This window comes from Ceratotherium simum, chromosome 16 (assembly GCF_057802395.1).
Source record: "Ceratotherium simum simum isolate JZ-2026a chromosome 16, ASM5780239v1, whole genome shotgun sequence".
NCBI classification, from domain to species: Eukaryota; Metazoa; Chordata; class Mammalia; order Perissodactyla; family Rhinocerotidae; genus Ceratotherium; species Ceratotherium simum.
In genome coordinates, this window is record NC_141915.1 from 13,342,976 (window position 1) to 13,470,664 (window position 127,689).

Below are 127,689 nucleotides of genomic sequence, written 5' to 3' on the forward strand. Positions count from 1 at the left end.
AGATTTTATAAGGAACAATTCCGTAGTACGGCAGAGTATGTCTGCATATAGCAGCTGTCTTTGTTCTTTATGACGAAATTATCAAACACATCAACAGGATCTGAAGATCCAGTTTCTAAGAGAGGAAGGTGGTAATGGATACAGGTGCAAGTCAGGCCTTCTACAAAAGTTTGAACAACTGCCTGATCCTGTGAGTTGTAAAAGACATTTTTATTTTTTTATTTTATTTTTTGTGTGTGAGGAAGATCAGCCCTGAGCTAACATCCATGCTAATCCTCCTCTTTTTGCTGAGGAAGACCGGCTCTGAGCTAACATCTATTGCCAATCCTCCTCCTTTTTTTTTCCCCCAAAGCCCCAGTAGATAGTTGTATTTCATAGTTGCACATCTTTCTAGTTGCTGTATGTGGGAAGCTGCCTCAGCATGGCCGGAGAAGCGGTGCGTCGGTGCTCGCTTGGGATCCGAACCCGGGCCACCAGTAGCAGAGCGCACGCACTTAACCACTAAGCCATGGGGCCGGCCCCTGTAAAAGACATTTTTAAATTAGTATTGCATATTAAAAATTATGTGTTAATTATTGTTAATTGTGTTAAATGTTAATTGCAGACTGCTTAATTGCATAAAATGTGACACTTCTTAATATCCTATTTAGAAGTACAGTTCAGGATGTTAAACATATGTTTATTGTTTATAAATACCTATCTGCTGGCATTTGTGTGGGCCAAGCAAAGTCTGATTGGGCCAACCCTGGAAACTGTGAATACGTTTATTCTCCTTTTACCATATTGTCGTGGCCTTGTGCTCCTGAAAGTTTTAATGGTGTCTGCTATTGAATCTCGGCCGACGCCATTAGGTGTTTCTCCGAACGTGGGTGGCCCCCAATAATCTGCATCAGAACCCCCAGGGGGCACTTGTTAAAGTATGGATTCCCAGGCCCCACCACAAACCTGCTAAATCAGAACTTGAGTTTAAGAAACGCTGCTCCTTCAGGGGTGCCTGCTCTGTCCTGCCAGTGGTCTTCCCTTGGGTTCACTGTTGCACAGGAAACAACATAAATCTCCAATTGTCTTTGTACTTGGACCAGTTCCCTTCGTTGATCTGATACCAGAATAGCTTTTTGTGCTGCAACGGTGAGTTTGCTGAATGGATCCCTTGTATTTTAGAAGAAATTTAGTGCCTCATTGCTCCCCATCACTACTGGCCCTGGTAGCTCTGAGGATAAACCAGCTTTGATTTCACCCCGGAGAATTAACATTTCGTAGAGCACATAAAGCCACTTGAAAGTCAAGATGAGGCAGGGCAAAGTGCGCACTGGGCTCTTTGTGTGATGGTTTTCTTGTCTTTGGCCATTTGTCAGGCACAGCAGCTGAGGGTGCTGAATTGAATGAGGTAGTAACACTCAGGAGTCAAACTGGCTGCAAGATGCTCCCCTGGAGGGTGCAGCCAAAGCTACTAACCTACCTCGTGCCCTTTTCACAGTTCACACCTGGGATGTAGGAGACGAAAAATGTATCCTCTACCCTCTTATGTTTAGTCCCTGAGGACCTGCAAATTAAACTGACAAGGACAGATTAGCAGGAGAAAAGGCATACAATTTTTATTGATGTTAATATTTTTATGTGCACAGGAGCTTCACAAAAAAAGAAGTGAAAACTCAAAGAAGCAGCTAGACTTGGGGGCTTATATACCATTTTAACAAAGGGCAATAAATTGTGAAGAAGTGACTGGACAAAGGAAAGGAGATCTGGGCTTCTAAGGGCTATAAATTGTGGGGAAATGATTAGGAAATATATGGGAAAGCTAATGGAAGATAAGAGTTGTTTCAGTAAGGTCTATTTATGCGGATGCATCTCTGTGTGACTCCAGTCTCTGGTGGTAAGAATCAGTCTCCTCTTCCTGGTACAGACGAAGGCACCTTCCTCAAGGAAACTTTATGCCCTGCTTTCAGGTAGATAAGGGGAGGGCAGAGAACTTTTCCTGCATCTGTTGTGTCTCAGTTACATTCAGCTCAAGATGATCCTTATGCCAAAGTGGTTTATTTTGGGGTGGCGTATTCCGATCCCCTTCAGGATCGTCAGCCCGTCCAGCTGGGGAAAAGCTGGAAAGGGGCTGGCGCAAAAGGATGCTTTCGGGCAGTTTCTTTGCTTTCTAGCTGCAACCCCTGTGCAGAACAATTGGCCTGTGCCCTGGTGAGGCCTGCTCTCCCCACTACACCATAACTGCTGTTCGGCTAATTTGAAAGCAGCCCCCGGAACCTGGAGGAGCTATAGGAGCAAAACTGATGTGTCCACCAGGTAGAAGAGCTCTGCAGGAAGATAGAATCTTAGATGGTGAAAACCAAGCCTTGTAGTTCAAAAGATTGAAAATGAAATAATAAGAAATTTTTGAAAGAGTCCTGTGAAATATGTAGATGAACCATGTCTTCAGATGATCCTAATACTATGAGTAATAAATAAAATTTAAGCAAGGACCTAAACTCAAGGAAATCACTGTGTTCCACGAGAGGGCGCTGTGGTAACACTCTAGTAACTAGTTTATAAAATAACAGGCAAGCCAGAACGGAGGAAGGGAGTTTGTGGTTCATTTATAAACGTGTGATGAGAACCGCTTTGAACAGAAACAAGAATCAAATACCCCTTTTACCATAGGGGGTTTGTCTATGTGACACGAACACTACTCAAGCAGTTGGGTTTTTTTAAGTCAGACCGACATTTTTAAAAAAAGCAAGTTGACTGACGTGAACAGAACGGAGTTGCTTTCAATTAGTTGCTGTGTTGCTCTGTTGCTATGTGGTCTAGTGGAGGCTACAGACAAAATCCAGGAGATCGCATTTCCTCTGCCTCAGCCTTTTGAACAGCTTCCTACCCCTGGGAGTCCTCATCTCCCGTTGTGCCCAAGTGACAAAGTTGGTGCAAGGGTTTAAATTGGGAAAGATAATAAGGGTCACAGCTAGCTTTCTTTGAACTCTGAGTGCCAGGCTGGGGACTTCGGGGGGATTATCTCTTTAATCCCCACGGCAGCTCTATGAGTTAGGTACTATTATTATCCTCTCCATCAGACAGACCAGGAAACTGAGGCCCACGGAGGATTGAGGGCTTGCCAATCAATGGCAGAGTTGGGATTCAAACCCGGACGGATCCAAGCAAGGTTCCAAGTTTGAGCTATTTCTAGACAATAGAGGCAAAGACAGAACTAGAACCCAGGTCTCTTCGTTACAAATTAAAGAGTGACTTTGACGTTGAAAAAGATGTGTATAGGCAGGAATGGGTAGAAGAAAACTTTAGAAGAGGGCTGAGGGGAAAAACACAAAATGACTGTGTCCGCAAAGAGACAGCTTCCTGCTAAGAAACAAGAACATTCCAGGCTGAGCTGGGATGCCCCATATATGCCGATTATGAACAGTGCCAGAGCGGCCAAGGCCAGAGGGATTTCCCCACTGCCTCCTCCAAATCCACAGAGCCCTGAGCCCCATTGACTTGGGGGCTTCCCAGGAGAAGCTCACAGATGATTGCTTCTTGCTTCCGGGCACAGAATAAGACAGATAGAAATTCACCTAAGGCTCTCCCCAGACCTCTTAGTCAAGTACATCCCAAAATTTTAAGAATAATTACAGTTGCTACCACTTGAGTAATCTCATGTCCAGCTCAGCACTAAGCATTGTACTTGTCTTAGCTCGTCGAATCCTCATAACCACGCTATGAGGTGAGCGTATGTCCACCATCTGGGAATTTGATGTAAGGCATGTGCGGATTATGAGTAAGAATACACGTCCTGCACTTAAATTGGTTATTCCAACCACCCTCCCTTATCTTTGAGCCAAACAGTCAATTGTGTTATTAAAATGCAACCCACTTCTGAGGAAGCACAGCAGATTGCTCACTTCCCCCTTCGAAACCTACCACAATGGCAGTAAGGGAATATAAAAGATATATATAAACCTATAAGGGAGAAAATGGGAGGAGAGACAACCTGGATAAGAGTTCTACAAGTATGTGGAAGATGGAGAGGATGGTAAACTGATTTGGCGGAGCTGGGAATCACTTCCTGGGTCCTTGCAGACGAGGAGACCAAAAAGCAGAGGGGTATTGGCCTTACAGAACTCTAAGTTCTGAGGACTCGGGTGTACAAGGTCTGTAGAAGGAAGGAATGAGGCATGAGACTAAAATCACAGGGGCTGAATGGCCTGCAGAAGGGGTGGTGGGACCCCCTTTCTCCTGCTTTTGGAAGTGAGCAGGCATCGCAGGCAGGCTGGCCTCAGCCCTCTCCACACACCCATCGGCCTCCCACCCCCACTGCCAGCAGGAGATTTGAGAAGTTCTCTCTGGGTAACTGAATGGTTCCAGAGAAAAGAACTCCAAAGTTTGACATTTTGGAGTCCTGCCCCAATTAAAAAGCCAGTTTGCTGCCCAATCACCTTGTAGCAAATCCTTCTCATTCGCAAGCCCCACCCACTCTCTCACAGCTTCCATCCGTCTTTTTAGTGAATCAGTCTGAGACCAGAATGCACAGCCCAGGATCACCAAATATTTAAGGAAACCCTCCAGCTTGAAAGATAGAGACCCAAACAAACACGAAAAAGGAATGTAGAGGAATCAAGAGATGATTCAGGGAGTAGGAAAAAATGTGAAAATTAAGTCTTATAAATAATTCCTGCAGAGAAATAAAATAAGACGTTATACCCATTAAACAAGAGCTGAATGTTATTTTTAAAGGGATTAATGAGAAAACAAGAATGATATTTGGAAATATTTTAAAAGGAGCAAAAGAATAAACTCCTTAAAAGAAAGTTTGGAAGATAAAGCAGAACAAAAGGAGATTTAAAAATAATAACAATTGAGGAAAGATAAGAACCCTTATTATCTTCCAGTCCAGGAAGTCCAATTTCCAACTAATAGGAATTCTATAAAGAGAGAACAGGGAAAAAGAGAAATGGAAGGAAGGAAATTCTAGCAAAAACAATACTGTTTCCCAGAACTGAAGGACTCCAGATAGAAAGCCCCCACTAAGTGCCTGACACAGTGAATAAAGACTCACACCAAGATTTGTCATCACAAATTTCAGAATACCCTGAATAAAGAAAAGATTGTCAAAGCTTCTGGAGAGAAAAAACATACAAAAGATCAGAACGGCACTGGGCTTCTAAAAAGCCACACAGAAGTTAGAAAATAATGGAACAATGTCTTCAAACTTTTGGGTGAAAATGATTTTCAGCCTAGCATACTTGAAACCAGATGATCAATGAAGTATGAAAGTGGAATAAAAGCATTTCAGACATGCAGGGACTCAAATTTTACCTCATACGTGTATCTTCTCCTAAATAGCTACTGCAGGATGTGTGCCACCCAAATGAGAAAGTAAACTAAGAAAGAAAATATGAAACTAGAAGTCATGGGATTCGATATAGGAGGGCAGTGAAGGGAAATGCCAGGATGACAGCTGATAGAGAGCAACCAGTCCAGAGGGAGCAAGAGGAGGGCAGGCTCCAGGAGGGAGGCAAAGAATAAAAGAATAAATAAAAGAATAAAAGAAAATGACATGTTTGAGGATATAGAAAATAGTATCCAGAAATGTTGAAGCACTTGGGGAAAAAATTAGCAATTGGTATACAGAAGGCTAAGCAAGTAAAAAACAAAAAGTAATTATTAATTCCAGTAAATAAATGAAGTGAATGACTCATGCAAAGGGCATAAAGTAGAAATGAACCTAATGCATCTAAGGACTAGTAAGAAGAGAGGATCTGGAGCAGAACCAGGGATGGGAGAAGACTAGGGGATGATGTCAGAGAAATAAAGGGGCCAGGACATGAAGGGCCTTGTAGACCATTGTGAGGATGCGGGCTTTCACTCTGAGTGAGATGGGAGCTGCTGCAGGGTTTTGTGCTGAGTGACGTGATCTGACTTATATGTCAGCAGGATAATTCTGCCTGGTGTGCTGAGAATAAACCGTAGGAGGGGAAGGTAGGAGCAAGATGCTATTGCAGTTAGAAGGCTTCGCAGTGATCCAGGTGAAAGACAATGACGATGGCCCAAGAGGATCATGGTGGCTTGGACTGGGGTGCTAGCATCGGAGGTGGTGAGACGTGGCCAGATTCTGGGTAGACTCCGAAGGCAAAGCCAAAATGTTTCTTGACGTATTGGATGTGAAGTATGAAAGAAAGAGAGGAGTCGAAATGGCTCCAAGATTTTGGGTCTGAGCAACTGGAAGGATGAAGTTGCAGTCGATGGGGAGACAACAGTCGGAGCAGCGCTCCCGTTATCTGTTGCTGAACCAACCCCAAATTAGCGGTGCACAACAACAGTCATGGATCATTATTAGCTCTCATGGTTCTGGCAGTGGACTGGGCTCAGCCAGGCAGGTCTTACTTGGTGGTTGGGGCTGGTGTCGTCTCAAAGGCTTCCTCACTCACATGTCTGGTGCCTTTACTAGAAGATTCAATAGCTAAGGAATGGGACAGCTGGGGCTCCTCGGGCATCTCTCTCTCTCTCTTTCTCTCTGTGATCTCTCCACATGATCTCTCCAGCATGGTGGCTTCAAAATAGCCAGACTTCTTACGTGGTGGCCCAAGGCTGCCCAGGGGTGTTCCAGGTCAGAGAGGGAAGCTGTGTCGCCTTTTATGACCTAGCATCAGAGGCAACACAGAGTCACCTCAGCTGCATTCCATTCCTTAGAATCAAGTCACCATATTCAAGTGCGGAGGGGATCAGATTCCCCCTCCTGAGGGAGGGAGAGTGAAAGAATTTGTGAACATGTTAAATTTACATGTTTTGGGAAGAAGATAATTCAGTTGGGGAACATTTTGAGTTGAACACGATTTGCATAGTCATAATAAACACCGACCACTGCTTGAACCAATAATGGTGATATGACCACATTGTGGGGGGACAGAGGGGAACGAGGGGATGGGACCACAGTGCGAGAGAGCCAAGTTCTCATCCCCCATTGTGGGCAGTCAATGGCCATATACAAAGGGAAAATCAAGAAAGAAGAGTAAAACAATGTCAGTTAGAAATACAGGTATAGATACACAGGGAAATCCATGGAAGAAGGAAGGATGGTTCCTTCTAGAGAGCACGGTGTGGCGAGGGTGTGGGAAGCGGAAGGGAGCCAGTGTTTTTCAATATGTCTTTTAGTACCATTTGACTTTTTAATCTATGAACATGTATTACTTTAATAAAATAATTAGTTTTTAAAAGGATGTAAATTTTGTTTCAATAGATTGATTTTAAAAAATTATGAGAAAAAATACCAAACTATATGGCAAGGGCAATTTTAGAAAATAGCCCAACCCAGTCCCCTTCCCACTCTGCGACTCCTCCCTCACATCTCTGGCCTGAAAGAGTGTTGAGACCCGCAGGGGCCGCAGTGCACAACCCAGGGCACCATTCAGGTGGTGCCATCCCAGCGAGAACCAGCACAGCTTCCCAGGTCTCAGATGCATCTCACGAATCCCCCTCCCCAACCTTTCAGGCCCCTAGGGCAGGGCTGATGCTCATTTGAAAGAGAACAACAAGTTCACATATTCTTCAAAAGATAGAGTGGAGATTAGAAGCCAGGGCTCCTGGTTGGTTTAATGGTCTCACCATGCTAAAAATGGTGGTTGCCATCATTGTAGATTTTACTAGCAGTGTGGGATGGGGGTAGAGGAGAGAGAAAAGAGAATGTTCTTGGAAGGGAAGTCCATCTCTCTAAATTAAGTGTATTATTTTTCATGAATAACAACACACCTGTCATGAAATCTACTGCCCCCAAAAGATACTTGATACAGCAAGTGTGATGGCCCCTGGCTGAAAATACTCCATTTCCCCTTAGTCACTCTCCTTCAGGTCAGCGTAAGCCTGCTGGATAAAGTAACAGAAAGAAACAAACAGAGCTCCTTTGGAATGAAATTCCTTGGCCCCGAGGAAGACTGCAGCGAGGGGTCAGGGGGCACGGTCCTGGGCAGAATCTTGGGTTTTCTCCTGAGAATTGGTCTCTATCAGGGGGTGGGCCTAATGTGCCTAGAGCCCAACCCTGCAGTGGAGAGCGGAGGGAAACACAACAGTGGGAGGCAAGATCATGTAAATCAGTCAACCCTCTGCAGACCCTGAACAGCCAGCAGAGCCAGCTAACCCCCTGATTTGTTGTTAGTTACATCAAAGCCCTTATTAACGTGATCAAGTGGCCTGGTGAAAAGTGTCCCCCAAACTTGCCGACGCGCAACGCAATGGTAACCATGATGGTGGAGCCGTGCCAACAGGTGGGCAGATGACCCTGCCACGGCCAAGTCCACAGAACCCTCTGAGCACCTACTGTGTGCAGACTCGATCTGAGGCCCCAGAGGGCAGTGGGAACAGAGGTGAGCAAAGCTCCATCTCCGCCCCCAGGGTGCGCGCAGTGGACAGACTCTGGCTCAGGAAACCCTCACTTTCCTCAGAGGCATTTTGCTCTGTGATTCTGCCACGCGCAGTGTGGTTAATCCAATTTGCTTAACTACGCTAGGGCAGGATCCTGTAATTTACTCTGCTGCAGGCAGTGTTTTAGCTGTTGGAAAGTGCTGCCCTGTTGGTCATTCTGTGGGTCCTTGAGCAAGTGGAGGGGGCTGTCGTCTCTTTCCCCTCACTGGCATTGTTTTGTGACCAAGTACGGCAGATCCGCCGGGTCTCTGGCTGAGTTCTCCACACTTCTCTGTTCTAACTGAATTTGATTTTTTTTCCAGTCTCTTGATAATGACTGAAGGGACTGAGACCAGTGGTCTCCCTGTGACACTAATCACTGTCCTTCATCCCAGGCAGTGACGCTGCACTCTGGGGGCTGAAATCTGAGCCCTTTAACCAATGTGCTTCCAGTCAAGCCTGGAGAAGCCAAGTCACAGCTTGTGACCTTTGGCTTCGTTTATTAACATCTGCTGAATAACACATGCTGACTGGAGCGTAACTCTGATCTCCGGAGCCTCTTCCCACTGGTCTTCAAGAGTCTCTGGTGACTGGAATTGAAGCATCTTGAGTAAGAATGTCCCACTGGAAAGAAATGCAGTGGCACCAGATGAATTCTGAAAGCAAGCACTTAACCTTCAGAAACTTGGGCCGGGTCCACGGGGCCCAGGACAGCTGATTGGTTCAGCCAGTTCTTCCTGTACTCACCTGGCACTGAGTAGCCTGCTGACTTAGCAGCACTGGCCTCCATTCAAAAAATACTCACGGAGCACCAACTATGTGTCGGGCACTTGTTAGGTCGTGGTGACCCGGTGGGGACCCAGACCCACTGCCCTCGTGGAGCTTATGGTCTAGTGACAAAACAAGAGTGGTGAGTGATAGGGCAAAGTAAGTCCCAGTGCTCTGGGGACAGAGATGGCGGAGGGCTGCCAGGGGAGGCCTCCCTGAAGAAGTGATGTTTAGATTGAGCATGAAGTAGGAAAGATTCGGGGGAACCGGGCAGAGAGAACGGGGGAGGACAGGGGTGAAGGTGAGAGTTGGGGCTGGAGACAATGGCCAGGTTAGGTGGTGGAATTGCTTATCCTAAGGAGAGCAGGGAATCCATTCAATGGAGGTGGAGAGGAGATCAGATTTGCATTTTAAGATTATTCTGGAGGCAGTATAGAGACTGGATTAGAGGAGGCCAAGAGAGAAGGCCTGGGAGGCCGGCCTGGTGGCACAGGCGGTTAAGTGCACGCGCTCCGCTGCCGCGGCCCGGGGTTCGCTGGTTCGATCCCAGGCGCACACAGACGCACCACTTGTCAAACCATGCCGTGGCGGCGTCCCATATAAAGTGGAGGAAGATGGGCACAGATGTTAGCCCAGGGCCAAATCCAGGGCCAATCTTCCTCAGCAAAAAAAGAGGAGGATTGGCAGATGTTAGCTCAGGGCCGATCTTCCACAAAAAAAAAAAAAAAAAAAAAAAAGAGTGAAGGCCTGGAAACCAGTTCCAGGAGGTAATTGTTCCAATCAGAGATCAGAGGAGAGATCTGAGCTAGATAAGGTTACAGGACAGAGTGGATGGAGAAAATGGGATCAAGACGTACAGAAATCTTCCTCAGATATAAAGAGCTCTTAAAAATCAAAAGATAGAAAAATGGGCAAAAGACGAACAGAAAATTCATAGGAAAAGACAAAGGGCCCATAAATATGAAAATATGCTCATCTTCACTCATAAGAGAAATACAAATTGAAACATACTAATACCATCTGTCACCTATGAGACTGACAAAAGTTCAGCACTCACTTGGGGAAAAAGTGAGTTGGGGGAAAAACAGGCATCTCATAGTTACTGGTGGGAACGCAAATGGAACAAGGCCTGTGGAGAGGAATTTGACAACATCTAACAAAGGATGCGTTTACCCCTAACCCAGCAACCTCATTTCTGGGATTTAACCCTGAAGATACGCCCTCACAAGTGTGGAACAGCACATGCACATAGCTGTTCACTGCAGCCCTGTTTGTACCAGCAAAATGCTGAAAACATTGAAAAAAAATGCTGCGTAGGTGCCCATACGCAGGAGACTGGTAGACTAAACCAAGAACTCTCCGCACAGCCGAGGACCATGCGGCCACTTTATATGGATGAGGAGCATCTCTATGAAACGGTTTCACTTGTTAATGAAAATAAAAAGCAAGGTACATAGAGAGTATGTGCTAGGCTATCTTTTGTGTAAGGAAGAAAGGAAAATAGAAACATAGATATGTATTTGCTTACTGTTGTGGGACAAAGGGAGGGAGGCAAGGAGGGAGGGAGGGAAGAAAAGAAGAAAAGAAAAACACACAGGGAGGATAAACCAGAGACTAAAGGGGTGAGCAAGAGTGGACATGAATGGGAGAATTCCTTTTATATGGTTTTAATTTCTGAATTAGGTAAAGAATTTATACATTCAAAAAATGAAAAAATAATGGAAACAAACCCTCAATCGAATACAAACAGGAACAAATGAACCTAACTGTATACCAAATTCATAACGTGACTTTAAAAAGAAAAAAACAATACAAGTAACATTTGTGTCCAGTGTTCTGTGCATCCTAAGAGGATGTATTCTAGGGGGGAAGAAGGGCTGCCGAGGAATCCTGAACTTCACTCAGGAAGTTTGTTCTTGGCAGTGGCATCAGTTTAAAAATTATGAAACTGCTGTCTGCATATTGTAGAAGTAGTCTGTCAATATATTGAAATTGTTGGGAATCAGGACTGTTGGAGAAAAATAAATGTAAATATGAGATAGAAGAATGTACAGATGAGTCCTATGGTCTTGGATTTAAATTGGAGGTATTGATAAACTTGGAGGCATCTATACATAAAGTTTCTTAGCTGTGTTCATTGAAAGGGCCTAGAAGCATGACACCCAATAGCAATGAACCCAGCTAGTTCCCGGATTTTGATTAATAAACACGATTCCTCACTAAAAGAGACCAGAATATCTTGAAGAAACAGCTGATTCCAGGGTTGAGATAAAGAAAATTAAAGGTCAGCCTGGAACATCTTGTGCCTGAAAACAAGGAAGGCCCTAAAGGCTGATGGGGGCTTGTCAAAAGGACACAAGGGCTGTCTTCTCACACTGGACAGACTTTGGACAATTTGAGCATCAAAAGAATAATGACAGTAAGGGATTACAACACATTGAATTAGAAAAAAGAGAATTCATGAGTCCATAGTAATACTCAAAAAACGAGGTAGGAAAAGGGAAAGACCTTCTCTACAAACGAATGCCAACTAGTAAATATAGAAGAAATGATGGGATTTAAAAATCACTGTTTTCAACCTTCGATATAATTACAGATTTAGGCAAAAATCAATTGATAATCCTAAAGATGCTGGGGAACAGGATACTCCCATGGTCTTAAAGAGTATCACCCCCAGATTTCTAACTCATTATGGGGAAAGAGTGCCCTGGAGAGGTTGATGGACACCCTCACCACACAGTCAGTCCTCCCAGGGCCAATGGTGGACAAACCCACCCACGCCTTCCTGATGGGATGCCACGGAACTAGCCATCGTGCCAAACACATTTCACCTGAATCTATTCGGGAGGAAACAGACAACAGCAGGCTGGGGGACAGTCTGTGAGGCAACCGGCCCGGGCTCTTCAAAAGATTCCAGGGAAAAATAGACAGTAAACAAAAAGTGGAGGGACTGTTCCAGATTAAAAGAGATTAAAGAGACATAACAACCAAATGCAATGTGTAAACTTTGATTGGATCCTGGGCTTTTAAAATTTGTTTAACAGCCATAAAAGGCATATGGGAACAATTAGAGAAACTTTAAATATAGACTGTACATTAGGTGAATAAATGTTTGATTTCTTAGGTATGCCAACATACCGTGCTTATGTAGGAGAATGTTCTTATTCTTGAGAGATATCTGCTGAAGTATTTAGGTGTGAGTGCCACGATGTCTGTACCTTACTTCCAAATGGCTCAGAAAAACAGAGACGGAACACAAACATGGCAGAATGTTCACAGTCAAAACAAAGGATTACACATGTTCATCTCTTCTTCCAACTCTTCTGTAAATTTGAGACTTTTCAAAATAAAACCTTGGGGAAAATTAGTAGCTCTGATGCTTCAGAACACTCAGTAGAAGAGAAATCTTGAGCCGTCACTGGCAAGGGTGCTCCAAATGCCTAGTTCACACTGCATGAAAGGAAGCAAGTGAATTGCTTTCGCAGTAGGTCCACAATGCTAGGTGTAACGGGACGCCCAGGTCTCTAGCATGGACAACGGGTGGTGATCAGGCTGCCGTTTGCGGAGGCAGCAAACTCTGGAGAAGGAACCAGTTTGAGAGGGAAAAGGGAGGTAAAACACTCAATCTGGACATCCACAGACTCCCAAAGCCCAAACCGGCCCTGGGTTATGAACCCCTGATGTAGAAGATGGAGCACAGAGTGTGAGACAGACAGCACAGAGGGCCGATGGATAGAGGAAAAGGAGGCCATGATGCACCAGAGAAGGTGGGGGAACCTGGAGACTGTGGGTGGGGTCACGGACACCAGGAAGAGGGGCCCAGCAGCGCAAATGCCACTGAGACGCCAAACATGCGAAGAACACTTATAACTGTGAGTGATTAAAAACTGGGTTTGTAAAAAATATAGATTTGACCCCTGCCTACATGACAGCACTGGATCAACTCAAGGCATGAGGGTGGGGAGTCAGGATGCGCCTAAACGCTGTGTGGCATCTGTCTGATGCCGCCAACCAGACCGCCTGCCCTACTGATTCGGATCCCCCGCAGCTCTTTACTGCACTCGGTCGGACTGTCTCCCTCCAGCAGAGGCTGCCCGGATACCCCGGAGAGTGCAGCATTCTCGGCCCCATCCTTCCTGGGTGTTTTTTCCTGTTTGGTGCTTTCTAGGGAGAAGGCAGGCCCAGGCATTTTTAACGTGCTCTTTCAAAGGAAAATGAAGGCTGTTTGATGTCAAAGTAAGTCTGAGAACCACGAGATAAGAGATCAGAGGCTCTAGGAGCAAGCCCAAACCAAATCTCAAGAGCGAGAGAGATAAGATGGATAATAATCGTACCAGTCCATTTATCATTCAGCAGAAGCTGATGACCACCGATCGCGTAGATGTGAGAGCACAGCCAGGAGAGGGAGGGAGGAATCAAGTTGGCCATCTCAACAGGCATAATCAATTGATCGGAACGAGTTGGTCACCTGTCACCAGTTTGAGAAACCCCATCCAGAGTTGGTTCTGCTGGATTGAGATGTCCCACCCAAAACTGACTGCTGAATCGGCATCTTGACTCTGCCATTCACTTGCCTGGAGTCATATAGACCCAGTAAGGCAGAAAATAAAATATTCTCTCCTACTGGACTCCTCCAGTTACAGAGCACTGACCACTGCAACTGGGAAAGCTGAGAACTTTTCGTCATCTAACACATTTGCGAAATTCATTGGCTTTAACAAACTGTTCCCCCAACACCTGGCCTGTGCGTTCTCCTCTAACCAGCGTGTGCTATATCATATTCAGAGAGTACTCATAAGCTCTCACTTGCTTTGAAAAATATCCATCAGCTGTCAGAAAAGCTAAAACCCATCTTGGCTCTGGTGAAACGTTCACTTTGGGGAAACACACAAGCCAATTTGGTCAAATTTAATAAGTTTTAACAAAATCCAGGTGAAGGAATCGATCTGGAAAAGCAGAATCTTACAAGCAGCTCTGAGAAATAATTCTCTCAGGAGAGGGAAAAAAAAGATGTGAAACCTTTTGTACCATGGGAGAAGGCAACTTGAAATCGGATTTCACAAATGGGAACTTTGATGGCACTCTGATCTAAAATGGGAGTTTCCAAATGTCTTGAGGTTGTGAGGTCTCCTTGTATTTTTTTCCTCATGCATTGGAACCCTCAGGCTTTGTCCTAGAGGTGATTGAGTTTAAAACCCATTAAGTCTTATGAGCCCTCATTTCCCCGCTCCCCAAAGACCACAGACAAGAACATCATAGAACCTCCTTTAAAAATATCTAGTCTGTATTATTCTGAATGTGAGACATGAGGGACACCACTCCTCAAGTTTAAGAGAATTGTTCCTTATTCCGGCAGGATCTGCTGTTTTATGTGCAGAGGCGCGAGGCCGTCTGCAATTCAGGAAAGCTCCATTTAACATTTGCGTGGACTCAGTAACATATAGGCTGCTTTTTATAGAGCCCTTGTGTTTCCAAATTGGCTTTAGGTTTGAAACCCTAAGCTTCAGTATGAAAAAAGACCAGGTGCTGTGTCTTTGCTAAGAATAGGGCTCACCTTCCCGAGCCTCCAAGGGACAAGAGAGCTGGAAAGGAATGGTTCCCACTGGGGGAGAATCCAAAGGATCAAACAAGACTGCGGTCTGAACACCAAATCTGCCGAGGCTACTGCTCACCCACCTGTCAAGCTCTGCCACGTTCCTCCTGTCACCCCCAAAGAGCTCTGTCCCCTCAACACACAAGGGACACACATGTGACTCCAAGAAGGCACACAGGCACTGGTGTTTAGAGCCCACTGCATGAGCTGAAGACACATATTTGCTCCTTAAAGGGAAGTTCGAGAAGTTTAGGGCTAAAATCCAACCCAATTAGAAAATGGTTCTTGAATAAGGATAAGCTAAAGGCTGTGGCTTTATAGAATCTAAAAATATTCTATTAAAAGCCTACCACCAAACAGCTGTGAAAATAAACCAGTGCTCCTCCATGGGCTTCCTTCACGTGCGGGACCACCCCAGAACCTGCCGTCGTGGGCCACTGTTTATCATAGATACGGCAGTCAACATCCATGGGACAGATCCGCAAGGGGGGACCTTCAGTTCAGTGCCCCGCGCAACACACAGATGGGTGACTGACAGGCAAACGCAGAGAGAACAAATGTGATTTTCAATTTCCTGCTCAGTGATTTAGGTACAGAAACAGTTAAGGGGGGATTTAAGATGATTTTCATTTGGAATGTGTGCCAAATCTGTTATTCACAGGCCCCACATCTCCCAAACAGAAATAACAAATCCCAAGCGAAGGTCAACACATCTTTTTATGTACAAATGGTCAACAGTACAGATGGAGTTACTTTTTATAAATATCTGCAGCAAATCCCCTAAAAAAGCTGTGAATAAAAACTACCTCTCTGCACAAAGAGCCTGTCCGTCCCCAAAAGTGTTAACTTCACGAGAGCCTATTCTTAGCTAAACACTTGTGGGGCCTCCCGGGAAGGACAGGAGTGTTTTGGGACCAGGCGAGTGCCTTCCCATCTCCCCAGAGAGCCGAGGTGACTTGAAGGTCATCTGTTGCTCGGGACCTGGAGTGATTAAACTGTTTCTTCCCAAGACTTCGGTCTTTGTCAAGCCGCTGATTAAGCGGTCTGTTTCCTGGCAGTGGCCCAGAGGGAGGGAGGAAAGGAACCCACAATAGTGTGAGGAAGTAAAAAACTCTGGGTATTTTGATAAAAAACACTTAGTAATCAACGTAACCCTGTAAAGCCAACGTATCGAATTCACCAGAGGGAAAATTGTGATTTAGCATTCCAGCATCTACAGACAAGCACTTTTTTAAGGAAGATAATTACTTAGCACCAATTTCTCTCTCTCTCTCTGGTAATTTTTCCTGTTCCTTCGAGCCCTGGGCTGTGACAGGTCGGAGCGCAGCTCAGTGGTACTTCTCATCAGTCACAGGGCCGGGCAGGCCGGAGCGCAGCCACACACCACAGAACAAACAGCGCTCTCACACCAAAATGCATCTCTTCTCGGGGGTCATCCTGACGCGGGACACAGCGGCCCCACAGCCGCCTCTTGGGGTTGCTCTTTGGCTCTTCAGGCCCAAGGGCTCACTCAAAGCGACGCAGGTGGTTGTACAGCGACTGGACATAGGTGAAGACGCACATGGGGTCCGGCTTGCGGCCCATCACCATCATATCCTCCACCTCGATGAGGCGCTCGCAGTTGGCCAGATTCCTGAAACACAGAAGGCCTGTCAGAACGCCGTCCCGGCTATCAGCCAGCCCCGCAGCACGGCTGTCATCACTGCCCGAGCACAGAACTCAGCCTGGAGTCAGAGGTCCCCAAGAGCCCCCAGAAGGGAATCCAGACAACCCCAGGGGAACCTTGGGAGTCACTCCGTCTAACGCAGCGTTTCCCAAACTCCCACATCCAGGAACCACCTGTACAACTCATATTTTGATTTAAACAGACCGACTTTATTTCAATTTTCAGTGAAATTAAATTTTACTAAACTAAATTCCACTAAAAAAAATTACCAACTTAGGCCAATTTTTATTAATAAAAATTCAATTCCAGGGCCCGGCCCTGTGGCCAAGTGCTTTAAGTTCTGCTTTGGCAGCCTGGATTCGTGGGTTCGGATCCTAGGCACAGACCTACTCTACTCGCCAGCCATGCTGTAGCAGTGTCCCACATACAAAAAAATAGAAGAAAGTTGGCACAGATGTTAGCTCAGGGCTAATCTTCCTCAACAAAAAAAGAAAAATTTAATTCCAAAATTAAATTTCACTAAAAAAATTCAATGTGTATCAGCACTATATGGAAAATCAGCATGAACCATAAAAGTAAACGTAAAATCAATAAAGTAAAAAATAAATTGACCTATATGCCTCCTAAATTAGTGTTTATAAACTTTTTTTTACCATGGCCCACTGATTTTTCATCACGATTCACATAAGAAGTGGAAATAAAGTTTCACAAAAATACTGACCCTTTCTACTACTGATATTTTCTCTATAATATTTCATCTTTATTTTCCCACCTCTTTTTTTTTTAATGTTAGTCACGAGCCACTAAAGTGATATTACTATCTGCTGATAGATCACAACTTAAAGATTAAAAAATTGCCTAAAATCATCTTGTGCCCCCCCACACAGGGCCCCGTGCCTCACTCTGGGAAACACTGGTTTAACTTTTGGCACGCTGGCGTAGATGCGTGTGGAAACAGGGGGCTTTCCCTGGGCTGGAAAGAAAGCTATTCCCCGCCGTTCCCAGCCGGGAGGGGCTTCAAGTCTCGTGGAAGCGGGAAGATGAGCACCCACAGTCAAGGCACCTCACATCTCAGTGCTGAGTCCTGAAATAACAGCAGCGTCCTCGGGAACGCCGAGTGATGCTCCCCCGGGCACCAGATGTGGCTGGCCTGACGTAATCAGGCAGAACCCAAAGGGCAAAAATGATGACATTTGGTCCAATCCTCGGTGTCCTTCAACCGCTGTGTGCACTTCTGTATTTCGGGGGCCCCAGTGTCTTTCTCCCACGTGGATAAGTGCGTGACTGCCAGGGTTCACATCCCAGCGCCATCCTTACTAGCTATGACTTTGGACAAGACGCTTCATTTCTCTGGGCCTCAGTTTTCCCACCTGGAATAACAGCCACTCTACAGGGTGGTGGGAGGGCTAATGAGCTAATCCATGCCAACCAGATGGAACAGCACACAGGAACAGCCCAATCAACGTTACAGATTATTATTGTTGCTGTTTTTATTATCATGCCTCATTTTAAGAAGCAGAGTGGAGCATCAGGGAAAAGAGGCCTGAATTTGAAATAGAAATAACCAGGTTCAGATCTTAGCTCTGCCATTCGCTTCACCTCTCCATACCATTTCCTCAGCAGAAAATCAGATTCCCATCTCCTCTCCCCCTCCCAGCGGGCTTGCTGGGGGTTCGTGTGCCTTGTACCCTAGAGCTCATGAGCCAGTTTGCGTGATTCACGCAGCACTTTCTACCAGTCCCCACCGGCTCCAGGGGCTGTGTGCCCCCAAGACAAGGACCATACACTAGCACGGGGCCCTGCTCTGCAGTGCTGGCCCCACGCCAGGCCTCCTATCAGAAACCAAATGTCAGGGCGAAATGGAGACATCTGTCCCTGATCCCATCGCCGCCTCCCCCTCGGTTTGGAGCAGGTGGCCTATAAGGGAATCCAGCAGCTTTGTGGGGTGGCGAGGGGGTTTGGCCCAATGAGTGGGCACCCTCGCTCCCCAGGATGGGCCAGGGCAGGGCTCAGAGTCAGGAAAGTTGGCACTCTGATGAGGATACACATGCAAAGGTGCTCTGTCAATGGTCAAGGATTGAAAATCTGATTTTTTCTGAGAGGCAGGGGTCCTGAGTTCACCTTCCTGAGCTATCACTTAGCATCTGGTGCCTCCTCCTCACCTGCAGCACAGGAAGAGCACCTCCCCTCCCTCCCTCCCTCCCAGGGCTCCTGTCAGAAAATCCCAGGTGTATGTGGGCAGGCCCTGCACGTGCCAGGTTATCACCAACAGCAGTGGCCGCAGCGGTCCTCCACGTTAAGTGACAGCAACATCAGAAACCTGAACCTCAGTCTTGAAAGAACTGTAATCGCACCCTCTGAACACCCCCATCAGAAGCACCAACCATCTCTGTGGCTCCAGGGAAGAGATCTTAACTTCCTCCAAGGACAGTTCAAATCCTTCCGCAGATGGCTCTGGCCATGAGAAAGTTTTCCTTTACCTTTCTTCTGCTATTCTGCCTCCTGGTACTTTCTACCCATTGGTCCCACAAGGCTATTCTCAGTCTAATTTTTTCCCCCAAAAGAGCCTTTCACATGATGGAACAGAATCTTCATATCCACGTTTCTCCCCGAAACGAACTATCTCTGGTTCCTTCATTGTGCGTCCAAAGCGTACCTGGGACCCTCTCCCCTGAGCCGGTTCTAGTTTCTTTCTCGCCCTCTTTATGGCGGGGAGACCACAATTGCTGGCACATTCCAGGTGTGTCCAGCCCACCCAGGGAGAGCGAGCCAACCCCCTTCTTCATTCTAGAAGCTGCACTGACCCTCAGAGGAACGACAGCCCTGCCCCCGCCCAGGCAGCAAGTCTTCCAGATCAGGGTGGTGGTCAGGATGGGCGCTAAGGCCTTCCCCCGGCCTCTCCCTTACTACCCAAACAGGAAGCCCTGGGCAAGGTGCCGGCTTCCCCAGAAACAGCCAGGGGGCTGGGCCACTTGCATCTGGTCCCCACCCCACCCCAGGCAGCTAGGACAGTGATGCCAAACTCCTAGAAGCTGCAGACACAGCTCATGAGACAGGAGATGAGGAAAGGAAAAGGAATGATCAACTTTTATAAAAATATTGAGGTCTCAAAATATTAGAGGCCCCAGCTGCCTTTCAAATTAAAAAAAAAACCTGCTTTAAAAATGACACAAGCTTGTTTTAAATAATTCAAACAACACGGAATAGTCCAAAGGAGAAAGGACAAATCACTCCCAATGTCACTGCACAGCAAGACCCCCAGTTAACATCTGCCTGCTACCAGCGTTAAATGCATTTCCTCAGCCCCACCTTGTTTGGGGTTAAAGAAGCTTTAGGGGGTTTCTCCTATTCATGTCTATCATGATCTCCGGCCGCCACAGGGTTGGCCTGGAAGGGAGCTGGAGGAAGGGTTTGAGGGGTTATTTTTATTTGTTTAAGCCCTCTCTAAATGCAGACCCAGATGCCAGGGCTCGGACTACAGCCTCTTCTCTGGTTTTAGACAGAGACACATGGGCCCTACAAATAGCCTGGAAGCCCCTTCTGCCCTGTGTAACCTGAGAGCAGGACACATTCTCTGCAGGGCGAGCGCAGGGGCCTCAGGCCGCACATGGGAGACGTGGGGAGACGGGTGCAGAGGGTCAAGCACCCATAAAGGGGCGGTCCTCCCGCCTTCCAAGTCCTGCACACCTGTCCAACAAAGGGAGTCACTCTGTTGTCAACACCACATCACTCGCACAGATTAGGCCGTGGGGATTCTTTGGGACCATAAATTATTGGGGGAGGGGTAGCACAAACCACTTTTACTCCACAGGTTCCTGATGCATCTCTGTCCCTTCAAGGCACTTGCTCACAGAAGGGTCTGGAAGCATTGCCTTCTTGATGTGAAGTGGACCCAATGTTTGGGGGCCCCATCCGTGTCCTCCTTTCCCTTCCAAAGGCTGTGCCTTCATCAGAGCCCAGCTCCTCTCTCCCATACTGCCTGCTCCCACGTTGCCTTTCTCAGCTCTGTCCTGCTGCCCGCAGGGCTCTTGATGGCTCCCACCAGCCCCGTGTGTCTGCTTGGCTTCTGCTGGAAACCGAAGGAATATCTGCTAAGACGCTGGTGGCCAGTATCCTCAGGCAGGTGTCCCTGTGCTTTCTTTCCAGCTTTACTAACCAGCCTGTTGTCTCAGAAAGTCGGTGGTCCAAGCTGCTGACCTCCCAGAGGCCTCGGGCAGGCCCACCCTCCCAGCCCTCTCCCCCGTGTACCTGCGAGATAATCGCCCAGATGACCCGTGAGGGGAGGCACCTTCCCACACTCTGAGCAAGCCCCCCACACAGGCCGGCTGTGGGCGCCCCTCTCAGCCCCCTCGAGTCAGCAGAAAAGAACTCCTCTCGGGGGACGGCAGACCACCCTCCCCTCCCCAGCGGCAGCAGGCGCAGGCCACAGGGAGGCAGGGCCAAGTTTTTCACACCGCTGTTTGCTCTGGGGAGGAGGGAGGCAAAACCTGGAGCAGCCTCCACCCCCCACCCCACCCCCCACTGCCAGGGTGGGAATAGGAGAAACATCTGTTTGGAGTCTGGAGGCTCTGTGAGCTCAAACCTCGTGCTGGGAAAGCACAGCCACGAACCGCCCTGGCTCTGGCTGCCAAGGGAAGCTGTGTTCCCCGCGAGCTGGGGCGCAGGGCCACCACCCTGCCGCCCAGGGCCTCCCTCTCCCTGCCATACAGCCCAGCCTGGTCCAGGGCTGAGGGTGACAAGGCAGCCAGGGCATGAGCTGGCACCGCTGGGCCCACTGGACTTGATGAAGAAGAACTCAGTAAGCCAAGCATGGCCTCACCCAGCTGGGGTGGGTCTGGGGTGCCCACGTCCGCGCCCTGGCCTTGCACCCCCCTGACGGTCTGATATTTGACAGTCGCCATCTCTAGGTTTCCAGCAGCTGGGCCTCCTCCTGGCGAGGCGCCCCTCCCCAACGCCGTGCCTTACACTTGGCTCTACTTCCCCATCGTCTGGATCCAGTTGCATAACACGCTCCGTCCAAAGCTGTTTCTGCAATTAGGATGACAGCTAATCCCAAGCAGCCAAGAAAGAGAAGGCTTTTAAAGTATACAAGGAGTTCTTATGACCCCAAGGAGGCCGAGGGTCCAAGCGCGTCATCCGACAACACAACAGGGGCCAATACTGATATTCCAACAACTTGGGCCAAGGAGCTCGAAGCCAGAGTCTCCGTTCCACCCCCAGAGCAAGAGCTGCTGCTCTAGGGAGGGCGGCTGCCCCGACTCAAGGCGAGACCACAATACCAAGTGTGGGTCTCATAACTGGTTAGCTCTGACTCCTTCCCAGGCCAGGCTCAGGGCCGGGTTTGGGGGGCTGGGAGGCTGGGCAGGAATGGAATGAGGAGGGCAGGCAAGGCCTGGGGTGAGGGCTCCTCCTGGACATGGGCACTGGGGACACAGACAGGAAACAAAGGAGGTCAGGCACAGATGGATCACAGAGGCTTACAGCCCCAGGCACAATGGCGGGCGGGCAGGAGAGAATGGTCAATGTTCCCTCCAGGAAACCCAGCCTTGGGGAGGCTTTCCTTCCCTCCAACCTTCTTCCCCTTAATTCCCAGAAGCTTAGCCTCAGGCAGCCCTGAACACCCTCATCTGTGCCCCATGCCTGTCCTGGGGGTCTTGATGGACCACAGTGATGGCTCCCTGCCCTCTGCCTTCTGATCCTGTTCAGCCAACAGGAGACCGTGGCATGAAGGCAGGAAGAGGGCGAGGGCAGAGTATTTATTCCCCACTCCCTCTCTGCCAGATCACTGTGAGCTGGTCGCATCCACTGCCCAAAAGCACAGCTGCCAGCAGCCAGCCCTCTCCACACAGTACGCTCCCCAGTTCCCGGAACCTCAGGCTGATCAGCCCGAGGGTACTGCGCCATGCCTGGCTCCATTCCCCCACACCTTTGCAAGGAGTCTCTTTATTAACCTCTCCTCACCTGCTCAGTCTGAATGTGCCCCCACCAGAACCCTGACTGATACCCACCAGAACCACTTTGCCACTCTCCTGATGCCTGGGGGTTGCCCTCAGCCAATAACCAAATCCCAAACTGGCTTCCCAAGTGCCTCCAGATCCCAGAGTCGCCCCCACCCAATCTTTTCCCTATGAGCGGGTCTTAAGAAGGTAGGCAATTTCATATCAACCACTAGAACAATGTTTAGGGAAGCAAAACCTACTTATTGGGGAAGTTTCTGACATGTCCCCCAGGCAGATACTATTCCATTTTCTGCTCATCAGCAGCTGTAGCTCACTCAAGCCACTGCAGCTCTCCACAAGCCCAGAGAGGACAGACCCAGGGCTCTGGGGGCCCTACCCCACTGTCCTCACGCCCTGTCTGTGGCTAGTCTCCCAGACCACACAACAGAGGCTGGGCACCCCACAAAGAGGGCAGCTACACCAGGAAGAGAGCCCCACTCCACCACCAAGTGCTGAGCGACCTGGGGAAATCCCCCGGCTCCAGGCCTCAGTCTCCCCATCTGTACCCGAGGCCCACAGACTGGATGGCCTCAGGGTCCTCTGCTCTACGGATAGCTGCCCCATATCCTGCCCCCCACAGCCCGCACCCCGTGCTCCAGTGGGGCAGAGGTTGGGCTCAGGGACTGGGCCAGGGCTGGTAGCCAGCGAAACCCGCTATACTCACTCAGCCATGGTGAAGGCCAGCTCAAAGTTCTTCTGCCGCTGCGTGGGGCTCAGGGCACTGTAGTCAAAGGCATCAGGGAAGAAAGAGTGCACCAGGGCACAGAAGGCCATCCCGTCGCTCCAGCTGGAGGAGAAGTTCTGCAGGTCCACGTGCTGCCAGCAAGGCGAGGTCAATGCACAGAGGTGAGAGTGGAGCATGGCTCCTGCCTCAGCTACCCCCACCAATTCAACCACACCAGCAGATTCTCCCAGCCCCTCCCAAGGCCACCACCCACCCAGCTCAGCAACAAGCCTTAGTAGCCAGACCTCACCCCAGCAGGTGCACTAGACCAGTCTGCTCAGGCCCAGACATGGGGTTTCTAAGCACTCGCTGTGTGCAGCTGGGAACCAACTGGGAGGCACAATTTCACTCGTTCCCACCCCTCCGCCCAGCCTGGGGTTCCTGCCCTGGCCAGGGGAACAAGAACGGGGGCAGTGCCCGGGGTCCCGTGGCCGGGCAGGACCGGCTCACCTGGTAGCCCAGAGTCTTGTTGCGGCACCACTCGAGCAGCAGCTGCTTGATGCTGCTGGCGCTGGCCACGCCGAAGCTCTGCGACCGCTTCAGCTTTGCCCGGGTCTCGCCTTTCCCCCTGCGGAGAGACGCAGACTGCCGTGGGAGCTGTGGGGGCCGCCCCTCAGCTGCCATCTCCTCCCAGAAGCAGGGGAGTCCCCGGCCATTCCTACCACTGGGAAGATGCCCCTACCAGCTCTGCTCACCAGGGGGAGACGCTCTGTCAGCACGCAGCCTCCCTCGCCCCACACCCACGTCCAGGCATGAGGCCCCCAGACCAGCTACACAGCCTCCCTTGACGGTATCTGGCAGGACCAAACCCCCTTTGCAGCCTTGGGTCCCCTGTTTACTTCCCACACTAGGAATCAGGGGTCATTGGCACTCCTGGGACAGAGGACCTGAGCCCGAATGGCCTTGTGGCCCTGCCCTCTGCTTGGAACACCCTTCCACCTTCGCCTCATCCCACCCTCCTCTGAGCCCCTCTCTGAGGCCATCCTCCCTCATGGTCTTTCCTGGCTGGAAGGGATGGTCTCCTCCCCTGGGCCCCAGGATAGTTCCTAACAGTTGAGACTGGGTTGTCTAGGTCAGTGGGGACACTTCCTGGGTCTGCCTCCCTCATCAGAGTCAGAGCCTCAGGAGCCAGGACTAGGGTTGTCTTCATCATCACACAGGCCTGGGCCACACACAACAGGCGTCACTACCATGCACTGACAGGAGGGCTGGATAGAGGTCCCATCTCCAACGGGGGGTTTGATGCATGATAGGGGGCCAGTGGGCACTCGGGTCAGGCTGTGTCACCTCCCAGCTCCTGCCCATCCGGTCTCCCCGGTCAGGGCCAAAAACCAAAGAAGCTACCGCCCATGAGGAACGCAGGTGTGAAGGTGGCCCGGGAATGGAGGCAGGGGCTCTCATCAGGCCTTGCCTGGCTCCCTGTCCCCGCAGCCCACTCTGTAGCCCAACCCTGACCTGTGTCTTACCCGAGAGGTCACATCTTGGGGAACTGCCCCCTGGAGAATAGAACAGCGCCAGTTTTGCTGAGCTGTGCCCACCTGACCCCAGTCTGGGTCTGAGCCTACTCTGTGGGGCCGGCCTGATCTGGGGGGCGAGGTCCGTACTTGCCAGCTGTGTCCTGCTCCCATTTTTCAAACAAGGCCTTCCGGGCCTGTGCCCCTGAGGTGCGGGGCAGCGTCTGCGACCTCACCAGCTCCCGGCGACGCTCCCCCTGGCGAGGGGCCTGAGTCGTGGCTGGCGGCTGCGGGGATGGGGGCGACTGGGGTGGCGTCACCAGAGGCGGGCTGAGGACAGAACCACTGAGTCAGGAACACAGATCCTGCCATCGCTAGCTCACACAGGCCCCAGGGTCCCCCACCCCACTGAGTGTGAAATGAGGCAGCAATAGGGCTACAGGCAGAAAGGAAGCACCACCTGTTCCAGTCCCAACCAGTTCGGCAGGTTTTCTGAACTAAGCTGCTGTCTGAAGCAGGCCTGGCCAGCAGTGGGCCCCCTCTCTGGGCATAGTGACCCCTTGGCAGGTGCCAATGCCTGGGGTGGGCAGGGGCATCCACTTTGGGCAGGAGGTATCCTCAGAAGCAGCCCCACCAGGACCAGGCCCCCTCCTCACCACCACTAAATAAGACCCCCTTTGTTTTCTCCCTGGAACAGTTTGCCAGAAAGTCACAATTCCCCTTTTATTATTAAAAGGGAAAAAAAGCCAAGCCAGCCCCCTACGCCCACCCCTAGCTCCAATCACAGTCCAGCTGGCCTGGGGGAGCATGGGGACAACAGCAGGCCAGGAGGCAGCCTGTACCTCAGGGAAGCCCCTGCAGACCTGCCCCAGCCCAGGTCTCTCCAGGTGCCCCCTCAGTCCACGGGCAGGAAGCACCCAGCTCCGAGGGACCCCAGCCAGGATGGAAGAAGAGGAAAATGGGAGGTCCTCCCACCCTCCTTCCTCCTCTGGGGACTGGGACACCCCCTCCAATCTTTGGACAGACTTGCTTTGAAGGGTCCATAGAGAAACCAGTCTGCAGCCATATTTCTCTAAACAAAACTCTCCACCAGGCCCCACTGCCTCGTTTCTCCCACCCAAACCCCACCCAGCAACCCTGCTGCCTTAGTTCTCCAGAGGCCGCAAGCCAAGGAGGGTGTCTCCTCCTGGGGTCAGCACAGGGAGCTCCCTGCAGGGTCCTGGGCAGCCCGGGGCCAAGGCAAAGCCCAGAAGCTGCTTGGGGAGTGACAACCCCACCCAACAGGGGCCCTGACTCACCTGTCGTTGCTCCTGCCTGCCGTCACTGCCCCATAGCCAGAGCTCAACAAAGACCGTGGCAGAGAATTCTTCTCTGTGGGACAAAGTAGGGGAGAGAAATAACAAACCCTGCCCTCAGAGAGGGCCAGCCACTGCCCACCTCCCTTCCTCTGACCTGCCATCGCTCCCTGGACAGGGAGGACCCTTGGGCTAAGCTGCCCACCCCCTCAGCCAACAGTTGAGGAGAAAGGAGATTGGGAACATAGAGCAATGATATAAAAGAGGTCTCTTAAAGTGTCCCCACCTGCTTTTGGGAGCACAGGGCCCCGGGCCTCCTGTGCTGCATATCCAGCAAACACTCTGTTCCCAAACCCTCATTCTGGAAGCCCATACAGCCCCACCCAGGACACATCACTGAGGCCTGACCACAGAACCACGACAGGTCTGAGGGTACCATGCCAAAGTGTGTGGGGTAAGATGCCCCCTTCTAACCACAGTCTCGACTTGTACTGAAAGCCTTGGTCGTCTTCCCCGGGGGTGATGCTATTTCACAGCTTCTCTGGGAGGAGTCAGGCAAGGACGGGCCCCATTTGAGGGAGCATACGGGCTAGGGAAGGGGGTTGCAGTGACAGGTAGAGGGGGGCTGGGGCTTGGCCCCAGGTTTTCTGAGTCTCTTACCAACCCCTCCCAGCCCCCGCCCACCCTCCCCCCTTGAGGTGGGGTCTGCCGCCAGGCCATGCTCTCCCCCCAGGCTGCTCTCCTGCTCCTACCACTCAGACTGGGAGTCCAGGGTGTGGTGGCCTCGCTGGGGCTCGAGCTGAGGCCCCCCAGAACGGCAGCAGACGTGGGCGAGAGGGCTGCGGCTGAGGTCTCCCCAGAGAACCGCTCGGAGACTCGTGTGACGGCCGTGACTGGCTGGTGAGGCAGCCGCAAGGAGAGGCTCACGGGGCGAGGCTTGGGGGGCTCTGGTGCCAGGAAGGATTGGGCAGCCTCAGGGGGTCCATCGCCTGGACCTGGAACATATGACCAGCAGAGGTGGGGGCGCGGTCAGCCATGGCATCCACAGGGGCCTCAGACCCCCCAGGAGGACTCCAGCTTCCCTGATTCTCCCTACTGGGGACATCTGCTCCAACTTCCCCTCACAGCCGGCTCAATAAATCCTAGTTGGCTTGTCAGTCCACTGTCTACCCTGTGCAGTGCTTGAACAACTCCTCAGCCCCTGCTTGCATTCCTCCAGAAACAGAGAAGCTTACCACCTTTCGAGATCTCCCATTTCCCTCTGTGTTTAAAAAGTTCTACTTCACACCGAGTGAGGCTGCTCCCCTGGCAGCCTCTCCACCCATTAGGGTTCAGGCTCGAGTCCCCCATCCCAGGCAAGGGACGGCCTGGCACAGATGCATGGTCGAGGCCCTGACCGCCAAACCTACCCAGCCACCTGTCCTCTGTCGTTGGCCCCTACCTGCCCCCGGCTGGTGCCCGTTCTCGACGATGCACGAGTTTGAAGTCCTTCTCATCTCTGATTCGCTGGCTTCGTCAGGATGATCCACACTCTACGGAGATACGAACACCATGGAGGCCTCAGCTAGGACCAGCTGCCCACCCCCAAAATGGCTCTCCAAAGCCCCTCCTGGTTCTGGCAGAGCAAACAACACTCATGTTTGAAACAGACAGCCCATGGGAAGTACCATGGTGGGCCAAGGTCACATAGCAAACTGGGGTGGACCAGCCCCAGCTGTTGAGCCCCTGGGATCCTGCGAGGCAAACACCTCCACTGGACTCATCTCAGAACCCAAAAATGCTAGGGACAAAGGTCAAGACTGAGGGTTCCGAAGGAGTGTGCAGGTGGGCCCCAACCCTTCCCCCAGGCTGGACCAGATGACCCAGATAGGAAAGCCTGGCCCCCGCTCATCCCAGCTGGGCAGGGTGGTGTGGCTGCCTGTGTGGGAGCAGCTGAAACTCAGAGACATTAGGACCTTCTGGGCCAATGATGGGCACTGGAGCCCTCATGCTGAGGACTTTTCACTGGATGCAGGGTCACAAGATTTGCCTGCATATCCAGAGTACAAGGGCCTTACTGGCTCCATGCAGCCCCTCCATCCCCTCTGGGCTACAGCAGTGGGGGAGGCGGTACAGAGAGAGAGCCCAGACCAGGAGCCATCAGGGGAACCTGGCATCCTTGCTATGCTGCCAACCACTGCATGACCTGGGTCAGGTCACGCCTCCTCTGGGTCTGTGTCCCTGTTGAGTGCCATTTGAGCATCTACCAACTGGCAGGCCCTTTTTCTGGACATGCCACTATACCAACTTGCTTCTGTCCTTCCAGGTAGGTGCTACCAGCCCCATTTTACAGATGGGACCTGAGGGCTCAGAGTGGGGATGGGCGCTGTCCAAGGTTACACAACGAGAAACAGCTGAGATGTGTGGCCAGGAGGAACGTTTTCCTCAACTGTGGTCCTGCCCTTCTCACAGTGAGGGAGGCATGGAGGGCTCAGAGTGTCTATAAGGCTGGTGGGGTCTGTCTGGCAAGAAGGGGATCGAGGCTGACCCCTACCTGAGGCTCTACTAAGAGCCCATGATGGGTGTCTTGACAGGTTGGCCATACCTCTCCCTAGATGCCTCCAGGCTGGCCCCCTTGTCTACAAGGTTCCCAGATGACAAAAGCCCATTTCTGGCCCCAGACAGCTCAGCTACTCCTGCAACCAGGACAAGAGGTAGACACCCTGCCATGGGGGAATCAGTCTGGTGGGGGAGCCAGGACCACAAGCAGACTCTGCCAAGCCAGCATGTGAGTGCATGCCCAAGACAGACTTCATCCAGCCCAGTGGGCCAGGGAGGGCTTCCCAGAGTTAGGGGTACCTGAGCCAAGTCTAGAGTAAGCCAGGTGGACAAGGAGGGGAGGCCATTCCCAGCAGAGCAGCTAGTCTGCAAAAGCAGACAGACATCAAGGCACAAAGCATTCTGATCTGGTGGCTGGAGAAGCAGCACACAGCCCGAGGTGCCAGCCCAGAGAATTCAACTCCTTGGACAAGAAGGAGCTGAAGGTCATCAGCTCTGTTGTTTGAGGAACATCCTTCAGAAGCCAGTGACACAGTGGCACGGAAGGAGGAGACTAGATGGCCAGAACCTCACTAGTCCCAGGGGGAGACACGGGGAGGGAGCTGGGGCAGCAGAAAGGTGAAGGGCAGGAAGGACTCAGAGTTTTGGGGAGAGTGAGTGGATGTGGAGAGAGGGGAGGACGCCACGTCTCTTCCAAGCCTGGGCTTCGGGCCTGAGTGACTGACGTGACTAGGAAGGGAGGCGGCAGCGTCGGTGGGAAAACAAGCTGAGTGTAAGGTGCCCCTGAGGCATCAGAGCGTTGAGGTCAGGAGGTAGCTGGATATTTGAGTCTGAGGTTTAAGAGGAAGGATGGACGAACGATGGAGAAACAGGAGTCTCGCATCCAAAGCACAGCAGAGGAAGAGTTGGCTCGGGGCTGTCGGGGCCTGGGATTTAAGGGGCAGAAGAGGCGTCTGCAGAGGAGAATGAGAAGGAGCAGCCAGGGGGTTAGGAAGAAAACCAGAAGAATGTTGAGAAAGGCAGGTGGAAGTGTAGCAAGAAGGCAGGCCTGCAATAGGCACATGAAAAGATGCTCAACATCACCAATCATCAGGGAAATGCAAATCAAAACAACACTAAGACACCACCTCACGCCCATTAGAATGGCTATAATCACCAGCCCATTAGAATGGCTATAATCACCAAGACAAAAAACAACAATTGTTGGAGAGGATGTGGAGAAACAGGAAGCCTCATACACAGCTGGTGGGAATGCAAACTGGTGCAGCCTCTATGGAAAACGGTATGGAGAGTCCTCAAAGAATTAAAAATAGAGATGCCCTATGACCCAGCCATCCCACTACTGGGAATCTATCCAACGAACCTGAAATCAACAATCCAAAGAGGCTTATGTACCCCTGTGTTCATTGCAGCATTATTCACCACAGCCAAGAAGTGGAAGCAACCTAAGTGTCCCTCGACAGACGATTGGATTAAGAAAATGTGGTATATATATACAATGGAATACTACTCAGCCATAAAAAAAGATAAAATCGTCCCATTTGCAACAACATGGATGGGCCTGGAGCGTATTATGTTAAGTGAAATAAGCCAGAAAGAGAAAGACAAACACTGTATGATCTCACTCATATGTGGAATATAAACCAACACATAGACAGAGAAAACTGTATTGTGGTTACCAGGGGCAATGGGGGTGGGGGGTGGGCACAAGAGGTGAAGGGAGACATATATATGGTGATGGACAAACAAAAATGTACAACCCAAAATTTCACAATGTTAAAAACTGTTAAAACATCAATTAAAAAAAAAAAAAAAAGAAGGCAGGCCTGTCAGTGGCGTCCAAAGGTGGCCTCAGATCAAGGAACAGATGGTTAAAATGAGAGCTAAAACACGTCCACTGGATTTAGCCAAAGAGGTCACTGGTGACTGACGGTTCAGGAACTGAATCGAGGCGGGGGTGGGGGCAGGACATGGCCTGGGCGAGAAGCAGGGGCGCAGTGGAGAGGACACAATAGCCATGAGGGGAGGGGGGAAAGGGGTTTGAGGGGTTCTTCCAGATGGAACAGGTAGGACATTTACAGGCTGAGAGAGGCTCCAGCAGGTTTAGGGGACCCTCTGCGGGGTTGTGGGGAGAGGGGGGTCCCTAGGGAAGTGGGAGAGGACACAACTCAGAGCCTGGCCTTGGAGAGAAGGTGGACCCCTCAACTTCTGATTCAGGAGGATGGATGGGGAGGGGCCACGCCCACTTGCAGGAACAATGGAGAAGGGTAGGGGGCATCTCCTGGCACCCCAGGGTGGGGAGGGCACACCTAGAGCCACACTGTGGCTAACTTGAGGCCAACTCAGCAGGGGGAAGAGAAACAGCCAGTCCATCCTGAGCCCCACCCCTACCCCCACCCCATCACCAGGGCCGGCTCAGCTCTGGGGTCTCCACGTTTCCCCATCCACCCTACTCTGGTCCAACAAGTTCCACAGGTCCAGACAGGGGCCTGGAGGGACAGGCTGATGGAGAAACCATTTTCCAAGGAATGTGGGTCTCTATAGGGGGGCCCCCACAGACACCTGTCCCTGCACATTGCAGGCCAACACCCCCCATAATGCCCCAGGGGACCAGACACCACAACCAGACCAAAAGTAGGTTCTGGAGCAGCTGGATTCCTGCCAAGGGGTCTCCAGTTAAGCAAAGAGGGAAAGGGGATGGAGCTACCACATGCTGGGAGGCAGGACTGCAGCTGGGGTGGGGGCTGAGCCCAGGCTCCCAGGTCCCCCTGCCCCTCTCCCCCTCTTCCCCAAGACTGGACCCACTCCTTACACAAGAAAAGGGCTCTGCCCACACCTCAGGCCAAGGGGCAAAGGGCTATTTGGAGACCACCCTCCAACCCATCATCACACAAGCCAGGGGTGGGGGTCAGCCCTAACCTCACACGGAGACTAAAGGCAGCAGCAGAGTCAAGGTCTGGGACTGAGGTCTCCTACCCAATCCAGCGCTCTGTCCACAAAGCGCTCTGGCCTTCCAGAGGGCAGAAAGGTCAACTCAAGACAAACCTGTCTCCTAGGACCTGGAGTGGGGCAAGCCCTGGCCCCCACGGTCTCAGCCAGGCGAGGGGGAGGAAAAGGCGAGTGGGGTACCCACCCCAGTGGGGCCTGAGCCCCTAAACCAAGAAGCCAGGCTGGAGCAAGCACTCCTCCTGGTCCCCAAGCCACCCAGGGGGCCGGCACCCTCTCCCAGTGGTCTTCCTTGGAGGGGGCAGCCTGCTTCCCTGTGCTGGGCTAGGGTAGAAATCACTGAGAGCCTTGGGGACCAGTGCTGGTCCTGTTGAGCCGGCTCAAGCATCCCCAAGATCCCCACCTGGGCTGTGTTTTAAGAAGGGGGAGGCTCCCAGTGAGGAAGCCCAGGCCTGGGAACAGGGGGTGAGGCAGGGGATGAGATGAGTCTGATTTCAGGGACCCTCTCACCGGGGAGGTTTTTAAACCCCTGGTGAGAGAAGGAATATTTCAGGCATTCGCAGTGCTGCCTGACCCCACGAGGGCCCCTGCGTGGACACCCACCCACATGCCCAGCACAGCCTACATGCGGCCAGAACCCCACCCGGAGCCGCAGCTGCCCCGCCCTCCTCCTCGCTCACACCCTCACACCATGGTTTTAAAGGCTCGATTCAAATTTCTCCCCCAAGCATTTAACTCTCTTATCACACAGTGTGTCTGGGAAAGGAAGGCAGATAAGGCGGCTCTGGTTTCTCTCATGGTGGGGCCGTGACACCGTGCTCCTGGCAGTTGTTCCTGAGGGACTCCACTGCCTGGGCCATGTGGACCTGGTGGCTCCAGCTCAGCCAAGGACACTTCCAGGGAACAACTCTGGCCCAGCCCCCGGAGCCAGGCCTGGCCTCAGGCTGCTGCCATCCTCCACAGGCCCCCAGCCGGCTCCCTCGGCCCGCTAGACCACAGCTGCAGCTCTGTGGACACTTGTGACCAATAGGGCCCATGTCACTGTTATAACCTCCCCCCTGCTCAGCACGAGGGGCCCAACAGGGCTGGACCAACGCCCCTTGGTTTAGATACAAGAGAACTGAGGCCCAGCTGGGAGGAGATGTCCCCAAGGCCTCACAGCAAATGTGCCAAAAGCAGCTCCTGTCTGCTCCAGGGTCTCTGGCCTCCTACAGGGAGTCCTCCCTGATTACTTCTACCCCACTGCCCTGCCCTCTCCCTCCTCCTAGAGTCTCCCTGGCTACTTACTACCTAGCAAGGTCGAGGTTTGTGCACTCAGAAGTGGATGACTTGATCAATGCTTTCTCCACTGAGTTCAGGGCCCATTTATACGCTGAGTATGAGCCACCTCCAACCCCTGCAGTCCCCAGTTTCAAACAGCAGGAAGCAAAGTGTCTCAAAAAGGGGTCTGTAAACCTCATGCTTGTTACAGAGGGGCAGTGTAACACTAGCCTCCACAAAGCCTGGCCGCAGCCACCGCCAGCTCATGTGCGTGGATGAGACTCGCACACCCAGACCCCCTGTGACGCAGACAGGGGAGTAAGACAGGCCGGAGGACCAGCAGCGCTGGCGCCTAGCTGTGACTCGGTCCAGTCTTGCCCCAGAGCCCTGATTCCCTGTTCGGGACCCAGCGCCCGATCACACGTTGCTGGTCACAGCGCACGAGTGAGAACGTGCGGCGCCGCACACAGTGCCCCTCACTGCCAGGAACGGGCTAGGAGCCTGTGGGTGCTCCTGAGACGGCGACTGCAAGGAAAGTGGGGACCGGTGCTTCTGGAGTCAAGCAGACAGAAGTGGCCTCAGGCCCAGGGAGCTGGTGCTCAGGGCTGTGGGGCCTCTGGCCCCACTGGAGACCTTGCCCATCCTCCACCACGGTGCTCAGCTATGCCCGCCATTCCACCTCACCTCAGGCCTTTCTGAAGTCCACAGCCTACTCCCCAACCATCTTTCTATCCTCATCCCCCAGCTGGCTGCAGCATTCCTGCTGAGCCCCAAACTCTTCTTCCAGGACTCCCCCTCCCGATTTCTAAGAGTGCTCTCCAGCGCCTCCCAGTTCCCTGGCAGCTCCTCCGCCTCCAAGCAGGGCTCCTGCCTCACCCTCTCCTTCTGCACAACTGCTCTGAAGACCTCGCCCACTCTAGGGCTTCAGCCGCCAGCTCTGCCCTGAGAGCTCCCTGACCCCTGGCCTTGACCACTCTAGGCACACCACATCCAGGACTCCACCTCCAGCAAGCTCAGCATGACCCAAAGGGAATCCAGTAGTCCCCTAGGCAGGGCTCCTCTCTCTGCTTCCCTGCTCACATCCAAAGATTCTCTCACCCTGCTGATTCCCGCTCCGAGACCTCTCACCAAGGCAGCCCCAGCTCTCCATCCACCCATCCCTGCCCCAGCTCAGACCATCCTCCCTCCTTGGACCATCACAATTACGCTACCCTGACTCCAGGGTACCCACCCTCCAACCAGCCACCCATCCTTGAGGGATGGACCCGGTCCCGCCTCTGCCCAGCACCCCTCACCCACCACCCCCATAACCAAGACAACTAGCTCACCTCACATGACTAATGGCCAATTCCCACTGAAAAAAGTTACACGACTGGAGTGAATCCTCTCACGTATGTACATGTACATACATTCATATAAACATACGACTCTGAGATTATTTTTCTTAAAACTTTAGGCAGCTGCTTCCATGAGCAGACAAGTAGCAAACCGGTGTTAAAAGCTCAGAAACAGCTGATGACACAGTTTATCAGGCACCTGTGAGCTCAGTGGGGCTTTTATACCATGGACATGTAGTGTGTCATGCTCATAGGACAGAATTAAGTGTATCCCTATTTCCAGACACTTCACACGGAGCACTGGGACACCCACAGGCTCTGCCACAGCACACGCTTAAGAACCTCTCACCCCATGAGACAAAGCCTGACTCCCCTGCGCAGCTTCCAGAGGGCCTTTACAACTGGCCCCTCCACTCTCATACCCATCAGGCTCCCCTCTGGCCAGTGAGCCCTTTCTGAGGCTGCATGCACAGCCCGCACTCTACCCCCATCTGTGCCAGCAGCAGCGAGTCCTGGATCTCCAGCACAAAGCCTTCCTGGGACACTCACCACCGGGAAGAGACTGTCCTGTCTAGAGCAGAACATCTGCTCTGCCTGCCCGCAATGTTGGGACTGCTCTATCTGGGGCCGTGTCACATCCAGCCGGGACCTCCGAGGACAAGAGCTAATCTGATCCCCCTCCTCCTGGCCCCCTGAGGTGCAGCCCAGCCCACACGGATTATCTGAATGCATGATGGATTGAACCCGGGAGGGGCAGCAAGTGCAGACTACGCAGACCCAGACCCTAGAAACCCAACCCCAGAGCACACGCCTGAGCTGGGTGGAAAATCCCACCTAAGGGCCACTGCGCACACCATGGAAACATTCTAACCTGCCACTCCAGGAGGCCCCGTGCTCGGGGTACTGACTGGTCCACACCGGCCTCCGCCCCACGCGGTGTGGGCCTCTGGCCCGTCAGTGACCTCGGGAATCTAGAAACTGCTCAAAGCTGGTTTCCCTGTCTCTCCCTTCACGGTAAGGGATTTACCCCCTACGAGTTCCCAAACGCCGCTGCGGTGCTGCCGCCTGAACAGACTGCGTCCTCCCGCCCGCCCCACAGTTCTCACTCTGGGTTAATCAATAACCGAGCCGTCAGGCCTCAGTGAGCGGCAACGCGGGGGGCGCGTGAATGGAGGCGGGGGAGTAGGGGTTGCTGACCATTCCGACACGCCGGCGAGGCCCCAGGCGGTGCTGAACGGTCAGGAGCCACACCTCGGGGCCCAAGCCCTTAGTGTCATGGGACAGAGGGGAGAGGGAGACAGAACTCGGGGCAAACATTGGGCCCGGCTCCAAAGAAGGGAGGGGGCCCCAGACAGGTGCCGCGGGCAGGCTAAGACCGGCTTCTGCCGCCCTCTCACACTCCGGAGCGACGGCCGGACCCCCACGACTGAGTCCTGCCGGCCGGTGGCGGCACAGCCCCCAAGCCCAGCAGACGCGCGCGGGTGCATGCACTCGGGGCAGAGGGGCGGCACCGGGGCGCGGAGCTCCACTCCCCCGCGCACACGCACACGCACAGACACCCGCGTCCGCGCGCCGCGCTCCCCGAGGCTCACCTGGCCGCGGCCGGACAGCGAGAAGGTGGCGTGGCTGGCGAAGCGTGCAGTGCCCAGGCGGGGCGCGCGGTCCCGGACGCCGGGCGCGGGCGGAGGGCTGGGCGTGCCAGGCGTGCCGGGAGCGGGGGACACCCCGGTCGCCAAGCCCAGTGCCTCCACCTGGCTCGTTAAGCGCTCGAGCTGCGCCTGCAGCCGCTGGTTGTCGCGCTGCAGGTCGGCCACGGTGCGCGCCAGCGGACCGGCCAGGCGCAGCGCCTCGGACACACGCCGCTCCACGCCGCGCTGCAGCCCCTGCATGTCCTCGTGCAGCGCGCGCACCGCGCCCTCCAGCGCTGCCTCGTAGCGGCCCAGCGCCTCGCGCACCGTGCGCGCCTCCTCGGCGTCGGGGGTCGGCTCCATGGCCGAGCAAGGGCGCGCCGGTCTGAGAGCAGGCCTAGCAAGGAGAGACGCTGAGCTCCGCAGCTCCGGGCCGCGACTGGCAGCCCGGGCTGGGTTCGCCCGAGGGGCTGTGGGAGGGGCGGGCGGAGGGCGGGGCGGGCCCCGCTAGCCTGGGGACTGGGTGCCACGCGGGGGCGGGGCCTCGGGGGCGGGGCCGGGGCTCGCTCGGGGACACCCGTGCCCCTGGAACCCCGAGGGGTGGTGCGGGGTGGGGACTCTCGGTGGCGCTGAAAGAGAAGTCGCCCCGCCTCTGTTCTGCTGGGGTGCGGAGCCGGGGGGAAGTGCCTAGGCCGAGCGCCTCCTCCACGCGACCCCGGAGGAGCCGCGTGCCGCCTGGGGGAGGAGCTGCGGGCCCACCGGAAGAAGGCCTCGGCCCCCAAGTGGACTTTACTCTGGAGACCACGGACGCGGGTTATGCATTCCCTCGGGGCTCTCACTCGAGGGCCTGGTCCTGCTGGGGATGGGGACTCCCCTGTACTCCTGGAGAAGTGAGAGCAGCAGCTGCAGCAGCAATCCCCAGAACTGCCACCCCGACCCTGTGCCCCTCACTGCCCTCTCTACCCGAGGGCACGCTCTCACAAGCACATACTCACCTGTGGGATCTTTGTCTGGAATTTCTTGCACCTGTTATATAAGAGCTAAGCGAGAAGGAGACAGGTGGTGAGGTGCCCTCCCTGTCTCTGCAGTTATGCGCTCTCCCCTCCCAGCCCCACTCTGTGTAGCAAGATCTTTGTGTCCTTGCTGCCAGTGGTCAGTAGGGGCTCCAGGCTCACCAACGAGCCCCTGTTAAGGAATCCAGGAGAGGCCGAGGTCAGACGGAGAGGAAAGGATGTGCTGAGGGCCGAATCTCCAAATCCTAGGATGGGTGACTTTCGAACTAATCTTCCTCCTCCCCCCATCAGAGTCTCAGTCACTGGCCTCTATCTACAGTCCAGGGTTCCCACCTCTATTCCCTCTCAACGCTCCTTTCGTGCCTGAACCCCAATATTCCTCCCTTCTAAACCCACCCCCCCAACCGTCACAAGAAACGAAATAATGGAAACAGTTGTTGCTTCAGGATGATAGGATGATGAGCAAAGATATTGTAAGTTTCCGTGTATATTGTAAAACTGATTTAAAATAAAAAATGGGAACATCGCATCTTTTGTGCAAAAAATCTTTCCTGATCTACCTTCTCCTCCCCAGGCCTGGCCCACCTGAAGGAGGCTGGGTGGCCTGGCAGGCACAGCCAAATGATTGCGGAACGACAGATCTGAACGGCTGATCCTGTCACATTAGGCTTCCAAAGATGTTTGGAGCCACAGACCTGGACTGGCCTGCACTGCCCCCAAAGGAGCTGGATCAGCCTAACAGATGCGGAGCGCTGATCCCCCCCTTTCCCCCCTCCACCATGGGGACAGGAAGGAACACTGGGTTACCTAATCCAAGGAGCCTTCCAGCAATTATTTCATGAGAAAGTCAAGTGCCAAAAGGCGTGCATGTGTGTGAGTGTGTGTTCCAAGTAGCCGTCTGGACAGGGTGAGCCTGCGTTCTTTCTGTGAGTAGAATCTTGGATAGAGACTGTGAGAGATGCTGCTGCTGCAGCTTCTGCCCCAGATAGCACTCGGAGCCCTCACAGGTCTGAGCACAGAAGCCTGGAGTTTGAAGATCCTGGTCTCAGCCTGAAAAGCCCAGTCCTTTCTTTTGCAGGACCCCGGGAAGGACCATGTGGGGAAGTCTTAGAGGGACCGGACAGCTTGATTCCCGGCCCACAGCTGATGTGCACCTGGGCATGTGCCTGGACTGGCAGTATAGGTGGGGGGTGGGTGTGGGCAGGGGTCTAGACTTTTCCCCTGTCCTCCAGAAGGAAGGCTGGTGGGGTCTCTGGGGGGGGAACCCTAATACGGAGGAAGAAGTGGTAGACTGTAGAGACTGGCTGCCCAGGATCCATCCATACTCCCCCACCTCAAGTGGGTTATCTGATCTCTCCTGACGCACCATGAGAGTATCTGGGAGGGGCTGCATGGGGGCAGGGCAGGGCTGCATCACTGCTGAAGTAGGGACTTTGTTGAGGGCAGAGATGGAGCTCACTGTGGGTTCTGGGAAGGCAGGCAGTGCAGGAATCAAACTATGCCCCTTGGCTCCTCTCCCTCAGCCATCAGACCACTGAGTCAGTAGCTGGAGATGAGCCTAGGAGAGCAGGAGAGATGAACCAAGAGCGTGAGGAAGAGGGGCGGAGGGGCAGGGAGAGAAGGCGGAGGTGGGGAGGGGGCAGACTGAAGACCAGCACCACCACCACCAAGGGCTGGCTCCATGCCAGGTGGGGTGAGGCTACAGCTTGGCTCCCAGGCCTGGGGGCTCCTCTCAGCCGCCCCCTCAAGGGCCCCCTCCGGCTCCTCCAGCTCAGCCCTGCCCAGTACCAGGCTGTGAGGGAGGTGAGAGCTGATGAACCAAGCTAAACTCCCTCCACATTCACCAGCCTTGATGTCAGCCGGCTAGGACGCCGACCTCCCACCAAGGCCTGGGGGCTCTGGCGCCTGCCCTTCCAGCACTCCTTTGCCTGGTTCTGACCCCTCCACTGCCTGCTGGTCCCTTGATCTACTCTGGTTCTAGGCTGGAAGCAGGATGTGGGACAAGCCGTCCCCTTCCCAGTCACCTCACAAAATCAAATCCTTGCCAGGCCAAAACCATGAAGTTCGAGTCAGGGACCTGAGATGGGGAAACGGAGGCCCTGAGAGCAACAGCGACTGGCCCTAGGCCAGCAAGGCATGGCAAGACAGGACTGGACCCAGGGCCCTGGCCCACATTCGAGAAACTTCTTTTTCCTGCATGCTAGCCCCAGCGTACCTCCCAGGGCAACAGTCAAATTCGGCCAAGTCTGGGCAGCTCCTTCCTGCTCCCCAGGGTGGTTAGAGGCTCCATTTCCCTGGAATTGCTCCTCGGAGGTCTCCAATACCCCCTTTGGCCTTCTGGCAATAGCCCCTGTGAACCATTCCTCCTCCTTCTCCCTCTCCTGACTCCCCTCCCACCTCCGTGCCTTTTCCTCCCTAGCGACCTTCCTGAGTGAGTGTCCTTTCACTCACCCCCTGACTGTGGTGGTGCCCAGGGCTCTGAGCTGGGCCTGCTCCCTCTCACCGGCAGACCCCTTCTGGGTGGCATACCCACCCTCCCCCATGCTGACGACTCCCACTTCTCCACCTCCAGCCCAGCCCCTCTCTGTACACCCACCTGCCTCCACCTCTGCCCTCAAGGTCCCACCTACTCCTCAGACTCCTCAGGTCCTAGAAGACGTGTCGGGCTTACAGGGTGGGGAAAGGACATGAGAAGTGGGACGGCTCAGACTCGGCAGTCCTCTGCCCACCTGCCTAGTACCACCTCTCCACCTTCTGCAGCCCAGGTCCACGTGCATGGGCACAGTGCATACACATACTTGCATGCACGCGATAGACCCCATCCTCAGCAGGAGCTGTCCGTCTCAGGCGTTCATCCATCCCCACACCTGGAGGAGCAACTGGCTTTAGAAAGTGCTCAATAAACACCGGGTGATTGAATGCCTGGGTAAATGGAACTCACTGGAGAGCCAGTGGGACCAACAGGCCTGCTGGATGGATGGACCATGGACAGAGGGAGGGAAGAGAGGCCAGTATGGTCCCCAAATGCTGCCTTGGGTATCTGGGGGTGTGAGGGTTCATTCACTAAGATGGGTCATAGACAGGGTGCATTAGAGGGGATGGTGAGCCCTGGGGGGCTCACAGGCACTACACAGAGCCTTTCTCCAAGGTCACTTCAGCCTTTGCTGGGCCTGACCTCACTGGGGGTCCCCCCAAGCCCCTCGGCCAGGAAGGGCTCAGGTTGGAGGGTCATGGGCCAGGCCAGACCCATTATCTGTCAGCCTTGATTGGCCCTGCCACACCCTCCATGCAGCCCTCAGCTTGCTGGGGACTAAAGGACCTGGCAATCCAGCTTCATCCCGGGGAAGGTGCATGAAAGCAGTCGTGGGCCATTCCTCAGGTCCACGGCTGCAGGCACCCAAAGGGAACAAGCTAACAAGGACTCAAAGGAGAAGTACGCTCCAGGACTGGGCCCCCCTGGCACACATACCACACCCGTGCTCCTCCTCCCAAATCCTGAAATCCAGCCTCTGTCCTGGAGACGGTTGCCATGTTGTGAGATCCATAAGGGTGGGGACTCAGGGCTTATATTTATCTTTTCCTGCCAGGTTGCTGGGTTCAGGAGCCAAGGGGAGTGCTAAGCAGGGAGGTAGGAGCCACAGTGGAGGCTGTGCAGGAGCAGAAGCCCCAGGGTGTGCAAGTCTTGGAGTCTCATCTCCAGCCGGGACCCAGAAGAGGGACACATGGGGCCCTGCCCTCTGCCCCACAGTTCTGCCTGCCTGAAGCAGAGCCACTGGGGCCCATCTTGGAACCCCGAAGCCACTGGGGGGTCAGGAAGAGACCCTGTCCCCTGGATGGCTCCAGCTTCCCTCCACCAAACCCTCCTTTAAACTCCATCCCAGGGAACACTCTGCCGGACACACATGGAAATTTGTAATGTTCATCTTTTTCCCTTGTCATATCTAAGGGTATGTCTGTGCAGGTATCACGCTAGCATGTACATGTGTGGGGTGTGCCTGTATAGAAGAAAGCCGTGGGAGTTAGGGAGTCTATAGTACCTGCACACGTACCTGCACATATATGTTGCGTGTGGGGTATGTGTTCATTTGCAAGTACCCATGTTTATGGGAGGGATTTTTATGCATTTGCTCATAGGCGGTGAACATGTGTTTATTCACACACATATGTATGTGCCTGCAGTACATGTGCCAACTTAGACATCAGGATGTGTCCTATGCTGCTGATACTCCACACATGCTTGTACATGTATGTTGTATGTCTACATATGCTCACATATATCAAATGTTTGTGTGTATCATTGTGTGAGCATGTGTGTGAATTCGATCATACATGTCACATGCCCCATTTCTGGCTGAATCTTTAACCAGACCCAGAAGTCCAGTCCGTCTCTAGCAGGTACAGGTCCTGGGTGCTGGGGGGCTGCTCTGCAGACTGTTGCATATAAAATTCTAAAGGTGCCCCCAATCTCAGGAGGCATAATAGAGAGCAGAGCTTCCCGCCCTCCTGGACCAATGTGGGCCCTCTTGGTCGCAGTGGAGAAGAAATTTCGCACAGGCCTATGCTGGAGCCCAGATGACCTAGAGGACCAACAGCACGCATCCCTGAGTGGAGGGGCTTGCAGTCCTTGCCCCAGAGGCCGGGGCTGCGGAGGGTGTGGAGTGGAGACAGCTGCTTCCAGCCCAGATAAGGCCATTGGGCTCACATTTTCCATTTCCAGGATCCTCCCACTCGGGTCCCAGCCCCTAAGCCCTGACCCCATGTGCTGGCGTGGTCTCCACTGACTCATCCCAGCTCCCCGTTCCCACCATGGGAACTGCAGAGCCCAGAGGAGATACTGAGGTCCAGGAAGAGCAAGCAGTTGTCCAAGGCCTCAGGCAAGCAGGAGTGGAGCAAACACCTGCCGTTACTTGTCCTGGGCCACTGGGGACTGAGGAAGTGGTCGCTGGGGAGGGACAGGCCCAGCCTGGGGCTCTCACAGCTAATATCTTGACCCTTGGGCCTCCAGAAACCCGCCCAGAGATGGGAGGAAGGAGGACTGGCCCCTCCTCTCAGAACAATAGTCCCTGCGTGTACGCTCTCCCAGCCCTGGAGAGCCTGGCTGCCCCCAGAACCAGCCCGCAGGTCCCTGAGACCTGGAGGGGCAAGCAGTCATCGTTTGGGGGCCGAACTGGGCCTCAAACTCTAGGCTCCTTCTCCCTGCCCCCTCCACAACTTCCCACCCAAAGGCCTGGCTCCTCCAGCCCTCCCTGGCCTGCCTCCCCTCCCCCTGTCAGGGCTATTTATAGGGCCCAGCTCAGTGGCCTCCAGGATGAGAGGAGCCAGAGCTCTGGGGCTACGGCTGACCAGGCCTTCCCCAGGGGCCCCGCAGGCCGGGCAGTGGCAGTGTCCTCTTTCAGCCCAGCAAAAGGCCGCGTCACTCAGAGTGAGCAGTGGGGGTGGCGAGGGCAGGTCAAGGAGGGGGCTGGGCTGGGCCCTCTGGGGCCCTTTGCAGCCGACAGATAAGCTGGGCTTCCTCAGAAGGCCGAGGAGACTCATTGGGACGGGGGCTTGTACGGGAGGTCTCAGGGAGCCCCAGCTCCTCTTTGGGAAGGCCTGGAAGGCCGAGACCACCATCGGGGCCACCAGGCTGCCACCTCCCCTACGAGACCTCAGAGGCAACTTGCTCTAACAGAACTGTCCCCCTGACCCACGGATCCCCTCCACCGACAAGTGAATGCTGCAGGGTGCCATTCAAGGCCCTTCCGGAAAAATACACAAAACTATCTCACTTCTGCCATTGTGCCTGCGCTGGTCCCTCTCTCTGAAGCATCCCTTCCACTTGCCATCTGTCTGACCAACTCCAACTCATTCTTCAGATCTGCAGAGCCCAGGTTAAACGCTCCTCTGGGAAGCCTCCCCTGATGAAGCCTGTCACCACTCCTCACCTCCACTCCCCACCTCACAATGCCATTTGGAATGCATCCCTCCTCTCCTGCCCTGTCTCCCTCCTCCAGTATGGGGCTTGTGTCTCTCTTGAGTAGTGATCTCTGTTTGGCTTGTGTCTGTGTGGCTCCGCCTGTTCCCCTCAGGCTAGGGGCTCCTGAATGGGCAGGACCCTGTCTCACTCATCTGTCTGCCCCCATCACCCAGCCCCCAGGTCTGTCAGCCAATGCTTGTTCAATGAATGAAAGAGTGGAGGGGTGCTGAGTAAATGAGTCATGAACAAGTGATTGCACAGTGAATGGAGGCGGAGAGAACAAGAGAGGGAAGGAGAGCAGGAAAGAACCCTTCTGCATCTCCTGAGCCCCAGAGTAACTGCCTGGTGTCCCATTGGGCAGGAAGGCGGTAGGGGCAGCCCAGGCCAGGTCTCAGTGACACGGCTCAGTCCTGGGCAGGAGCCGGATCGGTCATTCTCATTCTTTCTAGATCAAAGTTCCCCCAGGGAACAGCCTGGAACCTGACACTGGCACGGGGCAGGGGAGGGGGACAGCTGGCCCTGTTCAGGAGGAGGGCACGGAGAGTCAGGGTACCTGTCCCCAGCTCCAGGTACACTGGGCCAGTACCCCAGGGAGGGGACTGGACACACACACACAGCCCTACTCCAGCCCCAGCCCCACCCTCAGATGAAGGACCACACTGGTAGATGGGGAACCTCTGGCTGGAGGCCCTTCTGTTCCAGGTTCGCCAAAGACTCCAAGCCTCTCTGGGCCCCAGGGGCTTGACTCCTTGCACTGCCACCCCCTCCATCAGTTCTGACTCACTCCCAGCACGGTCTCCCAGCAGCCTCCATCTCAGACACCCTCCAGGAATGTCTTTCTCTGTCTCACAGTCTCTGTGTCTGTTTCTCTGTCTTTGCACCTTTCTGTTTCTGCTCTCCATATTTCTATATTTCTCTGTATTTTTTGTTCTCCCCTCCATCCTTATTCCTGTCTCTCTTCCCATCTCTCTATGTCTCCCTAGACATGAAGAGTAACTATGGCGGCCAGCCCACTGGCATAGTGGTTAAGTTTGCGTGCTCCGCTTCGGCGGCCCAGGGTTCACTGGTTCAGATCTTGGGTACAGAGCTACGACATGCTCATCAAGCCACGCTGTGGCAGCATCCCACATACAAAATTGGAAGATTGGCACAGATGTTAGCTCAGGGCCAATCTTCCCTACAGGAAAAAAAAAAAAAAAAAGAATAGCTATGGAGTGGCGTGTTAGCCCTTTCGTAAGGAGAAGCTGTTTTCACATTCCTCCCCGGCCTCCAGCGCCCAGTCCCTACAGTCTGCAGTGAACAGATTTTTCCTGATGGTGGGACAGGGATGGGAGAGGATAGCACCACTGCCCCTGCTGCAGCCAGGCCTCCATGGTGCCCTCAGGCTGCCATTTCTGAGCTAGACCAGGCCAGCCCCACGCCATGTGAGCAGGCAGGGAGGCAGTGGGCAGAACTGGTCCGGGGCAGGGCCGGTGTTAGCAGCTGGCTCCCTAATTCTGCCACTCCTCTGTCCTTCTTCCTCATTCCACTCCTAGCTGTGGAAAGTCACACCACAGTCAGAGTTTGATGTCATGCTGCCCACTCCCACGTGCAAGCCAGTGCACACGCGCACACACGCACGCACACACACAACATAGGGGAGTGGCTAAGCACACAGGATTCTGAATCTCATTCATGGCTCACTTCAGTTTTCTATCTGTAAAATGGGGTTTACAATAATAGTATCTGCACCTTAGGATTGTTATGAGTATTAAATTAGTTCATGTTCATAAGGCTCTTACAAACAAAGGCCTTTATGTCTGACACATAGTGAGCATTATACATATATATGTTAGTTATATAAAATTAATAGATAGTCATACACGCTTCGAACTTGACTCTAGGTAAAAACTACAGGTTGCTTTCACTGTTATCCTGTTGCCCCAAGCTGAGCCAGACCTGGTCACCAATAGGTCCAAACAGGCCCTATATGAGTAGTTAGAATTCAAGTCAAGGAATAACACGGCTCTGGGTGTGTCTATTTCTACAGATCGGCTCATGGAACAACATCTAGTTAATAACGGTTCTAGCTTATGTGGAGAAGTCACATTGCTTCTCATTAAAGATGGTTAAAACCATCTCCTTCTGCTCCAAACACATAGACATGTGATTTTTAAAAAGTAATAACATGAGAGGGCCATGTTTGTAGACAAGAAATGGAGACTACTCCTTAAAAGAAAGGAGACAGGGGGCTGCAGGGAGAGAAGGGGGCCGAGGCTGGCAGACCCAGGGGCTGGGAAGAGAGTAGGGCTGAATTTGTAGTGTGTGGGCCAGGGTGCAAATGCTAAGCCCGGCTGGGTCCTGAGCCTGGCTGGCCTCAGGACCTGTGCTGCCAGCTGGTGAACATAAACAGAGCAGCTACATTCACCCTCAAGGTCATGGCAAAACCAAAGTCACATGCCTGTGGTTGGGCCCTCAGCAGAGCCACCAAACTCAAAGGGACTGTCCCAGAAATGCATCACTCACATGAAGTGGAGGCCCACAGTGGACACTTCTGAGAAACCCTGGTCTGGAGCCCAGCCAGATACAGGCCAAGCAGAGGCCACTAGCACACACCCTTGGGTTTTACAGAATCTCCGGATAACCTCTCAACCGGGAATCACAGAGCACCGAGGGAGCAAACAAACCTGGCAAATAGAAGAACTGATAGCCGAGGAAATAAAGTTTTAGCGCAATTTGAAAAGCCCTTTAAAGTAGGTATCTTTAAAGTCCTCAAAGAAATCAAAGGGATAGCAACTGCAAAACAACAAAAGGAGGTCATGAAATAAGAGTAGGACAAATGACAAAGAGCCCATTAGACATATGGGAAATTAAAATTACAGTTAGAAAAACTCAAAAGGGGAGCTGAACACAGCTGGAGGGAGACGTAGTGAACTAGAAGACTGAACAGCGGAAATCTCTGAAAACACGGCACTGAGAGATCAAGTGATGGAAGATACGAAAGAAAAAAACTGGACACAAGGAGAATCGAAATTGATGTATCTGGAACAGATAGATAGAAGGAGTGAGGGAGAGAAATTGCTAAAGAAGTAATAGCTGAGGATTTTCCAGGAATGAAAAAACCATAAATCCTTAGATTGGGGAAAATCTCACCACATGCTAAGCATGATAAACAAACAAAAAATCCATACTAGTTCCACATTTCAGTAAAACTTCAGAACATCAAGGATCAGGAAAAAAAAAAAATCCTAGTACCAGAAAAAAGTCAGATTACCTAAAAATAAGAAACAAGAATCTGACATCAGGTTTCACTGATGTGAAACTCCTCAGCAACACTGGAAGCCAGAAGATAATAAAATAATATTGTCAAAGGGATAAAGGAAAATAAACTTGAATCTAGAGTTGAGGACACAGCGATACTATGTTTCAAGAGTAATGGCAAATTGAATACATTTTCAGACATAACGTAAAAGAAAAGATGAACCTAGAAAGAAGCAGTGGGCGGCAATAAGCAATAATGAGCAAGTAATTCAGTTAAACATATTGGCAAATCCAAATAACTGGCATTGATTTTATTATGTTTAGTTGCTGGTACTAGAGTTTTGGATCACAAGAACATGGGAGCTGGGAGGGAAGAGCGTGGGGGGCAGTCAAGAGCCCCACGGATCAGATGCTGCTGGTGTCCTGGCTCACAGCCTCCCCATCTCACCTCCAATTCCGCCCAGAGCTGCAGCCAACTGTCCCTGGGGCTCAGGATGACAGCCTGTCGCCTCAAGAGTGTTTCACTTTCTGCTCCAGGACTTCTGGAGTTAACGCGTCCAGAGGCAGCGCTCAACCAGTGGGGGATGGGAGCTGACGGATGGGAGCTCCCACTAGCTCTTCACTGGACAGTTCTGAGAAGCCTTCTACACCCCCTCAGAAGGTCCCCAGGGGAACTGAGCCCACATTGCCCTCACTAGAGACCTCAGCAACACACTCACAGCGGCTTTCTCTCCACCCCACTCTCCTGTTCCTCTCTCCAGCTTGCTGCCATCACCTCCCAGAGCAACTGTCTAACACATAAATCCTTATCGCAGATCTGCTTCCAGGAGGACTCTGAGCTCAGACTAAGGTTCTTGCCTTCTTCAGAAGGATCAGAGAGACAGATTGTTTTTTATTGAGATATAGTTTACATCCATTAAACGAATTTTATGGTTCACAGTGACTGGCCAGGTGGGGGCTGCTTTATCCAGGGTGGTCTGAGAAGGCCTGTCTAAAGAAGGTGAAATCTGAGTTGAGACTTGAGGAGTAAGAAGGCAGCTAAGTCCTGTGTGGGAAAGAACGTTCCAGACAGAAGCAGCAGCAGGAGCAAAAGCCAGACCCTGGTTCCAGTTTGGAGTGTTAAAGAGCAGAGAGGATGGTGAGGCTGGAAAACAGCACAGTGGTGGGCAGAGGCTTGAGGACTGAGAGGGAGGCGGGGCCAGGTGAGGGGGTGGGGCCAGGTGAGGAGGTGGGGCCAGATGAGGGGTGGGGCCAGATGAGGGAGTTGGGGCCAGGTGAGGGGGTGGGGCCAGATGAGAGGTTGGGCCAGGAGAAGGAGGTGGGGCCAGGTGAGGGGGTGGGGCCAGATGAGAGGTTGGGCCAGGAGAGGGAGGTGGGGCCAGGTGAGGGTGGGGCCATAGGAGGGGTGGGACCAGGTGAGGGTGGGGCCAGCTGAGGGAGGTGGGGCCAGCTGAGGGGGTGGGGCCATAGGAAGGGTGGGACCAGGTGAGGGAGGGGGGGCCAGGTGAGGGGTGGGGCCATAGGAGCAGTGGGACCAGGTGAGGGTGGGACCAGGTGAGGGAGGTGGGGCCAGGTGAGGGGTGGGGCCATAGGAAGGGTGAGACCAGGTGAGGGAGGTGGGGCCAGGTGAGAGGTGGCCTTGAGGGCAGTGGTGCAGGGTACGGGAGCTTTGGAGGCGTTCAAGTGTGGGAGATCAAGATTTGGCCACCCTAAAATATATCCCTTTACCTTGATTGTTTTCTCTGACGGACATTTGACCTCCCCCACTAACTGCCTAAAGAATTTGACATAGTAACTCCTTCCTGGAACAGATCTTCTATCTGATGGCTGTAATATAATGTAAAATAGATGTTACAATAGAAAAGGCACCAACAAGCCCATTTTATCGGAAGTTCTGTCTCTCTGGCCACATTCTCTGGATGGCCCTGCGAGGACTTGCCAGACAATCATTTACATTTATAAGGGAAATCTCCATTTGTAAAGGTATCTCCCTCTCTGTATTGGGAAGAGGGGGGATGACCTCATTTCTAGAAACTTATCAATGTGGAAGGTGAGGCCTTAAATCTGCATAATAACCTTACTCTTGTTTACTGTGCTTTAGTGGTAATCTCCTATAACTGACTCCCCTCACCCCCAACATCCTCCCTTGTCATTGGCTGAACATGGTATTTAAGACGAGAATTTCTGCTACTGTGTTGAGAAACGCAGTGTCCCTGCTTTCTCCCATGTATACGTGTTATTAAACTTGGTATTATTTTCTCCTGCTAATCTGTCTTGTTAATTATTTGGCCAGCCATAAGAACCTTAAGGGAAAGGGCAGAGGGGGATTCTCCCTCTTCCCCCAGCACAAGCAAGGGGAGGACGTGATTTGCTTTATTGCCTCGTGGAGGGTGGGTTTTAGTGGGACCAGAGTGGAGGTAGGGATTCCAGTTAGGCTGCACCTGACTCAGCCCTGAAGGGGGGAACGTGAAAACCGGTAGAACTACAAGGAGAAGTTGAGAAATCTATGAATCATAGTGGGGAGTTTTAACCTCTAGGTGAAGGAGTTTCTCTCAGCCCCTCCCATGGGGCCCTGTAGTTCCCACTTTTCCCCAGGCCCCCTGCGGCCATCCCTCCCACCCCACTTCTTCCCATTACATGTCTCCCCTTTCTTCCCAGAGCCTTCTAGCTCCTCACAGTGCCTGAATGTCACCGCCAGTTCCTCCAGGCCCACTCCAGACCCTAACATCCCTTCAGTGACCTCCCAGCCTCTTCCTGCCTCTCCCAATTCACCTCTGTCCTTCCCTCTTCCCCACTCCCCTCCCCTCCCGACAGTCTCCCTTCCTCCATCTCATCTGCATTCTCAGCTCCTCCCCTCTCCCAAGGGTCCTTCCATTCCCAGCCCCTGTCTAGCAACTCACATCCCCAAATCATGCCCAGCTCTACTTCATCCAGCTCCCCCAGTCCCTTCCTAACCCTTCCAGACCCTCAGGCTTTTTATATCCCAGCCCCCTAGCCTCAGCAACTTCCTCCCATTTCCCACAATCCCTCCAGGTCCCCCCAACGTGCTTCTGGTCTAGTCTGGTTAGAGACTCATTTTCTGGTTCCTCATGTGGGACCATGAGCAGATTTTTCCCCACTTCCCAGATGGGCCGTTACACTGAGACCCTCAGTTGGCCAAATATGAGTAAAATACAAACAAGGTTTAATGCTGCCTCCAGCCACCCCTAGAGGTGAGGAGTAAAGGAAGGGTCCCCCAGGCCCCCTTTCACTTCCCACCCCAGGCAGGATGAGAGCGTGCTGACCGTAGGGTGGGGGCAGGGCCCATCCTGGCAGCCAGGGAGCTCCAGGTCCAGGCAGTGGACCCACAGCAGTCACGGCACAGACCAGGCCAGAGCGCCACCTGCTGTAGCAGGTGGTCACAGAGGGGGACCAGAGGGCTGTCTTTTTGGACAGGCAATGAATGATCTACTAAGATGGCCAGCCCTGGCCTCCTTCCCATCCATCCCATCATCCCTCAATTCCTCCAAACTCCTCTAGCTCCTCCAGTCCCTCCCACACCCCCAGGCCCTCTGAGCCCCACCCATCCTCCCAGTCCCTCCAGTTCTCCACAGGCCTTCCTGGTTTTTCCTTCACCCCTGTTTTCCCCAGTCCCCCATACCTCCACCAGGCACAAGGAAATTATGCCTTAAAATTTTCTCCCTACAAGACAGAAAGTAGAGCAGACACTCCCAGGAGCTGGGGGCAGGGGGAGTTATTGTTTAATGGGTTTCTGTTTGGGAAGATGAGAAAGTTCTGGAGAAGGATGACAGGGATGGTTGCACAACGTTGCAAATGTACTTAATGCCACCAAACTGTACACTTAAAAATGCTTAAAATGTTAAATGTTATATATATTTTACCACAATGAAAAAAATCTTTTTAAATTTTTCTGTATGCAGGAAACAGCTGTTGGTCCCTCCCAGTCCCTTCCAGCCCTCTCCAGTCCTCTCTAGCTCCCCCTAGTTGCTATTTTGCTTCATCTCTCTTCCCACATCTTCCCTGCCCCAAATCAACTAAGTCCCCTCCATTCTCCCGGTCCTCCCAGCCTCCCCAGCTCCCCCATCTCTCTTATTTTCCCCATTCCTTCCATGTCCTCCAGCCCCTCTGAGCCCTTCTACCCGCCCTACTCACTCCCACTACCCCCAGACCTCCTAGACCCCATCAATCTCTCTCAGCCCCCAACAGTCCCTCCATGTGCACTCCATGCCCATCGCCATCATATCCACCCCCCAGTGCAACAGAGTCTCTCTGCCACTCCCCTACCCTGGTCCCACTCAATCGTCCTGACTCAGTCGAAATTACCTATGTGTCCCAGGAGCTGTGCTTCCTCTCTGGGCTCGTCTGAGTTAGGAATTGTGACAGAAACCTGCCTGCAGTGGTTTAAACAAGTGCAGAAGGATATGAAAACAGAACTGGGTCTTGTCTCAGCATTGAATGAGACCCCAAGACAACAGGTGCCGATGGCTCCCACATTCCAGAGTCAGGTAAGACCACCAAGCAGGACATGGAAAGGAGGTGGTTGAAAACCAGTTTTGCGACCCTTAGCTGACCACCCCCTTGAGCTCACAAGAGAGGCTGGAGAGGCTAAGAGGGGTTAAAAACAATTAGAGGTAGGGTTTCTTTGGAGAGATCTATAGAGTGATTCCCACCACCAACATCCCCCAGCAATGGGGAAGAGGTGGGGACGTGCTTGTCCCTCACCAGGTCTAGGGAAAGGGGCTTCAACAGGACCATTCAGACAGCTCGAAATGCGTCGTCAGTCCGTCAGTCAAGGAGCTGTCGACTGTTCCTGGAACTAGGGGTATAGCTGAGGGTGGTGGTCCTCAGTAACTTAGAGAACATAGTAGACTAGTCTCTGACTCATGCCTCAAAAATCTAATAAAGGGGACTTCCACTTCTGCCTACGAAGGGTTAACTTCGTAGGAAGAAGGAGGGGCCTCAGCAATTGCCCCCTCCTACTGTAAACAATTAGGAATCGGAGAAAATATATAAAACAGATTTTCAGACCTTGAACAACAGGTAACAGGATCAACAGGACTGTGATCCCTGAAAGAAGAGAGACAAACCGTGTAAGCACCCCAGCTCAGAAGCTGGGGGCAGCTTCTGGGCCATTGTAGGGGCAGGACGATCCCACACAGAGCCCAGCATTCTGGCTGAGTTGAGCCCAAGGCAGCCAGAATTTTCAGGGCAAAGAGCTGAGGAGGAAGGGGTGTCCCAGAAAAAGAGTTCCAGGTGTCTGCAGAGGGGTCTCCTGGAGGCTTGGGCGAAGAACTGACATGCTCCCGTGTGAGGGAAAACTACCCAAGGCAAAGGAAAGAACTGCCATAAAGTAATAAGCCAAACAATTTCTGGAGCTCACACAGGACTAGGAATAGTCCCTGTTTCCACCAGTCAGAATGGAGAGACCTCATAATATACCAAGCATTGGGTAGAGTGTGAAAGTAGGTCATGCATTTCAACAGAATAAAAAGGCAACCTATGGAATGGGAGAAAATAGTTGCAAACCACAATCCAATAAAGGGTTAATATCCAAACTATATGAGGAACTCACACAGCTCAATAGCAAATAAAACAAGTAACCCAACTAAAAAATGGGCAAAAGACCTGAATAGACATTTTTCCAAAGAAGACATACAAATGGCAAATAGGTATATGAAAAGATGCTCAACATTACTAATTATCAGAGAAATGCAAATCGAAACCACAATGAGACATCACCTCACACTTGTTAGGATGGCTATGATCAAGAAGACAAAAGATAAACGCTGGCAAGGATATGGAGAAAGGGAACTCTTGTGCACTGTTGGTGGGAATGTAAATTGGTCCAGCCACCATGGAAACAGTATGGAGATTCCTTAAGAAATTAAAAATAGAACTGCCATATGATCCAGCAATGCCACTTCTGCGTATATATCCAAAACAAAACTAAATCACTATCTCAAAGAGATAGCTGTACGCCTATGTTCACTGCAGCATTATTCATGATAGCCAAGACATAGAGACAATCTAAGTGTCCATCAACAGATGAATAGATAAAGAAAATGTGGTGTATATGTATATATATGTATATGTGTATATAGATATACAATGGAATATTATTCCTCCTTAAAAAAGATGGAAATCCTGCCATTTGCAACAATATGGATGAAACTGGAGGGCATTATACTAAGTGAAATAAGCCTGACAAAGAAAGACAAATACTGCATGGAATCACTTATATGTGAAATCTTTAAAAAAAAAAAAGTTGAACTCATAAGAACAGAGATGATAATGGTGGTTGCCAGGGGCTGGGGGTGGGGGAAATCCTATTTGTTGATAAAAGGGTACAAACTTTCAGTTATAAGATGAGAAAGTTCTGAGGATCTAAGTACAGCATGATGACTATAGTTGATAATACAGTATTGTAATAGTTAAAAATGTTTACTATAAACCCTAATCCAAGCACTAGTATAACAAAAAAAAAAAAGCTATAGCCAATAAACTAACAAAGGAGACAAAAGTGGAATTATAAACAATATTCAATTGCTCCAAAAGAAGTCAGAAAAAGAGAATAAATGGAGCAAGTGACAGTCTGAAATAAGCAGAAGAAAATAACAAATATAAGAGCAAAATTTAATTAAATGGAAAACAGGAAAACAATAAAGTCAATTATACCAGAAATGAATCCAAAAGCTGATTCTTTGAAATGATCTATAAAATGGGGGAGAGAGGGACTGTAGGCAGATTGATGAGGAAAAAAAGACAGAAAACAAATTATCAGGAATGAAAAGGAACATTTTACAAATCCTATAGGCATCAAAAAGGTAATAAGGGAATATTATGAACAACTTCATGCCAATAAACTTGACTTAGATGAAATGTATAAATTCCTTAAAAGACAAAAACTCTCAAGCTCACTCAAAAAGAATAGCTAACCCTTGTTAAAAGAAAACTCCAGGCACAAATGACTTCACTGACATATTCTACCAAACCTTTAAGGAAGAAATAATGAAAATCATGCACTACTTTCCCAGGAATTTATAGAGAAGGAAATACTTCCCAACTCATTCTATGAGCCCAGTATTATCCTGATACCAAAACCAGATAAGAACATTACAATGAAACTACAGAACAATATCCCTTATGCACATAGACACAAAATCCTTAACAGAATTTTAGCAAATCAAATCCAGTAATATACAACAAGATAATGCATTATGACCCTAAGGGTTTATCCCAGGAATGCAAGGTTGGTTTAACACTTGAAAACTAATCAATATAATCCAAATTAGCAGTGCAAATAAGAAGAACTACAAGATTATCTCAATAGATGCAGAAAAAGCATTTGACAAAATGCAGCATCCATTCATGATTTAAGAAAAAAATATCTTAGCAAACTAGGAACAGAAAGGAACTTCCTCAACCTTATAAAGGTCAGCCAAGATAAACCTACAACTAACATCATACTTTACCATAGAAGGCTGAATGTGTTTCCTCTAAGATTAGGGGGAAAAGACCAAGATATCTTTTCTCACCTCTTCTATCCAAAATTGTACTGGAGGTCTTAACCAGGACAATAAGGCAAGGGGAAAAAAGGCATGCAGATTGGACAAGAAGTAAAACTCTTTATTCACGAAACATGATTGTCCATGTAGAAAATCTTAAGCAATCTACCAAAATAAAACCTCCTATAACTAATAAATGAGTTTAGCAAGGTCTCAGGATGCAAGGATCAAAGTCAATATATAAGAATCAATTGCATTTCTTTATATTAGTGAGAAACTGTAGGACATTGAAATTTTCTAAAATATCATTTACAATAGTATTTACAATAACAGAAAACTCAATACCATTTACAATAGCAGAAAACTCAAAACTCTCAAGGATATATTTAACAAAGTATATGCCAGACTTGTCCAGGGAAAACTATAAAATATTGCTGAGACAAATTAAAGTCCTAACTAAATGGAGAGATGTACCAGATTCAGGAATCGTAAGACTCAAATTGTCAGTTCACCCCAAATGAATCTGTAAAGTATCGCTATTCCAATCAAAATTGCTGTAGGTTTCTGTCTTAAAAATTGCCAAGATAATTCTAAAATTTAGCCAAAAAATATTTTGAAAAGAAGAAATATATTGGAGGAATCAAACTACCCAATTTTGAAACTTATTATAAAGCTACAGTAATCAAGATGGTGTTCTCTCCGTGTAAGGATAGACAGAGACATCAGCAGGACAGAATAGAGAGTCCAGAAATAGGCTCACACACATAGTCAATTGATTTACAACAAAGGTTGAAAAGTGGGGAAAGGATAGTCTTTTCTACAAATGGTGCTGGAATAACTGGATATCTATATGCAAAAATAAAATGAACGTTGACTGTACCTCACGCCACACTCCAAAATTAATTCAAAATAAATCATAGACCTGTATATGTACAAGAGCTAAAACTATAACACTTCTGGAAGAAAACATAGGACAAATCTTTGCGACCTTGGGTTAGGCAAAGGTTTCTTAGGTAGGAAACAAAAGCAAAATGATAAGTAGAACTTTATCAAAAATACAAAGTTTGATCTTCAAAAGATGCCATTAAGAAAATGAAAAGGCAAGGCGCCAGCCGGGGCCATAGCAGTTAAATTCACGAGTTTCACTTCAGCGGCCCGGGGTTCGCCGGTTCAGATCCTGGGTGCAGACATACTTACCACTCATCAGGCCATGCTGAGGCAGCATCCCACATAGAAGAGCTAGCAGGACCTGCAACCAGGATATACAACTACATACTGGGGTTTTGGGGAGAAAAAAGAAAAAGGGGAAGATTGGCAACAGATGTTAGCACAGGGTCAATGTTCCTCAAAAAAAAAGAAAGAAAGAAAAGAAAAGAAAATGAAAAGGCAAGCCATAGACTGGGAGAAAACATATTTGCAAAACACGTTTCTCTGGTAAAGGATTTGTATCTAGAATACACAAGAAATTCTTAAAACTCAATAATAACACTTTTTTTTTTAGTAGGCAGAAGATTTGAACTTCACCGTATGAATGGAAAATAAGCAAATAAAATGATGTTCAATATCGTTAGACATTAGGGAAATGCAAATTAAAAACCACAATGGGGGGCCAGCCCTGTGGCTTAGCGGTTGGGTGCGCGCGCTCCGCTGCTGGCGGCCTGGGTTCGGATCCCGGGCGCGCACCAATGCACCGCTTCTCTGGCCATGCCGAGGCTGCATCCCACGTACAGCGGCTAGAAGGATGTGCATCTATGACATACAACTATCTACTGGGGCTTTGGGGGATAAAATAAATTTAAAAAAAATTCAACTTTAAAAAAAAAAAAAACCACAATGGGATACCTCTACACACAAACACACACTAGAGTGGCTAAATTTTTAAAAATTGACAACACTAAGTGTTGACAAGAAGGTAGAGTAAGTAGGGGGCCGGGGGGGCCGGCCCGGTGGCGCAAGCGGTTAAGTACATGTGCTCCATTGCAGCAGCCCAGGCTTCGCAGGTTCAGATCCCGGGCACACACCAACGCACTGCTTGGCAAGCCATGCTGTGGCAGCATCCCATATAAAGTGGAGGAAGATGGGCACGGATATTAGCCCAGGGTCAGTCTTCCTCAGCAAAAAAAAAAGAGGAAGATTGGCGGATGTTAGCACAGGGCTGATCTCCTCACAAAAAAAAAAAAGAATGTAGAGTAACTGGAACTTTCTTTTTCTTTTTTTTTGTGAGGAAGAGCAGCCCTGAGCTAACATCTGCCAATCCTCCTCTTTTTGCTGAGGAAGACTGGCCCTGGGCTAACATCTGTGCCCATCTTCCTCCACTTTATATGGGACACCGCCACAGCATGGCCTGACAAGCGGTGCCTCAGTGTGCGCCCGGGATCCGAACCTGGGCCACCAACAGCGGAGCACACGCACTTAACTGCTACGCCGCAGGGCCGGCCCCTGGAACTTTCATTTATTGCTGGTGGGAATGCAAAATGGCACAGCTACGTTAGAAAATAATTTGGTAGTTTTTCATTGAGTTAACCGTATACTTACCATACGACCCAGAAATCCCACTCTTAGATATTTACTTAAGAGGAACGAAAACACGTGTTCACACAAAGACTTGTGCACAAATGTTTCTAGCAAGCTATATTCGTAATGATAAAAAATTGGAAACAACTCAATTCCATCAATGGGTACATGGATAAATTGTATATAGATACGATGAACACTACTCAGCAATAAAAAGAAAAAACTGCTAATACATGCAACAACGTGGGTGTTTCTTAAAGGCTTTACGCTAACTGAAAGAATGATTACATATTGTATGAGTCCATTTATAATACGTAAATCCTCAAAACATGATGCTTTTGGTAAAGGCAAGCATATAGAGATAGAAATCAGATTGGTGGTTGCTAAGGGCCAGAGGAAGAGGTGAGGCAAAAGGGCACAAGGAAACTTTTTGGGTGATGGAAATATTCTTTATCCTGATCGTGGTGTTGGTAAATGGCTGTATACATTAATATTGGTGAATTTTACTTTGTGTAAATTATACCTCCATAATCTGATTTTAAAAATCGAACGCATGACAGACTTGCTGGCTCATAGTGGTTTTGATAGTAAAGTTAAGACAGTTTGCTGCATTGGAAACGGGTACCCCTAAAATCTATTGGGAGGAAAGGATGCGTGACTGTTTCCCATGCACCAGACGTGAGCAATGGCAGAGCAAGGGCCTGCACAGCGCAGTATTAAAACCTGTCCAAGAGCACCCCCTGGAGGGAAGATGAGACCTTAGCAGCAAGAAGCTGAAGCCTATGGGGCCTGTGAGCCTAGGAGAGGTCAGCCACCAGGCCACACCAAGGGACTTGCCTGTGGGTGAGAGACCCCGGTAACGGTGTGGGCTAGAGGGTTTGGGAAGAACTTACCAGAGAGCCCTACAAATGAGGAGTCAGCTTTATACACATGCCAAGCCTGGGGAGACTGTGGCAGCTCACATCACACTAGTCAGAATAAGACCCTTCCTGCCCCTTTCCTCCTCTCTCTCCCCCACTTCAACTCTGGAGGAACCAAAAGCAGCCTATTAGCGAGCGAGGAAGAGAACCTCAGAGTGTGGGGGAAGTGGGGGAGGGGAAACTGAGGAGTTCCTCAGATACACACACGTTCTCTCACACACACACACACACACACACACTCACGCACTTTTTCGTGTTGCAAGCTGCCTACTCAAAACAGACCAAGAAGGTGCAAGGGGGAAGTTTTTAACTTTAAATGAATTTTTAATTTTTTTGGCTCATACTTTTTTTTTTTTGCATTTTTTATTGTGGTAAAATATACATAACACAAAATTTACCATTTTAACCACTTTTAAATGTACAATTCAGTGGCACCAAGTACGCCTACATTGTTGTGCATCCATCTCCAGAACCTTTTCATCAGCCCCAGCTGAAACCCCTGCCCACTAAACAACAGCTCCCCATTGCCCCTCCCCCGACCCTGGTGAGCACTGTTCTACCCTCTGTCCCCGCGAATCTGACCACTCTATACGTTTTTTTGTTTTGTTTTGTTTTGTTTTGTTTTTTTTAAGTTGGTGTTTTTATTTTTATTTATTTATTTTTTGAGGAAGATCGGCCCTGAGCTAACATCTGCCAATCCTCCTCTTTTTGCTAAGGAAGACTGGCCCTGGGCTGACATCCAGGCCCATCTTCCTCCACTTTATATGCGACGCCGCCACAATATGGCTTGCCAAGCGGTGCGTCAGCGTGTGTACCTGGGATCGGAACCGGTGAACACCAGGCTGCCGCAGCGGAGCGCGCACACTTAACCACTCGCGCCACTGGGCCAGCCCCTATACGGTTTTTTAAATTGCAGTTGCTGAGTAACTTGAAGTGACTCAAGAACTTTTTGCCAATGGAGAGTGTCAGAAAAGACATGGGCCTGCCCCCTATTCAATTCAAAAGGGTGGCGATGAACCATCAGCGCAGAACAAGTTTGAATGGAGATTGGGAGATAAAAATAAAGTTGCCTTATGATGGCACCCTATGAGTCCTATTTGTTTAACCTCACCCTACACAAATAAGGGACTTATTTTTCTCATATGACAATAAATCTAAAGATATACAGTCCAGGGCTAAATACAGCTGGTTGAAAAGTCATCAAGGTGCAGGCTCCTGGGAGCTCCTTACACGCCACCATCAGGGTACCCCACCACCCCCGTGTCTAGGTCTCCAGTCTGAGTTCCAGGCAGAAAGAAAGAAAAGGCAAAGACTTTTGGAAAAATTAGGGAATTGTCACTCAATCATTTTCTGTGTTCTATGGTTCAGAAATGCGAACTGGTTGACAAAACCTGCTCTAAAAGATCTAGAAGCAAGAGGCCAGCCCGGTGGCATAGTGGTTAAGTTCATGCACTCTGCTTCCATGGCCCAGGGTTCACAGGTTCAGATCCCAGGCACGGACCTACACACTGCTCATCAAGCCATGCTTTGGTGGCGTCCCACATACAAAATAGAGGAAGATTGGCACAGATGTTAGCACAGGGCCAATCTTCCTCAACAAAAAGAGGAAGATTGGCAATAGATGTTAGCGCAGCGACAATCTTCCTGACACACACACACACAAAAGATCTAGAAGCAAGAAGCTCGGCAACGTCTCTTGATAGGACCACACTGGTCAATGACTCTCATCTCCAAATACTGCAGTCACTCACTCAGATTAAAAGACCTGAGGACAATTATCTAATATGTCTGCCCTCGGCTATTCCAGCAGGGCAGGCTGAGGAACGACCTGTTGCCTCAGCTCTGTGCAGAAGAGAGTGATGGGAGGCAGGCATTGATATCATTAGCCTCTGTCATGTAAGTGGGCTATAGATGACCCTGTGTATTGTCCCCTATGGTGTTTACTTCTTCACAGCAGGCTGGGACCCCTTAGCTCAAAAGCCCACCAGAGCCAAACTCAATTTTGTAAACATCCAGTTGCTTTGAATATAGCCCAAATAAGTATATTTTTAGCCACTTAGCACCTACCTGTTTGCATGCCCTGCAAAACTGCACCTAACACCTGCTGGCCACAGATAAGACAAACCCCAGGACTATGAAAGACCCCAAGCCACTGTGGCCCTTCGGAGTTCTCTGACCCAGAAACTCACCTAGACACGTAAACCTCATCTCCAAGTCCCTTCTCCCCGGGGAGGTCCCTTGCCCTCGTCCCCTTCTGGGTGGTGGCCCAGCACCGTTCTCCCTAGAAGGCGGCCTGCTATGGGCGACTTACCCTACACTGCAGTCTTGTCTGCAGGACAAGGAGCCGCCCTAACACAGCTCATCGCCCGCTACTGCCATCTTGTGGTCACGATTCTTTATCTTGATGGGCCCTCAAATATTCGAACTCACCGCAACCCCTCATCAGGACTCCACACAATAAGGGGGAAATAATTCCCCAGCAGAACATTTGGATGCTATTAGGAAGGGGAACAGAGAGTAGGCAGCGGAAAACTTGACACACCCACTACAATTGGTAATGCCTAAGATCAATAAGGCAGTCAGCACCAGGAAAAGGCTGGTGCCCGAGGCAACCAGAGCACTTTTTTTTTTGTGAGGAAGATCAGCCCTGAGCTAACATCCATGCCAATCCTCCTCTTTTTGCTGAGGAAGACCAGCCCTGAGCTAACATCTATTGCCAATTCTCCTCCTTTTCTTCCCCCAAAGCCCCAGTAGATAGTTGTCTGTCATAGCTGCACATCCTTCTAGTTGCTGCATGTGGGACGCGGCCTCAGCATGGCCGGAGAAGCGGTGCGTCGGAGCGCGCCCGGGATCCGAACCTGGGCCGCCAGTCAACCGCTAAGGCATCGGGTCAGCCCAACCAGAGCACTTTTGACAGGAGATAGAAGGAGTGAATGAAGAAATCGATGCTGCCGGGAAAGGGACACCAGAGGTGCTTCCCGATCAGGCCTTCTGCTTCAGAAATATTCAGAAAAGAAATTGACCAAATAACGAATGACCTCTTACAGAGGTGAACTCCCCCCATCCTAAGTCTGCATCTATGACAGACTCTTCTTGGGAGCCAGCAGAGTCGGGAGAGCACAGATGTCCTCCTTGCCCTATTTACATGTTTAGGGCCTTTGAGCCCGTGTCAGATGTGCTGCTTCTACCCGGCCCCACTACCTCCCTGCTCCCCACGCAGGCTGCACATGAGGTTTGCTGCCCTCCGGGGACTCCTGGAGGTATGTGCATCACTCAGCGTTATTCGCTGTAGAGCAAAAGACACACTTCCGCCTGAATTAAATAGAAAGTAAATTTATGAAAGGTCTGTGGGCACAAAAAGTGGATGAGTGGGCGCTGTTTGAGAACTGGCTGAGGGCTATGCAGCCAGGACCAATGCTCAAAATCACGCCACAGGAATGTCTGGGAAGGCGCCACTGTTTCCACCTCATGTGGGCAGCAGATGCCACCGCTTGTGTCCCTGACACTGGACATTAGGTGCTGTGTCGCCATAACTGAGGCGGGATTGTGCAGGTGGACTGTTATCCCTACCAGGTAAAAACAAATGACTTCTCGATTCTCTGCTTATGGGGATAAAGAAGAAAGCCTTTGCCAGGGGCTGTGTTTCCTCAATAAAGAAACACCTGCAAAGCAGCTGCAGTTTGACTCACCTCTTATCACTGAATCCACTGTAATTTTCCAAGACCCGTCTGTCTTCTGCCTTACACAATCCACTACATTAAGTTGAAGTCTGACAGGAGTCAGTACCCCTTCGCCTTTCAGGCCTTCAATGGTGGCATTCATCCTTGCAATTCCTCCAAGAATGCAGCGCCAGCTTTGGTTTGCTATTCTGCTAGTAGCGGGGGACACTCCAGAGGCTTCCACTTGGCGCTTACCATGATAAAGCCTCTTATTCTACGAACTGAGAAACAATGTGAAGATGACGATAGTTGCAGAGTGTATTTATTCCAAGTGCATACTCAGAAGGTGTGGAAATAGCCACAGGAGGAGTTAAGAATTCCACTACACCAACCATGAAGTATACGTAGGTCAAATTTCCCTTTATCACCTAATCATCATAAGCCCCCATTCTAACTAGCAGACCACAGTGGCATTCAGAAATCATTAGCTTAGAGCCAGCATCCAATAATCCCTGAAATATATGGGTATTTCTTTTTCCTGAAAGCAAATTACTCCAGCAAATGGCACGTACTCATTCTAATATTGCCTCCTTTTTCTGTTCAGGCTGTTTCTGATTTGCTCAAAACCCCTTTTCAGGGGCCAGCCTGGTGGCGTAGCAGTTAAGTTAGCGAGCTCTGCTTCGGCGGCCTGGGGTTTGCAGGTTCAGATCCCAGGCACGCACCAACGCACCGCTTGTCAAGCCATGCTGTGATGGCGTGCCATATAAAGTAGGAGAAGATGGGCACGGATGTTAGCCCAGGGCCAGTCTTCCTCACACACACACAAAAAAAACCCTTTTCAGCGGTTTCTGCAACTGGAATCACCGGGAGTGATTCTTTTTTAAAAAAATACCAATATTCTTGTCACATCACACAGAGAGAGTCACCTTGTGAGGAAAGGCCCATTTTTCTACCCCCACCACACTTCATTGTCTCCAAATCTATAATCAGAGTCAAATCTCAGCATGTCTCAGGGGGCCAATTAGAAAGTCAGCCTGGAGAAAGGCTTGCGTGTGTACACACACACACACACACACACACACACAAACAGGTCTGAGCCAGAGAGATGATGAGCGGGAAAGTCAGCTTGAGGGGACTAGAGAAAAGCTGACTGTTGGGTCCGTGTCCTCCCTTGCCTCTGGGATCCCTTCTGATTGGAAGGAGAAGCCGGGGCTGGAGGTGGGAGGTTGTACTCTGCGCCCTGGGGGACAGCTGACTTTTAGCTGTTCCCAGGGTCCTCAAGGCCTTCTGCCAGCACACAGGCCTCAGAAGAGGGACTCAGTGAATGTTTGATCAATGCACCTGCAAGGGTCTTATTATAAGCAGCAATTCTCAAACCTGGATACACACTAGAATCCCCTGGGGAGCTTTAAAAACTGTCATGATGCCTGAGGCTCGCTTCCAGAGACACTGACTCCACTGAGGTGGGCCTGAGGGAGGAGGAGGGACCAGCACATTGGTATTTTTTAAAAATCACTCAAAGTGATTCCAGTTGTAGAAATCTCTGGACTAGTGGGCTGGATAAGGCAGTGGTTCTCAACCTTGGCTGCACATTGAAAACAGCTGGGAAGTTTTAAAAAAAAATACTGATGAATGTCCAACCTAAAGATTCTGATTTGATTATTTAATTTATCTGCTTGGGTATGAGGATTTTGCACAGCTTACCAGGTGATTCTAATGTGCAGAACTAAATTAGGATAAGGTTGAGAACCACTAAGAGAATGAATGAATGAATGAGGAAATGAATGAAGGCATGAATGAATCTATAGTCCTACATTCAGACTTACAGCGACCCTGTGAGTGGTGGGTGTGGGGGTGTGGGGGTGTGGTTGCAAGGGTGGGGATTATCCATATCATTTAGCACTGGGAGACTGAGGCCCATAGAACTGAGAGGAAGGAACTCAAGCTTTTGGAGGGTCCACTCTGTACTGGGCACTGGCCTAAATGCTTTAAATGAATTTCCTTGTTGAACCCTCACAACAACCCTGGGAGGATAGAGATTATTAGACCCCATTTTACAGAAGTGGAGCCAGGACTCCCAGAGGTTAAATGACTTGCCTGCAGTCACACAGTGACATCGTGGCAGAGACTGGACCAGATGCAGGTCGCCTGAAGCCAATGCCATTCCAACTCCCACCGAAATGACTGGCTCCATCTGCCCCGGAGCCACCGTGGCCTGACCCCCATTCGCCCCCAGAGCCTGTCTGGCCTCTAACTGGAGCTTAGCTAACAGGCATCTCTGGGGGCGTAGGGGCAGCGCTGTCCAGGCCCAGAGCTGCGGGAGTGAGAAGGACCACATGCGGAAAAGTCCCTGGAACCCAGTCAGGAGAGGTCTTGGTCCCAAACAGCTTGTCGGGACACAGCTCTAAGAGCAGAGGAATGTTGTCTGGACAGGGGCCAAAGAATCAAGTCTGCTGGACAAAGGGAGCACTCGCTAGGAGCCCAGAGGCCAGGCTGAGGAGGCGGCAGGAGATGGGGGCAACACAGACACATAAGCTTCCCAACTGCCTTTTCTTAAGAAGGAACAACTGACCTTCATTCTGAGATGATAACCTTCCCACATTGTGTTAAGAGGAAGTTAAATCAAATTATTTTATGAAATGAGAGCAGATGCTAATTGTGATCCCCCCACACACATCTTTGGCAAAATAAAAAGGTGGCAACCCTATGCTGGTATCTCCATTTGGTGTGTTTGTTTATTTTTTATTGGTCCAAGAAATCGGAAAACCTGGAAACCAAAGGTTTCTCTAGGTGTTTGGGGATGGAGGAGACTGAGAGGCCAGGAAGTGGAGACAGCAGGTGCACACGATTTTTTGCAGATCAGGGCTACTCACAGTGTGGTTCCAGGACTGGAGGCAGCAGCACGACCTGGGAGTTGAGAGAGCAGACACCTGGTCCCCACCCCAAACCTACAGAGTCAGAATCTCTGGGAATGGAGCCCTGCAATCTGATTTAACAAGTGATTCCGATGCACATCAAAGTTAGAGAACCACTCCACCGCTTGTGAAGAGGCCAAGAGAAAGGGAAGGGGCTGGAGAGCAGAGTAGGATTAAGGGATGATATTTGTGGCTGTTGTTTTAGTGCAGAAAATACTTGAGCTTTTTCTTTTTTAACTTTTTATTGAAATACAATATACGTCCAGAAAAGCACGTGTCGTAACCGTGGATGCGTTTTCACAATCAGGAACCCATGTCACGGACACCAGATTAAGAAACCAGCTTTACCTGCATCCCAGAAGCCCTCCTGTGCCTCTCTCAGTCACTGTCTGACTTATAATGGCAGATACTAGCTGTACTTGTTCTTGTGATTTATATAAATGGAAGCAAATCGTATGTGTCTTTCGGGTCTGGCTTCTTGCACTTATCGTTGTGTTTGTAAGATCCACCTATATCACGGCATACGATTGCAGATCCCTCATTCTCCGCTGCAGAGTATTCCACTGTGTGCCTGCACCACTCATTCTGCTGATGATGGGTGTGTGGGGACTTTCCAATTCCGGACTGCTCCGATAGTGCTGCTATGAACATTCTGGTACGTCTGTTGGGTACATCCCTAGGAGAAGGATTTCTGGGGACTCAACCCTGTTTAAATGTTGTTGAGAAGTAAACAATAGAGACAATGTGAAGCTACAGGAGAGGGGGTCAGTGAGAGAGTGAGGTCCCTGGGGAAGCAGGAGGCAAGAGCCGGGAGGGTTGGGGCCAGAAGCAGAGGTGGGGAATGGCTTTTCCATTGCAATGGGTGGGGAGGAGAGAGCAGTGTGGACAGTGGGTCTGTAGCTGGGGGTGGATGTGGGGGGCTCCCTGTGTTGGCCTTGATCTGTCTGTGTGAAGTAGGAGGCAAGGTGTCTGCTGGGAGTGCAAGTCGGAGGGTTTGGGGTTTGAGGCAGGGGAGATGGAGAAGGTTTGAAGTGGTCATAGCAGAGAGTGGTCAGCAGAGAGATGACTAGAGAGCGGATGAGACTGGAGTCCATAACTTGTCCTGCGGCACTCTCTGGGGTGGTACAATTTTCCCACAGACCACATCCTTGATGTGAATCCCAGAGAGAAGGAACTTGGAAACTCCTGGTTTCCAGGCTGCCACTCCCTGAGAGGTCTGTGGCGCCACCTGCTGGACAAGAGCCACATGACATGCCCAGGTGGTTAACCTTCATCACCCAAGAAGTTGCTCCCCAGATGGAGAAATCCAGATCCCTGAAGTGACCTCAGACTGAGCCTTGACCTCAGCCAGAGACCAGATGCTCCCACACCAGAACTAGCCACATGCTGAGCCCTGATCCAAGCCACAATGTGACTGTAGTTTTAATCCAAGCTCCACTGTCCCAGATTAGAGTCCCGAACAGGCCAAGGGATCCAGGGCTACATCCCCTAAAGGGAGGGGACCAGTGGGCACCAGGTCTCAGGTCTGTGGCCTGAGGACTGGGCTCCTCCTACCTCACTGAGCTTCAGCTCCCGACAGGGTCCCTGCAGTAAGCGGCCCTGTGCCCTAATGGGGCAGGCTCACTCACAGCCTCCCTGGCCCCGTGCCCTGCCCAGACCTGTTCTAGATTCCACACCACCCTTCCCCCAGGCAGCCTCCACCTCCCACCCACCGGGCTCCGGCCGGGCCTCCGGAGACTCAGCTGAGAAGGCTGACAGGCAGGAGGGCTGGGGCGGCACCGCGGGGCCATGGAACCCACTGCAGGGCCTGTGCACTACCAGAAGCTGCTGCTCTGGGAGCCGCGCTCGGAGTCTGAGGAGGAAGAGGAGGAAGAGGAGGAGACAGCAGAGCCACTCGTTCCCAACCCCTGGCGGCCCCAGGACTCCTCTGGGTGAGTCAGGCAGGGGTCTGGGCACCCGGCAACTCAGGCCTGAGCCCATAAGGGGGGCCAGACAACTTCGTGCTTGGCTCAGCTCCAGGAACTTTCTAGTTGAATGCGGGGAACCTAGGCTGCAGCCCCAGACCTGGCCAGCACCAGTCAATCCAAGGTCTGTGCGTCTGAAGGGACATTTGTACCAAGCCAGCCCTGCCAGCTGCTCTGTCAAAGTTCCCAGCCTCCACCCCCTGGTGCAAAAGGCACCTGCTGGGCAGGCTACACCTGGCTAGGCCCTGCTCCTCAGGCCTCCCTCCTGATTGGCTCAACCCTGCCTCTCCAACCTCCTCTCCAGAGATTCCTTCCCAGCTGTCCTCAGTTTCCCTATGATCTTTCCCATCCCCAGGTCTCCATCCACGATGTGCCCTCTGCCAGGAGGCCCTTCTCCTCAGTGAACTTGTATTCCTCTTGCAAGCAAGACCAAACCTTCTGGGAAATATTCTCTGGGTTCTCTGGGGCTCTTGGGTGTCCCCTGCCCCAGCCCTGGCTCAGGACACCCCCCTATGCAGGAACAATGTTGGTGGTCTGCCCGGAGCCTGGGCCCGACTGGTTGCCGCCCTGCTGCTGCTGGCTGTTGGCTTCTCCCTGGCTGTGTGGCAACTCCACACCAGGGGTGGCTCTTCAGAACCCCTGGGCTCTGTGGCCCCTCTGCCCAGCGGGCACTCCCACCGCCCCGGCGTATACCACCATGGAGCCATCATCAGCCCTGCAGGTCAGTGCTGGGGGCAGCTCAGGGGAGTGGAGGAGCCGGGGTGACTGGTCCCAGGCCCCTCCCCATGACAGGCCCTTCTTTGCTACAGCCACGTGCTCCCACCTGGGCCGAGAGCTGCTTGTCGCTGGGGGCAATGTCGTGGACGCTGGAGTTGGAGCAGCTTTGTGTCTGGCAGTGGTGCATCCTCATGCCACAGGGCTAGGTCAGTGACCCACGACCCCAGACAGAGACCCCAACCCCAGGCCTGATGGGTGACCTGGAACTCAGACAGTCAGCGGCCCTCACCTCAGGGCTGGTTAGTGAGTAGGACCTAGGACTTGGGCAGTAGCCCCGACCTTGGCTGTGACCCTTGATCCCAAGTTTGTGTGATCTTGACCCCAGGCCTGGTTATTGACCCATCTTCAGGCCTAGTCAGGAACTCCTGACCCCAGGCTAAGTCAGTGACCCTGATCCCAGTCAGTGCCGCTTACCCCGGTGTGACCCCTTTCTCTCCCCTCAGGTGCCATGTTCTGGGGCCTCTTCCACAATAGCTCCTCAGGCAATTCAATTGCCCTGACGTCAGGCCCAGCCCAGATCCTGGCCCCCGGCCTGGGGCTGCCCTCGGCTCTGCCTACCCTGCGCTTGCTGCACACACGCTTCGGCCGCCTGCCCTGGCCACGCCTGCTGGTGGGCCCCACCATGCTGGCTCAAGAGGGCTTCCTGGTAGACACAACCCTGGCCCGGGCTCTGGCAGCCCAGGGCACGAAGGGCCTCTGTCCACTCCTTTGCCACACTGACGGGACTCCCTTGGGCCCTGGGGCCCGAGCCACCAACCCAAAACTGGCGGCCGTGCTACACAAGGCAGCCCTCGCCCCCACCCCAGACCTTGCCGGGGAGGCCCTACTGAATCTGCTGGCCAGAGACCTGGGGCTGGAGGGACCCTCAGCAGGGCCCAGGCCCACCCTGGAGCCAGCACTGCAGCTCCCTGTGCCCCAGGGCATCCTGTTCACCACCCCCAGCCCCTCAGCTGGCCCAGAGCTGCTGGCACTGCTGAAGGCAGCCCTACACTCCGGAGGGCCCAGCCCTGACCCCTGCCCACCACTCTTACAAGCTACTGTGACCCCCGGGAGCAGTGCCCTGGCTACCGTGGACAGCAGTGGCTCTGTGCTCCTTCTCACCTCCTCGCTCAACAGCTCCTTCGGCTCTGGACACCTGTCCCCAAGCACCGGGGTTCTACTCAGCAACCTTGTGGCCAAGTCTGCAACTAGTGCCTGGGCCTGCCCCCTCATCCTTCGTGGCAGCCTGGATGACACAGAGGCCGACGTGTTGGGGCTGGTGGCTTCAGGGACCCCTGCAGTGGCCAGAGTCACGACTCGCACCCTGCTCAGCCACCTGGCCGGGCCCCAAACCCAGGCCCAGCAAGGACGAACAGAGAGCCCCAGTGTTTGTGGCCAAGGGACCCTGCTCCAGGTGGCAGCACATGCAGAGCATGCCCACGTCTCCAGTGTCCCCAATGGCTGCTGCCCCTTCCAGGGGTTCTAAGCGGGGAGAGTGTCTGGCAGGGAATGGGGGGTGTGGGGTCTCAAGCCTGGACGCAGGGGCAGAGCAGGTCCAGCAGCCATGGAGTGCATAAAAGTGTGCATCGATGTGTTCACTGCTGGCTCAAGCCCTCAACCTCTGGCCTGGTCAGTTACCTGGACTAGAGTTCTGGCTCTTTTTTCATCTAAGGAACCTGAGGATAATAAGGAAGGGGCAGCAGGGCCTGGGGCCAGCCCCGAGTTCAGATCCAGCTCTGGGAAGGACAGGGGGAAGGAAGCCAAGCCCCGCCTGGGTTCTGGGCACCACGGACAGGGCAGGCAGAGCCTGGGTACTGCTGGCATCTCCGTCCTCCGCTTCAGGCCACCCTCTGCTGATCTCCCTCAGTGGGCTGGAAAGGAAATAAAGATCACGTCTCCTGGATGCCATGTGCCATTCCTGCTTCTTGGTAAATTTCCCATCAGCCTTTGAGGTGCCTGGTGTCAGGGCTTCCCCCATGGGCAGCACAGCAGACCCACACCCAGAAAGGCAGAGCCCAGGCTGGTGTCCTTCAGCTCCCCTGCTCTGCGCACCTCCTGCCTCCTGGGGCACCATACATACAAGGTAAACCTCTTACTCTCACTTTCTAAAAGAGACAGCAGAGCGAGGAAGGGGTTGAAAGGGTGCCCCAGGGGCCTGGGTACAAAACGGGCTGGAGCTGGGTGTGTGGAATTTACAGGCCGAGTTTAGCCCTGACCTCCCCCCTCTCCCAGAGAGTGGGGGCCTCTCTGGACCACAGCCCTCCAGAGACAGCTTCTCAAGTCAAGAAGCGGGGGTGCACTCCTCCCCCCACTGTACAAGGCATCTCTCATTTAATGGAACTCTTGATCCCACCACCTCCCCCTCCCCCCCACCAAAGAAAGTTCTTCCCCAGCTCAGTAAATGGTACCACGATCTGCGCGGTTATTTTAGCCCCAAACCTGACATCCCTCTCTTTTTCCTCTCCCCCCAACATCCATCACCCCCTACCGGCTCCAAGTTAGCTGGAACCTGGCCTGTTCCTGTGTTACCTTGGCCAATCCACCACTGTCTCTGTCCTTCCTGCTTCTGCCTTTGCACTCCTACAGTCCATCCCCCACACAGCGACAGAATAATCTTTTAAAAATGTAAATGGGATCAAGGCTTGCGCTTGCACAAAACCCTCCGATGACTTCCCATCACGCTCAGAATAAACCCCAAACTCCTGGTCTCCCGGAATGAGAGCATAAGAACCGCGGCCGGCCCAGCCCCCTCCGGGCCCCGCCTCCCAGCCGACCCAAACCAGTGCGCATGCGCCGCGACCTGACCTGGAAGAGGCTGTCTTCGGAGCCCACGTGTTCGAGGAGCATGGCGGAGATGGAGAGTGAGGACGTCGCAGAGACTATGTCCCCGGGGGGAGCGACGAAGAGCGGCGCCCGGCCCGCCGACCGCCATGGCCTGCTGAAGCACAGCCGCGAGTTCTTGGACTTCTTCTGGGACATTGCGAAGCCGCAGCAGGAGACGCGGCTTGAGGCCACGGAGAAGCTGCTGGAGTATCTGCGCACAAGGCCAGAGGTATGGTGGCGGGGCCTGGGGCAGGGGACTGCGTAGATCCCGGCACAGTTGTGGCGGCGGGCCCCAGGGGTTGGGACGGGGGTCACGTGGTCGCGAACCTGGATGCCCAGGTGAGCGCGATCTGGGTGCGGGGGTGGGCGGGTGCGGGACGATTCTTCTCACTGGTCGACCGGAGGATGCGCTTGGTTCCGCAGGGATCCGAGATGAAGTACGCCCTGAAGCGCCTCATCATTGGCCTCGGGGTCGGGCGAGAAACCGCCCGGCCTTGCTACAGTCTGGCCCTGGCACAGGTGAGGTGGTGGCTCCGGGAAGGAGCCTAGCCGTGCTGGTCAAAACGGTGTGGGGTGAGGAGAGCAGATGTCTCAGCTGCAGAGGAAGAGGCACTGGTCTGAGGGAGAAGTTGGGGGTGGCATCTGAGCTGATGGGAGGCGTCCCCACGTGGAGGTGGAGAACGTGTGTGAGCAGGCCTGTCAGCAGAGAAGCCCAGGCAGATGGAGTGGGAGCTGGAGCAGGTTCTTTCTTGTACACGATTGATCGGCCTCTTAGATACATTTACTGGGAGTGGTAAGCTTTGTGGGGGGTGGGGGGTTCCCTTATCTCTGCAAGGTTCAGGGCCCTCTCCCCCCACAAGGAGCACGAGGCTGAGGAACGTGGACAACTGGAAGGGCGATAAAGATCCGGTGCTTTAGGATCAGCCTGGGAGGACCTCAGAGCAGGCTGTGGGGACAGTGTCTGGGAATCTCAGTGGAGGGATCTAGGCACCAAAGGAGGTACTTTCTGAGCCCAGGGGGGCATGGGGCAAGGAGGCAAGATTCAGCTGCATTCAAGCAGCAGAGTTCATCATCAGCGGTGCTCAGAGGGGAGTGAGCAGCTTCAGAGGCATCCTTGGAGTGGGAGCAGGGGCCCCAGGCCTCTGGGCAGAAGTTGAAGGGAGAAGTGGGAGGGGGTTGAGTCCACTGGAATGTGGCTGGACCACTCCTCTGAATCCCTCTCTCCCTCCTGCCACAACTCCTGGCAGCTGTTGCAGTCTTTCGAAGACATACCCTTGTGCAGCATTCTGCAGCAGATACAAGAGAAGCATGACCTGCAGAAGGTTAAGAAGGTGAGAGTTAGTGGCCCCAGGGGGGTCAGCAGCCCTGCCCTGGCTGGAGTGGGGAATACTCAGGCCCTTCTCACCGGTGTGTGGAATCCTTTTTCTAGGCAATGATGAGACCTGCTCTCTTTGCAAACCTGTTTGGAGTGCTAGCTCTCTTTCAGTCAGGCAGGCTGGTGAAGGTAAGAGCTTTGGGAGTACAGCGGGTAGGGGGACAGGCTTGGGGGGCAGTGGCATGCCCTGCTCATACCCTCTCCCCCTCTGTGAGTACCAGGACTCGGAGGCACTGATGAAGTCAGTGAAGCTGCTCCAGACCCTGGCCCACTACTACAACCACTTGCAGGAGCAGCCCCAGAAGGCCCTGGTGGACATCCTCTCTGAGGTACGTACGGGCTGACCAGCTGTGGGACCTCGGGTAGCGCTACGTGTTATAGAAACATGGAGAAGGCTCAGTTCATGCTCTAGAGCAGCGCTAGCCCATAGAAACATAAAAGTATGTAACTTGACATTTTTAGTAACTACGTTAAAAGGTAAAAATAAACAAGTGTAGTTAGTAACAAATTTCAGTTAACCTAATATATCTAAGGTATTATTTCAGTATGCAATCAGTATAAAAAAATTGTAGAGATGCTTTACGTTTTTTGTCGTATTAAGTCTCCAAAACCCACTGTGTATTTTATGCATACAGCACATTTCCATTCAGACTTGCACATTCCGAGTGCTCAGTAGGCACATGTGGCCAGTGGCTGCCATATTGGGCAGTGCAGTTCTAGAACAGTGCCTGGCATGTGGCAAGTATATTAAACACGTTTGCTGTTGTCTGGGGCAAAGCTGACCCATCAGGGGCCCCCACTGCCCTACTTGAGAAATGGAGGTAGGCTGGTACCCAGAATCCTTTGCTACTGAGGAAAAGACAGGGACTGGCACATCCTGGGCCAGGGCTCTCTGCGTAGCCCGGGCTGCAGAAGCCAGAAGAACCTAGATTCAAATCCTAGCTCTCCATTTGGGGTTCCTTGTGTAAGAAATGGGCTAGTCCTGAAAACCCAAAAGAGGAATAATTAAAAGGGTAGCCCTGGGCCAGTTGGCATCAGCGGGGTGTTAGTTGAAAGCCCAGCTTCCTGGGATGGAAACCCAGCTTCCTGGGACTTGGGAATTTGAGCTTTTTAACAAATGCCCTCTGGTGATTCTGATGTCCAGCAAGGTGGATTGTGGCTGTGCCACCTCAGGCTGGCACTCTGCCAGGGGCCTCACAGGAGCCTGGCAGGTAGACCAGGGCCCATAGGGCTCACTCCACAGGGAAAGACAAAAGGTGCCGTGAGGAAGCCACCCTTCATCAATCCGTCTCCCCACCCCAGGTCCCAGAGGCCACATTGCAGGAGGTCCTGCCAAAGGTCCTCAAGGCCGACTTGAATTCCGTACTTGGCTCCCCTGAGCACCTGCAGCTCTTCCTCCTGGCCCAGCAGAAGGTGCCCGCAGAGCTCGAGAAGCTGATGGGATCGGTCAACCTGTTCTCAGACGAGAATATCCCCAGGTGTGAGGGAGTTGGGCGGATGGGCTCTCCCTGGGGCCGCAGCTGGCCATCAGCAGGTTCGCAGTGTGGCCTGGGGGTGTCCCTGCTGCCCCAGGCGCCCTGGCCGTTCCTCTTTGGTGGCTGCCCCCTGAGTCCCCTCTGCCCCCTCCGCAGACTGGTGAGCGTCCTGAAGACAGCTGCTGCCTCTGTGAAGAAGGAGCGCAGGCTGCCCACCGTGGCTCTGGACCTGCTCCGCCTGGCGCTTCAGGAGGACAAGTTCCCGCGGTTCTGGAAGGAAGTTGTGGAGCAAGGGCTACTGAAGAAGCACTTCTGGCCGGCCAGGTGCGTGTGGCACTGGTCACTCTCCACGCCTCTGGTTGTTTAGCGGGGCTGGGCCGGCAGCACCCCCGGGGGAACCGAGGGCTCTGACCAGGCTCTGTCCTATGCCGCTTAGCTACCTATGTTTCCGCCTGCTGGGCGCGGCCCTGCCTCTGCTGTCCAAGGAGCAGCTGCAGCTGGTGATGCAGGGAGACCTGATCCGACATTATGGGGAGCACCTGGTCACTGCTAAGGTGGGTGCCGCCCCTACAGCCCAACACAGCCAGAAAGGGCCAGGCAACTGGGATTCTTCCTGCCAAGAAGGGGGGCGGGCCGCCTCAGGGGTCTGCCAGCTTCTGGAAAAGAGGATTGCTCTTTACTCCAGCATCAGGGGTGGTCCTGCCTGGGACGGGCAAGCGCAGCTGCTGTTGGCAGGGGCCTGGGACCTGGGTGTCCCTTCCCTTTGAGGAAAGTGAGCTGCCCCTCATCCCCTCTGAACAGAGTTTTGGCAAGGTCAGCCCCTCTGCCCTCAGGCCCCTCGGCAGAGGCCTGTACAGCCAGCGGTCTGTCAGACCTCCCGCCACCCCTGGGTGGTGTTACCATAAGGATTGTTGTCACCACCGATGTTGTTTTGGGCATTGTCCACACACCCCACACTAAGCTAAGTGCTCGGCGGGAGGATCGGTCGCTGGTTAAGAGCGTGGAGTCGGGGGAGCGGGCTGCCGGTCCAGCCCTGACTCCACCGCTCAGTCACCGTGTGACCTTGCACAGCTTGCTTCCCTTCCCTGGGCCACCTCTCCTTCTCTGTGAGACAAGGGGAACGGTACTCTCCTCAGAGTTGTGAAGATAAGCGGGTTAATATCCACGGGGCACTGGAGGCAGCGCCCGGTACACGGGACGTGCTGCTGGGTTTGCTCATTTCATCTTTACAGCCAGCTCCAGAGAGCTGCCATTCCTGTTTCCCGGGTGAGGGTAAGAGCACGGGCTGGGAGGCCAGACTGACTGGGTCCAAATCCCAGTGGTACCACTTGGAGCCCGTGACCCTGAGAAGTTACTTCCAAGCATTTTTGTGCCTCGTTTTCTTCGTCTGCAAAATGACAAAGGGGCCCAGTGTAAAGGGTTGTTTCAGAGATTAAACAAACAAGCCGCCACACGGGAACACGTGGCACGGAGTGAGCACAAGAGGGGTGCAAGGTTTGAGCCCCACGATGACACAGCTAGGAGTTGGCAGAAGTGGGGCTTGAACCCATGTCGGTTTGATGGCCCAGTCTGGAGTCTGAACCATTGCTCCACCCTGCCTCGAGCCCAGAAAACAGCCTGTCTTGATCCAGTGAGAGGCAGGAAGGAGGGGCCTTCTGGGGCCAGAGGTGTGGAGGCTGGCTGGAGCCGTCAGATGGAGGCAGGCCTTGATGCTAGACAGGAGTGTTAAGGTGACAAGGTGACGCAGCCTGGCTGTGTACAAGGGAGGGGTGCTTCTGGGCCCTGGTTTAACCTGTCGCAGAAGAGGCTGGTGGGACTGTTGGACCCCTCCAGGCTGATGACCCGTGCTATGTCCAACTCTTGCAGTTCCAAAGCCAGTTCAAGTTCGCCCCAGAGATGAACGAGTACGTGGGTGCCTTCCTGGAGGGCTGCCAGGATGACCCCGAGCGGCAGTTGGCTGTGGTGGTGGCCTTCACGTCCATCACCAACCAGGGCCTCCCCGTCGTGCCTACCTTCTGGCGGGTCGTGCGGTTCCTGAGTGCCCCTGCCCTCAAGGGCTACATGGCCTGGCTGCGGGACATGTTTCTCCAGCCCGACCTGGACTCCTTGGTGGACTTCAGCACCAGCAACCAGAAGAAAACCCAGGACGCTTCGCTGCATGTGTGAGTGGGCCTGGTGGGGAGGGGCCCTGGGGACGGCAGTTGGCTTTCTGAGCCTGCTAAGCCCAAAAACCTGGTGTCTCCCTCCGGCGGTGTCCTGTCCAAACCACAAGAGGGAAAGGAAGGAGAAGAGCCTAAGTTCTCAAGGAAGGCCTCAGTTTCCTTGTTTGTGGTCCCATGCTCGTGATTAGGGGTGGGGAGATCTTGATTTTCCTGTCTCCAAGATGAGGCAAAGGAATACCCTTTTTGCCATCACTAGATAGCTTCTGTGACCTTGCCTTCTGTCCCCTAGGCCTGAGCGAGCTGTGTTCCGGCTACGGAAGTGGATCATCCTTCGCCTGGTCAGCATCGTGGACAACGTGCACGTGGAGAAGGATGAGGCCTTCATTGAGGAGGTGGCCAGGTATGAGACATGCTTGAGCCCCAACTCCTTATGGCTGGGGGGCCAAGAATCGGGCTTCTTGCCTAGTCCTAGTTTGGGTCCCCCTGGAGCCAGAAGCCTTGGGTCAAGTTGTCCGTGGGAGCAGACAAGCCGCTCTTGTCCCTCAGGCAGAAGAGGGTTTAAAGAAATGCCATGGGGGCTGGCTCCGTGGCTTAGTGGTTAAGTGCATGCACTCTGCTGCTGGCGGCCCGGGTTCGGATCCCGAGTGCACACCGACACACCGCTTCTCCCGCCATGCTGAGGCTGCGTCCCACATACAGCAACTAGAAGGCTGTGCAACTATCACATACAACTATCTACTGGGGCTTTGGGGGGGAAAAATAAATAAAGTTTAAAAAAAAAAAAAGAAATGCCATGGGAGCCAGCAAGCATGGGGCTGGGTGGACCTTGAAGGCTCGGGCTGGCTCCGCGTGTGTCACGGGCAGCTTCTGCACATGGACGGTGTCAGGGAAGCCAAAGCACCAGCTTCATCAGCCCTGGCCATAGTCCCAAGACGGGGCAGCCCCATGACTGCAGAAGCGATGGTGTGACTTGGCCAAGACCACACAGCCTCGCGTCTGTGTTGGTTCCAAGGGAGGGACACTGGTTCTCTCCCCACTTCGGGCCGAGCTATGTTCAGCTGGGATCCAGACCTCAGAAATTTCCCCTCCCTCTCATCGCCACAGTGGCTTCTCCTCCACTGGCACCAGGCCCTCAGTGATGCCATCCAAGGAGGGGCTGCTAAAAACAGATGGCTCTGACTGAGGCAGCACTGGTTGCTCTCCCACGCTCCCCAGGTTTTGTTTTTTCCATGCCTTCTTTGAGACCAAGAAGCCCACGTCTCAGATCCCAGAGACTGAGCAGCGGTTCTCCTTCCCTCTGGAGAGCCGGGCCCGAGAGGTCGTCAGCAGTGCCTTCTTCAGGTGGGCCATGGGCAACTGGGGAGAGGTCTGAGGGTGGGTGAGCAGGGTGGGAAAGTGGCCTTGAGGACACATGCTGTCTCCACTTCTAAGCTGGGGAAAAACTGCAGAGGCCCAGTGAGTTCAGTGTGGGTGGACGGAGGTGGCCATGTTCACCAACCCAGCCCCTGACCCTGATCCCACCCTCACCCAGCCTGCTGCAGACCCTCAGCACACAGTTCAGACAGGCGCCGGAGCAGACCCGGGATGGGCAGCCCTGGACCTACCGCCTGGTACAGTTCGCAGACATGCTGTTGAGCCACAGCCGCAATGTGGCCGCCCTGACATCGTTCACTCCGCAGCAGCGCCAGGCCTGGGACCGGTGAGGGGGCGGGGTTTCCAAGGGATGGGCGAGACACTCTGGGGTCTGACACCGGCAGCAGTGGCCTGAGGGCATACCCATCTTGCCCCAGGATGCTGCAGACTCTGAAGGAACTGGAGGCCCGCTCCTCAGAGGCCAAGGCCAAGGCCACTGCCTTCCAGCACCTGCTACTCCTGGTGGGCATCAACCTCTTCAAGGTACAGTGGCCTGGAAGGGTGGGGGTTATGGGCCTGGGGTCTGGGATGTGACAGGCTTCCTCCTGAAAGGCTTGAGGGCTATGTGAGCGGCCGGGGAAGGCTCTCAGGAGTTGAAATTGGCAGGTTTCCTAAGAATTCCTGGTAGAATTATAGCGCAAGGAAGAATCTCTCCATCCCCTTACTGGGCACCAGCTATCGTCTCTTATTTGTAATCCCCACCACTGTGAGGTAGGCACTTCTTCCTGTTTGACAGGTGGGGTGACAGACTTGGAGAGGCAAAGTAACTGGCCCCAGGCCACACAGCTGTTGGCTGGTATTCAAACATGGGACCTGACTCCATGATCCCACAGGACCTCCCAAAATGAGCTTTACTGAACAGAGGGGATGGATGTAAAGCAGAAAGTGCTGCCTTTCTGGGAGTGGGCGCTCCTCCGGCAGACCTGTCACCCCCAGGAGTGCTGCTTCTGTGTTAGCAGTCAATTAGAAGTGGGGCCCCAATTTTTCTGTGTAACTCACCCCCCCAGAATCGACGGTGGTGGGTTGAGGTTAGTCATTTTTCCTCTGTCACTCCCCAGCATGGGGGTCTGTGCCCCTCACTATACTGCTCACGTCGTTGCTCATGCTTGCTTTCTTGTTGTTTTTGTTTTTGAGGAAGATCAGCCCTGAGCCAACATCTGTTGCTAATCCTCCTCTTTTTGCTGAGGAAGACTGGCCCTGGGCTAACATCCGTGCCCAGTCTTCCTCTACTTTATATGGGACGCCGCCACAGCTTGGCTTAATAAGCAGTGCGTCAGTCCGCTCCCGGGATCCGAACCTGCGAACCCCGGGCTGGCCCCTCATGCTTTCTAATGACGGTTCTCTGGAACCAGCTGGGTCTCTCTTTCCGTTCTCCCTTCTAAGAGGCTCTGACCACATTCGGAGCTTAGTGCCAGCAGGTCTTTGGACTCTCGTGGTTCTTGTTGACTCTGAACCCTGGTTTCTCCAGAGGTTTTCCTCTTGCATTGCACGAGGCTCTTACGGGGCTGCTTTGGGTCTTAAGTAGCCCAAGTAGACGGGGCTCTCAGTCGCTCCCTTCTGGCCTCTTGGCCGTGGCTTTGGCCTCCAGGCCTCGGGCACCCCGAGCCCAGCCCATGGACGAGCTGTGTGGGTAATGTTGGCCATGATGCCACTTCCCATCCTGGGCATTGAGCCTATGATAGCAGCAAGTCCTGGTGATTGTGGGACATGTTTGGGCCCTACCCCAGACCTTGGGATCTCTGAGCTTGCCTGGGACCCAGGGTGGGTCAGACACCTGGATAGAAGGTGCCAGGCCCCAGCCAGGGAGCTGGAGACAAAGATGGCCAGGGCTTTGGGCTCCTATTCTGCCCTTCACTCTGCCACCTTTAGCCCAAACATTGAAGCTGTCTACTGCATTATGAGGGAAAAGTCTGCCTTTTTGGTGCCACAGATCACCCCGGATGTTTTCAAGAGGCCCCCTAACTCACTGCTTGGTGCTGGAGTCTGGGCTTATCCCCAAATTGGGTTTAAATTGGTTTAAATTTAATTAATGTAGTTAAATTAGTTAAAACTAATGATTTTCAGTTCTTTCTCTGTAATGCCAAGTCAGGTGTGGAGGGAATAATCTAGAATTGCAAATCAGGAGGCTGAGACCTGCTGGCTTCCCACGACTCGGACCCAGCCATCCCTGGCAGGCTCTCCACCTCTCTGGGCCTCGATGGGGATGTTGGGCTCTGTGTTCCCTGAGGGCTCTCAGATCCTGTGGCTGCATGTTAGGTGTAAAAGGTCATTGGCTCTCGGTTGCCCCTGGGGTCTGGCTGGGTCCTCCATTCTGGATTGTGAGTGTGATTGGCCAGGGCAGGCCAGTGGCTGGAGTGTTCTAGGCCTCTGATGCCAGCTGCTCCCGCTTGGTTCGCGCCCCCACACCCTGATTTCTGTCCTACCCACAGTCCCCCGCAGAGAGCTGCGACCTCCTAGGCGACATTCAGACCTGCATCAAGAAGAGCCTGGGGGAGAAGAGCCGCCGGACCCGCTCCAAGGCCGTCAGTGGGTCGTCGCCCCTGGGGCAGGAGGGTTGGGCACGTCCTGGGCACAAGAGGGACCCAGAATGGGGTGGTGGGGCCCTGCTCGGGCTCAGCCCTCTTCCTGCTTGCAGACCCCCAGGAGCCGCCGTGGGTGGAGGTGCTGGTGGAGATCCTGCTGGCCCTCCTGGCCCAGCCCAGTCACCTCATGCGCCAGGTGGCCCGGAGTGTGTTTAGCCACATCTGCTCCCACCTCACTCCCCGTGCCCTGCAGCTAATCCTGGATGTAAGTTGAGGCCTTTGGGGAAATGGGTGCCAAGATGGGGCTCTCCAAGCACCGGGCTGCACCGGGGCTGCCACGTCACCCCTTTTTCCTCGCCATAGTCTGCACAGTGGGTCGGGGCCTCGCTTATACTCTGCTGCTGTGCAGGCCTGATCCGGGTGTGCCTATGGGTCCTCGGGTCTATTGAGGAGGTGCCGGCACTGGGCACTGAAGGGTGTGGCCTTCTCTCCTGGGCTCCATTTTCCTCCCTGAAATGGGGCCTTTTGGGGAAGACGGGACGGGGCATGATCAGGGAAGGCGGTCAGGGGGACCCAGTGGTCTGAGGAGGGTTAAGGGGCCAGGGCAACAGGTGTGTCAGGTGTCTGGGAATCCCCACAGGTTCTGAACCCCGAGAAGAGCCAGGACGAGGATGACAACGTGGTAGTCATGGATGATTCTGAGGAGAAGCAGCCGGAGAGCGTGGAGGTATTTGCCAGCAAGGGGCAGGCAGGGTGGGCAGACGCATGGTGGGAGATGGGAGGTGTGACGCACCTGCCATCCACAGGATAAGAGCGAAGACAGCGAGGACAACAAAAACTCGGAGGATGAGGAGGACAGCGACGAGGAGGAGAGCGACGAGGAAGATCGGGACGGGGACGTGGACCAGGGCTTCCGGGAGCAGCTGATGGCAGTGCTGCAGGCAGGGAAGGCGCTGGTGAGCAGCAGGAGCCAGGGAGGGGCTCTTGTACCTGTCTGTGTGTCTGCGTCTGCCCGCAGGAGGCCAGGCTGCTCACTGGGCCTCTGTCCCTCAGGGTGGAGTAGACAGCGAGGAGGACGATGAGGAGGAGCTGGGGGACGAGGCCATGATGGCCCTGGACCAGAACCTCGCCAGCCTCTTTGCCGAGCAGAAACTGCGCATCCAGGCGCGGAGAGACGAGAAGAACAAGCTACAGAAGGAGAAGATGCTCCGGCGGGACTTCCAGATCAGGGTGAGCCTGAGAGCCGGGGGGGGGGCGCCACTGGTGTCTTCCACTGCCCGCCCCCTCCTCTGCACGTGCCCCCACACTTGGCTGAACGCCCCCTCCCGGCTGCAGGTCCTGGACCTGATCGAGGTGCTGGTGACCAAGCAGCCCGAGAACCCCCTGGTCCTGGAGCTGCTCGAGCCGTTGCTGAACGTCATCCGGCGCAGCATGCGCACCAGCAGCACCAAGCAGGAGCAGGACCTGCTACACAAGACGGCCCGCATCTTCACGTGAGCACGGGGTGGGGCGGGGCTGTCAGACAGGCCCAGACCAACGCTCAGAGCAGAGCCAGGCCTTTAGGGGTCCCAGATAGAAAGGGTAGGAGTCAAGACTCTAAAGTGGGCCTGCCTGACTCTCAAGGCTCGCTGCTCCACCACGGCGGCACGTGGCACTCGGTAATCCACGCTGTCCTTGATCTATCCATCCATTCTCTTGACACTGAGCGCTGGCTCTGCGCCAGACCCATGGTCCTCGGGGCCTCCAGTCCCATCCCTGCCCTCGGGACCGCTGCAGTTGGGAAACCAGACCAGTCGTCCGACAGTGACATCCTGGGGCTGTGGCGGGGGTGGATGGGAGACAGTGGGAGCACGAAGTGGTGGGGACACCTAACGCAGTCTCCTGGGAGGTGACAGCAGTGCTGGAAACTGAGGAGTTCAGGCCTGGAGCCCAGAGGCGGGGCAGAAAGGAGGGTCCAGATGGAAGCCAGTCAGATGCAGCTGGAGTGTAACGGGCCTCATGGACCCCACCCTAGCAGTATTGGGGAGCTGTGGGTATGTTTATCAGCAAGAACGCGGGTGAGTGGGGCGGCAGGATGGGCTGTACTAGAGCAGGGAGCCCAGGACGGAGGCGATGGCAGTGAGACTGCAAGGAGACAGTGCAGGTGACAGGCACAGACCTGCCTTCTGGAGCACAGAGGCCGCGGGAGACGGAGGCCAGAGGGCTTGGGGTGCCGAGTGTACAGCGCGGAGGGGTTAGGGGGCGTGATGGATAGTGCACCCCCAGCTCATCTCCTGGGCCAGCCCCAGGCCGCACTTTCTCTTCTCGCTGGCACCTGCTTGGGCAGCACTGACTGTGTTAGAGTGTCCTGCCTCTTGTCCCCATCCTGTTCCCAGCCCTGTGGGGCCACGCCGGGTTCTGAGCACAGAACCTGGTCTTGCTTTGCAAAGGGCCTGGAAGCCACTGTCCCATAAGAGATAGGTGCAGACGGGAGATATGGACCAGGTCGGGGGTGTTTGGCCTATTGTGCAGCCTCAACCCAGAAGCCAGTCTCCCCGCGATGTGTCCTCAGAGCAGATCTGCAGGCGGCCCTGTGCCTCCCTCTGTGGCCCTGCTCAGGTCCTTTCTCTCCATGTCTGTTTCCCTGCCTGCAAAATGGGACTCTGGGTCCCTCCTCTTGGGGTGAGCTCTGCTTGCCGGGGGGCAGGGGTGGAAAGAGAATGTTGGGACCAGCTCTGCCCCTTCTCACCCCACAGACACCACCTGTGCCGCTCCCGGCACTACTGCCACGATGTGGGCAGCTACGTGGAGACGCTGTATACCCAGGTGGAGCGGCTGGTGCAGCAGGCCAGCCACCAGGCCGACTCCTCCCTCTCCCTCTACTACTTCAATGCCTCTCTCTACTTGCTGCGGGTCTTGAAGGGCAACACTGCTGAAAGGTCCATCCCCAAGAGCCAGAAGAAGGAGAGAGCTGGCCCTGACACCAGCACCAAGCCCAAGGGACCAGAGGTGAGCAGACCGGGCCACCCACCCATTTCACGGATGGGGAGCTGAGGCCATGACTTCCCTAGGACCCGCCTTGCAGCCTTCTGAAGGCAGCCAGGCTCTGCCCCCATACCAGAGACCCCTCTCTGTGGCGTCACACCAGCTCTCTCTCACACGGCCCAGGCTCCCAGCTCTTTGGATTTGAGCCTCGTGACCCCGATCTACTCCTCAGCGCTGAGCTCCTTCCTGACCAAGCGCAACAGCCCGCTCACTGTTCCCATGTTCCTCAGCCTCTTCTCCCGGCACCCGGTGAGTGGGGGGACCAGTCCATCCCCTTGGGGTGCCTGCTCAGCCCAGCCCCCACCTCCCAGCCATGTCATTCCCTCCCTAGGTGCTCTGCAAGAGCTTGCTCCCCGTCGTGGTCCAGCACGTGACAGGCCAAACGCGGCCCCGCCATCAGGTGAGGGGCTTCCCAGATCCCAGCCCAGGGCCTGTTGGAATTACCCACTTGACTCCTTGCTGGCTGGGTATTTGTCAGGCCCAGGAGTGCTGCCCTGGGGTAGGGGAAGAGGAGAGAGGCAAGGGAGTGGGGGGGATCCGACCCACCCCACCCCACCCCACCCCACCTGTGCCCCTCTGACCTGCCAGCCCCTCCCCCTTAGGCACAGAGTAGCTGTGGGGATGGGGGAGGGGCACCTTTGCTCCCACAGCTGCCACTGCCCATGTGGCCTGAGCCCTCGGCTCCTTAGAGCTCACGCTCTGACCTGCACAGAGGAAGCCCCTAGCTGTTTGCTCAGGTGCCCGGCTGAAAGGGGCAGGCCTGGGGCTAGAGGGACAAGGGGGCTGGGGACGCTGGAGGAAGATGGCACTGAGCTGGTCAGAGGGCCTGGTACTGTCTCAGCCTGAGGTGCTGCCACTTCTGTCCAGCTGGGAGCCCTTGCTGCCCCCCGGTTCCCCCACCAGCCTGAGAAAAGGGGACAGGACCAGATGATTGCTGGGCCAGAGCTTCTGTGGTGACACCCCAGGCAGCAGGCAGCCCCTCACATGTAGCCTGGAGTTGTGGACTTATCAGGGGCCCAGCGGGCTCCCAGAGCTCCTGGGGTCCCCCTGCAGTTCCCTAAGCCTTGGCCGGGCATGCCGAGGCTCCGGTGACCACTTTCCCCCTACCCCAGGCCCAGGCCTGCCTGCTGCTCCAGAAGACCCTGCCCACGCGGGAGCTGCGACTGTGCTTTGAGGACCCCGAGTGGGAGCAGCTGGTCGGCCAGATCCTGGCGAAGGTCACTGAGGTAACGGTCTCGGGAATCCCTTCCCACACCCCTCAGGAACCACGGAGCGAGGGTTACTGGGACCCTGAGCCTTGGGTGGGTTTGGGGTTGCCCCAGGGAGGGAGACGTTTCCTCCCTCAGGGCTCGAGTCTCTCTTATGGAAAAGGGAAAGGCTTCGGGCAGCTCTCCAGAGGGGTTCAGCCTGGCCTCCTGCTTCCTAGAACCTGCGGACGCTGGGTGAGGCCCAGACCAAGTTGGAGCACCAGAAGGAGCTGTCCTCCTTGGAGCTGCTCAACGTTCTTTTCAAGACTATTAATCATGAGGTGAGCCTAGAGCTCAGGAGGGAGGTCACCAGCAGGCAGAGGAACCAGTCTGGGCAAAGGCTTGGGGGCGAGTGGGCAGCCGTGTGGGGAAAGTGCTAGATGGCAGGGTGAGGTTATCTGGCTCGTTAGAGAGCCATGGGTGAAGGTGACCACCTTGGGAGGGCAGAGTGCCACGGCTGTGCCTGATGGGCGGGGGCGAGAGGGTGTGCTCCAGTCAGAAAGCTGGGGAGCGCCTGGGGGGGCGGCAGACGGTGAGCGGAGAAGAAGATTCTTGGTGGGTAGCTATTAGGAAGGAGCCCAGGTTTCCAGGCGGGGGGGGAGGGGTGGGTGGAGCATGAGATGCTCGTGGCCATCAGGTTGAGGGCCAGGAGGCAGCTCTGAGTGAGTGTCTGGTTCCCCCAGTCTGACTGAGAGGGAAAGGTCTGGGAGTCCTCAGCGAGACACTGGTCAGAGCGCACATGCAGGGCGAGCTTGCCAAGAGGGGCTGGAGGGAAGAGACGGGGCCTGGGCCAGGGCCTTGCGGAACAGCCAGTGGGCCTAAGAAGCAGTACTCAGTGTGGTGGTAAAAAGCCAGGAGAAAGGGGTGTTCTGGAAGCCAGTGGGTTTCAGAAATAACCTATTGTCAGGGAGGGTGAGATGGGAAGAAGGGCTTTGGCAATGCTGAGGTCACTGCATGGTGCCCTCAGAGGTGGGCAAGCCGGAGCCACTGAGGGAGGACAGGTGGGAGGTAAGGAAGCGGAGAGCGGGCCTTCTGACTGTGGGAAGGGGGAACGAAGATGGCATCTGAGGCTCCGTTTTCCTCCCGAGACGAGAGAGACTGGTGATTTCCACGCAGAAGGAGTGGCTGAGGGTCCAGAAAAAGGCGTCGGGTCACTAGAGGGGCAGTAACTGGGCAAGGGTGGGAGGACTGGGAACCAAGAGCCGGGGAAAGGCCCCGCCTCCCCTCCCCACTGCAGCAGCAGCCTTCCGCCCCTCTGCAGAAGCTGACTACGGACTTGACCGTCGTCCGGGGTGTGCTGCAGAGCCGACAGCCGGGGCTGCAGCAGGGGGAGCGCTCGACCGGGTCCGGCCGCCTCTACGACCTCTACTGGCAGGCCATGAAGATCCTTGGAGTCCCGTACGTTCCGGGAGGAGGGCCCACACCTTGGGAGAGGCTGGAAAGACCCTCATGCTGCACACGCTCGGATGTGTGAGCTTTGGGCAGCTTGAGTCCCATGGGACCTTGGAGGTGGAGGTCACTCCTGCCCTCACTGGGCACTTCCTTACTTTGCTCATTTCCTCCCAGGCGCCCCAAGTCAGAGAAGAAGGATGCCAAGGAAGTCCCCAGTGCCACGCAGAGCCCCATTAGCATGAAGCGGAAGAAAAAGGGATTCTTGCCAGAGACCAAGAAACGTAAGAAACGGAAGTCGGAGGGCACCACGCAAGAGGAGGATGCCAAGCCTGCAGTCACCAGTGGGAGCCAGCCCCCCAGCACCGGCAAGAAGAAGAGGAACAGGATGAAGGCCAAGGTCCCAGCTCAGTCCCACGTGAACGGGACGCCTGCTGCCAAGAGTCCAGCCCCAGACCTCCCTGCCAGGAGCCCCAGCACCCCTGCCAAGACCCCAAAGCTGCAGAAAAAAAAGCGGAAGCTGTCCCAGGTGAATGGAGCCACTCCCGTGCCCCCCACGGAGCCTGCCAAGACTCCAGCCCCAGAGCCCCCTGCCACGAGCCCCAGCACCCCTGCCAAGACCCCAAAGCTGCAGAAAAAAAAGCGGAAGCTATCCCAGGTGAATGGAGCCACTCCCGTGCCCCCCACGGAGCCTGCCAGGAATCTGGCCCCAGACGCTCCTGCCACGAGCCCCAGCACCCCTGCCAAGACCCCAAAGCTGCAGAAAAAAAAGCGGAAGCTGTCCCAGGTGAATGGAGCCACTCCCGTGCCCCCCACGGAGCCTGCTGGCATAAAGCAGCATCAGAAAAGTCTGCCCAAAAAGAGCATCTCAGGCAAATCGCCACAGTCTGCGCTGCCCCGGAAAAAGGCGAGATTGTCTTTGGCCAACAGGAGCCCCAGCCTCCTCCAGAGTGGGGCCAAGAAAAAGAAAGTGCAGCTGAGGAAGGGGAGAAAGCCCTGAATGCAGGCCCTGCCCCTCGGCCCCTCCCCCATCAGCCCTGAAGACTCCTATTTTTTCACCATGATTTTAATAAACAAGCCACTGTGTGAGCTACTATCTTCTGGCACTGGGGGGAGTGGGTGCTGCCAGCCTGCCGGGAGGTCCTGCTGCAGGAAGCACAGCCTGAGTCCTTTTCCACTGGTCCCAGGGGGAGCAGAGACCCCTGGCCCTGGGCTGGGCCTTGCCTCTACTCTCTGGCCGGCCTGTTTCTCAGCCCAGAACACACTTGACCTATATGGGGCTGGGACTTGGGCTCCCCGGCAGTGTGGGCCAGGGCCAGGGCTCTGGTGTTCAGAGAGGTCGCCCATGCTGGCTGGGCACAGGTGTGACTGCTCCTCCTGTCCCCCCACCCCTGGGCTGCTTTGCTGCAGGAGCCACCAGGGCATGATTTAAATAGGTTTATTTCTTCATTTACAAGAGGAATATATTTGGCTTCTCTCTTAAGACTCTGAGATTCACAATCAGCAGCTCTAAAAAATAAAGGAGCAGTTTGGCTTCCGGAAGGAAGAGGAGGCAACACTTGGACCTGGTTCTTGTACAACAAGAAAACATTGCTGGGGCCCCAGTTGAGGCTGGGGTGGGAGTGGAGGCGAGGCTGGTCTTTGGGGGACACCTCCCCCAGCCCACCCCCTTGTCAGGCCCCCAGGGTGCCCCAGAGCTTGGTGGGGAGTGGGTATTCCACTAGCTTACACACCACTGAAGCCACACCAGCCAGTAACTATGGGACAAAGCATTGTCTAAGCTGGCTCTTAGGGTTTCCTGCTGCCCACAAGGGGCCCCCAGACCAGAACCACCTTGATTCCAGCAAATGTGCAGGGCAGGAGTGGAGCACGGAGGCTATGACAAGTCCACCAGGGGACGGGTGTAGTGTGAAGTTGGCAGCTGTACTCTGGTGTGTGGCGATGAGGATGGGGTGGACAGAGGTTGGGGGGAATAGTGGGCTTTGTGGAAATGTGCGTGAGAGCAGCAGCAGCCGGCATTTGGGTGGAGGTGGCTCTAGGGTGTTGGCCTCTCCCGGTGGGTTTCAACCTCCACCGGGCTACTCCCTGGGACAGGAACCTTGGTGGATGGCTGCTTCCTCTGGCAGCCAGAGCCCTGGCTACTGCCCCGTGGATTCTGGGAATAGTCCCCTGGGCTCCACTCCTGGAAAGGGCCCAGCCTGGGGGCCAGAGTTGGTTCTGGCTTCTGTTGGGGGTCAGAGAGGAGATGGACAGGAGATGCTGCAGAGGCTGCAAGGAGCCCTGTAGGAGTGGACAACCCCCAAAGATCTCGAGCCTGGGGCACAGGTGGTATAGAGCTGCCACCAGGGCCTTCACCCCTGGTGATGCCAGCTCCCTGTCTGTGGATGGTCCCCACGTGGGAGACGTCCAGGCTGAGAGCCAGCCCAAGGCAGTGGAGACAAGTGTCCTCCAGAGTGACCAGCCAGGCTGGGATGTGCCCAGCGACTTGGGTGCCTGGCTCTGCCAGGTTGAGTCCAACGTCCTCGAGGTCAGAGGCCCAGTCAGAAAGCCGTGGTCACCACACACCAGGCCTTTCAGGGAGCCTCAGAGCCTGAAGCGCCACTCTGAGGCCTGGGCCACCTCTTCTCCGTGTGGTCCAGGAGCGGGTGGGTCTTCTAAGCTGTGGACAGTGCCGTGCCCGGCAAGCTGCGTGGTAAAGTCCAGCCCCCTGGCCCCACGGTCCGGGGAGGGCAGGGACTTGCCCAGGATCACATAAGCCGGTGTCAGGCCAGGCTCTCCCCACACACCCACTAGGGGCTGTCTTCTCCCTGGGCCCCTGGGGCCCTGCAGCCCAAACACAGGACTGGGAGTCTGTCCAACCACGTGGTGCCAGCACACACAGCCTTCCAGGTTAGTTGAGGACATGGCCTCTTCATGGAGCCACAGCCACTCAGCAGTCCCAGACCAGGGAGGGTCGGTGGCCAGCCGTGGGTCACACAGAAAGCTTTGGAACAGCCCAGCAGGGCCAGGATGCCGGAGGACCCCTCCCAGACTAGGTGGGAGCAAGGGTTCGTCATTGTCCCAGCGGCACCTGGAGGGAGGGGGGTTAGAGGTCAGAGGCGGGCCTTTGGGAGGGGCCGTTCCAGCTTCCCTCCTCTCTATTTTCCTTGCTGTTTGGAGAAATAGGCCTCTCTCTGGACTCTGGGGGCATGAAAGGGGTGTGGGTCTGCTGGAGCCAGGCGTGGGGGCAGTGACCTTGGGTCTTGCACTGCTGGGAAGCCGCAGCCCCCAGAGGCCAGGCCTAGAGGAAGGGCAAAGGAGTTGGGCCCCGGCCCCTCTAGGAGGATTTGGGAGGACAGAATCAGGACAGCAGGGAGTTCCTGGCCAGCCCCAGCCCTGACCTATGCCCCCAGCCCTTCTGAGGAAGGAAGGGGGAGCTGATTTACTGGAAGAGGGAGCCTGCCCCCTCCCATGGATCCACCAGTCAATTGGGCAACATTTCAGGAGGAAGAGGACCAAATCCAGGGTTGGTGGGATGTGCTCAGGCAGGAGGTGACTCATGAGATGCCGCTCCTGCTTCCAGAACATCCCCCAAGTCCTGTGCCCAGTGTTCCCTCTCCCCCACCCCCACCCCTTCCCTCCCACAAGGAGTCCCCCCCCCAGCCCTGTGGGCTGCACTCACTGCCTCAGACTTTCACTGATGCGGGCGGCATCACCAGCTGGTTCACCCTGGGGGAGAGACGGGCGGAGGTCAAGGTGGCGGATCAGCGAGGGCCGGGCCCGGGCACTGCTCTGGCACATCGCATCACGGGGGCTGGCTGACCGGACGTGCTGGGCAGGGACCTCGTCAGCCCCAGGGGGAAGTGGGAGAGCCCAGGGGTAGGGAGAGGAGAGAGAGAAAGAGGAGTAAAGAGGAGAGGAGAAAGAAGTCAGAAAATGAGAAGACAAGGAAGGGGAGGGGGTCCCCGCTCTGAAAACCATTAACTGCCGAGAAAAACCCAGGTCTAGAACCACCATGAACAGCCCAGGCCACCGAGGGCTCCCGCAGCACCCAGGCCAATGCTGGGTGTGTGACGGAGACTTGTGAGCTGGAGGCAGCGTCACAAAGATGGGAAGGTTTGGGGGCCGGGCAGGGACCCCTTGGGCCAAGTGACCCACCCACTTCACCCTCCAACCACCCCAGGCGGAGGCTGTCACAGCCGCGGGGCAGGCCCACCCCACCCCCACTCACTGCTGCTCAGCCTTGGCCTGGTCGCTGAGGAAGAAGAGAGCAGTGGCGAGGAAGAACATCCCACCCAGGACCACAACGAAGGGGCAGAGCATGAGGGCGTAGCCCAGACTCAGGAACTCCCAGAGCGGGGAGTCCTTGGTACTCTGGCGGATCAGGTCGGAGATCTGCGAGGATTGGGGGCGGACATCAGGGCAGGGCCAGCTCCTGAAGCCCATCACCCACCTCAGCCCCTCCTGCCCCCAGGCTACTCACAAAGCCGATGAGGTAGGGGCTTCCGGCGTCCCCCAGCAGGTGGGAGGTGAAGCTCTGCAGGGCCACCGCGGTGGCCCGTCTCGTGGGAATGACCACATACTGCCGAAGAGGCGGGAGGTCAGAGGCCACAGAAGCCAGGCACACCTACCTGGCCTCATCCCTCGGGACATGACCCTCCTGAAGCCCCCACACCCTCGGACTCTCTCCACCCTGGTGTCTTGATCCCTCACCCTCCTGGGTCCTCCCCTCCTCCCACCCCCTCCTCCAGCCAGGCCCTCTGCCCTCCAGCTCGTGAGACCAGATGCCATACGTGCTGCACTTGGCTCTTGGTGGGGAGCCAAGCGCAGTGGTCGTGGGAAACTGAGGCCCAGAGGCACACATTCCCCAGGAATCACACAGGGAGTCAGGCAGCGCTGGGACCAGAACCCCGAGGGTCTCTCGCCCTCATCTCACTGCTAAAGACCCATCTCGGTTCCCCCTCCACAAGGACCTGCCTAGGTTGGCCTGGCATGGGGGGCAGGGGGGGTGAAGCAGGACCCTGCCTGGGAGAGCCTCCACTTTACCCAGGGGCACCCCCAGCACCGAATGCCAGGAGCCGCTGGGCCCCCCATCAGACCCAGAAGGCCTGACTCACAGGGGCTGCAGCTCCAAAGCGGGGGGCTAAGGTCAGCAGAGGAGCAGCGGGGCAGGCAGCAGCCAGCTCCATGGGGCCCTGGGCAGCCCATGCCCCCGAGCTCCAGCTGCCTCGTCTAGTCAGAGCTCCAGCCTCTGTGGACAGTCTGCGAGAGCAGCCAGTGCCCACTGGGCACCCCATTGTGGGGCGGGGCGGGGAGACCTGCATCCGCTGGGACGGTGTGGCCCCATTTCCAGCAATAATTAGTCACTTGGCTGTGACACTTAATAAAATGGGACATGATTTCCCTGGGACCTAAACCATGTCAGCAGCTGGGGCTGCCCCTGGGGGGGGGCGGAGGAGGGTGTCCTGCCCAGCACCAAGGGCACTCGATTCAGACAGACTCACCCCTCCCTTCAGTCTGGGCCTGTGCAGGGCCCCCCACCCTGCCTCGCTCCATGCTGAAGCACAGAGCTGAGTCAGACCTCCCCCCACCTGCCCCAGCCCGGGGACTGGTGGGGGAGACAGATATGCAGAGAAGCTTGGGTGGGGCAAGGCAGGCTTCCCGAAGGAGAGGAGCCAGCAGAGGCCCCAACGCCAGGCAGACTCTGATCTCCTTGGCTGTCCCGTATTGTGGCAGCAAAACCCTCTCGCCCTGAGGACCGACCCATGAGGAGTCCTTCCTCCCCGGCCCCTGGGCCTGCCCTGGCAGCTCCCAGACACTCTCCCCACCGCGGGTCCCCTGCACTCCCTTCTCCCAATCCTCTCCTGCCCCTGACTTTGGAGCATCTCCAAGGACAGGACCTGGTGTTACCCCCCTACCACCACACCCCTCCTCCGAGACTGCTGAAGTTACCAGGGCCACAGCCCCCTCCCAGTTCCTCCCAGGCTGCACCCGTCCCTGCCCAGGGACACAAGCCCCTGCCGCACTCAGATGGCCCTTTGTCCCTGGCAGGCTGGTCTGCAGCCCATTGTTGACCCTGTGAAGACAGCCTCTGTCCGCCCAGCTCCAGCCGCAGGCGCTCAGGCAGGCGCCCTGGGACCCAGGCTGAGCTGAGAGGGCAGAGTCCATGGCAGCTCAGACCCTGGGGGAGGAGCCCTGGCAGGCAGCACCACCTCCGTGCCAGCCTGGCACTGCCAGCCTCCCGGCCACAAACCTGAGCCTCCAGACAGCCCCCTCCCCACCCAGTCCCCACATCCATCCCTTTCCGCCTGCTCAACCCTCTGATTCCAGGCCCTGCCGGATGCAGACCCCAACACCTCAGATCCCATCCCTGCCTCCAGGCTCACCTTCCCGGCATGGCTTCCTTCCCATCCACCCCCACAAGCCCTGCCAGCTTTTCCACCTCTTCACCCACCCTCCTCAACTGCCCCAAGAGGCCAAGAGGCCTGGGTCAGCCTGGGCCTGACTCACCATGAGGATGTCCGCAGTGATGGCCCAGTTAGAAAATAGCAGCGTCTCCCCGACGAAGATACAGACCTGTCCAGGAGAGACCAGAGCAACCATCAGGGGTCCTCCACCCACCATTGGCTCCAGGCTGCTCCCTGAACCCTGGCTGCTGGCAGGGAGCCCCCACACCCTCCTACCCCTGCCTGGGGCCTGCACCTCCTGGCAGTCAGGCCCATGAGGAATTTGTGGATTATCTACAGACTTCAAGCCAGACCCACAGCCTTGAAGGACACCCAGAGCCCTGGACAGGCCCTGGACAAAGCAGAGCAGGCAGAGGAATGGAGCCTTCCCGCGCGGAAGGAGGGCCCCACAAGTCAGACTGCATTTCCTGTTCCAGAGCCGCCTGGGCCCAGCCCGGCGCCCCCCACCACCCTTGCACCCTCCACTGCACTCACATAGGCCCCCACGATGCTGCTCTTGGCGGCCACGAAGATAAGGCAGATGAAGATGGCAGAGCCCAGCATGCCCACAGCACACACCAGTGGGTCGGCCCGCTGGGTCCGCAGGCGGCACCAGCGCGTGGCTCCTGCCCCCGTGACCACACCCAGAAAGCCCGTAAAGCAGGTGATGGCCCCAAAGATGAGGCTGTGGGGACAGAGGCCGGCAGAGCACGGGTTGGGGGTGCTGAGGCTGGGGCAGAGGGGCTGGCGCTCCCGTCCAGCATCCCTCGCCACCCACCCCACCCCCGGCGGGGCCCCACCTGTCCTTGGCCCCACAGGGCGGGCTGTTGCATGTCTCCGCCATCTTCTGCACAACTTGGGCGCGGTACAGGTAGAGCGGGATCCACATGCCCAGGGCCCCTGTGGCGAAGGACACGGCCGCCGTGGCCAGGGAGGAGAAGACGTAGCTGCGGCTGGGGAGAGGCCGGGGCAGCAACACTGAGCGGGGGCCAGGACCCCTGCAGCGGGCAGGGGCGGGGCCCAGGAGGCAGCCTTTTCTTCCTCACTCCTTCTGGGCTCCGGGAGTGAGGGCTCAGGCCTCAGGAATAATAAACACCAGGAGCCAAAATGTCACTCCCATTGTGACCCATGGCAGCGGAGACAGCACGGAGTCTGGCCAAGGGTGCTGGGTGGGTCACCCTGTGGGAGGGTCCTCTCATCTCAGCACCCCTCCCTCTTCCTACCAGACCCCTCCCCACAGCACTCACTTTCGGATCAGGGCCTTCATGTCTCGGAGCCATGAGGTCCGTGCCTTGAGCTGCCCCCCGAGCTGGTCGGCATGGCCTCTCTTAGTGGCCGGGACCAGGACGAGGATGAGTGTTCCTGTGATCATGCCCAGGATGGGGGACACCTGGCAAGGCAAGGAGCACCAAGTTAGGACACCAGGGCCCAGTCGGCTTTGTCTCTGCTGCACCAGGAGAGGGGCATAGGCAAGCCACACCTTCTCTGGGCTCCGAGTTCCTCCTCTGGGGCAGTATCTGCCCAGCCTGCCTGACTGGGCTGCTGAGCAAAGCTACTGGAGATGAGGTCAGCAAAAAAAGGCTTAGGAACTCAAAATGGACTGTCCAGACCAGGGGCAAGATGGGAGGGGGGACTGTAGACAGAAGGGAGGGATGGATGGTCAGATGGACGGAGGAGGGAGGACAGATGGCTGGATAGATGGACAGAGAGATGGACAGATGGATGTAAGGACGGATGGATGGATGGATGGATGGATGGATGGATGGATGGATGGGTGGATGGGTGGGTGGGTGGATGGATGATGGGTGGATGGAAAGACAGATAGATGGACAGACATGGAATGATGACTAGGAGAGGAGGAGAGAGAGTTCCTGGGGACAGGGAGCCAGATATCAGCCCTGCTCACATCCCTAGATCTGGGAAAGTTCCCCAGGTGGGGTCCTCACCCTGGGGGGTGCTGGGAAGGGACATGAATCTTCCAGCTAATATATTAGATAGGGTATCATTTGGGAGGGGCCAATGTGGGCCCCAGGAGAACAGAGGCTCGGGCCCCCTTTGGGTCTTCCCTGTGTCCAGCCCCATGTCGAGAACAGACTCTCCAGACGGGAGAAGGACATCTTGGCAGCCTGGATTCTGATCTACCAGCTCCTCCCCCGGCTCATGAGAACAGGGAGGTCTGTCCCCACCCCCACCAGGCCTGGGAGCCCATGAGCTGGAGAGTTCCTCTCCATTCACCCCCATCAAGAAATTCCACGGAGGCTGCTTCCTTCCTGCTTTTGAGGAAAAAACACTTTGTCTTAAGCTTCCTCTCCTCCGGGAGACGGGGGATCTCTGTTTCCTCTGATTGCACTGTCCTGGGGTCTTGGCAGACTTGCCCCAAATCCTCCCGCGGGACAGGAAGTGGCTCCAGACCCGGGGGCCCGCACACAGAGGTCTGATCTCAGTCTCACCCGAGCACAGTGCCAGGGCTCGAAGCAGGAAGTGCCATCGTGGACCTGGAATTTCCTGACATGGTGGGAGAGTCCGTCCTCTCAGACTGGGAGCCCTCAGGGTGGTGGGGCTGAGTCTGGCTCCCCTCACACCTGGGCCCCCGACACCTCAATGTGGACTAATCTAGAAGAGCCCAGGCCCAAAAGGTGGAAACCTGGAGGCTGAGGCCTGCATCGTAGCCTGGGCTCTGTCCCTGAATCTCTGGGTGACCCTGGGCAAGGACTGGTCTGGAGTGTCCTTACCCGCAAGGCCCAGTGCCAGTCTCCAGCCGCCTGCTTCACGCTGGAGCCAGTAATGTAGCCCAGGCCACTGCAGAGAAGATGGCACAGTCAGGGGGGACGGGCCGGGGGTGGAGTATGCCCACTAGTCTATGAGACAGGCTGGCTGCCCGCGACCACCACCCAGCCACCCAGGGAACTGATCCAGGCGTTTCTCCAAGGCTGACCGCCACAAGCTTAGGTCACAGAAGGCCGAATCTCAGGGAGAGGGAGTGGTGGGAAGTCCGAGGAGACCTTGCCCGGATCCTCACCTGCCCAGCGGGATGGCAAAGTAGAAGACAGACAGCATGAGCGTGCGCGTGTTCTTGGTGAAGAGGTCGCCGATGATGGTGGGTGCGATGGTGGAGTAGCTGGCCTCACCGATGCCCACCAGCCCCCGGGACAGGACCAGCAGCCAGAAGTGCTGTGGGGAGGGGCAGAGAAAGCTGGGGGACTGTCCTGCTCTTCTGCCTGCTTGTCCTTGGTCCCCAGTTTGCTCCCCACCCCCTGCAGGGTCCAGGAGCCAGGGGAGAGGATGAAGCCCAACCCCTGCCTCAGCAAAGACTACACCCCCAGGCCACTCTGGGCCTCGGTTTCCCCCTCTGGATAGTGGTTTTGACTGGGTCTGGTTGGCCCAGTGCTGGGATGGGACTGGACTTTCACAGGTTGAGAGTTGTAAGTATGGCCCAGACAGTCCCCCCTCTGTCCCCATGCGCATGTAGGACATAAGCCTGTGTCTCCACTGCCTCCCCCCAGTTGAGAGACCTCCTCCCTGAGTTCTGGCCCCAGCTTGGGGGCCTCAAGTCACCCCCCACTCTGTGTCCCACCCCTAGGCGGGGCAGCTGGGCTGACCCTGGTAGCACTGAGGACCCACTGTGAGTGGAGAGTGGGCCGGGCAGCCCAGTGGGCTCAGCGCCCCCTCCCCCACACACATCAAAGAGCAAAGCCCAGCTGAGCCGGGAAGGGTGGGGCCGTGCCAGCTGCCAGTGGTACTACCCCTTTGATGTGGACCCGGCCCCTCCATCCCCCTAGCTGCCAAGGGCCTGAGAACCCAGCCTGGTCATCTTTCCCCGGCCCCACCCTGACCACCCATCCGGCCAGCATCGCCCACATGCAGCCCTCCTCCGGGTCTCCCTGTTTTCCTCTCTCCCTCTGCCCATCTCTTTCCTGGCCCTCTCTCTACATTGCAGGCTCTGCCTGTCCATCTCTGCACCTCCCATTTCTGAGGCTCGTTCCCTCTCTCCCTCTCTCCCTCTCCGGGTCTTCCCCTGGCTCCTTGCCTCTGCTTCTTTTCCTGGGAATCATCTGCCCATAGCCTTTGCCTATTTTGCTGTTGGGTTGTTTGTCTTTCTTGTATTGATTCTGTTAGTTTTTTATGTATCATGGGAATTGATCCTTTATTATAAACATCACAAATATTTTCTGTCATCTTTCTTTCTGCTTTGTTTATGGGGGGGGTTCACTATACGGAAGCTTTATTCTATGTTGTTTAATTTGATGCTGTCCAATCTGTTGATTTTCCCTTAATGGCTTCTGGATTTCATATCTTGCTCAGGAAGGCTACTCCATCCCCAAATGATAAAAATATTCTCTAATATTTTATGGTTGTTATATTTGAGAGAGAGAAAGAGAATGGGAGCGATTTCCTCAATCCTCCTTCTCAGAAGAGCAAGCAGGTAAGAGCTCTTTGATGGGGATCCTGTTGATCCCTCCTCCTCCCCCAGGAACCCGCCATATCGCGCTTTTGTGTGAATCCATCTCTACCCTTGCATACATGTACCATGTGTGAATATACATACACGTACCAGTGAACAACATTTAGCATCTTCTGTGTGCTGTTAAAAAATAAAATAAAAAATAAAAAAGGACCATTCCATGCATCTGATCCTGCATTCTTCCTGTTTTCCCTCATTCTTATCTTTTGGAAACCCATTTATGCTGGTTAATATAGATCTAGTTCATTCTTTTGCTGTCAAGAATCTCATAGTGTGAAGACACCCCATTTGGTCTGGGCATCCGGTCATGTTCATTTAGATTGCTTCTCTTTGTTTCTATCACAATTCTGCAACAGACACCCTTGCATGCACATGTCACTTCGTGTCCACGAGTTGGAGTTTCTCTCTTGGGTACATACCTCGAAGCACAAGGCTGGGTTGTGGGATGTGCACAGAGTTTTACAAAATCCTGCCATTTTGCTCTCCAAAGAGGCTCTACCAATTTACACCCCCACCAGCAGCTTTAATAACACTTGGTATTGTCAGCCTTAATTGTTGCCAATCTGATGGGTGTGAAATGGTACCTCATTGTTGTTTTAATTTGCATGTCACTGATTACTCGAGAGGCGAGCACCGTCTCTCCCTGCGTTTATATCGCCCACTTGGGTATCTTCTCCTGGAATTGCTTGTCACTATAATTTGCCCATTTTTCTACTGGATTGTCTTATTTGTCTTTTTCTTGTTGATGTATAGTTCTAGATTTTCACAGTTTGCTTTTTACTTTCCTTTCACCTATCTGGAATTTATTTTGAAGTATGGTTTGAAATACAGACTAAACTTTATTTTCAATTCAGATGGATAGTCACTTCCAAAACCATTTATCTGAGATGCAGCTTTCACCCCACACTCGGTTCCCATGGAAAGGAGGACTCTGCTTCATTGATCTCTTGGTTTTAGTTAGAATAGCCAGATTGTGATAACTGATACTGCAAGTTCCCTTTCACTGTTATTTTTCACAATGTTCTTGGCTGTTCCTGGGCATTTTCTCTGCCAAATTAGCTTCAGAATCACATTGCCAAGGTCCGTGAAAAACCCCCATGAGACTCGGATTGTGATTGCAATGAATTTATAAATTAATTGGAGGTGATCTGTCTGTTTCTCTCCCTGCCTCCGCTCATCTTCTCTCCCCACCCCCCCCTCCCTTCCACGTACCCAGAGCGGGGCCCAGCCCTGGCATCGTGGTCCTGGCCTCACTGGTCAATCCCAGAGGCAGCCGCAGAGGTTGGATGACCAGGGGTCTGGCCAGGGGCAGGACAAGGGGCCCTAGAGGCTTCTGGTCCAGGCCCCGTTTTTGACTGTGGCCATCAGACTCTACCTGACACTCTGGGCCTGGAGCTCACCTGGGTCTGACCCTCCTCCGTGAAGCTGCCCCAGGACGCAAAGTCATCCCCCCAAACCTGCCGATTCTCTCTGCCCTTGCCTCCAACCTCCTCTCGATCAGTGTAAATCTGACCCACCATTGCCCTTCTTCAGACTCTTTCAGGGTCCAGCACTGCTCTCAGAGGAAGCCCAGGCCCCCCAACCCGGCATTCGAGGCTCTCCACGACCTGGTCCCCGCCTTCCTTTCCAGCCAAAACCCTCTCCTCCTCCTTCTCTCGACACACTCCCATGAGTGTGCTCCCTGTGCCCATCCTATCTTCACCAAAAGGCCTAATCTCTCTGCCCTGCCTGCTCAGCTCGAATGCTACCTCCTCCAGGAAGCCTTCCCTGACCACATGAGTTTTGAAACTGCTCTCTTCAGCGAGGACTTTCAGCACTTTGCACATCTTGAAGGCTCTGAGCGTGGGAGCTCCTGTCACATCTTCCCACCCCCAGCCTGGGTACTCCCAAGGACAGGGCTGGGGTCTCCTCTGCTGTCCCCTAGGCTGAAAGCTCCTTGAGGACAGATCCTAGTCTTCTCTCCTTCTTCCTCTATTTCCCTTTACAGTTGCCATCATGTGGTTTTCTTTCCTCTGCTTGAATACCCCTATCGATGGGAAACTCACTACCTCACAAAGCAACATATCTCCTCTTTGGAAGAAAGAACAGAAATAATGATTTGTTGAATACCTGCCAGGTTCCAGGGTCTGGGCTTTCATTAGCTCTGTTATTTCTCACAACAAACCTTCAAGCTGAGAAGCATTATCCTCATATTAAAGATGAGGAAACTGAGTTTCAGAGAGGTTAAGTAAGTTTCTCCAGATCACAAAGCGAAGTGGGCAACAGAGTTGGGATATTCAAACCCAGAACTGTGGGAGCAGAGTAAGAAATATCTTCCTCATGTGGAACTGATGCTTGCCTCCCTAGGACTCTGACCCAAGGAGTTAGCAGGTCGTCAGACAAAGAGCAAACTGTGTGAGGCCCAGGGAAGAGTAGTGACTTACCTAGGGTCACACAGCAAGATGAAGGCAGAGCCAGGACTAGAACCCAAGGGTCCTGACTCCTTGGCAGACTTGCTCCCCCTGTTCCTTGCATCCTCCCCAAATCAGAGGCAGCTCAGAAACAGTCACGATGCCACGTGGGGCTGTGAATCCCTCCGATCAGGCCAGCACAGGGAAGGCCCTGTCTGCAGGGCCAGTTTATAAACGTACGCAAAGACCCCCTCCTCCCACTGCATTTGGAAGACACTGTCTAGGGTTCAGGCAAAGGGGCTGGAACACCCAATCTCAACAGGGGTAGGTCAGTCAGGTTAGCCACCCACTGGAGGAACCAGGCCTCGCAGACGGGACGTTTAGGGATGCTGGGCCGGAAACAGGGCAGGCCTCACCTGCTGGGGGATGAAGGAGCTGGAGAACGTGACGGCCGACCAGAAGAAAATGCCACAGCTGAGGATGACTTTCCTGTTGAAGCGGTCGCCCAGGTAGCCGAAGATGGGGGCAGCCACCATGAAGCTGCAGATGAACACTGTGCAGGGAGAGGGGAGCTGAGGGCAGCGCGGGGTCCCTGGGGCCAAGCCTGCCTGCCCCCACCACTCAGCTGGCAGCCAAGTGCCCGGGAGAAAAAGCCCGGCCTGGGCCAGGGCCTGAGGAAGCAGCCCCAGAGAGGGCGACCTCGGCCAGCCTGGGCCCAGGGGAGGCTGGGGACAAGCCCTCGGGGCAGGGTGATTCTACGGCTCCATCCGCTTCAATGCAGGTCCAGTCTGTCCAGTGCCGGGTGAGCACTTTGGGTACTTTAAAACAGTAAACACTCATTCCCTGAACAAACTGTGCCAGCAGCTGTGCTAGGGACTCACCACACAGCATCTCATGTGTCCCTCCAACCCCGTCCCACCTCACAGGGGGAGACAAACTCAAGGAGGTGTGACTTGCCCAAGGCCCCATCGGCAGTAAATGTCCCAGGGGTGATTTGACCCCCTGTCTGTCTGCCTCCAGGGCCAGTGTTCCCTATACTTTGCCACACTGCTCTCCTTATCATACTTGGGAAAGGTTCAGAGAGGGGAAGGGACCTGCCCAAGATCACACAGCAAACCAGGGCAGAACTGGGCCTGGAACCCCAGGTCTTGTACCTGCTGGATCACTCGACCACCCTCACTCCCAGCAGGCTGCAGAGGTTTCTGACATTTGGAAACTGTCATTTGTTCGTTCATTCATTCATTCAACAAAACAGACAAAAATTCCTGCCCTCTTGAGGCTTTCATTCTAGTGAGGAGGAACAGATAATAAAATAAAAAATATAGTACGTCAGATGGTGACAAGTGCTAGCAGAGAGAAAGGGCAGAAACAGAAGATAGGAAATGTATGTGTGGGAGAGAGAAAGCAGATGTTACAATTTTAAATAGGAGGGTCAGAGGAGGTGACATTTCAACGAAGACCTGGAGGAGGTGAGGAGGAAACAAATCATGCAAATATGCACCAAGAACAACAAGTGCAAAGGCCCTGGGGCGGGAATGTACTTAGCATATTTGAGGAACAATAAAGAGGCCAGAGTGGCTGGAGCAGAGGGACAGAGGGGGAGAGGCCAGGGCCTTGTGGCCCACTGTGATAACTGTGGCTTCTATGGGCCAGAAAGGAAAACGCCGGAGGATGCTGAGCAGAGGGTGATATGACCTGGTTTTGTTCTTCGAGAACAAGAGCGCAGCAAAGCCTTAGAGGACTCCATGGGGATGCCACTGCCAGTGAAGGGAGGGGCCTTGGAGGTCCCAGGTGGGATGAGGAGGCCAGCAAGGCAGGATAGGCCCTAGGTCATGCAGCGAGGCAGCCCCCCTCTTCCCCCTAAAAGGCAGTCCCACAGCTGACAGGCAGATGGCCAGACAAAGCCCAGGGGTGGCAGACAACGTGGCCAGTTGGCTGGCCTCTGACCGCCAGGCCGAATGTGCGCCTAGGCTCTGCTGCTACCTCACAGACCCGAGTCCCTGGAGAGGAGGAACAGGAGAAGAGGAGGAGGGAGGGAGGAAGGAGGGAAGGAAGCGAACAATCGGGGAGAGAGGGCCGGGCGGAGGAACATGACTGTCTCTCTCTTACCCTAGTGATCGGGACAGCGAGCACCTATGGGTGTGAGGGGAACCTGTTAATCCTGACTCTGTGCCCGGGTCCTCGGGGAGAATCAGTACAGGGGTGCGTGAATCTGGGCACCAGACACACACTGCCTGGGCTCGAATTCAGCTCTGTTCCTTCCCAGCTGGGCGACCTCAGGCAGGTCAACAACCTCTCTGTGCCTCAGTTCAGTGGTATGCTGATAAATGTTTAATAACTGGCTCTCTGAACAAGGGGTAGGGGAGGAAGCCCCGATGTGTAGTGTTTGCCAATTTTCATGGGTAAATACTCCCACCACGGCTGATTTCCGTGTGATGTCACTGATCAGAGTCGGGAAGAGAAGAGCAGTCACACGGCATTGTCTACAGAGTATTCTACCACAAAGATGTGATTGACGTAAATCACCTTAAGAACAGAGATAATAATAAAACATAGTCAAATAATTACAGAGTGATGACTGTTAAGTATTTATCACCTTTGTTTTTAATATAAATTGTTTAATTTTAAGTTTCCATAGTTTAATTTTTAATAATGGTTGTGTTTAACAACCCACTCACACAATTCCTGAAAATTTAACAATTGACTCTCCTGAGCCAGGCTGAGCCAGCTCTGGCGTGCCGACTTCCTCATCTGTAAAATGAAGATAAAAATAGCAACACTCCCCCCCCAGTTGCTCTGAGCACCGGGTAAGATAAAGCTTGTAAGGTACTTAATGCCATACCCTGCCCAGAGTGGACTGGCCTCCGTCCATACTGGGCCCTTGTTTAGATTAGTCAAAGCAGAACTTATTTCCTCATATCTAGAAAAAGAATTTTTCTGCCTGGGCCTGCCTCCCAGGACCTGCCTGAGATCAGATCAGAATATGGACAGGAAAGAGACTTCGGTCTCATCAGGACTTATGCATGTTAGCAGGAGGAGGAAGAATTGTTCCCTCCGTGCATATCTGTGCTAGGTGGCAAGTGGGCAGAAAGAATCAGAGTAGGAATTGTCCCCTGTCTGGTCAGGGGGCAAACCCCATCCATGGGTTTCCCAGTTCCTTAAAATGCCAGGGAACCAGTAAGGAGGGTCAGCTCCTCCCAGAATAGTGAAGGGAGGCTTCATGGAGGCAGTGATGTCAGAGCTGGGTATTGAAGGATGCATAGGAGTTTACCATGATGATAATACTTAAACTCAAGAATATGTACTAAAATATAAATTACAAATAAGCAATACAGTATAATGGTTAATGAGGTCTAAGTCTTATTGTTAATAATACCTGCAGTTATCATTGTGGAGGACTTATCATAGGCAACGCCCAGGAATGCACCCTGGACATAAGTACAGATTATCTTCACCTTACAGAGGAGACAACAGAGGCTGAAAGAGTGATGTCACACAGCTAGCATGTGGTAGAGCCAGAATTTAAACCCCAATTTGTCTGACTCCAGAGCCCTTGCTCTAAATCACACTACAGACTGCCAGGCTGGGAAGACGGAAGGTCCCAGCTGATGTTCCCAAGGTCAAGGAAAGTTCAGGGTTTGTTGATAGCCAGAAGTGGCAGGCTGCAGCCTGGGAAGGCTATGGAGGGAGCAGTGGGAGATGGGCCTCACAGAGAGACTGGGCTCTACACACCAGGACCAGGTTTGGCATTTAGTTAGAGGGCTGTGGAGAACCCCAGCATGTTCTGTTCTCCCTCTTCAAGGAGCAGCACTGGAAAAGCCCCACTGTGTGGGTGGAGAGGGGCTGAAGGAGGTGACCCAGGCCTTAGCCAGACCTTGGCCGTCCTGGTGCATCCCCACCCCCTGCCTGCAGCGGAGCAGGAAGGCGGCCCCTGCTGGCTCCTTTCCCCTGGCGGACTGCCGGCTCGTTTGGGTGGGCAGAGGCATCCAGACTATGGCTGGGCTCCTGTCGAGGTGGTTCACGCCTGTCCCCACCCCCCGGTCCCAGCCTGCTGACAGTTCCCAAGCACCCACCTGCACTTCACCGCGTCTGCCCCTTCACAGCTGGGGCCATGAGCCCGAGAGGACACAGCGAGTCAGGCAGGGACACCGAACCACTGCCTGCCCCTCAGTGCCTTCCCCGTGGGGACAAGGGAGTCCAGGGTCAAGAGGGAGACACATTCACCTTTGCAGCTCTCCCTCTGCTTGGGGCAAACAAGAGGGAGGATTCCTCCTGGCCCTCCAGGACGTCACAGGCCAGGGAGGAGCCTGAACACAATCAGGCAGGGCCAAGAGGGGAAGTGTTCCTGGCAGAAGGAACAGCACAGGCAAAGGCCTGGACGTGTCAACTTTGTCCCAGACGCGGGTGCAGCGGCTTACTCCGCCAGCAGGCAGCTCCGCTGAAAATAAAGACCAGCTAGCTAGAAGCTTCCCGGGCCCACCAGCCCCAACCCCATAGTCTTTGTTTGTTTGAGGAGAGCTTTCTGGGCAGCCCAGCCGCCCCACCCCATCTCAGTAGGGGCGGCTTTCCCAGCAACTCCCGCACGAGGACATCCTGTGGTCGGGGTGTGGGGAAGCCCTCGGGCAGCTCACGTGTGCTGAGCCCACAGGTCTGGGACAATGGAGCCGCAGGCAGGGAGCCAGGGCAGGGGGGGCAGGGCCGGACGGACAGCAGGGCGGGAGGAGCAGAGCCCCTGGCTGTCCACGAGAACCTGGGCCTGAGCCTCAACTTTCTGTAAGACAGGCGATGCCCCCTCCTCCTAGGGCTTGGACAACCTCCCCAAGGTGCTGTCCACTCTCATGGAGGTCCCAGGGCTCAGCGTGCTGCCTGAAGACCTTCTCCCCTGGGGCCCCACAGAGGGGCCAGCACCCAGAAGCTCAGAACAACCCCCGCTCAGGGCTCTGTGCCTTGGCAGGCGGCCCCAAGGCCCCCCATCTGTGAAGCTGTGGAGCCTAGAGGTGGTCCGGGAGCAGGAGCAGGCGAGGTCGGAGCTGGGGTGCCCTGGGATCCCACACTGTGGCCTTAGAGCCCACGTCCAGCCCCCACCTCGGCCTGGGCTGAACCAGCGCTATTTTTACAGAGTCCAGATCCGGCCGACCTATTATTTGGAGAAGACTTGCCATCCTCCACATCCTGTGGGCAGGGAGGGTGCTCAGGCAGGCATGGGGCAGGCAGGGGTCAGGCTCTGCTGAGTACCCTCCCTGCCCACAGGATGTGGAGGATGGCAGCCCAGGCCAGCCAAGACGACGGCGAGGACCCAGGATGGCCTGGCCCCACCGGTGCCTGAAAGCCCACCACACTCAGACTTCCTGCAGGAAGAACAGAAACCGCTCCTCCTTCACACCCCGCACAGGACGTCAGCCCTGGGGTGGCCCATCAGGCCTCAGGGGGAGAGAGGTTCTTGGGCCTCCCTTCTGACAGGAGGGCCCTGCGGGGAGAGCCACAGGGGCTGCCCAGCTTTGCCTTCGGAACCCGAGCCTTTGCCGAAGCGGGAGAACGTCGCTGGGCTGGCCAAAGTGGACAGGGAGCAAGGCCAGAAGGAGACTCAGCCCCAAAGCAGAGGCACTGTCTGGTTTCAGTCTGAGCTGGCTCTTCCTCTGTCCCCACTCTCCTCTCCCACCCCCCAGCCTGGCACTTCCTCATGACCCCACAAACCCCAGCCCTGAGCTGCCTTCCAGCCTCCTCCGCCATCCATTCCCCCACTGAGCCCCAGAGTGAACGCCCTGATGCACATGTCTTATAGGGACCTGCCCTGCTCCAAAACCTGCTGTGGCTCCCCACTGCCCCAAGACAAAATCCAGACGCCTCTCACAGTCAGGTCCTGCCTGCTGTGCAGCCTCCTCTAACTCAATTCTCCCCACACTCTAGCCCACAGCCGATGAACCACGAGTCACCAGAGCCAGGCAGCACCACAAAGAGCCTTCACCCCTACTCGCTGCTTTCCCTAACCTGCGTTTATGCCGATTTCCTCACATCCATCTTCTAATTTGCTCTTTTTCTCTTCAACTGGGTCCAGTCTAATTAACTGATCTAATTATTACATTTTTTAATTTGAATACTTATATTTTTTACTTCTGGAATTTTGAATTTAGGTCTTTTAAACAGCCCCCTGTTCTTTTTTAATAATGTGTTATTCCTGCCTTATAAATTCTACTCTTTCCTGTCAAGCTTTGAAAATTAAGCATACCCAATGTTAAGCCCCTTTAAGACAAGTCTGTTCTCTGTAGTTCTTCAGGAGCTGGTTTTCCTACCTTCTCTGGCCCGGTTGACTCCGTCCCACAAAGGTGGGCTTTCCTGTGTGCTCTGCTCATTTGGAATTTGAGTTTGTCTTCAGTGTCATCCGTGTCCCATGCAGGCCCTGGGCCGTGAAGACATACCTAAGGAGCAGTTTTGGATTTGCCCCTGCTGGGGTCCCTGCCAACACTGGCCTACATGGAGAAGGGGGTGGCAGTCCCAGGCCTGTGCAAAGCAGGAGCTAGACGAGCTCTCTGCAGAAAGCCAGGAAGGAAAATATCCTTCCAAGAATGGAAAAACTGCCCACCGGCCTGGGGGCACAGCGTGAAATCAGGGAGCTTGCTCTGGGCTCTGGGTGGAAACTGAGTCACCCAGGCAACATTAGAACCCTCGCCGGCACTGCCCAATGCTCAGGGCAAAAAAACCCCTGAGCTTGGAAACTGGGCCAGACTGCTGACGCTCTGATAAATCTGGGTGATGGGCATGTGCAGATTCGTTGTACTATTCTCTCTCTACTTTTCATGTGGATTTAAATTCTTTCATAAAAATGTTTACATTAAAAATACTGCAACAAGCTTCTAAGACATATCCTGGTCCCCAAAGACTATACCACTTGGCTTCAGTACCAGCTCCCGTTCCTGTTTGTGAGTTCAACTCTTTGCTTCTGGCACCTGGAAATTTCCCTGCTAGCTTTAGCTTTCAAGCTCAGCTATATAATTTAAATGTTGGTATATTTTATCCAGCTTGGAGGGGGAAGGAGAGCTTCTCACATCTACTGACAAACTGACTGGAAGTCCTTGCCCCTGAACAAACTCTAACTCATCCTTCAAAACCCCACTCAAATGTCCCCTCCTCAGGGAAGTCTTCTCCACCTGCCACCAGGCAGAGCTAGGTGCCCACTCGCTGCCATCCCCCCAGGCTCCCTCCCTGCCTGGGTGGGGACTGGATACGTTTTCTGTTCCCATCGATAGAGGGAGTCTACCTGAGTGCAGAGACTGAGTTCATGGCAGAGCCCAGCACAGGGCCTGCCAAGCAGCAGGTTCAGCGTTAGCCGCCCCTTTGGGTATAGGCCATGGGGGCTCCTGATCTCCCAAAACAGTGAGACCCAAGGGCTGTAACTCTGCCATGGGCTTTCGCTCAGCTATGGCTGCTGCTGGGGACTCAGGGGCCAGCTCTGAGCTGGCAGCAACCTGCAAGGGGGCTGCCGAAAGTAGGCTCTTTCTAAGCCAGCTCTCATGCTCCGGTCCCAAGGGGAGACAGCAGGGGCAGGTGTGGGCCTAACCCTCAGCCACCCCCCACCCTGCCTCCTGGCCCAGCAGCCCCTGGTGCCCACAAATAAGCAGGCAACCCGGCTCTCAGCCCTGGCCCTTTGATCTGGGCAAGCACCAACACCTGGCTGGCGCCCTCCACCTGGCTCCAACCTTATCGGGGCTTGGGGAAGAGACAGGTGCCCGGGGCCCAGGCCAATTAGGTGATTTGCCTGGTTGCCCACTGAGTCACATCCTGGTCTAGCTCGCCTGGTTTCTTGGCTGAGATGGCTGAAGGAGTGAGGACACTCGGGAGCCATCCCAGCTGTGCCAGGGGGAGGTAGCAGGGCGAGGGCCATGGGGTAGGGACCAGAGGGTCTCTGAGAGTGCTGGGGACTCTCAGCATGGCCCAGAGGCACCTACCCTGAGGACACTGAGATGTGAGACTCTCAGACACTGGGGACAAGCCTCACCAGTCCCTTGGCCATCTGTGCCTCCTCCCCAAGCCAAGAGGACAGCAGACAGAGCCCCAATTCCAGTCCTGCCACTCTCTCGCCATGGGACCTTAAGCAAGTCATTTCCCCTCTCTGGACCTCTGTCCCTTCATCCAGAAAGTGAAGCTGACAAAAGGGAGCTCGTAGGAGGAAGAATCAAACAAGATGATGCCCGTGGGTAATTTGTCCACCTCCAGCCAGGTCACCAGGGATCAGCAGGGACTGCATGACCCTTAGCCAAGAAGGCAGCCTGGGACATAACTGCAGCAGCGCTGTGACCCTCACAGCCCTTCCACCCTCTCCCTGGGTGGCTGCCCTGGCCCTGACCACACTTAAGGAGGGCTGAATGGAGGAGGCTGGGGCAGAGCCTGGCTCAGATCAGTCAGCAAGGCCAAGACCAGGAGGAGATGAGGCTCGGGCCGGGTCCCCAGTGACTCAGGGGCCATGGAGGGAGGGGCTGGGCAGCTAGGCTCTCCCCCGCCCTTCCCACACTAGCCCAGCAGCCTGCTCCCTCCCACGCTCCCATCTGGCTTGAGCTCTGTCTTCCTGGCTGCGAGTGCTGGTCACTGCATTACGCAGAGCCCAGGAGGCTAGAAGGACCTGTCCCAGGCCCTGGGGCAGGCTGACTTGCTCTGGCCTGGCCAGAAAGGCCCAGCAAGGGTGGAGGGGTCAGGGAGGGACTTGGACTCATGTCCTGGGGGGAGGTAACGTCTGCAGGGGCAGGGACCTGGCCACCCTTAGGAGGTGCTGGACCGCACAGCCTTGCCCCAGTCCTAGCTCGGTCAACCCTCATGTGTTAGGGCTGAGACCTGGGGCTATCACACCCCCTCTCTCTGAGCCCCAAAGACACCATCTGGGACATGAGGACAGGCACCAAGCCTGACGGAGTGGCTGTGGCATTCCCTGAGCTCACGGAAGCTGTGGAGGCCTGGCACTATGCATACTGGAATGCCACCTAGACAGGTCAGGCAGGTTCCTGGACAGAGCCGCTTGCTCCATGCCTCCCTCCCCAGAGAGCCGGGCAGGGGAAGGGGTGCACGGACTGGAATGCAGACCACGAACTTTCTCCCACTCATCTGACTGGGCCTCACAGCCAAGTAGACTCCAAGGCCAAGGGAACCAGCCACGCAGCAAGGTTGGGGCCGGGTCAGGACCAGCCGTGGGATGCAGCGCTAGCTCTGAGTCTCTGCCCAGGCCTGAGGGTCCTGCTGAGGCACGGCCAGCATGGCCATAGCCAATGGGAGGGCCAGGGAGCCGGGAGCTCAGGTTCTATGGGGCCATGTAGCAGGCAGGGCAGGGACAAGGGAGATGTGGACCCTGGAGAGAGAGGCAGATAGGCTGGGATAGCTGCTTAATGACCTGCCACACTGCCCAGTCCCAGGGGCCCTGGGCCCTGGCTCCCTGCTGGTCAGGGCAGAGAACCTCAGGCCCAGGACTAGCCCAGGATCCAGGTTCTCAGGCTCCTGAGTTTGGGACCGGCTCTGGGGCTGACCAGGGGGAGTGTCCTGCTTTGACATCTAAGAGGTGACTTCCAAGTTGGTGGCAATGGAAGGAATTGGGAGCAGGGGAGGATATGGAAACAGGATCACCAAGGTTCTATTGACATTGCCCAACTAACTGACCTAAGGCGTTCCCTTCACCAACCAGCCTCAGGAGGGACCATGGATCACTGGGTCCCGAGGAGGCCCCCAGACCCAAAAGAAGGGTCATCTCCAAGGACTGGGGCCCTCGGCCTGCACTCATCTATCTCCCACAGCCCCTCGGGGCGGGTGTTATTTGTCTTGTTTGACAAGAAGAGAAGCAGAGGCTGGAAGAAGTGATGGCTTGGTGAGTGGCAACAGTGGCATCTGGACGCAAAGCCCAGGCTCTTTCCAGCAAGTCAGGACCGGGGAAGAGCCCAGCTGGGAATGAGCCAGCAGGGTGGAGGCCAGGGCAGGGGCGAGGGCGGGAGGGGGGCCTCACCTGACTGCAGCAAGCCGGCGCCTCGGTCCTTGACCCCGAAGTGCTGCTGAATGTCCAGAAGGACGCCTGGAGGGGCAGACAGAGGGTGCTTACCAGTGACGTCTGATGCCCAGTGCCCACACTCCCCCACCCACCTGGGTGACTCCCAGTCCCAGCTCAGCCCTCTTTTCACCCTGCAGGGCCCTGCCTGGCCCTATCTAGAGAACTCCACCCTCCCCAGTTTAGCCAGGCCACGGGGGACCTTGGAGGCCAGCTTCCATCCTGCCCGCACTGGGCCTCCCGTGCTCACCCTGGGCATAGGATCCCACCCCTCACTCAGCCACTGCAGGGGTCCGAGGCAAGGCCCCTCGGGGGTCACTCAGCCAAGCCTCCTATCTGACTGCCGGGGCCTCTCGCCCACCTGTGGCCCAGCCCCAGACTTGCTGCTGGGACCTGAATAGACATGGGCCCCGCCCTCAGGGGAGACCACAGAGCCCACAGCCCAGAGCGCAGGTGGGCAGCCACTGAAAGCTGCAGGGGCAGCCCTCTGGCCAAGGAGAGGGCAGAGGGGGCTCGTGGGCAACGCTCACCCCTGCTCACCTGCATGAGCACCCGTGCACACACACGCAAACACACATGCTCACTCAGCTGTCCTCAGCCTGATAACCAGGACCCTCAGTTTTCCAGTGCAGGAGCTGAGGTGCAGAGGGAATCAGGCGGGGCTCCAGGCCTGCTTTCTTGGGGGAAGGGGATCTCTTGAGGCCATGTCTGCCCTTCTCCCAAGTCCCAGCCCCCTCTGCTCTCCCGTCAGGGCGTTGCATGTCAAGGGGGCAACTAGAACATCTAGAAACCACCGGCAGCTGTGGACAGACAGAGCCAGACTCCTGGACCCCCTTGTAGCATTCAACCAGGGCTCCTAAGTAAACACAAGCCCCAGCCCCGCAGGCCCCAGGGGCCCCGCCTCAGCTTATCTCTAAGGACAGCAGGAGGCTGGGCCACAGGCCAGAGCCCCCCGACCACCACACACGTGCCTGGAGAGGGGACAGAGGAGAAAGGAGGAGGAGACAGGGCTTGCCTCAGCAGCTCCCCATATAGGGGCCAGACAAAGGGACTGGACCCTGCCTTCGGGGGACTCCCAGGGCTCTTCACGGTGATGATGGTGATGTCAGCATTGAAAATGATGATGGTTCGCATCACTGAACTATAAGTGCTTTCCTAGGTTAATCCTCACACAATCCTAGGAAGCTGGCACAACTATCCCACTGGACAGATGAGGAAACTGAGGCACAGGAGGTTAAGCCATGTGTTCAAAGTCATACAACAGGAAAGTGGGGGAAGAGGGAATCTCCAAGCACTGTATGGAGGTCCCGTCTGGTGGCTGGGGGCATGGAAGGGGGCAGAGTGGAGCATCACTGTCCCTCTCGAGACCCAGGGCCAGAACATTGAGCTATGTCCCAGGATGCAGAGTCAGACCGGCTGTGTCCCCGCAGCCTGACAGCCAAGAGAAGCTGGCTGCCTCCTTGTTAATGCCCAAAGTGGATTTACCATAATTACCCATAATGAAGAGGCTGAGTGAGGCCCAGTTAATGACTTAATAACCAAGGCGGGTTGTGGTCTTGCCTTGAAGGCGGAAGCCAGGGGCCAGTCCTAGGTCTGTGAATGGCATGGCCACCAAGTGGAACCTCTGAGGTGCCCCAACCTGGCCTCTGAGGCCCAGAGTTCCGTCAGGGCCTATGGGTGGCATGGCTGGGCCCAACCTTGAGGAGCCACCCACAGCCCCCTCCCAGCCCCACAGCCCATTCCCACTCCTGAGCCAGGGCCTCTGCTCCCCTCCTGATGCGTGGGTCTGATCACATCCCTCTCTCGAATAGTCACCATGACCAGCAGCTCCCCAGTGCCTCAGGGGAGGACCCAGGCCCTTCACCAGGCCACAGGGCTGCAGGTTCAGCCCTGCCAACCCCACCCTCCAGCCCCAATTCTCAGGACACCACCCCTCCCCCATATTCCAGCCACCCCAAACTACTCATGGCCCCCCGACTGCATACGCTTCCTCTTCTACCCTGGCACAACTCTGCTGGCTGTGCTAATTCCTGCCACTCCTTCAAGACTAATTCAGATGCCTCCTCTTCTGGGATGTCTTCCCTGATTTACCCCCCTCCCACCACCCTCAATAAATTAGTTGCCCCCATTCTTCCCTGGCCACCCTTGTTTTAGCACTTGTCACACCAGGATTAGTTAGTTCTAAGGGGAAGACACATAGGGATGTAGATATGAGACCCTTGGACCCACTGTGGCCGGGAGCTAAGAGCTACCAGTTACTGGTTCTGCTAAGTTCCAGGTCCTGCGTGAGGCTCTATGATGGCATTTCTATCCCTGCCGCCTATGCCGGTATCTATGATCATCATCCCCATTTTACATATGAGAAAACCGAGGCTCTGAGAAGTGAAATAACTTGTCACACAGCACATAAGATGTCAGAGGTGAGATCTGAAAGCAGGTCTGTCGCCCTGAACCAAAGCTTCTGCTGCAGTGCCTCTGCACAGTCTGCTCTCGGCCCCCAGCCGGGCCCAGCACCCGGCCCCCCACAGTGACTGTGGAGTGGACACATAAACAGATGGGCAAGTGTCCGCTCCATCCCCCACCAGACCATGAGCCCCTCAAGGGCCGGGGCCTGGCAGGTCATCTCCAGGACCCAGAACAGGGACTGCCATGGTTTAGGAGTTGGGTAAGGACGGGTGGAGTCGGGAGGTAGCAGGAAGGTAAAACTCCCACTGGGCCCCACACAGTGGGTCCCCACCCACAGTTGAGAGGAGGGCGTGGATCTGCAGGAACCGTAGGCTCACTTTCTGGGAGGGAGGCCATATCAAACTGGTCATCGTGAAGATGGCATGTGTCCACAGCAAATCAAAACACTCTTGCTTCTTCCCTGAGGACTCCCAGAGTCCTCTAGCCACCTGAGTGAACTTGGTCCCCCTCCCATACTCCAAGGCCCAACGTTTGCCTCTGCCTCCAGGAAGCCTCCCCTGATCTCCTCTACTGTGCAGAGCTCCTGGTAAGGGGGAGGAACATTTTTCCATGTCCAGAGTGGCATCCAGGGCCCCTGGGAACTCCTGGGCAGTCTAGACCCCAAGGCACAAGAAGCTTTGGATGACCCCACCCCAGCACCCCCTGGGGCCCGGCTTAGGGTCCAAGGCCTAAGCTCCAGGCAGAAGAGCAGGGAGCAGGCCTCATGCAGGCCGTAAGGCCCTAGGTCAGGCCCTGCCTGAGCCTTTCTAGGTTGTTTTCCCTCTTGTAGGCCTGGCAGGGGCCGTGGCCGCAGGCGGGTGAAATCCCGCTGGCACGGGAAGCTTGTGTCACAGCAGCTCGGCCGCTCATCTCAGATTTTCCTCTGGGCTCCAGCCTGGCTTGGGCCCACACACCCCCTCCCTTCTTCACCACAGCCTTATTTTTAGCCTCTTTCCTGGAGGCTGAGGTTTGGTGGGTCATAGGACGGGCCTCACGCCCAGGAGCAGCCTCCTACAGCTCAGGCCAAGCCCACTTTGCCAGCCCCACCAGCCCGTGGCATGCAAGGTGGGGCTCCCACCCCACACGCAGGCCCCAGGCCTCCCACGGCCACGGCTCCCAACTCAGGCCTCACCAGTCAGTCACCCAAAATCCACGGCCAGGATCACCCTCTGCCCACAGGGTCCTCCCTTCCGGGCCAAGAAAACATTCTGGAACAGCAGTAGCATCTGAACTTTCTCATCCATTGACCCCAGTTACAGCCTCCCAAGCCCCCAAGGGAGGGCCCCCCTGTCCAAGGCCAGCTGTCCCTCTTGCCTCCCAGGGGTCTTGCCCTGGGTCAGCCCCTGGCACGAGGTCGAACTCCCAGCACCTCCCTCACTTCCATCTCCTGCACGTCAGCCCACAAACGTGCTCCCCTCTCTCCCATCCTGGTGGTGAAAACAATCCTGATTTGTCCCCTCTGCCAGCCACTCCTTCCCTCTCCACCCTTCACAGTTGAAGTTCTTAAAGAGTTCTCTACCCTCCCCAACTCAATGTCCCCACCTCCATCTCTCCCATGAAACCAACCACCTCGTGGTGGCTCAGCCCCACAGACTCTCTCATCCCTCAGGGTCTTTCCAGCCACCGGGACTCTGATTCCACAGCTCCACCCCCTGGTCCCCATTCCTGAGCAGCACCGTGGCACCACCCAGACACCTGGGAGTCAGCCATGACATCCCCTCGCCTCCCTCGGCCCCATGAATGGGCCCCAGTGATTCTCTCTCTTCTTCACCACCTGGCCTCCTCCCTGAGCTCCCCGCCTCCAGCCTCTCCCGGCCCACCCAGCATCCCTCCTGCAGCCTGATCTCACAAGCACTTATCGATCTCCTACCAAGTCCTGGGCTGGGGCCGTAGAGACCACGGGACGGTGTCTGGACTCCAGGAGCTAATGTCATGGCCCAGTGGTTGTCAACTCTGGCTAGGGCTCAGAGTCACCCAGGAGGTCTTCAGAATCCACTGGCCCAGGCCCCTGGTTCAGGAATAGCTACTAACAATGACGACAACATGGGTATTAACACGTATTGAGCGCTCACTATGTGCCAGACACTGTTCTGAGAGTGTTGCGGGCATTAGATCATGGAGTGTGGCTGCCCAGTAAAGCTTGTGGCTCCCCATGGCCACCCAAATCGAGCCCAGACTTCTTGCAGCATTCGAGGCCTCCGTGACCCAGATCTGCACAATCACGCTGTCCAGAGGTAAGACCCAGGAATCTATTAACACACTGCCCGGGTGACTGGAAACCACTGGCCTGGCTGGTCGGAGGCCCCTGTGACTCGCACATCACAGCCTGCAGGCCTCCAAGCCTCGACCACAGCTGTGCCCTCTTCCTGGGTGTCCATCTCCACCTGCTGAGATCCACCTCATCTGGGGCCCACATCCAAGGTCACGTCTACCAGGGTGCCCCCGCAACTTTCTCCTCTGCAGCTCTGGTGGAAGAGGTCCTGTAACCTCGAGGGCACCCCCAGAGCTGGATGGAATCTGGCCGAACTCACCCAGCTGGCTGGCCACAGATACTCACGGGGATCCCCTATCGCTGCTGGTCCCTCAGGAGCCCCCAGAGGAGCCAGGACCAGATCCCACCTGCTGACATCAGAGAGTCCTCAAAAAGGCCAAGGCGTAAGAGGAAGCCCAAGCTGACCTCAGGACCCCCCAGCTCAGGCCAGCATCAGAGGCAAGGTTGGGCCAACATGATCCTGATATCAGGACAGGCCACCTGGTGCTCAAGCTCACTCCCCCAAGCACAGTCATCATCGCCCCACGTTCACCCTGCCTCTCTCAGAGCAGCAGGCAACTTAGCTGAATTCCCAAGAGCATGAGCTACAGAGCCAGATCATCTAGGTTCAAATCCTGGCTTCTCTACCTTCCCTACTGGGTGACCTTAGGCAAGTTACTTAATCTCTCTGTGCCAGTTTCCTTCTCTCTAAGAAGGCTTAATTTTAACGTCTGCCTCATCTGATTGTTGTGAGGTTTAAATGGGTTAGTTCATGCAAAGTGCTTAGAATGGCACTTTGCGCATAGTAGGTACTCAATAAATGTTATACATGTTATCACGGATCATTAACTCATGGGGCAGGAGCCCCCGCCATGACCAGAGAACAATGGGAACTCCCATCTCAGTGTTCTTTTCTCCACAATGGGGCAGATGGCTGGAAAGACAGGGCCTAGGGCTCTGAAGGGATGGGCCGTGCCCACCACTGGCTGGTCCCTCTCGGAGGGACCCTGGTCCCCCTGTGGGGGCCTCAGAGCTGGATGACTCTGGAAGTCTCACCCCTGCTCCAAGGCTTGGCGGCAGCCCCCGCCCCAGTAATTATAGGGGCCTGAGGGCTTGGCTCTGCTGACCTGGCTCTGGATGGCTAAGGCTGGGAAACCACAGCCTGGCCCCACCAGCACCCCGCAGCCTAAGGGGACCGGCCAGGCGGTCCCTGAGCCAGGACCCCAGGCTCTCAAGCACACACACTTCTACCTGCCCCAGAGTCTCCATGCACAAGATCCTGCCCCAGTGCCCCAGGGACAGGCTGAGTGACCTCATGAGCATCTGGTCCCTACTCTGAGCCTCAGGGTGCCCATCTGAGAGTGACCCAGGATCCCCATACGTCCGTTCCGGTCCACCCTAAATCTCAGTCACATTTGTTCTACATATGCCGACCCTCCTACCTCCACGTCGCCCTATGAATCTGGGTCATTAATGTCAGGACAGCTTAGTGGTCATCTCTGCAGGGACCATGAGGACGAGGCCCCCAGCCCCAGAGCCTTAGCCACCTAGAGGGACCCCACCCCCTCCCTAGAGAACCTAGATTCTGAACTTGTCCCCCTAAGGAGCTGGAGACCGTAACACCCCTCTCTACCCAAGAGCCCTGCCCACAGACCCCGCCAGCCCTAGAGAGGAACTCCCTCCCCAGAGCACAGAGAGCCCTACCTCCTCCCCACCAAGTCTCTAAGCCAGAGTAGGCGGGGACAGGCAGCCTGGCCTCTGTCCTGTGATTCTAGTCTATCATTTGGGGCCAGCGTTCCTGGAACCAGACTCAGCCTTAGCAATTTGGGGGCTTTGCACAGCTCCTCCTTTCCCAGCTCAGCCTCCCTGGCCCTGTCCTGCCTCAGGGCCTCCCAAGACCCCCGGGGGGCCAAAGACAAGGTGGCCAGACTCTTATCAGGACCCGCAGAGGGCGTAGCCTGTGTGGCCACAGACATAGGATAAGCCTGGGGGTACGGGGGGGGGGGGAGATAAGAGACCTCAGAAGGCACAGGTCAAGCCCACGAACTCCCAGCCTTCTCCCCATGTACTGCTCCAGTGGCTGAGGAGACCAGCGACTCCTGCTCCCACTTCTCAGATGGAAAACTGAGATTCAGAAGGGGAATGGGACAGGGGCCACAGAACCAGGCAGGAGCTAGGCTGAGCTAGCCTCCAAGCTCCCAGACCCAGCCTGTGTTCCCCACCCTCACCCCAACAAGACCCAGAAAAGAGGCTGCAACCAGCCCCCTCTCAACATCCACAACAACTGCCCTCACATGGGTGCTAGAAACAGCGTGTGGCCAAGTAACGCCACCCTCCCCAGGCACGGCCCTTTACAGTTTACAAAGCCTCATCATGCTCCTTGCCTCCTGGGACTCCATTCAGCAAATCCACGCTTGACAGTGAAGGGACCACGAAGATCTCACGGAGCTACCAGGTTGTCGGGGGGAGACCCCAGCAAGGTCTCCACGGTAGCAAAGGACTGAGGGGGAGGTGGGAGGCTGAGACCCCATCCCTAGCCTCCAAGCTCTGGCCAGTGCATTGTTCCTGCTTACTTCTTGTTCTGATGTAAATGCTCTGGCCTCTGCCACATCTCCCCCAGGACTCTTTTCATCAACCTCCCACCTACCCGGAGAGGGCGAGGCCCAGAGCAGCCCAGCGTGCTTCACACCACCTTGCTGAGTGACCTGGGGCCAGCCCTACACCTCGAGTGCCCTCTCTACAGAAGAGACAGAGCAAAGCCACCACAGTGCCCTCCTGCATGTACAGAAGCCACTCTGCCCAGCATAGGGGCGAGGAGGCCCCATTGTCACGGTTGCAGGCTGGGCAGACAGGGACCGGGCTGACCACTTCCCCCATTTCCTTCCCGGAGACACGACGCCCGCAGCTCATTGTGTGCCCTGCTCAGGACAAAAGGGCAGCATCGGCCACCATGCGAGAAGCCCCGGCCACGGCAACAGGGCCCTGGTCCTTATACAGGGTCATCCAAACCTACCAGCGCCCCTTCAGCCCAGGATGGGCTTTGGGGTCAGGCAGGGCGGGGTCAACCCAACTCTGCCGCTCAGTCAGTCAACAAGGGCCAAGCCCGTGCCAGCGCCCCATGCATACTGGGGCCACAGAGATGACCTGGCTCAGCCCCTCGAGGCTGGAGGGAGATGGCCACCCTACACAGGGGTAGGTGCTATCATGGACGCAGAATAGAGCAGAGTTGAAAACCAGGAGTCAGGCAGCCGGCTCAGCCCAGAGAGTTGGGGAAGCCTTCCTGGAAGGAGGGCAGAGGTACCACTAAGACCCACCAGGGGAAACAGGTTGGCTGCTGCAGCAACTAGGAAACAGACCTGGTTATCCTGGGGCAGGGAGGTGCAGGCAGAGCTGGGGGCCAGCAGATAAGAGCTCCTGAGACCAAGTGCCCCACACTACCCTTGAGAGCAAGACCCTGACCACAGAAAGAGAGGAACAAAATCATCTGTTGTGGATGCAGGGCTCAGAGAGGGTCAGTTTCTGCCTTAGGTCACAGAGCAAGTCTGGCAAAGCCAGGAAGAGGAAGTTCAGCCCAGGAGACAGTCAGGGCCCAACAGGGAGCCCAGCACCAGGAGCCTGGGGATGGAGCCAGTGTCCTCTTTGCTTCCCTCACTCTCATCCCACTTCTGCCCTCAGGATTTCAGGCCCCACACCCAGGCAGAAACAAAAGCCACTTCCTGTCTGGGGAAGGGACCCGGGGCTCCTCCTCTCGGAGCAGCTCTGACCGGGGCAGCCTCACTCTTGGACCAGGCATAACCTGCAGCCCTGAAGCCTTCTTGTCCTAATCACAGGCTGGGCCGGGCACTGGCCCTGAGTCCCAGACCAAGGTGGTGAGTTTCAAGGCACTTCCTCTGCCAGGTCAACAGCTCAGCCGAGGTGCTGGCAGAAGCAGCCGGAAGGTGCCTGAGGAGGAAGAAGAGCAAGAAAGTGGGCAGCTGCTGGTTAGTCATTCCAGGCCAGCGGGCGGTTCCCCTGGGTGCTGACCTGCCAGCAGGTGCTCTGGAATGCGGCCCTGGGACACCCCGCCCTGTAGACCTGAGATAATGCTGACTTGGCGGTGGCCAGGGCGGGGCTACCCAAGGGGACAAGGCCACTTGAGGGGGGCAGGGCCGGGGCAGTGTTGACTATCCTTATCCACAAAGATAGCCACAGAGCTTGGGGCTCAGCCTGGCCTCTACACCCAAGAGACCCTGTAAAAGGCCCTGGGCCTTCATTTCCCCATCTGTCAGCTCTGGACATACTTGACCAGGGGGACAAAAAGGAGCGAGGAGGCCCAGCCTGGAAGCCCCCTCCTGCACCCAGCTCAGGTGTTTGGGGCAGCCCCCAGTCCCCGCCAGGCCTGTGTTCCCGTCTGGGTCCCTGTGCTCCGCTCTTCTTCTGGGTTTGTGTTAGTGGGCGGTTGCCATGGATACCGGTCTCAGCTTCTTTGGCAGAAAAGGTCTCCCCGAGGGCAGGGCTCCGCCTCTCCTCATGAGCCCCTGCTCCACCCTGTTTCAAGTGCCCAACCTGCCACGGGCTGGATCAAAAGAAAACAGGTCTCAGGAAGGGCCAGGTGCCCCAGAGAAGCTGGGGAAGGATCTCAGCTCTCAAACAGTCCTCCAACCATGAACAGGGCCTGCGCCAGCTCCCTCTTGCTGGGCCTGGTTCCAGGAGCAGAACGCTGCCACCTCCACCCGCAGCTCTGCTTCCATTTTACAGATGGGGGAACGGGCGCCCAGGGGCAGAGGCAGCTCTGGCACCAGCCAGCAGAGCTGAGATGAGGAGACCTCGCTCCTCCTGAGGGGCTCCCTCCTCCTCCTGACCTGGTATCCGTGAGTGGGCTCAGACTGGAGAGTGGGGGGCTGCCAGGCTGGTTGGGGCCATGGGGGCAGGAGCCACATGCCCTAGGGGAGCTCAAATTGCCTTTGCTCAACTGAGCTGAAATTCATCTGCCCAGAGGGCTTGTGCCCTAGCCAGCGCAGTCTCCAAGTTTCCAGGCCAGAAGCAGGGGGCACACCCCTGCCTCCACTAGGAGAACACCATACGAGGGGGTTCTGGTCCTGCTCCGTCCTGCCGTGTGACCTTGGATAACTGCCCGCATTTTCCGGGCGTCAGTGTCCCTGTCCGCACAAGGAGTTGGCGGGAACGGTGTAGAGGCGGTTTCTGGGCTGCCTCAATTTCATCCAACGGAAGCAAGGCTCAGTGAGGGCCAGGCCCTCCGCACCTGCTTCTGAGGCCTGCTGCCCTCAGGGGGTTCTCATGGGGAGGAGGAGAAGCCATAATTAGCAGGATCACGGGTGGCGCTGGGAATGCTAGGGCAGAGGCAGAACCTACTAGAGTTCCCAGGATGGAGACCAGCCATGGTGGAGAAGGGAGGCGTCCTGAAACAGAGAAAAACGGGACGGGAATCGCGGCCGGGGCACAGCTTGAGCAGGGGCCTGGAAGAGAAGGCAGCTGCATTTGCGAGGTCGCCTAGGAGTCTGGCCTTGTCCCGGGTGCTAAAGAGACATTCTCATTTACTCCACACAACCCCAGAGGTGGAGAGGAGGAAACGATCACCCAGAAGGCTGAGGCGACATCCCCAAGGTCACACAGCTCGTAAGTTGAAGAGCCTGGACTCGAACCTGGCATCAAAGACTCTAGACCTACAGTATCCACTGCAGGGGCCCCTAGCCCCCGTGGCTGCTGAGCACCTGAGATGCGGCAGAACAAACTGACAGGTGCTGTAAATGTAAAACACACACTGGCGTTCAAAACTTTGTATGAAAAAGAGGGCAAAATATCCCATTAATAGTTTTTATATTGATTCCATGTTGAAATACATTGGATATATTGAGTTGAATAAAGTACATTAATTCATTTCACTTATTTCTTTTTACTTTTTTAATGTGGCTACTAGAAATTTTTAAATTATATATATGGCTTGCATTATATTCCTTTCGGACAGAGCTGGTCTACACCGCGAAGACAGAAATGCCCAGAACAGATTTAAAGGAAGAGAGCGGGCACTCCCCTCATTCTTCCATGGGAGAGCCAGGGCCAGATTGTGAGGTTCTCAGGGGTCAGGTGGGTGTGAACATCAAAGGTGACTGAGCAGTGGAGCATCTGCATCCCCTCCTCTGTCCCAGCTGGGCCAGCCAGCAACAGGTGGACTCAGGCCTGGGATGACCATTCCTCTGCCCCTCCCCTCCAGACACATCAAGCCATAGTAGTTGCCATAGAGACATAAATCTTCCTAAAAAACTGAACTTGGGGGCAGGGGTGGTGGGGGAGTCTACCACAAAGAGAGGGAGAGGGAGCCGGGCTTATCCGGAGAGGAAATTCGTGTATGTTGTGTGTTGGGGGCGGGGCAGTGCATGAGCTCCCGGGACAGGGAGGGATGCACAGCCCAGGCAGCTGTTTGCACAGGGCTTTCCGGGCCTTCCTCCCTACCGCCCCACACCCCTCTTCACCACTGCTCTCCATCCCCCCTTACCAAATACCAGAAATTTCCTATCTCATTCCCCCATTCTGATTCTGAGACCCAAGTAGGAGTGGGGCCAGATAAGCACCAGACCTCCCTGATCCCACCCTCTCACCCTCAGTTCCAGCAGAGTCAGTTTCTCTAAGAATATCAGAGAGGGTGGTCTGGGGCCGGAAAAAACAAGTTGGAAAGTGTTACAGAGCCAGAAGCCTCGCCATGTGCCATTCATCGCCCAGCTGAGAGAGGGTGGGAAAGCTCTTCCCAGGTCAGGGCTTACTGGTAGATCTAATGCTAGCCTGGTCATGTTGGACGAGGGTCGTACAGGGGCCTCGGTTTCCCCATCTGTATACAGAAGTCTATTTTGCACTGACTATAGGTCCTCAATGTGCTCTGACTTCTCCCCACTTTAAGGTGGCACCTAGGCTCCCAAGTTCCAGGCAGCATGGCACATGCATGACAGGGGCTGCTGCACTTAGGCGGCGCTGGGTATTCCTGTTCCACAGATCCAAGTAAGAGCCTCTTGGGGACAGCCCAACCCAGAAACTGGTGCCACTGGTACTCACCTGCAACTCCCCACAGTGGAGGGGCAGAGAGCCAAAGGATTTTGAAAGCAGGAGCGGGGAGCCTCTGCTCTCCCATTAGAGTTCTTCCTTTCCACTTGACACAAAACCGTACTCAACAGAGTGGGAGACTAAGGCCCAGAGAAGGGGACCCAGGTGGCCTATGGTTTACGCCAGGGCTCTCCTCTCTCAATCACCACAAAGTTCTCTTTATAGTCTGTCCAAAATTCCTTGTGTTTTTTTTTTTTTTTTCAGTAGTTCCAGATTTTACTAACCTGTGGTTAGGCAGGTTCTGGGTCAGCACACAGGTACACAGTCACTGCTCTCCTCCTGCAGGGAGCCCCCACCTGTGCCAGCCTGAACGGAGTCCTTTTCTCTCAAGGCTGCACCATTCCCACCTAGGGGCAACTCAATCTAGAGAAGGTCTCTACTCACAGAGCCCTGAGAACCGGGGGAGGGCAGCGAGCAGCCCGGAATCCCAGGACGCTGTCCATCCCCAAAGGGCCCAGGGATCAGCCACCTCACAAACCTAGAAACAGACCTAAATATGAGCTGAGACTGGCCCAAGGTCACACACCAAGCACTTGAGCGGCAAAGCCCGGACTAAAACCCAGTTGTTCTGTCGACCCCCAGCCCATCCCCAAGCTCGTTCCCAGAGACACTCACGGAAGATGAGGCAGCCCCTCTCTAGCCCCGGCGGCCTGCGCCCTACCCCAGCCCCAAGCGCCATAGAGCAGGGGGAGGCGTCTTCAGGCCTCAAGCCAGAGCCAGCTGCAAACCGCATCCTGGGTCCCCAGGCGCCGCGGACCCGCCCCGCCCCTCCCTCTGCTCCCCGCAGCCCGGAGCCTTTGTCAGCCACGCGCTCACACGCTCACACACACATCCGCGCCGCCCGCGCGCACACATTTGGTCTCCCCTGGCGCACACCCGCAAGGGGCGCGCGCACTGGCCGCACGCACGCAGGGGAGTGGAGGCGACGGAGGAAGGAAGGAACTGACCGGCTACCGACGGACAGACCGCCTGGGCTGGGGGAAGGGGAGGAGAGGCCCGGGAACCTGAGGCTGGGGCGGGAGGGGGCGCAGAGGCAAGAACGCAGAGAGACGCAGAGGAGACTCTAGGAGAAGAGGACAACGGATGGGATGTCAAGGGCTGGCGAGGACGCGCGGGCTACTCCAGGGGTGGGGACTCCCCCAACCCCAGGCTAGGGGAGAGAGCAGGGCGGCCTTTGGCTTGGACCCGTGGATCATGGGGCATCGCTTGCCCAGTTGTGTCTGAGCGGAGGGCCCTTAGGAACCCCACGTAAGGCTTGGATATAGGGGGCCTGGGACCAAAGGCTCCCCGGGTACCTCGAGGAGGGGGTTCTAGTTCTCGGGCTGGGTGGGGCACTAGCTCACCTGCTACGGTGTACCTGTCCAGGTAGTTGAGCACGTTGCCCAAGCTGAGGATGGCGGCTGCTGCCCCCCGCCCGCGGCCCAAGCTGGCCGGTTTGGGCTGCTGCGCGCCGGGGCCCTTTGCAGCGGCTGCGCAGCTGGGGGTGCTGGGGGTGCTGGGGGGTCCAGACGGGGCCCGCCTCACGCTGCCCGACAGCGTCTGCACCTCGTCGGCGGCCGCCGCGACTCCAGCGGCGCCCGCTGCCCGCGCCCCGCAGCAACCGCCACCGCCAGCCCCTCGCTGCGCCCCCCGGCGCCGGCGCCGCCGCTCCGCGTCCGCCTCCTCCTCCTCCGCGCCGCCCGCCGCCGCCGAGGCGCATTCCAGGCACATCATGCCGGCCGGGATCGGGGCGGCGGGGGGCGCGGGGGGCGCGGGGCCCAGCTTGGGCCCGCTCAATGCGTGTGTGCGCCGCGGAGCCGCCGCTGCACCATCCCGGCCGGGTCCCGTCGGCTCCTGCGCTCCGGCCCCGGCTGCGGCGCGGCCACCGTTCAGCTCGATGCGCCGCCGTCGCCGCGGAGGCTCTGACAGCTGCGGCCCGGCCCCTCCCACAGACACATGCCCAATCGAGTACAGGCTCGGGCCACAGCCCCGCCCCGCACGTGCTGCCCCGGGGGGCGGGGGGGACGGGCCGCAGAGCCCCTCCCGCCCGACGGGGGCGCAGTCACGCCGGAGCCGCGCGCGGCAGCAGAGGCTGGCGAGGACCGGGAGATTTGTGGGGAGCTGGGGAGCTAGAAGTGGGGTGCAGGAAGCAGGAGGACTCCTCAGCACCCACTCAATGCCCTCCCTGCCCACTCCCTACCATGGGAGTGGGCTCCTGGCGGAGACTCTGGGAGAGAGCTGAGGGCTCGAGCTCAGGGCGTATGGACATCCTGGAGAGAGGGTCTCAGAAGGTTAAGTCAGGGGCGCCTGTAGGAGAGCCTGTGGCCGCTCCAGCAGCTACTCACCCCTCCTGATTTAATCAGTTCAGGAAGGGCTGCGTAAGAACCAAGAATGTGACCAGTGGGGGCTTGGCCCAGGACTCAGGCCTCTGCCTGGTGCAGAAGGCTATGTTGCCCCCTGCCCCAGGGACACCCAGATCCAGCCCCCAACCTCCCCCTGGGCCCATTCCTGTGTGCACACCAAGACCCTACCCTGCTCCACGGAGAGGCAGCTCCTGGCAGGGAAAGCCTCTACTCTGATGGGGGGCGTGGGGGAGGAGGGGGCACCAGAAACAGGGCATTAAGAAGGGGCCTCCTTTCCCCAAAGATCAGCCTTCCAGCTGTGCACTAGGGAAGGGACAAAGCCCTGAATGGAAGACAGGAGGCCAGGTCCTAGCCCAGTGCTGCCTTGGCATGTGGCATGACCCTGGACAAGACCCCTAACTCTCTCTGGATCTTGGTTTCTCTCTCTGGGGGTAATAGGAGGATAGGATTCAGACAGTCTGGAAGTATGAGTAGTCACTCCCCCTTAAGGGAGGGGGAGTCCTGTCTCCCCTGCAGAGTGGTTGGGTAGCTTCTGTGTTCAGGACCACAGTCACCAATGTCACCCAGGTCAGAGGTGCTGTGGTTCTGTGAAGCCCCCCCCCATCCATTCATCTGTTTGGGGCTTTGATTGAAAGTAAAATCCTGTACAAACAAAGTGCTGAGGACAGAATGTTAGAACTAGGCAGAGCCTGGGAAACCAGAATTATCCCGTATGTTTCACAGGCAGGTCCCAGGGCCCAGAAATGACCCCATCGTGGACATGCAGCTAGTCAGTGGCAGGGTTGGCACTGACCCGGGGATCTGATACCAACCCCCCTGGACTGGGAGCTCAGTTCCCACTGCAGGCTGCTCTGGACCTCATGTTCACAGGCAGGTGCATCTCGTGAAGGTGCATCTCGTGAAAGCCACAGTGAGTCATGGCATAGCCAACAGGTGACACAGCACGAGGCACCCCCCCCCACCCCACTGTCTCTTGTGAGCAGAGTTAATCCCCAAGCTGGTGTTTCTTGGCACCTTCGAGGTGTATTTTAAATTCTGCGAAGTGACTAAAAATATGCTTTGGCATGTTGGGTATGAATGACTGTGACGGGAGGGTTAGGAAACAGATTTCATTCTGAAAGTTGTCTTGCTGCCTCTTTCCAGCTTGCTGAGCTCAGGCCTGCAAAGCGAATAGGGGAGGTTCCACTGGGTGGCCTGGGGTGACAGGTAATCAACAGGCAAGAACAGACCTAGGAGCTCCATGGGACTGAGACTGGGCCCTGGCAATGACCCTCACAACTGTGTGATGGTGCCAGCTAGAGGACAGTGTCCAGCTGTGGGATACTGCCCAGCCGTGGGACTGTGTCTAGCTGTGAAGGAGGTACAACCATGGCTCTAAGCCCAATCCCAAATTCCCCTTCCTACTCCCCAAAATTCCTCATCCCCGCCCAGGGAAACAGTTTTAGCCCTTGACCAGAGAGGGGAACATTCGCTTTCCACCACTGAGTAGCCCTGGAGCAGGGGAAGATGGCAGAGTTTTGAGCCTTTCAAATTTGGGGACCCTCTGAGCTGCCACCAAGCAAGCCAGCTATTCCCACAGTGTGGGTTTTTCTGGGATTTTAACTCAGAGGCACTCTGTAGAGCAGGTCCTTGAGTAGGACAAGGGACTACCAAGAGTAGGGAGATGGGGTGGACAATGAGCCCTTTCTGGCTTTGTGGCTCTGGGCAAGTCACAGTGGCCTTCTGAGAGCTTCTGGCAGTATTATGGAACCATCAGCCATAGGACTGGTAGAGTTCTTATCTCCATCTCACAGATGAAGAAACTGAGGCCCAGGGGTGAGAAGTAATCCACCCAAGGTCACATAGTAAATGATGGGCTTGCACTAACCCCAGGCATGTCTACCCGTGAGCCAGTATTTCCTCTACTGCCCCACATGGTGCTCTTAGCTTCTCCAGGACAGCTTCCTGATCTGCATAATGGGAGGCTGAACCCGATGGCTAAAGGGCCTTCTGATATTCATTCATTAGGTCTAGACCATAGCTTCAAAACCACTGGGGCACAGGACATTAATGGCCAGTGTTCCAAGGGCAAGTACATTTGGGACCAATGGGGTAAACACAGAGAAGTGGGTTTCCTTACTGAGGGACTTTTCAGAGCCTTTAATCTGGGGGTGTACACTGTGAGTCTCCCAGGGGGAGGTATAGGCTGTCATGTCCCCATGTGTACTGACCACAGAACATCTTGTAAGAGCATCTAGTCACAGCTTTGCAGAACACACTCTGAGAAACACTGGCTCCCCCAAGGCTGATAACTGGGAGCTCAGTCCACCTCCCCTAAACAGAAGTGTCTCCAGGGCTCGGCCTCAGTCTCTTCCCTTCTCACTTGGCACAATCTCCTTTGGCAGCCTCTCACCCCTGCTTGGGCTTTCAACAATCATCCACGTGCCCATGACACCCCAACCTCCATCCCGAGACGTGGCCTCATCTCCAAGCACTAGGTCCGTATGCAGTCTCCTGCACATTCCCCCTAGATATCCTACAGCACCTTAAACTCAACACATCCAAAACCGAACTCATCATCTTTCCCCTAAACCTGCTCCCACCCAGTATCATTTCTCTCTTGAGAAATAGCACCATCATCCACATTGTCACCGAGCAGGAAACCCGGGAGCCATTTGGGACTCCTTCTTCTCCCTCAACTCCCACATTTAGGGCCTGTCCATTTTTTCTCTTTAATATCTCCCAATGTCCCCGTTGCTCACTGACTTAACTCAAACCTCTCTATGTCTCACTTGGACCCCTTTTAAGTTCCACACCACCTGCCCCAACATGCCCCTCCAGTCTTTTCTCTATATTTCTTGCCAGTAATTTTCTAAATCACATATATGTATGACCCCATCCCTACCTCCCACAAAACCTTTCCATGGCTCCCCATTGCCTATAGGATTAAAAATATCTAAGGTCCTTAACATGATCTCCAAACCCTTCATAACCCTTCGTGACCCATGCCAATCTCTGGCCTCAGACCCTACTGCCCATCTCTCAAAATTACTCTCTACCACGCTGAAAATGGAGCTCCCTGAACTCACTCACAGTTATTATACTTCCTGGATCCTAGAGAAGTGGTGGGAATTGGGGGCTTGCCTATAGTCCCTGCTTTCCCCTCCACACAAAAGCCCTCCTCCTGCTAACACAAGGATGGTTCAGGACCACGGAGAGCGTCACATGTGCACCCCCACCTCCCCTGGGCCTTTAGTCATGCTCTGTCTATGCTGTCTACCTACTCACTCACCCGACTTGTCCTTCAGAAACTCAGCACAGACATGACTTCCTCCAGGAAGCCCTCCCTGATCCACCTGAATAATTGTCATTTCCTCCTCTGGGCTACTCAAGTGACCTGTGTACCCTTTCATCACACCAAAGTCATTGTGTAGATTATGTTTGTACATGAGTCCACGCCCCCACCCACCCCACAACAGACAGTGAGCCTCGAGGGCCCATACCCTGTCTGATTCATCTCCGCAGTCCAGTGCAGAGGAGGTGCTCAGAAAATGTTTGTTGATTGAATGAGTAAATGACATTTAGCAGGTGCTCAGGAAGCGTGTGTTGATTTGCATCATGTGTCTGTTGCTCCGAGTGACTCAGAAACCAGCCAGATTCCTCTCCTGGCCCCTCCGGAAAAGGTGTTTTCTCTCTGATTGACTCCACCCTCCATTAGCTTCATGTGCCCTTTGACTTCCTTCTCCACAGGTCATCGCCCACAGGTATGGAGAAGGCGCCTCCTCTCTGCTCCTGCTGGTGCCAAGCCGGGGACTTGTTGGAGCCCCTCCATCCTGCAGCCTGGGCCTGCCTCACGAGTGTTGCTTAGAACGCTTCGTCTCTGCCTCCCTCTCCTGCTCAGAACAGATGGCTGAGTCCCCACTAACACAGGAGTTCCTGTTCTGTCATTTGAACATTTTTAACACTTTCTAAGTTATAGCAGCTTTGTTCTCCTTTGATCATGGACTGAGACTATCAGAAATGAAGACTCCTTAAAGGACAATGAGTCCAGCCTCTTCCCTGTCCCATGGAGAGGCTGCATCTGAGAGAGAGCCAGTGCCTGCCCAAGATCACTATAATGGACACTGTCTTTGTTTTGGGTTTTTTGTTTGTTTGTTTGTTTGTTTGCCTTTTTTTCTTTCATTGCTGTTTTGTTTTGATGCTCAGAGTCCATCCCCCTTCCTAGCAGCACTTTGATTTCCTAGTCTTAATGGAGCTATAAATCAAGGCATGAGCATAGGATCCAACTGGACTCTCTTGCCCGGGGCTTTAAATCTCAAGTTGGGTGGCAAAAGAATAGGGAAAAATTATCTGGAGCGCTGGTGAAAGCCCCCAGTGAGATGGCCCAGGAGCCCTGGCTCCTGAATCTACAATCTTCCCATCAATTCCGTGAGCAACTGATATGCTTCCAACAAATCCCTTTCTTGCTTAAGATAGTCAGTCAGTTTCTGTTGCTCACAACCCTACAGTCCTAACTGATATGGTCACATGGAAGGAGCACATGTAGTCACACAACCTCCCTGTGTTGGGTAAAGCTTGGCTCCAGCAACTTCTGGCTGCCTCCTGCCAGCTCTGTCTTTAGATGCTGCATTAAACCAAACAACCTCACAGGCCCACCCAGGCATGGAGGGAAGACAGACACTTCAGGGAGTGAAACAGACAGAATGATGATTGATGTTGCAGGGGAACACACCAGGGTTGGGGAGATCATCTCGATGCACGTGCTCAACCCTCCAAGCCTGAGGTCTCAGTGGAAGAAGAACTTTTATCAGTACCCTATAAGCACATCCTCACATGCTCACACACCAGCACAGAAATGAGCACACACCTGCACAACAACAGGACAGCCGCGGACCAGGATGACAACTGGGAGCTGGAATGTAACGTGTGACTGGAAAGAGCAATCAACACATCAGGCTTGAGGGCCCCATCCTGCTGAGCAGCCTGCTCCCCCATCCACAATCCCAACAAACAAATCCAGAGTATCAAGGACCGGATTACCTGGGGCCCTTTAGGCCAGGAAGGTGTGTTCTGTTGACCCTTCCTCCGCTCCAGCCTGAGTGGCCGGCTCTCACAGACCTGCACCTGTGACCTCAGCCCAGTGAGGTCTGAGTGACTGCCCCAGTGAGGCAGGGGGAGGGAGGTGAATAAAGCTGGGGCCTAGGTTGGCTGCAGAGGAGATACTTGTCTCTCACTCCCCAAGTCCACCAGCCCCAGAGCTCCTGCCCCGCCTCAAAATACTCCGGATGATAACATCCTATAAACTCCTGGCTGTGCACTTTGTCTAGCTCAGTCCTAGGAAGCACCACCCTGCCCTGCCCAGCAACCCAAACACCAGAAAGCACTTGAGTCAGAAGAAACTACCAGAATTACAGGGTCCAAGCCCCAGCTCCTCGGCTGGCATCTGAAGCCCCTCTGGTCCTGACCAGTCTCTCCTGCCTCCTCTCCCTACCCCAGAACACACCCCACCTCCTCTCTGGCCACAGCACATACCTCCATGATTCATCACATATCTTCCGCCCCACCCGCCTGCCCCTTTGCCTGTCCTGTTCCCTCCACCAGGAATTCCCTTCCCCCACAGCTCCTGCTGTTTACCAGCTCCTAGGCCACCTCCTCAAAGGTTTCTGAGGGATGTAATCCCTTCCTCTGCCAGTAGGAGTGTTCCCCTGCCCTGTCTTGGGCTGTGAGGTCCAAGGGCCGGGCTGGAGTCAGAGTCACTGCGCAACACCAAGATGGACACCCGCTGATACCAATACATGTTTCTGGAACTGGCATGAATGAGGTTTCCGATCTTTCTCCCCAGCTGCTAGACTCCAGTGGGGGATGTGGGGGTAGCTGATGTTCTGCCTCTTAGGAAGCCCTTGCCCATTTTCTGGGAGCTGAGCCTCACAGGGGTCCTGCCCAGGGCTGTAAGGAGGAAGGTTCAGACTCTGGAGCTGGGCTTATGTGGACCTAGACCCTGCTTGTGAGAATCGCATGAGGCAAGGCCTGGGCAGGAACGGCCACCTTCAACCTCTTAAACATAGCTGGGAAGTGTGAAGCTCAGAGAGGACAGGAAGCGGCCCAGGTCACACAGCCAGTGAGTGCCAAGAGGGACCATGACATCCTGGCTTCTGCAGAGACTGGCTGCCTCCTTCTCAGGAGAAACCAAGCCCTGGTGCAGAGCTCCTAAACCCTTGGAATTTCCTAAGTGATGAGCACCATAAAGGTGTCTTTGTTTGTTAAGGAGACGACTTTTGGACCACACCTAAGGATGGGAGCTGGTTGCCAGGAGAGCCAACCATATGACTAGAGAGTTGGAACTTTCAGTCCCACCCCCCAACTCCTGGGAGGGGAGAGGGACTGGAGGTTGAGATCAATGCCAATGGCCAATGGTTTAATCAATCGTGCCTATGTAATGAAGCCTCCATAAATACCCCAGAGGCCAAGGTTCGGAGAGTTTTCGGGTTGGGGAGCATGTGGAGATCTCCGGAGGGTGGCATGCCTGGAGAGAGCATGGAAGCTCAACTCCTTTCTCTTCCATCCAGCTGTTCCTGAGTTATATGCTTTTATAATAAACCGGTAATCTAGTAAGTAAACAGGTTTCCTGAGCTCTGTGAGCCGCTCTAGCAAATTAATCGAGCCCAAAGAGGGGGTCATGGGAACCTCTAATTTATAGCCAACCAGTCAGAAGTACAGGTAAAAACCTGGGCTTGTGATTGGCATCTGAAGTGGGCGGGCAGGGGGGTGGGTAGTCTTGTAGGACTGAGCCCTCAACCTGTGGAATTTGATGCTATCTGTGGGTAGATAGCATCAGAAT

At 54.7% G+C, this 127,689-nt stretch overlaps 4 protein-coding genes across 7 annotated transcripts; 2 read left to right on the forward strand and 2 right to left on the reverse strand.

Moving 5' to 3' along the window:
* Window positions 1–15,430: 15,430 nt before the first annotated feature.
* SMTNL2 (smoothelin like 2) lies at window positions 15,431–36,007 on the reverse strand. Its single transcript, XM_004433250.3, has 8 exons — window positions 35,543–36,007; window positions 27,311–27,401; window positions 26,622–26,864; window positions 25,873–25,945; window positions 24,725–24,904; window positions 23,571–23,688; window positions 23,061–23,212; window positions 15,431–16,364 (listed from the first exon to the last, which is right to left on the reverse strand). Exons 1-8 carry the CDS (start codon window positions 35,939–35,941, stop codon window positions 16,238–16,240), a joined length of 1,383 nt encoding a protein of 460 aa, XP_004433307.2. The 5' UTR covers window positions 35,942–36,007; the 3' UTR covers window positions 15,431–16,237.
* A 29,044-nt stretch (window positions 36,008–65,051) lies between these two features.
* Window positions 65,052–67,923, forward strand: GGT6 (gamma-glutamyltransferase 6). Its single transcript, XM_004433253.3, has 4 exons — window positions 65,052–65,231; window positions 65,783–65,985; window positions 66,074–66,187; window positions 66,485–67,923. The coding sequence occupies exons 1-4, from the start codon at window positions 65,089–65,091 to the stop codon at window positions 67,504–67,506; spliced, it is 1,482 nt and encodes a 493-aa protein (XP_004433310.1). The 5' UTR covers window positions 65,052–65,088; the 3' UTR covers window positions 67,507–67,923.
* A 922-nt stretch (window positions 67,924–68,845) lies between these two features.
* MYBBP1A (MYB binding protein 1a) lies at window positions 68,846–84,539 on the forward strand. 2 transcript variants are annotated; one of them, XM_087440605.1, is made up of 26 exons: window positions 68,846–69,072; window positions 69,267–69,362; window positions 70,091–70,174; window positions 70,273–70,347; window positions 70,440–70,547; window positions 71,521–71,696; window positions 71,850–72,017; window positions 72,130–72,247; window positions 73,560–73,855; window positions 74,145–74,255; window positions 75,071–75,196; window positions 75,387–75,554; window positions 75,646–75,751; window positions 77,698–77,794; window positions 77,904–78,055; window positions 78,431–78,517; window positions 78,597–78,746; window positions 78,844–79,020; window positions 79,126–79,283; window positions 80,526–80,778; window positions 80,938–81,063; window positions 81,146–81,214; window positions 81,927–82,040; window positions 82,241–82,342; window positions 83,299–83,459; window positions 83,628–84,539. In XM_087440605.1, exons 1-26 carry the CDS (start codon window positions 68,866–68,868, stop codon window positions 84,448–84,450), a joined length of 4,308 nt encoding a protein of 1,435 aa, XP_087296731.1. In that variant the 5' UTR covers window positions 68,846–68,865; the 3' UTR covers window positions 84,451–84,539. The 2 variants fall into 2 exon arrangements, with proteins under 2 accessions (XP_087296731.1, XP_087296732.1); XM_087440606.1 differs by having other exon boundaries at window positions 68,847–69,072; window positions 83,323–83,459.
* Window positions 84,540–84,872: 333 nt separating this feature from the next.
* On the reverse strand, window positions 84,873–120,301 carry SPNS2 (SPNS lysolipid transporter 2, sphingosine-1-phosphate). 3 transcript variants are annotated; one of them, XM_087440610.1, is made up of 14 exons: window positions 119,874–120,283; window positions 110,320–110,395; window positions 107,726–107,844; window positions 106,704–106,772; window positions 97,144–97,280; window positions 92,895–93,046; window positions 92,608–92,674; window positions 91,123–91,265; window positions 90,676–90,828; window positions 90,371–90,560; window positions 89,940–90,005; window positions 87,913–88,011; window positions 87,112–87,272; window positions 84,873–86,520 (listed from the first exon to the last, which is right to left on the reverse strand). In XM_087440610.1, the coding sequence occupies exons 1-14, from the start codon at window positions 120,241–120,243 to the stop codon at window positions 86,034–86,036; spliced, it is 2,289 nt and encodes a 762-aa protein (XP_087296736.1). In that variant the 5' UTR covers window positions 120,244–120,283; the 3' UTR covers window positions 84,873–86,033. The 3 variants fall into 3 exon arrangements, with proteins under 3 accessions (XP_087296736.1, XP_087296735.1, XP_014645144.2); XM_087440609.1 differs by lacking the exons at window positions 107,726–107,844; window positions 110,320–110,395 and adding an exon at window positions 87,661–87,824 and having other exon boundaries at window positions 87,112–87,282; window positions 106,704–106,769; XM_014789658.2 differs by lacking the exons at window positions 107,726–107,844; window positions 110,320–110,395 and adding an exon at window positions 87,661–87,824 and having other exon boundaries at window positions 86,388–86,520; window positions 87,112–87,158; window positions 106,704–106,769; window positions 119,874–120,301.
* Between the last annotated feature and the right edge of the window lie 7,388 nt (window positions 120,302–127,689).

Coding starts and splice junctions, on each gene's coding strand:
- SMTNL2 (XM_004433250.3), bottom strand. CDS start 35,941: ATGGAGCCGACCCCCGACGCCGAGGAGGCGCGCACGGTGCGCGAGGCG. Junction 27,402..35,542: donor CGCTGTCCGGCCGCGGCCAG/GTGAGCCTCGGG, acceptor GTATCTCCGTAG/AGTGTGGATCATCCTGACGA. Junction 26,865..27,310: donor CGGGCACCAGCCGGGGGCAG/GTAGGGGCCAAC, acceptor CATATGTTCCAG/GTCCAGGCGATGGACCCCCT.
- GGT6 (XM_004433253.3), top strand. CDS start 65,089: ATGGAACCCACTGCAGGGCCTGTGCACTACCAGAAGCTGCTGCTCTGG. Junction 65,232..65,782: donor CGGCCCCAGGACTCCTCTGG/GTGAGTCAGGCA, acceptor CCCCCTATGCAG/GAACAATGTTGGTGGTCTGC. Junction 66,188..66,484: donor TCCTCATGCCACAGGGCTAG/GTCAGTGACCCA, acceptor CTCTCCCCTCAG/GTGCCATGTTCTGGGGCCTC.
- MYBBP1A (XM_087440605.1), top strand. CDS start 68,866: ATGGCGGAGATGGAGAGTGAGGACGTCGCAGAGACTATGTCCCCGGGG. Junction 69,073..69,266: donor ATCTGCGCACAAGGCCAGAG/GTATGGTGGCGG, acceptor TTGGTTCCGCAG/GGATCCGAGATGAAGTACGC. Junction 70,175..70,272: donor ACCTGCAGAAGGTTAAGAAG/GTGAGAGTTAGT, acceptor TCCTTTTTCTAG/GCAATGATGAGACCTGCTCT.
- SPNS2 (XM_087440610.1), bottom strand. CDS start 120,243: ATGATGTGCCTGGAATGCGCCTCGGCGGCGGCGGGCGGCGCGGAGGAG. Junction 97,281..106,703: donor CGCCGGCTTGCTGCAGTCAG/GTGAGGCCCCCC, acceptor CTCCCTGCACAG/TGTTCATCTGCAGCTTCATG. Junction 90,829..91,122: donor ATGAAGGCCCTGATCCGAAA/GTGAGTGCTGTG, acceptor GCCTCTCCCCAG/CCGCAGCTACGTCTTCTCCT.